At 41.9% G+C, this 132875-nt stretch overlaps 2 protein-coding genes across 2 annotated transcripts; one reads left to right on the top strand and one right to left on the bottom strand.

Annotated features, from left to right (window-relative positions):
• Positions 1 to 14004: 14004 nt before the first annotated feature.
• stxbp3 (syntaxin binding protein 3) lies at positions 14005 to 74104 on the bottom strand. The gene is made up of 19 exons (XM_080195825.1): positions 73935 to 74104; positions 66528 to 66577; positions 62977 to 63058; positions 60359 to 60435; positions 51349 to 51427; positions 48087 to 48187; positions 38547 to 38713; positions 38233 to 38323; positions 37801 to 37925; positions 34080 to 34181; positions 31634 to 31691; positions 26539 to 26604; positions 25782 to 25862; positions 23248 to 23386; positions 21380 to 21483; positions 20912 to 21010; positions 16457 to 16542; positions 15326 to 15471; positions 14005 to 15076 (listed from the first exon to the last, which is right to left on the bottom strand). The coding sequence occupies exons 1-19, from the start codon at positions 73975 to 73977 to the stop codon at positions 15015 to 15017; spliced, it is 1758 nt and encodes a 585-aa protein (XP_080051951.1). The 5' UTR covers positions 73978 to 74104; the 3' UTR covers positions 14005 to 15014.
• Positions 74105 to 88291: 14187 nt separating this feature from the next.
• LOC145348389 (fibronectin type III domain-containing protein 7-like) lies at positions 88292 to 109012 on the top strand. The gene is made up of 13 exons (XM_080196602.1): positions 88292 to 88366; positions 89018 to 89036; positions 89387 to 89644; positions 95193 to 95447; positions 96096 to 96356; positions 98123 to 98401; positions 100065 to 100319; positions 102498 to 102755; positions 103085 to 103339; positions 104856 to 105110; positions 108362 to 108622; positions 108785 to 108814; positions 108969 to 109012. Exons 1-13 carry the CDS (start codon positions 88319 to 88321, stop codon positions 109010 to 109012), a joined length of 2478 nt encoding a protein of 825 aa, XP_080052728.1. The 5' UTR covers positions 88292 to 88318.
• The last annotated feature ends 23863 nt before the right edge of the window (positions 109013 to 132875 follow it).

Below are 132875 nucleotides of genomic sequence, written 5' to 3'. Positions count from 1 at the left end.
TCACCCATGGAGCTCAGGGCAGGCTGGAGCTGGACTACCACCTCCTGAACCAGCCTAAGGCAGAAACAGAGGCAAACAGATGTTTAGGAAAGCAACGTAGAAGACCTGGCTCTGTTCACTGGGACACTAGCCCAGTTGTGTACATGTGTTCAGCACCCTGGCCCTCATCCTCTCCACACCCTGTTGCCCTCTCCATAGCCCCCATGCCCATTCACTCAATGTTCACTATGGAGAGAACACATTAGCCCTGTAATAACATTAGGAATCATTGAAATACTCTTAAAATTATCAAAATAAACAAATTGCTATTCAATACCTCTTCATAAACTTTAGTTTTCTTAGGAGTTTGTAACACTGTATATACAATCCTCTGATCTGAATCATTAGTGGGGTTTAGAGCTCAGACAGTAGTTCATAATGAAATTCCAAAGCACAGATGTATCTGAATGCAGTGAAACCTTTTGAAGTAGTGGAGCAATTAGACATCTCATCACTACTTTAAAAGACTAAATAGATGACTGGACTATAAATCAATGTAAAGATTAAAGCACATAATCTAAATGATGCACCTCTATAATGTTGAATCCATAAGAGCTGTTTATCCACTGGAGAAAGTATCTAATCCATCTGAACACTTTTGCAATCTTGGCCATTCTAATAGCCACTTGCCTTTTTAAGGACAGAGCCCTGTGGTCAATCACAGCATTGAAACATACTTAATTTATCATAAGCGTCTAATTATAAAATTTGAAGTTGGCACTACTTCTAAACTTCCCTGTCAAAATGTTTCCGACTCTACAAACAGCTTCCCCCAAGGTTCACAAACTGATTGACCTGACATGTATCACACAAGCTTCAGGATGCAACCTTCCTCATTGAAGATCTCAAACTCTGGGAAATTCAAAACTGAGGCAGGCTATAAACATGATGGTACATTAGTTGTGACCCTCAATGGCATCCAGCAGGAATTTGCTGGCAAATTTAAATTTATGGTACCCTCCAATTCCATTTTCGGCTCTAAAAAGATTTGCTCAGGATTGGGACTACAAAATCCGCCTATGAAATCTTGGAATAAATTATTTGATGTTGATCAAAAGATTAATTCTTTTCTTAAATCCTGAGATACGTAAGTGGGTAATAAGTGAGGAAATAGGCTACCTATCTTCATTCTTCAAAATATCTATCACATACCAAATAAACTTCTACACTTTTGTCAGTCTTGAGGAAATTTGATCTGTGCTGCTATTGCAAAGGGCCAAATATATAATAAAACCAGTGCCATCATGATGTCAAAGATATCTTAAAAGGGATTGTACCTTCACCAGTCTATTTTGATGACTTGAAGAATAAAGAGGACTCTAAAAGAGAAGTTATATTTTGAAGTAAAGTAAATCATTTTCAGAAGTAATTCATAATATCATGCAGAAAGTTTTCCAAAGTACGTGGACAGAATCAGGAACTGGTGAAACCATGCAATGAGTATTTATTTGTGAGAGTATACCTAAATTTAGAAATGATTATTTTGAACTATTAATTTGTGCTTTCCTCTCAACTGGAAATGTTTTCTAAACACAGATTTTACATTTAAATACAACTCTGGACAGAGCAATTGAGGCTGCAAACAGCATGAAGAAAACCACCAGGAGGATGATTAAGATCTTGTCTGCTGATTTGGCCAAAGCTGAGTACTATAAATATTTGTATGATTTCTAATATTTTTCCAGTACTGTAAATGAGCCTTGTTTGGTGTGCAATATTAAATATAATTTTGTAAAATCCAGAAGATGAATACAATGCTTTTATTAACCAAAGCACTGATTTGCAGTATTAAGGGCTATAATCAGGCAGTTGTTTCAGACATTTTTATCATTGTTTCAGTAGTTCCCGATAACATTTTGAGCCCTGGTACAAAACATCTCAACTTGTGTATGCAATTTTATTGGCACTACCTGTCTGATCTAGATTTTCAGTCAGGAAATTTTAGTTGTCCTTGACACTGTGACTGTTCTCGCTTTTGATCATCGAGTGACTTGTGATACTGTTTTTTTGGAGGTTTGTCACAAAACTGGCTGCAAATGGCAAGATATTGACACATCCTTGTGTATAAAGTACCCATTCCTATGGTAACAAATTCATTTGATTGCATTTTCACAGATTACGTCTCATCTGTCAAAAAGTTACTAACCACCTTTCCAGTCATGAAAAAGATCACTTTTAATCATACCAATACCCATAGGCATCATTATCTCCCCTGGTGATGGGAAGCTCACCAGTGATCTCTTCAACTAACGCCTCATTTTTTAAACTCATTTCCTCTCAAAGATCATCAGATGCATGCCACCTGGTGTTGTGTCCATCTCTTCCAGCACTCTTGTCCAAATGCAGTCAGACTTCTGCCCTTTCCATAGCACAATGACTATCCTGATCAACAATCCTCTGTAACTGTAATTAGAAAACATATCCCTCCTTGTCCTTTTCAACCTCTCTGTTTCATACAGTCGACCATTTATCCTTCCCTGCCGTCACTTTACAGTGTATCTCTACTGTAGCCTCTCACTTGATTCTACTCCTCGCCTGAACATCTCCTTCAATGGCTTCTCACATAGACACTTTGAGAGTACACTCAGAGTACACTTGCTTAATATTTAAAATAACAAACAGCTTTAAGAGCCTCTCAAGATGTATTAATGGTAATACATTTAATACCAAAAAAGTTTTTTTAATACAGTATCTGTGAAGAAAATAGATTAAGGAGAAAGAAAATCATGGAAGTTTGTGCAAAAGCTGCACTGGGATTCCTTATTTTAATCTGTACTACACCCGCATCCAGTGATACCATATGCTTGGTGTTCAATGAGGTAAAAGATATTGAAGCACTGTTACAAAATGCAGTTGTGCGTATCTTCACTCTCCTTTGTCTAAAGGAAAGCTCTGGTTAGTTGCATTTGCTATAAAACATTTGGTTTGGCACGTTCATCTGTTAACATGTTAATTCATGAATGTTGTTGTATATTATTTTTGAGAATTTTAGATTCATTGTGGAATAAACAAATTGATATTTGAACAATATCTCCAGTCTGTTTTGTTTTTTTGTGCCCTATTGGCAAAAACTGTTCATAGAACTATTAACCCTAAAATAAATAAGGACAATTAAAATGGAGAGAATAGAAGAGGTGCGAGTGACTATCCTTGACATCAAGGCAGCATTTCACTGAGCATGGCATTGAAGAGCCCTAGCAACATTAAAGTCAATGGGAACAATGGTGGTACAGAAACCTTAATATGTTTTTTAAAAGAGAATTAATAGTTAAGTTTAAAAAGGCATGAGGTATGGGTAGGACAGTCAGCCTAAATGTGTCAGCTGTGGCTTATTGGTAGAACACTTGCTTTTGATCACAAAGTTCTGGATTTAAGTGCCACTCTGTGCATAAAAGTTAAGACTGGACTGCTCTATTAAACGACTGGTGCAGACTCGATGCACTGTTGGAGATGGCATCTTTTGATGAGATCTTAAATTTAAAAAAGGAGATACAGAGGTGTTTGTGCACAAATCTTTAAAGACGGAAGGACAAGTTCACAAAGATGCACAGAATTGTTATAGTGTAGAAGGAAGCCATTCAGCCCATCATGTCTGCACTGATTCACTGAATGAGCAATTCACTTAGTGTCATTCCTTAACCTCCTCCCCATAATCTTTCTCATTCTTCCTCTTCAAATAACTGTCTAAATCCCTTGATTGACCCTGTATCCATCACACTCGTAGGCAGTGCATTCCAGATCTTAACCTAACCACTCACTGTAGGAAAAGGTTTTACCTTATGTGCTTCTTTTGCAAATTGCTTTAAATCTGTACCCTCTTGTTATTGATCCTTTCACAAGTGGGAACAGTTTCTCCCTTTCTACTCTAGTAATTAATAAAGCATGAAAGATCCTAAGCTGTATAAATAGACACATTGATTACATAAGCCAGGGAGTTATGCTAAACATATATAAAACACTAGTTGAACACTGACTGGAATACTGTGTCCAACTCTAGCCAGCACACTTTTGGAAGGTTGCAAAGGCTTTAGAGAAATACAGAAGAGATTCACTAGAGTGATCCCAGGAATAAAGGATTATGGTTACATATTTAAACTAGAGAAGTTGGGGTTGTTCTCCCTACAGAAGCAAAGACCACGAGTAGATTTGATGGAGCCATTTAAAACTATGAAATTGTTCCCAATAGCTGAAGGGTCAACAAATAGAGTGCAAAAATTTAAAATGATCGGCAAAGAAACAGGCAACTTGAGGAAACACTTCTTATTGCAATAAGTTGCTTGGATTTGGAATATACAGTTTGATAAGATGGATATAGATTCAATAGTAGTCTTATAAAGGGAATTGGATAAATACTTGGAGGTAAAATTGTAAGTTTAGGGGATAGAGGGAGGAGTGGGACTAACTGGACTGCTCTGTAAAAGAGTTGATGCAGACTCAATGGACGAAATGACCTCTTTTTGTGTTGAACTTCTTTATTATTCTATCAGACCTTATTGGAAAACATTATACATGAATGCTGAAAAAATGCCCTTGATATGAAAAACCACACATACTTACTTGAAAAATATACTGCAGTTACTAAGTTTGAACAGTGGATGGTGCAGCAATTCTTCATAACACCTCTGAAACACAGGGCCAAGATTCTTCAAAAAAAATTCTGGGGGCAATTCTTACAGCCTGCTACGCTACTCTAGCAATGCAGTGGGCTGAGAGACACAAGCAGAGGCCACCTAACAGGGTCTGGTGGGCGCCACAGTCTCCACACATCTCCAGCCACCGATTTCCAGCAGTGTTAACTCCATGCTGGAAATGGGTGCAAAGCTGATTTGAATATTTAAATTTTATTAATAGGCTCAGGATTGAAGTCTCCGAGTCTCCGGGCCCCCTAGCCTCTGCCTCCCCGCCAGGAGTGGTTCACTAGTGGAGTTTACAAAAGCTTCCTACTAACAGGGAGCAGGCGACTTGACCCCGCTGGAGAGAAGAGGTCATGGAGGCACCCCCCCCCCCCCCGCCCCCCAGGAGATTGGGGGTAACGGGGTTGTTTCTTGGGCAATGCCAGCCTGGCCCTCTGGTACTGCTCAAGAGCAAAGACCTTGGCACTGCTCACTGGGTAGCAGGCAGTGCCAAGGGGCCGGGGGGGGCCAAAGGACCAATCAGTAGGGGGGGGGTGGGAAATCCTACTGCTGCTCTGCAGTTGGCTTCATGGGCAGAAGGAGGGAAGGGACTGACTGGGGTTGGCCATTGGAGTGGGGTCGGAGGAGGCTGGGGTGTGGTGGAGATCGGGACCGCCGGAGGGGTGGGAGGAGCAGGGGGGTTGATGGACTCCCCCTCTAGCAGTTCCCTCCAGCAGGGTTACTATTGCTCCCTACTAATGGAGAACAGAAAGCTTGACTCCTTGGGGATGATGGGGATTGAAGTGGGGGGTTGGCTGGCCCAGAGACATCTGGGAGGCCTTGGGGTTGTGGGGAGCGGAGGGGTAGCAATACTGGGTTGCTCTGCTGGCCAGCAATCGGGACGCTGGTAGTGCGGGGCTACTGTGCATGCACCGATCTCCACTCTGATGGATCGGCGCATGTGCAGTGGCCTGTTCTGAGCAATGCTACCAGCCTATCGGATGGGAATAGGCCCCGCCTTCTGATTTATACAGAGTGTGGAGATTCATTTTGAAAATCCCTCTAAAAAACTATCAGGAGGTACTCCAGTTTTTACACAAATTCAGCACTTGGATAATTTTTTGGGGGGAGAAGCCCAGCCTCTAACATCCCAACGTGCAGGAAAATGGGAGTAAATCCTGCCACTTTTTAAAGGGTGATTTCCAGAATGAAAGTCCCACATTCTCTGCATCAGAGAAAGCTTCAGCGTGATTCACTCTGGAAAGCTGATGGTAGGGCCCATTCCCACTGCAAAGGCCGGCAGCTGAATGGGCCACTGTGCGTGCACTAATCTGTCAGAGCGGAGATTGGCACATGCACAGTGACAACTCCCCCCTGCCTTTGCTGGCCTCTAGATCACAGACCAGCCCAATTACCAGCCAGCCCCACAACCTCCCTTTGTTGGTCTCTCTACCCCCTACACCACTGCCTGATCACTGGCCTCCCGGACCTCCCTGGGCCAGTCCCTATACAACGCCCCCTCCCCCACAACGCTGGCCAATATCCCCGACTCCACCTCCTCATCACAATGACCAGCTTCTGACCCCAACTCCCCTCTCCCCACCCCATAATCCTGATGACCAGCTCAGATGTCTCTGCCCCTGGACAGTTCTGACCGTCCCCATCCTGATGACCAGCTCTGATATCTCTCTCCCACCCCACCCCAACAATCGCCCCATCTCCTTGTCCAATTTACTCCTTTGGCAGTGTCAGGGTGCCAGGTTGGCACTGCCCAAGGGCATCCCACTTTACCTCTGACCTTCTGGGGGGGCCTTAATGGCCTCTCTTTCCTCCAGTGGGGTCAAGCTTTCTGTTCTCCATTAGTAGGGAGCAATAGTAACCCTGCTAGAGCAAACTATTCCCGGCAGGAGGGGACATTAACGGCCCAGGAGAATACCATCCCTGGCCTGCTAATAATATGGAAGTGTCAATTACCATGATAATCAGCTCCACACTGATTTACGATATGGAACTGATTGTGTCAGAAGTCTTTGCCTGGGAAATGTACAAAGGCGGTGACACCCAGCGGGTAGCCCACAAAATGGCCATGGCTGATGTCTCCCACTATTTGAACAGCACAGTGGGCTGGGAGAGCCACCCCCAGATATCTAATAAGTCCTGCTGAAATATTCTTTTCCGATTTCCAACACAAACCTAAGAGTGGGCTAATGGTATAAAATGAGAAAACAGTGATGTTACTTTTTTAAAAAGTGCAAGAATCATTCTTAAAGGTTTCAAAAATATCCTTAGCTAAAACAAATCTATTATTTTAAACAAGGAAAGTATCATAATTCAGACTTATTAAGTTACAGATCATCTCAACCCATCCAAAAAGCCTTGAGCAACTTTAGTAACCTGAGTCCGCTTGACTTCCAACAATAGTTTGTAGGGGATGAAAATAATAGCACCTGTAATTACATTACATTTAAGTACTTCAGTCAAATCAAGACAATATTTTTTGTGTTCTAATATGTCTCTATACTTATCAAGTTACTGTAAATTTTAAGATGTCTATCATTAAATGAATACATTTATTCACGAGACTAATAATTCTGTTGTCAATAGTTTCAATACTGATCTAGCTAATCTGCTAAATGGATTTTGTGACAATTAGGTCAGCAGTTGAGTTCCGGTTATCGCTCCTGAACTCTGATATTTCATCTCCAAGTCAACAAGACCTATTAGACATTTAATTATACATTATAAACATTCAAAAATGAGAACCATTTTACATAGTATCATTACACATTGTGCATCATACTATATTACAAAAGAAGAATAGAATGTAGCCAAGTAATGATTACAAAAGAAATGGAAGCACATAGTTTCCAATGCCATTTCATGCTTTTTTTTAATAAAAAATGAATGAAATTCATCTTAATGTTTTATTGTGACATTTCAGAATAGTTCATTAGGTCACTGAGATAAACTGTCCCTCCTTGACCTACCTGAAACCTTCAATATGGTTGACCACTCTCTGTACTGTCATCCATCTAGGTGGGACTGCTCTTGCCTGGTTGCATTCTTATTTTATCTAATAGCCAGTACAATATCTAGTAGCCAGATTATCTCTTGCAATAGCTTCTCTTCCTGCTTCTGCACCATTATCTTTGGTGTTCCCTGAAGGTCTATTCTTGGCCCTTTCCTATTTTTCATCTGTATTCTATCCCTGGGCAGCATCATTCAAATGTTCTTCAGACACAGATCTGATTTTCAACTCTTTCTAACCTCAAACCTATAATGATACACTCTGTACATCAAAGATTTATTATTTGTTGACAGCTTCTCAAAAGTCCTGGTATATTTTATGTGCTGATTCTTTGAATGGATTAGTTACCATATTTACCAAATATTTCACACACAAACATTGGTTCAATTACTGATTTATGAAATATTTTATAAGCTAAACCAATGGGTATTTATGCTACCTTTCATACATCAATCTGCAGTTCAATTCCTTTATTGTCATATGTCGCATACTGTAAATCATGTTCTTACAGTATATTTAATTTGTTAACTTAGTGAATCAGTTACTATATTCAACAGTTTTGTACAGTACAAAACAAGTGCTGTATTGTAAAAGATGCAGTCAAATATTGATTATGGGAAGCATAATAACCTTTTCTTTCCAAATATAAACTTTATTCGTAACATTTGTAGAAGAACATTACATAATGGTTCAAATTTGACATTATACAGAATTCAATTTCTTTCAGCACAATATGAGGTGCTCTCATTACAGTTGCAATTACAGATTAAGACTGTAAGAAATAGGAACAAGAGTAGGCTGTTTGACCATTCAAAGCTGCTCTGCCATTCAATAGGAATCCGGCAGTCTTCATGTTCACTTTCTTGCCCTTTCCCAAAACCCTTGATTCTCTTACTGATCAAAAATCTATTTATCTCAGCTTTAAATATGCACAAGGGCTAGAATTCTCCAATCTCACCCACAACTGGGATACCCCAGCCCTGTTGTAGTGAATGGAAATTTGGCTGAGCACCAAGTTCTTCATTTTCACTGGCAGTGGGATGGGAATAGGTGAGACTGGAGCATCCTGCCCAAGGATTCTGTCCCCACAGCTCTGTGTGGCAAGGAGTTCCAAAGACTCTCAACCCTCTAAGAGAAGACATGCTTTCTCATCTCAGTCTTAAATTGGCACCCCTATGTTTTGAGACTATGGGCAAAATTTTCCTGTCCCACCTGCCACAAGAATCGTAGCGGGTGGGACATGAGCCAAGAAAAGGTCTTGACCTCAGGTGGGATTTTCCAGCTTTGGGGTGAGAGCAGCTGGAAAATCCCACCTTATGTTCTCTGGTCCCATGAGGGGAAACATCCTCTCAGCATTTGCCCTGTCAAGCCCCTTAAGAACCCTATATGTTTCCTCATAAAGAAACCTCAACCTTTTCCTCATAAGACAATCCCTCCATGCTGGTAATCATCTTACTGAACTTTCTTTGAACTGTCTTGTATGAAATAGCTTTCCTTAAATGAAGGAACTAAAATTGTTCACAGTACTCAAGATGTGGTATCACCAGTACCTTGTACAGTTGCAGCAAGTCTTCCCTATTCTTATACTCCAATCCCCTTGCAATAAGACCAACAATCCATTAACCCTGTTACCATTACCTGTTGCATGTGCTAGCTTTCTGTGTTTTGTGCACAAGTTACTCCAAGTTTCTTTTGTGCTGCAGCTTTCTGCAGTTTTTCTCCATTTAAGTAATACTGTTCATTTGTTCCTCCTTCCAAAATGACCAACTTCAAATTTTCCCACACTATATTCCATTTACCAACTTTTTACCTCTTTACTTAACATGTCTATATCTCTCTGTAAACGGTTTGTTTGTATTCCTCTCACAACTTGCCTTTCCACCCATTATTTATATTTACAATATACATTAATGTCAGATGTGCAGCCTGAGAGGCTTTATGTAGATTCTAACCTGTCAACCTACTGCAGTGGGAGAGCCAGAGATTGTAGTCTTTCCCCATTGAGTCTTTGTGATGGCTGTCCCAAGCTTTAGTACACACCTCAGCAGACAATCCTGGACTTTGGAATGTGCTCATCTGCATCACTTGGCTGAGGATAGCTCTTTGTACTAGAAAACTTACAAATTTAAAGCAGATCAAAGAGCATCTTTCACTGAGTTGATGATCTTCCAGCAGCAGTTGACCTTTATTTCTGATACATCCCTAGAATGGTTCGCAGCAACCAGATTCCCATGACTGCTCAGGACGAAACTCAGCAAAAGCACATTCTGGAAGGAGGTGGTCAACAGTCTCTTCCCCATTGCCACCACCTTAAGGAAAGCATGGGGTGGCACCAAGTCTCCAGGTGTTTAGAAAGGATCTGATGAGGAGCGCCTTTAATTATACGATCAGCCAAGCTCCGTCCTGGTATTTGTTTGAGAGTTCTGATGATGAGACGTTTGCCAAGTTACTTTGGCAGTCTGCTTAGGGAACCATCCAACAGGATCCACCCAACAGGATCCACCATTTCCTTTTGCCACAGACCACTGCCTAATGAACTTGTAGTCAAAGGTATTTTTCTACACCAACTTTTTCATATGGAACAGGTGGTGTGGCACAGTGTAATTGAATTGCAGCAACACAGCCAGAACCATCCTTCATAAAGAGACATGAAATGTCAGCATGTGATGACACTGGTGTTTGCAATAGTTGGATCTACATAGAGCTCGATGCAGCCACATATGCCATCATGATGATGCCAATTTTGGTATGTTTTCCCCCTTTTATCTGTGCTGCAAAACAAGAGGGAGAGGTGCAGCAGAAGCAAGAGACTTAGAGCTTAACGAGCCACAACGGATCACAGCAGCACATTCATTATGCAATTTTAGCCTTTAGGAGAGAGCTGCACAGGAAATTGTGTGTTGGCAAAATGAGCATGGAAAATGACAGGTATTTTTGCATCTCTTCTATTAAGTGCAAGGTGTCTGTTGTTATATCTCTGTTGCTTTCTTCTCTTTCCCAAGCCCACTGGTATAAACTGCTTCTAAGGTTCCCCTCTGCCCTAGCCCTGCATTCACATTTCTCTCTAGGTTACCTCCTGCTCTATCGAGTTCATCCTGTTCCTGAGGTTTACTTCCTGCTCCCTTAATCCTATTCCCACTAAACTGTTGACCATTCATCTTTCCATCCTGGCTCCCATGTTCGGTAACATTGTTAACAGTTCTCTCCCTTCAGGTACATAAGAACATAAGAAATAGGAGCAGGAGTAGGCCATCTAGCCCTTCGAGCCTGCCCCGCCATTCAATAAGATCATGGCTGATCTGTTGTGGCTCAGTTCCACATTCCCGCCCTCTCCCCATAACCCTTAATCCCCTCTCTTATCAAAAACCCATCAACCCGCGTCTTAAAAATATTTAGCGAGGCAGCCTCCACCACTTCAACGGGCAGAGAATTCCAGAGATTCACCACCCTTTGAGTGAAAAAATTCTTCCTCAACTCCATTCTAAACCACCCCCCCTTTATCTTGAGGCTGTGCCCCCTAGTCCTACTGTCCTTTCTGAGCAGGAAGAGTCTCTCCACCTCTATCCTATCCATCCCATTCATCATCTTATACGTCTCAATGAGATCTCCCCTCATTCTTCTAAACTCTAACGAGTACAAGCCTAGTTTATTCAGCCTCTCCTCATAGCTCAACCCCCTCAACTCCAGTATCAGCCTAGTAAACCTCCTCTGCACTCCCTCCAAGGCCAAAATATCCTTGCGTAAGTACGGCGCCCAAAACTGCACACAGTACTCCAGCTGCGGCCTCACCAATGCCCTATATAGCCGCAGCAAGACCTCCCTACTTTTATATTCAATCCCCCTCGCTATGAAGGCCAGCATCCCATTCGCCTTCCTGACCACCTGCTGCACCTGCAAGCTGGGTTTGTGCGACTCATGCACAAGGACCCCGAGGTCCCTCTGCACCGTCGCCTGCTGCAGTTTTTCTCCACGTAAGTAATAATCCTTCCTACCATCATTCCTACCAAAGTGGACCACCTCGCACTTGCCAACATTAAATTCCATTTGCCATTTCCTGGCCCATTCACCCAGCCTATCTAGATCCTTCTGTAGACTCTTCACACCCTCCGCACAATTTGCTGTTCCACCAATCTTGGTGGAACAGTCTCCTTTAAATCTGTACTCATCACCCTTCTCGTTGCAAAACCATCACTTTCTCCCTCTGCCTTTGCAAACTACTGCTCTGTCTCCAACCTCAAATTCCTCTTCAAAGTCTTTCAATATGCTTTTGCCTTTCACATTGATGTCTATCTTTCCTAGAACTCCATGTTTGAATCCCTCCAGACAAATTTCCACCCTGCCGCAGCACAAGGACAGCTCCCTCTCTGTCCTTCTCAACCCATCTCACCATCTTTGCCCAATGTTTCTCCTCCCTTGTCCAGTTTGATGGGATTGCTCTTGCCAGAATATATTCTTATCTATTAACTCATAGCCAGAGAATCACTTGCAATGGCTTCTCTTCCCATTCTTGTTTTGTTATCTCTGATGTCCCCAAATGATATAGCCTTGGCTTGACATATTTCACATCTATGTGTTGCCCCATGGCGTGAGGGATCTGGATCAAGTGTATGAATCACACAAGGCCAGTATGCAAGTAGAGCAAATAATTAGGAAACCTAATTTAGATGTGTTGGTGATCATTATAAAGGGAATTGATTTCAAAAGTAGAGAGGTTATGCCTCAGTTGTATAGGATACCAGTGAGACCACATCTAGAATCCGTACTGAAGGATGTAAACATATGAAAAGCAGTCCAGATACTGTTATAATTAATACCAGGTTGTCTTATGAGAAAAGACTGGACAGTCCAGGCTGACATCCACTGTAATTTACAAGTATAAGAGACAACTGGATTCAAACATACAAGATCCTGAGGTGCCTTGACAGGTTGGATGTGGAGAGGGTGTTTTCTTTTGTGGGAGAATCCAGACTTAGGGGGTCACTGTTTAAAAATAAGTGGTTGCCTAATTAACACAGAGACAAGGAGAATTACTTTTTCTCAGCAAAGCTCGACACCACCCAGGCCAAAGCAACCTGTTTATGCCACTCACAAAAACATTCATTCCCTCCACCACTGATAAAAAGTGGTAGCAGTATGTACCATCTACAAGGTGCACTACTGGAACTCACCAAGCATCTTCCAAATCCCCAATTGCTACCAGCTAGGTCAAGGGTAGCAGACACATGGGTGACCACCACCTGGAAGTTCCCTCCTAAGCCATTCATTATCCTGACTTGGAAATGTATTACATTCCTTTACTGTTGCTGGGTCAAAATCCTGGAATTCGCTCCCTAACAGCAAAGTGGATGTACCTACACTATCTGGGCTGCAGCTGTTCAGGAAGGCAGCTCACGAAGCCACCTTTTGGGTGGTGGTGGGGACGCGGGAGTTAGAATGGGCCATAAATGCTAACATAGCCAGCGACACCCATGCCCCATAAATGAATAAATAATAATGACCACCAGACATCTCAAAGCACTTAACAATCAATGAAATTTTTGATGCGTCATAATGCAGGAAACATGGCAGCTAATTTGCAGACAATAAATCTCGATAAACAACACTGTATTGCTTATTTGTGATATTAATTGAAGCCAACTCCCATCCCTTTTCTTTTTCCACAGTACTGCACTAGAATGTCAAGCTAGATTTTGTGTTGGATATCAATCTACACTGTTCTGACTCCGAGGCAACAGTGATACCAATTAAGCCTTGACTGTCAGAGTAAGGTCATGCTACTAAAATATGTCTAACATTAAAATCCTGCTTAATAGGGCATGCAATAGTCTCCAATAGAACAGGTAAAATATTGGCTGGCATTGTTAGCAGCCTGCCTGCCACAGGAATTGGAGCAGGTGAGGGGTGGAGTATGAGAAGGTCCCTTGACCTCGGGTGGGATTTTACGGTTTTGGGATGTGCGAGGCCTTAAAATCCCGTCCATTGCATGCTTCCCCCCCTTCAATGTTGCCCTCAAACTAAACAGAAAAACAGATCTATTCTGCCTTTGAAAAGGATTCATCTATTTTGCAACTCACCCAAACCTAGATAAAGAACTCTGTGCAGGGATTAAAATTACAACTCATGTCATACCATTGCCTGCAACAGTACATTATTAGCTCACTGGTTTGCTCATTTGAATTTCTCAATTAAGATTTCCAGTGAACAGAAATGTATCCTTCCCAAACATCTCATTAGATAGTTGAAAATGGACAAAACACATTCTATTTGGTTGAAATAACACACACACACACACACCTTATTAGAATTTTTAGTTTATTAGCTACTCAGAAGACGTACTGAATTCAAAATATTTTATTTCTTTGCTAGACACTCAGTACTTTGCATATCAAGATGTTGAAACTCTTTCCCCTGTCTAATATTTAACTGCTAAACAAAAAAAATCAGCAGTTGGAATAGGAAATACAAATATTTCCAGGCTTACAGGAAGAATCCACACCACCCACCCTTCACCCTTTCTTTGCATGTGGAATAAAATCAAAATTGGCACACCTGGGAAAGAAAACAAGTGCACATTTTGGGTAGAACATAGTTAGATTACTGCCTAAAGGATGAAACACGCATTGCATTTTACCGATACATGTAGGTATAACTTCATAGTTTCCAGGAACAGCTGATATATATTTCCATTGTTCTGGTGCAGGGTTGAAATAACATTTCGGATTGCACCCGGTCCTAAAATTCTTTACTTGGCAGGGTTGCATATTTTAAAGCATTTTTAAAAAATTGATTTCTTTCAAAACAAAGTAATGGTTTGACATAGCTTTAAGGCATATGCAAAAACATTTACATTGCAACAACAATACAAAGGATATGTTTTATTTCACAACTGGAAGTTGCAAATTTAACAATTTTATTTAAGATCCATGTTAGACATAAATATATACTTTAGACAATATTTTTAAAAACGCTGCTATAAAATGTACAAGAACTTATAATCAACATAAATCTCTGAATATACTCCAATACAGTTATCACTTTAAAAATACACATGCATTATGAATGATACCAAAGTTGTGAAATAGAGTAAGGCATCCTTGATGTTTTAGGCAGTAGACTTAAAATAGAAAATACTTCTGTCAGTCTCGACTCTGCAGAGCCTTAATTTGCAATATTGTAATTACATTGTTAGGAACTGTGCAATAATGTGCATGTCCCAATTATCAAAATATTTTAGACAAACACGATTGATTGCCCAGAATCTCATGTTAAATTGTTTTCTTTCATATTAACTGAAATCTATATAAGTGGCTAGTTTTAATTCAAAAGTGAAACTTTCATTTGCTCAGTTTCTTCAGATCATCTAGTAGTCTTGTGGGGGTGAGAATATGAGTTGACCCTGAGGGACAAATATACAAGTTAGTTTTGGCAACATGCAACGGCACATGATACATTATTTCTATGTACTTTGGTTTAAAATTTGATTGTTCTTCATCCAATCCCACATTAGTTTCTCACTCTTGCACAGTACTTCCTTTATGCTTAAATTAGGTCAGAATGGATCAAACACAAGGGTTAAAATCTTACTATTAATACTGGAATAAGCAAAAATACACAAGGTTAAGTTAGTGATCTTAAAAGAACTTACCAACAATTACTTCACAAAACTTGCTGGTCCGAGAAACTTCATATGCACAGCGCATCTCCGAGTAAGTTATACCCCCTATTATGAATACTATTAGTTTAACACCTCTGCGGTCATCTTGAAGGTTGCTTTTGTTCCCCTGACGAGCACTAAGTTGGGAGAATATATTTAATTACCATCAGACTGGTTATGTGATTTTCCTTTTGTCTAAACCTAACAGTTTGAAGAAATTAGCAAGTTCGTATAGAAAGAGGAGAAAACAGAAATGGTGTTCAATCCTTGATAGAGAAAAAAAATGCATAGATATGGGAAAGGAGTGGGGGAGTGGAATTAATTGGATTGCTCTTTGAAACAGCAGGTGCTGCAAACTGGATGGGCTGAATGGCTTATGATTCTGGAGAATAGCATTCTATTTGCAGAATACTTGTAGGTATTCATTATTAAATACCCATTGTCCCACGGATGTTATGCAAATCCAGAACACATTTCTCCTTTAACAGGATAAAGACATCTATTTAGATTTTTCTTAGGCAACTTCAACAAAGGATGGAAATTCAATATCAGGACATTACAAATGGCAATGTGAATAAATGGTGTCCAACTTCACTAAGAGACCATGCAATCAACTCCTTGGTAATGAGCTCATTACTATACTTTTGGAACATTTCCACCCCAGCCCATGACAGCCTATGGACACATTCCGTCAAAGATGATCACAAAACAGTAACACTTCAACACTCCATCTAAAATACAGAGTTTTATTTTATTTGCATATTACTGTTCTATTAGAAATATTGCACTACTGAATCGCAAATTTTCACCTTTCAGTCCAAAAATATCTGTCCAAGGTTTTATTCTGAAGTTTGAATTCTCCTTTTATTAAAATGATGTCTAACTAAATCACTGTAACTATGTTAAAATATTAAGTACCAATAGGTACATCTGAAACAATAACATATAATCTAATTAAATAGTTTGGACAAGAAAACATTTTAGAACTTTTTTTGTACTATAGTTACTAAAAGATTTAAACTGACATTTAAAGGAATGCTTGACAAATTTATGATCAACAATTTGCCTGCCCTTTTCAGATATTTTTGCTGAAAAAGATTCGTAGTTAAAGAAAGTTCATACCTTACAGCTCCTGAGCCATTCCAAGCAGCACTACAGCCTGAGCAATGAGGCCATTCCTGGGAATCAAGTTTGTTTGCAATGGAATCCTGTACCAAAGACAGTAATTCAGGTGCAAGAATGATAAGTCTTAAGTGCTTTTACATTCCAAACAGAGTGCAACGCGTGTAATAAAAGCAACTGGAAAGGCTATAGTAACAATTAGGATTGCTACTATTGAAATGTATGCATGCAATCTTACTTTGAATTAATGACTAAAGAACCAGGAGTAGCTCCATTTTACCTGCAGTGACCATTTGTTAGCCAGGGCAGCTCTTCTAATTTTGTTTGCCTTTCCCTTTAAAACCCTTACTTCTCAAAGGAAAGCTTCTATATCCTTTTCAAATACTATTGTGTATTCTGCATCTATAATCGTTTCTTTAGTGTGCTCCACATTTTCACAATGTTTGTCTGACTTTGTTTTAATCTGGATTTACTTTTAATCAGCTCCGTTCTTTGTTTAAGGTCCCACACCCTTGTATCAGAAGCCAGAGTGATTTCCCATCTGGTTAGTTAATTTTTTCTCAGTTCAAACAACCCAGTAGGATCATTCTGTAATCTCTTCTTTTCCAGACAGTGTAATACAGATCCCATTGAATCGGTGAATCAATACTGGATTCCTTCCAGGCTAGCACAAAAATATCAACTGAAGAAAATGCTGTGTTTATAAGATAAACCTTACATATCTGATTCTGTTGGTATCGCCTTTGGACTTTAGAGGTGCCATTCTTGCAAGAAAATCAAAACTATTACAAATTCAAGCTAGCACCAAGTCATGAGTAATAGTATTACTGTAGCAATCTTCTGGAAAATTCCATGTCTATGTGAAAATGATATGTGGTAGCTGATTCCAGACAGACTGAAAAACTGAAGGGCAATTTCTCCCCTCACGTATTAAATCTCACGGCTTTTGTAATCATTGAGATGATAGGAACCAGTCTGTTTTTGGTCCTACTCAGACCAATCTGGGATCTTCTAAATAATTTGCAGATGAGTTATAAAGTCTCATCCTTGGTGTCCATTCCACCTTTGAGAAATGTAGGCAACCCACACCAAAACTGGACAGTCGAGTCCAAAACCTGGAAGAAAGCAACTTTATCAGCAATACGCACATGTATATAGTTCCTATTTAAGGTATCATCTAAGACATTGTTCCGATGTCTTATGTTAATTACAGCATACAATGGGGACTTCTTAGATATGATCAATAAATTTATTATGACACTAAACAGATTAAATCCACTCTCAGGGTATGAATCACATCCCTTTAGCTGGGCATGGTGACTCTGCCACAATCTACCCCACTCCCAGCTATATAAAAACAATAGGGAAAAACCTGCCTCTGTGTGGCCTGGAAGTCCCAAGCTAATTTTAGAGCTGTTAAATGGGTCCCTGCCTGGGAGGGAAGTCTCACCTCAGAGAAGCAACAGCATTCATCATAGCTCCTGTTTCTTAATCACTGTTCAGGGAACACAACTGCCAAGTGGTCACCAAGTGAGAATCAGTCTGAACTGTGAAGACCCCACAGTCCCTTAACACCATCTTGACTTGCACTTAGTTCCTTCCTTAGCATCCATTTTCGGAGTCCCTGGTCACATTTCTCAGAATATCCTGAAATGTTTAATATACTTTAAACGGTAATTCACCGAATATAGGTCAACGTGACAGATTTTTCTCCACTCACCATCAATAGGCAAACAACAAATGAGCAGAATAACTGTCTTGGTTATGTTGATTTAGGGAATAGCAAAGGTCAGCTTCCTGCTCTTCCTTCAATAGTGGTTCAGGATTAACATCCATTCAGACAGGGAGCTTGGACCATGGTTTTATTGAAGGATAGCAGCTTTTTAAAAAAGGCAAGACTCCTAAAGTTCTGACCAGGGACAGTGATCTAGGCCAGGAGTGAAGCTTAACCCCCATCCAAACCAATCCATAAGAAAGAAATCCCCCAGTGACAGAATTTAATTGCAAGCATAAAATAATAGCATGCCAAAAGTGACATGACAGATCCTCAAAATATTCATTACTTCTCTCATAAGTTATTGTTCAGGCATGCTAAGTTGCCAAAAAGACCTGGCTGCAATTTTGAAGATACAAAAAAATCTATGATAATGTATTTTCATACGAAGCATTTCAGTGTGCATGCCACCCCAATGCTTAATGACATTAATCCATGAATTGCATCAAAGCCCTTTTAGAAATTGCATTCCACTGTGTCATTTCAGAAGCTGAAAGATAATCCCCTATCAAAAATTGTCAATTTTATTTCCTGTTATTATTTTCCAAAATTGCAATTGCACTGATCAAAATGAAACGAGTGACAGATTGAGTCTACAGTAAGCTTTATGTCAGGACTACATGGCTTAAATTTCCAGGTGTATTTTACATAAGGTCACATTTTTACCACCAATGCAATATTTTGGAAGAATTTAGGAAGAATAGTGATTTTGAAATGTCAAAACAACTGTGTTTGGTAGTTAATTATATGACATCCCTTGATTTCTAATGGAAAACTTGATGATTGAGGACATAGAGACCAGATACATGCTCCAAAAGACAGAAGGATTACCAATCACCTCATGGCTTGTAACAAAGCCAAACAAAGTCAGAACACCTGTCTATTTTCTTGGCTAAGGAATTATGTGTGGCTCAAATGGAGAACAAGAGAATAGAGATTAGAGTGCACATTTAAAAAAATACTTGAGGCAAGAGAGCCAAATCCTTGTGAAACCATTGTTAACGTCTATCTTTCCAAGAAAATCCACTAACCTACCATCCCTTTTCTGCAAGATCTTTATGCCAACAGTAGACTGCCTATAATCAGATTAGCACAAGACACATTCATTCTCAAGCCACTACCCAGCAAAAGATTGGGTTATAATTTGGCCAAATATTCCCCTACAATAAGCTGTTAGAAGGACAAGTAATTCAATTGCAGGAAATAGGATATAACTGTCATGTCTGTCCCCATTTTAGTATCCAGTTCTGGAATTATGTTTTTGGGATCAGAGGTTCAAAGCAAGAGATAAAACTGAATTTACTCTCTTGTAATATGCTCAATACTCATTTTTTTTTTGGCAATCACATTTATCCCATCCTTAAGACAAGTGACAGTTATATGGGTGGACAACACGGTGGCAAGATGGAGTATATCATGGAGGTGGTTGTGGGGATCCCAGTGAAGGCCCAACTGCACTGTTGGTACTGGAGAGCTGCTGAACCCTAAATGACAGCAATTTTTAAAAGGCATAGTTTTAACCTGCTCAGGCTTACTTGAACGGGAGGCTCGATGTTATCCAGGACTGACTTGAAAGTGTTCAACACAGGCTTTCCACCAGTTTTGCAGCAGGTAGATGTGAACCCGGCAAGAACATTTCTCTTTCCTGGAAGACTTTTCTACATGTCTGGAGCTCCATACTAAGATATGGATCAGAATTTGATGCTTGACACGTGACTTCTCTTTGCTACTTCCAACATGCTTCTCTCTCTTTTGCAATCATTCCTGCCTCTAGTTTATTGATAAAGAACTTAATCAGCCAATCAACATGAAAGGCCCAATCCAGTCAGAGCTAAGTTACATTCTCCATTGAAGGGAATAAGAGAACACAGGCCGTTTTAGGTGCTGACACAAAATTTTAAGAACCTGTGGGAGGGCACAGGAAGAAAGAGCAAACAAACAACTTCTCATGTACATTCAAACAATAAAAAGTCCTGAGGCAATTCATTGGAGAGTTATAAAACAAAGGATGATACTGAGCTACATGAGGAATTATTGGGTTAGACAGATAAACAAAGAGGTAGGGAGGAAAATGGGATAAAGAGGCAGTGAGGTGTGAGGGCTTCCAGAGTTTAAAGCCCTAGGCAGCTGAAGCCTTAGCCACCAAAGTTCAGGGAGGTCAAGAGACTGGAATTAGAGAAGCACGGACATCTTAGAGGATTGTGGAGCTGAAGGAGACTGCAGAGATATGGAGGGTTGAGGCTATCTGAAAACATGAATGAGAATTTTAAAATCAAGCCACTGCTTGACCAGAGACCAATGTAGATTGCCAAGCCCAGGTAATAATAGGTAAGGCAACATTGAATGATAAAAATAAAGAAAATATTTTAATGTCTGCAAAATTAGTAGAAATTAATATAATTACTGACTTATATTGTAAGTGTAGGATTTCAAAACAGAGCATGCTAATTGAAGAAAATGTAACCTGTTAACTGCTTCACTACATCCAGAAAGCTGTTTGTAATAATAATGTTTGCAAGCAAATTCTGCTGCATTTGTAAAAAAAAAGCTTGAAAAAGTAATTCTCAAATGGTGCATCTTTAAGTTATATAAGCATTTATATCCAACTGAGTTCAATGCTATAAAACATTACAACATACTCAAAGAAAAAAATCATGCATTTACACTTTGACTAATATTACCTCCATGATATCTTTAATGAATGGAGTCCACCTAGAAAGCTGATAGCTCTCTTCTTCACTGCGATCTTTCCGTGAAGGTTTACGGTGCTGGGCGTTTGACTGAAAATGTACATGCATTAGAAATACAGCAGTTTAAACATATTTTAATAGCATTACATGATTTTTAAAAAAATTTAAACATGCTAATATTAAACATTTCAGTTAAAATAGTTATTGGCACATTGTGAAAAAAAGAAACTAGTAAAAAGATGGAAAAATGTTAATGGCAACAAAATGCATTTGTTAATTTAAAGTTGGTCATCAAATCGCTAACTTTCAAGACAAGAAAACAGTTCTATTGGTTTTTTAAAAAATTACAGTAGTGACAGGACATTTTTGATTTGATTTGATTTATTTGACTGAAGTCCAACTAAGACAAAACATAAAAATATGAAGCAATTTAAAAACTGTACTGATAGTTTAACTTACAGCAAGGATGGGAACATCAAGATATTTCCAATTTTCAATGATGTCACGGTCATCTATAATCTTACCATGCTGGATAAGCTTGCTAAGATTCTCTTCTGTAGTACCTTTAACAGAAAAGAAAAGCACAATCGGGAAAAGCACAGTGGATACACTTGACTTTATGATTTTTAAAACATTATTGGTGGTGTCAATTTTTAAAAATATACCATGCAGTACCAGTGATCATCTAATATTAGAATCCCATAAATCTTATTTTTCAAACACATGCGGTGGGCTTTTCCGACCACACTCACCCAAAACTGGAGAAACCCGCCCAAGGTCAATAGACCTTTGCGTGGTCCACCCCACTGCCTGCTACAATTCCCACCATGATCTATGTTACATTCACTACTTTTGCAACGTCCAACTGTGTAATAAGTTTGAATATACATGACAAACCATGAAAAAGGTTTTAGTACGTGCCTAGCCAAGCTGCACATTATTTCAGAGTATAAGCAGCTGTTGGAAGTTTTGGGGAGGGATTGAGGAAGGAGTAATAATGGATTGACAACTTTCATAAAAATAGCCTTCACCTATATTCTGCAGCAAAACAAATTAATTCAGGCTCATAGTTAACACACTAAAAATATCACTTTGCTTAACTCAGTAGAGTAAAAGGAATAGGATATGGTACACTCACAATTTACTTGGTATTCCAGACATGTAAAAATGGGAAAGTCTACTGAAATTTGGAACTTTAATGATTCAGGACTCAAATCACAAGAACCAGAGCGTGAAAGCTGAAGATCTTGTCACATAGTTTCACATTCCACTATCAGGTGCTTCAAAACAGAGCCATATTCATCAAATATTGCAAGATCACACTGTTATTGTATTAACTTTGCATCAGGTTCAAGCCTGTTTACAAACATCATTTCAGTAAATGGGCAACATGTGACTACACATATTTAAATGAAAATCATAACGGGCAAAGGTAATTTATAATCATAAAATCATTGAATCCCTATTGTGCAGGAGGAGGCCACTTAGCCCACTAATTCTGCAGTCTCTGACGAAGTACCTTACCGAAGCCCTTTCCCTATTCCCGTAATCACACTCATTTACCATGGCTAATCCATCTAACCTACACATCGTTGGACTAAGAGGGGAAACTGGAGCACCCAAGAGGAAATCCAATTTACACTTTCTTTGTATCTGGCTGTAAACACCTAAGTCACTAACATCTTGTACTTCCAGATTTGAGAGATTTCTACATTTGAGTAGATTAATAAAATAATTCTTGTGTATCTCAGGCAAAGTCTGTCTTTTTTTAAAAAAAATCAGCAGTGAAAAATCTATAGGAAATCCTGTGCCTTGCTGGGGGAAAATATTTCTAAAATGGCACAGGAAAACAAAGCTCAGGAAAGCTAATGGAAACTTCATGTCTGTCTCAATTCAAAACACAGAACACAAAATGGAATGTCCAAACCTTCCCTTCCCTACTTAATTTTAATTTGTGTTGATTCCTGTTAGATCCCTTTTTAAGGAATGTTTCTTGCCAGACCAAGAGAAGTTCAGGTTGCGTTGTAAATTTGTTGCATTTCATGAATATTGGATCTTTAATTAAAACTACGTTTAAAAATTATTATAGCAGCAGTTGCCGTGAACAATTAATTAAATCACTGTACCACAAATTATATAATTGCATTTGATTCATGCCAAACTGGTGAATTTTGCCCTTTGAATAAGGCTTATTGGTGCCATTGAAACAAAAGTACTTACAAATGTATTTTAACTTGTAAAAAATCATTAATTTTTCATATCATTAGATTCAGATGAAATAATCAAAATGAGCACCAGACAGTGAATAAATGTCATGTTTACTGTACCATTTACATGGAAGATATAGAGTAAGATGATCCTTAATTTGTCATAATTTTTGATTGATTTATCCAGCATAATAGGCAAAATGATTCTCATGGGGTCCTTAATTTTTTGCCTTTGTGCATCAGTTCCAATGGCTAGGTCCTTAAGAAAAGAGAAATTTACTTAACTGTGGAAGTCAATGCACAATAAATCATTGAACCAGTCACTTATGTTAATAATTTATGCCAAAAACATCTTTCAAACTTTTAACTGACCAAAGCAAAACAATTATGCTGAACAGAGGGGAGTACAGTAGGATGAGAGAAGAATTGGCGAATGTTGACTGGGGGAGCGCGTTGGAAGGTAGGTCTGCTGAGGAGCAGTGGAGGATCTTTAAGGAGATCTTCCTTGGTGCTCAGCAGAAATTTAAAAAGGACTGTAGGAGGAGAGGTAATAAGCCGTGGATAACGAAGGAGGTGAAGGAAAATGTTAAATTAAAAGTGGAGGCGTTTAGAGTAGCTAAGAGTAGTGGGCGAGAAGAGGATTGGGAGAGGTTTAAATGTCAACAAGGATTGACAAAGAAGTTGATAAAGGGTAGGAGAAACTATGAAGCTGGGCTAGCACTTAATATAAAAAAGGATAGCAAGAGTTTTTATAAATATATAAAAAAGAAGAGGCTAGCTAGGGTGAACAGTGGACCCTTAGAGGATGAGAGGGGGGACTTAGTGGTAGGGGATGGGGAAATGGCTGAGGCCTTGAATAACTTTTTTGTTTCGGTCTTCACGGAGGAGGACGTGAATAATTTGCCGGGTGTTAGCGATGGAAAGATGGTAGGACTGGAGGGTCTCAATGACATTATTGTTACTAGAGAGGCGGTGCTCGACAGACTGGAGGGACTGATTGTGGACAAGTCCCTAGGACCGGATGGAATGCATCCAAGGGTTCTGAAAGAAATGGCGGAGGTGATAGTGGATGCCTTGGTGGTTATTTTCCAAACGTCGCTGGATTCCAAGGAAGTGCCGGAAGATTGGAAAACGGCTAATGTTACGCCGTTGTTTAAGAAGGGTGGCAGGCAAAAGGCAGGGAACTATAGGCCGGTTAGTTCAACGTCTGTTGTAGGTAAAATGTTAGAATCCGTCATCAAGGAGGAAATAGCGAGGCATCTTGAGGGGAATTGCTTGATAGAGCAGACGCAGCACGGTTTCGTTAAGGGGAAGTCGTGTCTGACGAATTTATTGGAGTTCTATGAGGATGTGTCTAGGGCGGTGGATAGAGGAGAGCCGGTGGATGTGGTGTTTCTTGATTTTCAGAAGGCGTTTGACAAGGTACCTCACAAGAGGTTATTGCAGAAGGTAAGGGGGCATGGAGTTGGGGGTAGGGCGTTAGCGTGGATAGAGCATTGGCTGTCAAATAGGAGGCAGAGAGTGGGGGTCAACGGGTGCTATTCGGATTGGCGTTTGGTGACTAGTGGAGTGCCCCAGGGGTCGGTGCTGGGGCCTCAGCTATTTACCATTTATACAGATGATCTGGAGGAGGGAACCGAGTGTATGGTGTCGAAATTTGCTGATGACACCAAGATTGGTGGAACAGCAAATTGCGCGGAGGGTGTGGAGAGTCTGCAGAAGGATCTAGATAGGCTGGGCGAATGGGCCAGGAACTGGCAAATGGAATTTAATGTTGGCAAGTGCGAGGTGGTCCACTTTGATAGGAATAACGGTAGGAAGGACTATTACTTACGTGGCGAAAAACTGCAGCAGGCGACGGTGCAGAGGGACCTCGGGGTCCTTGTGCATGAGTCGCAAAAACCCAGCCTGCAGGTGCAGCAGGTGATCAGGAAGGCTAATGGGATGCTGGCCTTCATAGCGAGGGGGATTGAATATAAAAGTAGGGAGGTCTTGCTGCAGCTGTATAGGGCATTGGTGAGGCCGCAGCTGGAGTACTGTGTGCAGTTTTGGGCGCCGCACTTACGCAAGGATATTTTGGCCTTGGAGGGAGTGCAGAGGAGGTTTACTAGGCTGATGCCGGAGTTGAGGGGGTTGAGCTATGAGGAGAGGCTGAATAAACTAGGCTTGTACTCGTTAGAGTTTAGAAGAATGAGGGGAAATCTCATTGAGACATATAAGATGATGAATGGGATGGATAGGATAGAGGTGGAGAGACTCTTCCCGCTCAGAAAGGACAGTCGGACTAGGGGGCATAGCCTCAAGATAAAGGGGGTGCGGTTTAGAACGGAGTTGAGGAGGAACTTCTTCACTCAAAGGGTGGTGAATCTCTGGAATTCTCTACCCGTTGAAGTGGTGGAGGCTGCCTCGCTAAATATTTTTAAGAAGCGGGTTGATAGGTTTTTGCTAAGCAAGGGGATTAAGGGTTATGGGGAGAGGGCGGGAATGTGGAACTGAGCCACGACAGATCAGCCATGATCTTATTGAATGGCAGGGCAGGCTCGAAGGGCTAGATGGCCTACTCCTGCTCCTATTTCTTATGTTCTTACGTAACTATAATTTATTTTGCAACATTGTAAAATCCAGTGAATGGAAGGTCAAAGTATACTGTTTACCTGTTCAGCCTTGCATAGTTTTTCTACCGTCCCGTGGAAAAATTTCATACAGTCTTCAGCTAAACTCAGGTGGACGGTTTGCTGCAGTGGTTGGGGGAAAGACACAAGTTAAAGAAAACACCTTCAATCAAAATCAGATTTAAACAAAAGCCTCAGTAGTTTATACCCCAAATTTCACACTCGGATGTTATGGAGGACTGCTCCTTTCACTGTACAGTGAGCTATCCTACAGTGTTGCCATAATTTCACCTCCAACTTCATCTCTCCTGGAACCCAGAATCCTGGAAAACCACCATTTTGATCTTGGCTATCGCCTCCCAATCCCTGGTTCTGATTGTAAAGCATTTGGGATATTTCACTAAAAACATTGCAAAATGCTACCCCCCACTGCAATATATACACAGGGAAAGACTAATTATTTTCACTCTCCTGCTACTTTCAAATAAGATTATTCTACATATATGCATATATATATCTATATTTTATATATATATATGTTGCAAATAAAATTACAGCATGAATTGAAGGCATTACAAACTTAACAAGGAATTAAAAACTGATAACGGATATCAACATCGAGGAAATATTCATTGCAAATATATTCACTACCTCTCTCAAATATTAGCCGGAACTTGCCTGCCATAGAATCGGTGTGGACGAGGGTCCAACAACAGAAATGTTGTAAAATACTGTCCATTATCTTGGTATAATACATTGCAAAAAACAATTAATTGAAATCAACTTTTAAAGCAAATACCTTGGTCTTTTGCTTTCGGTAGTTAGGCAACTTTTTCATCAACTGGGATAAGGAGCTTAGGGTGTGCTGGAAGAGAAAAACAGTTGCAGAAAAAAATCAAAAGCAAGAATTATGAAATGAGGTTTAATTTGAGGACTAGAAACTATAGACATCTACATTCAGTGGGGTTGTTCTACTTTACATTGTTGCAGTTTTTAGAGACTTTATGAGAATACAATTAAGCAGTTGAATAAAAGGATCATTACTTCAAAAAAGAGTTATGGATGAGGGCAGCCATTCAGTAATTTTAGTTAATCCATTTATATGAAAGTCCCATTTCAGCATCTAATCTTTTTCTCGATATATTCTAGAATTTTCATTTGCAATTCCATCCACGTATTATCAAATACCCTGGATCTAATTTTTTCCATTCCCTTAACTATCTTCTTTATCACAAAGGTCATCTTTCAATGCCCCCTTTCCAGGCTGAAAGCTCTCTCTGGCCTTTCTTTCTCAGGTGTAAACAATGGAGAATCAGTACTGTTGTTATTTCCAGCATTTTAATTTCTCCCTCCTGACTTGGCACATTACACAAGATATATTCTGATCACAGCACCTCAGATCCATTAACTTATATTCTACAACTGATTGATTGTTACTCTGCATTAATTAGATTTATTGAATCTAGAGCCCACTAAGATTCTTGGGTCTCTTTCATCCTCATCTTTATTTGTTTTAACTTCACCATTCTTGTTACATCACTTACTTTCTCTCCTATGCGGAGTACTGTAAACTTGTTCCCATTTTACTAACCTACCACTGGTCACCCCCAATTAATCATTTTATCCAGGTCATTTTGCAATTCCTGCACTGTTCCTCCTACTATAATAACAATGGGAATTCTCTGGCTGTTCATGCCAGTAGGATATTTTGGTCCTGCCAACGACGCACACCTGCTGTGGGTTTCCCAGTGGTGTAGGGAGCAGTCGATGGGAAACTCCATTGAGAGTGACAGGACAAGAAGATTCTGCTGCCGAATGGCACGCCGTCTCCCACCTTGAGAAACACATCGCGGGGAGGCCAGAAAATACCCCCCCCCCACCCTCCCACATCATCTGCAAATTGGCGTATTTTCATTGACTACCTGGACTGTAGTTATTTATTGCCCATATACACACATCACTAAGCTAATGCACAAAGACAAACAGAATGTTAGCCTTTATCTGAAGGGCTATGTGGGAATACAAAAGTAAGAAAGTGATGCTTCAATTATATAGAACTTTAAATCAGACTCAATCGGGTGTACTTTTTCATTGCAAGTCCCAGACCGCCAAAAATATATAACAACATTCACTAGAATGGCATTAAGAGTTAAGGTATGAAGGTAGGCTGCAGAAACTTGTCTTGTACATCTCTGTGTTTAGAAGATTGAGAGGTAACCAAATTGAGACATTTAAACTGGTAAAGGGATACAGAAACTATTTTTGTTGGTTGGGGGAAATCCAGAATAAGAGGGGATAATTTTAAAATGAGGAATAGAGACAATGATGGGATCTATAAAAAGTGTTGAGGTATTTCCTTCTGTCTTCTTTGCAGAGAAAGCAGCAGAAAGGGGAAGGATAATGGGTGGGAAAAAGATGCAGAAAGTGCCAGGATATATAGTCAACCTTCAAACTTCTTATATTAAGAACATAAGAACATAAGAAATAGGAGCAGGAGTAGGCCATCTAGCCCTTCGAGCCTGCCCCGCCATTCAATAAGATCATGGCTGATCTGTCGTGGCTCAGTTCCACTTTCCCGCCCTCTCCCCATAACCCTTAATCCCCTCTCTTATCAAAAACCCATCAACCCGCATCTTAAAAATATTTAGCGAGGCAACCTCCACCACTTCAACGGGCAGAGAATTCCAGAGATTCACCACCCTTTGAGTGAAGAAGTTCCTCCTCAACTCCGTTCTAAACCGCAACCCCCTTTATCTTGAGGCTGTGCCCCCTAGTCCTACTGTCTTTTTTGAGCGGGAAGAGTCTCTCCACCTCTATCCTATCCATCCCATTCATCATCTTATACGTCTCAATGAGATCTCCCCTCATTCTTCTAAACTCTAACGAGTACAAGCCTAGTTTATTCAGCCTCTCCTCATAGCTCAACCCCCTCAACTCCGGTATCAGCCTAGTAAACCTCCTCTGCACTCCCTCCAAGGCCAAAATATCTTTGCGCGGGTGCAGCGCCCAAAACTGCACACAGTACTCCAGCTGCGGCCTCACCAATGCCCTATACAGGTGCAGCAAGACCTCCCTACTTCTATACTCAATCCCCCTCGCTATGAAGGCCAGCATCCCATTCGCCTTCCTGACCACCTGCTGCACCTGCAAGCTGGGTTTTTGCGACTCATGCACAAGGACCCCGAGGTCCCTCTGCACCGTCACCTGCTGCAGTTTTTCGCCACGTAAGTAATAGTCCTTCCTACCATTATTCCTACCAAAGTGGACCACCTCACACTTGCCAACATTAAATTCCATTTGCCATTTCCTGGCCCATTCGCCCAGCCTATCTAGATCCTTCTGCAGACTCTCCACACCCTCCGCACAATTTGCCGTTCCCCCAATCTTGGTGTCATCAGCAAATTTCGACACCCTACACTCGGTTCCCCCCTCCAGATCATCTATATAAGTGGTAAAAAGCTGAGGCCCTAGAACCGACCCCTGGGGCACTCCACTAGTCACCATCCGCCAATCCGAATAGCACCCGTTGACCCCCACTCTCTGCCTCCTATTTGACAACCAATCCTCTATCCACGCTAACACCCTACCCCCAACTCCATGTCCCTCGACCTTCTGCAATAACCTCTTGTGAGGTACTTTGTCAAACGCCTTCTGAAAATCCAGAAAGACCACATCCACCGGCTCTCCTCTATCCACCGCCCTAGACACATCCTCATAGAACTCCAGTAAATTTGTCAGACACGACTTCCCTTTAATGAAACCGTGCTGCGTCTGCTCTATCAAGCAATTCCCTTCAAGATGCCTCGCAATTTCCTCCTTAATGACAGATTCTAACATTTTACCTACCACAGACGTTAAACTAACCGGCCTATAATTCCCCGCCTTTTGCCTGGCACCCTTCTTAAATAACGGCGTAACATTAGCCGTTTTCCAATCCTCCGGCACTTCCCCGGAATCCAGCGACGTCTGGAATGTAACCACCAAGGCATCCACTATCACCTCCGCCATTTCTTTCAGAACCCTCGGATGCATTCCATCCGGTCCTGGGGACTTGTCCACAATCAGCCCCTCCAGTCTGTCGAGCACCGCCTCTCTAGTAACAGTAATGTCATTAAGACCCTCCAGTCCTACCACCTTTCCATCACTAACACCTGGCAAATTATTCACGTCCTCCTCCGTGAAGACAGAAACAAAAAAGTTATTCAATACCTTAGCCATATCCCCATCCCCTACCACTAGGTCCCCTTTCTCATCCTCTAAAGGACCAACATTCACCCTAGCCAGCCTCTTCCTTTTTATATATTTATAAAAACTCTTGCTATCCTTTTTTATATTAAGCGCTAGCCCAGCTTCATAGTTTCTCCTACCCTTCTTTATCAACTTCTTTGTCAATCTTTGTTGACATTTAAACCTCTCCCAATCCTCTTCTCGCCCACTACTCTTAGCTACTCTAAATTCCTCCGCTTTTAATTTAACACTTTCCTTCACCTCCTTCGTTATCCACGGCTTATTACCTCTCCTCCTACTGTCCTTTTTGACCATCGGAATAAATTTCCGCTGAGCACCAAGAAAGATCTCCTTAAAGATCCTCCACTGCTCCTCAGCAGACCCTCCCTCCAACGCGCTCCCCCAGTCCACATTCGCCAATTCTTCTCTCGTCCTACCGTACTCCCCTCTATTCAAACAAAGTAAGCGTGTCTGGGAACCCACTTTGTCCTCCTCCATCTGCACCAGAAACTCCACCATACAATGATCACTCTCCCTAAGAGAATCCTTCACCGCAAGGTCCCTAATTCTACCTGCCTCATTACATAGCACGAGATCCAAGATAGCTCTCCCCCTCGTCGGCTCCAGCACGCACTGTTCCAGGAAACTATCCCGGCAGCATTCCAAGAACTCCTCCTCGAGCCCACCACGTCCAACATGGGTCGGCCAATCAATATGCAGATTGAAATCCCCCATAACTACGGCCGTCCCATTCCTGCACGCCGCACTTATTTGCGCGTTAACAGCCCGCCCCACCTCCAGATCATTATTCGGGGGCCTATAGACAACACCCACCAGCGTCTTCCTCCCTTTGCTGTTCCTAATCTCCACCCACAACGATTCCACGTTCTGCAACTTGGCTCCAATATCATCCCTTGCTACCACCTTGATGCTATCCTTAATCAGCAGAGCTACGCCCCCCCCTTTTCCCTCCTGCCTATCCTTCCTAAACACTTGATAGCCCTGTACATTCAGCTCCCAGTCCCTGTCACCTTGCAGCCACGTCTCTGTAATGGCCACCAGATCGTATCCATTTGTGTTGATCTGCGCCACCAGCTCATCCACTTTATTCCGAATGCTTCGTGCATTCAGATAAAGTGCTTTCATCCCAGCCTTCACCTGGACCCTATTTGCCGTAACGCCACCAACCATACTCACGCCCCCTACTCCCTCTATTATTGGGACATCCTCGGCCTCTTCCCTTACCTGTACCCTATCCTTAGCTTTAGACCTCGTAACGTCACCTACCCTCGCACCCTCCCCCCCCCTAATTAGTTTAAAGCCCTGTCTACAGTCCTCTTTACTTGATTCGCCAGGACTCTGGTCCCAGCACGGTTCAGACCCACCTCATCCCGCCCGAACAGGTCCCACCTACCCCAATACTGGTGCCAATGCCCCATAAATTCAAACCCATTCCTCCCACACCAACGTTGATCCAGAGATAGCAGGCCTGACCATTCACATGACTGAATTACAAAGGCTGTAACTGTTTTGCCAGTCAAGTTGGCAATAGTGGCAGCCCATGACAAGCTCTCAGTATCAGTTCTCCTGTCAATCTAATTCTCTTGACTGTCTCTGTGTAGAAGTTATAGAATGCTCATTTATAGCAAATGTGCAGAAATAATTACCTTTCCATCTGCTGCTTGCTGGCTTTTAGAAAGCTCCTTTACCAACTTGGGTATTTTTCTATTAAAAAAATGGTTAATAGAATGTTTATTTTTTTTAAATCAAAATAATTAATGACTAGCATTTGCCCTTGCTCCACCTGGGATTAATGTAATCAAACTGCAGGCTAATCTGATTGGGATCACAAAGAGCGTTTTCAAATGTAAATGGTAATAATTTGTCAATTAGTAAGCAATGACTAAAGAAAGCAATATCTTCAGGAAAACAATGCTTCGCTTATATGCAAAAAAAAGGTCTTCACAGCTTTATCTTGAATTTTCTAAATAAAGTACTTTTGTGATGGTTAATGTATGTGACATTATTAGCTGTGATTGTGAATTATTGATTGATATCTTTAATCAATACCTAATCACCTTAATCTTCCTTTCCAAGTTACAGTACAACTTCAGCACAATGGTTAACAGGTCCAAGTGAAAAATCTCTGCATACCTTAGCTCAGCAGTTGTCAGGTAGTCTGTACACAGCAGCAATGGCAGCTGTTTCAACATTGTGGCAGTGAAAAGTAATTACAAAACTAACCAGAACCAAATTACTGCAGCTAACTGTACTGTATGTTAACTCATTAACCAGTCAGCTAAATACCCTGAATTAAAGTGATCTTGAATGTACACTAACTGCAACGTTACATTAGCTGTTTTAGACTTTACAATTTTACAAAAGGTATTAAAGCAGATTTCTACCCTGCTCAGGCCTCGGGTCGCTACCTATGTGGAGTTTGCACGTTCTCCGTTTCTCCAGTTTCCTCTCACACTCCAAAGATGCGTGAGTTAGGTTGATTGGCCATGCTAAAGTGACCTTCGTGTCGGGGGAAAAGTTGGGTAAATACCTGGGGTTACAGGAGTAGGCCCTGGATGGGATTGTTGTTGGTGCAAGCTTGATGGGCCAAATGGTCTCCTTCTGTACAGTAGGGATTCTATAACTCTATGACAGACTATTTATGGTAGCGAGATGCCTGGTGAAAACAGGCTCCTTGAATTCTCTTCCTCCACAGAGACAACTAGGCTCTTGTAGCTGGGATCAAGAGGTTGCAAATGGAGGGAAGAGAGAGGAAGATATTAAACTTCTGTTTTTCGCTTTCTCTCTCCCATAAAGCAAACAGCTGTACTGCATCATTTTTTGTAGCTGTTTTTAACTGTAAAAGTAATTTTATCTTACTAAACCATTCAGAATATTTTCAGTCCACAAAGGAAATCTGCGCCAAGTCGTTCATTTCAAGTCGGTACATTTCATTTACCCTAACTTTCCCTCAAATTTTTCTTTCCATCTCTTGAGAAAAGTGTCTACTCTTCCACCTGGCTAACAACAGTAATTGGGATGTCATGTGTCAACAATCACATGTGATGCTGTAAATCTGAAATAAATACAGAAAATATTGGAAGCTGCAAATGATAGGTAGCATCTGTGGAACGAGACACAGTTAATGGACTGGATTGTTGCAGAGTTGGGGCTCCAGGATCATTAAAAATGGTGGATGCGACTGGATCCAGAAATCCTGCTCCTATTTCCAGCATGTACATTTTGCAAGTAGGGGTGAGGTGAGGGCTAGAGGTCCTATCATTGAAAACAACTGGCACAAAGTCCCAGAGAACTGAGGCAGACATTCTAACCAGCTTGAGCACCCAGAGGAAACCCATGCAGACGCAAAGAGAATGTGCAAATTCCATACAGCTACCTGAGGCCGGAATTGATCCTGGGTTCCTGGCACTGTGAGACAGAAGTGCTAACTGTGTCACCATGCCATCCATCTAATAATCCAAGTCTGAAAACTCCCTTCAGCAATTTTTTGAAGTTTCAAATTAAGCTTGTGAACAAATTAATTAATGGAATGTGGACATTGTTGACTTGGCCAGCATTTATTGCCCTCGTTGCCCTTGAGAAGGTGATGGTGAGCTGCCTTCTTGAGCTACAGCAGTCCCTGTAGAATATGAGAAGGGCCCCAAAGAGAATGATGTCCTTATAGAAGGGATTACCTGGCACTGAGGGAATGTCAACACAGGTGCACTAAACTGCAGTTTGGTGAGTCACTCTAACACCATCTGTTTCACACAAGCAGCACAAACTGCAACATAGGAAATAACAGCTGGATATAGTTCTATTTAACTTGCATCCGGTAGTTATTCTTTCAAGATTATTTGTCCCAAACCACATTTGGTGAATGATATTTTATTATATGTACTTCCTTCACAAGTTATAACGTAAAAGCAGCAAAAGGCTTGTTTAACTTGTGCCTTAGGGCTTGCTGGCCAAAGCTTCAACGTATCAATGCTGGCAACTAGCTCCCAATAGGTAGATATTCAAACCACTTTTGTTTTTTGCAGGCCATGAAGAGAGAAGGCATTTGTAATGTTTTAAGGTTTCAAATTTAAAATAGAAGAGGCTTATACATACTCGACAACTTCGGCAATATGCAAATGTCGCAATTTTACCCAAAGTTCATCATCCTCAGCCAAAAGAGCCTCTTTGGGTGTGGAATCATCCTTTGTTTGATACCTATTAAAATTTCAAAAATAACAAATGCAGGATTCAATTTCATTCCTTTCCCATACAATAAAAAAAATTGTACTTCAGAGAACCACACACCCCACAAATCAAACAGCAAGTTTACCACCCCTCACCTCCTCCCTCCCCTGCCCTGCACCCTGTGTTGCTGCAGCTGTCCGGTGAGGAGAGAAGCAGACGTTGGTCTCATAGTCCACATGATCACTTAACTACCAACCTTCATGACCATGAATAAACCTTGTGACTTTATGCCTTAAGCCCCTTAATTTCTGTACACGTTACTCCACAATGCCAAGTCCAAAATTCAGATTAAACCTGACTAACCAAAAAATATTGACACTAACTTCACACTGACACAATGGTACATCTCTCTGAGCTAACAGGTACTGACTGGCACGTAATCTGGTTTTATTGCAGGTGTTACATTCTGACAGTGTGTCGTGGATCTGCCTGCTAACAGCAATAATAAGAATTTAACAACGCATGATAGGATGCGATCTGCCCAGCAACATGAAGAAATCTCCTAGCAACAACTGTAGCCAGTATTCAAAAGATATGATTTTTTCCCAGGAATGAGATTAGCAGGCATCTGGGCAGAACCAGGTGTAAATTGCCCTATTAGTAGGAAACAGATTACCTAGACAACTGAGATCAATGGAGGTACACACAGGCTAATTCCAGAGTCAAGGAATTTAAGAGATGCAGACAGCCAAATACACAGAATGAAAAATTAAGGAGGAATAGTGATGTAATTATCTGCACCCTCAGAAGCAGGCAGGTCAGTTTACATCTAACAGCTGAGTGGCCAATTCACATCAAGCAGCCTAGGAGGCTAGTCCACAATTCACAGCCAGGAGGCTGGGCTTGCAGACTTAGAACCGAGACAGTGAAGAAATCTTCATGGAGGCAGTTAAAATGTCTTCACTGGAATAGGAACAGATGTTTCCCAGATTTTATCTTCAGCCTTGTATTGTGTGGTAATGATAAACTGGATTTAATGCATTTATAGATTTATTTAATTTGGAACTTGACTGGGGAGGGGTAAGTCTTAAGGCGATCAGGGACTCTAGATGTACTTTGGACCAAGGAGTGACTTTTACATAAACATAAGAACATAAGAAATAGGAGCAGGAGTAGGCCATCCAGCCCTTCGAGCCTGCCCCGCCATTCAATAAGATCATGGCTGATCTGTCGTGGCTCAGTTCCACATTCCCGCCCTCTCCCCATAACCCTTAATCCCCTTGCCTATCAAAAACCTATCAACTCGCATCTTAAAAATATGGAGCGAGGCAGCTCCACCGCTTCAACGGGCAGAGAATTCCAGAGATTCACCACCCTTTGAGTGAAGAAGTTCCTCCTCAACTCCGTTCTAAACTGCACCCCCCTTTATCCTGAGGCTGTGCCCTCTAGTCCTACTGTCCTTTCTGAGCGGGAAGAGTCTCTCCACCTCTATCCTATCCATCCCATTCATCATCTTATACGTCTCAATGAGATCTCCCCTCATTCTTCTAAACTCTAACGAGTACAAGCCTAGTTTATTCAGCCTCTCCTCATAGTTCAACCCCCTCAACTCCGGAATCAGCCTAGTAAACCTCCTCTGCACTCCAAGGCCAAAATATCCTTGCATAAGTGCGGCGACCAAAACTGCACGCAGTACTCCAGCTGCGGCCTCACCAGTGCCCTATACAGCTGCAGCAAGACCTCCCTACTTTTATATTCAATCCCCCTCGCTATGAAGGCCAGCATCTCATTCGCCTTCTTGACCACCTGCTGCACCTGCAGGCTGGGTTTTTGCGACTCATGCACAAGGACCCTGAGGTCCCTCTGCACCGTTGTCTGCTGCAGTTTTTCGCCACGTAAGTAATAGTCCTTCCTACCATCATTCCTACCAAAGTGGACAACCTCACATTTGCCAATATTAAATTCCATTTGCCAGTTCCTGGCAAATTCGCCCAGCCTATCTAGATCCTTCTGCAGACTCTCCACACCCTCCGCACAATTTGCCGTTCCACCAATCTTGGTGTCATCAGCAAATTTCGACACCATACACTCGGTTCCCTCCTCCAGATCATCTATATAAATGGTGAATAGCTGAGGCCCCAGCACCGACCCCTGGGGCACTCCACTAGTCACCAACCGCCAATCCGAATAGCACCCATTGACCCCCACTCTCTGCCTCCTATTTGACAACCAATCCTCTATCCACGCTAACACCCTACCCCCAACTCCATGCCCCCTGACCTTCTGCAATAACATCTTGTGAGGCACCTTGTCAAACACCTTCTGAAAATCAAGAAAGACCACAAATCAAGAAAATCAAGAAAAAACAGTGTGTGTTTAGTAATTCATACATTTAATTGCCTTGGAATACTGCATTCTTGTTCACGTATATTTGTCTTTTCATAAACAATCTCTAATAATTGTTATAGGAAGACCTATAACAATTGGGGTTTCACGTGAGTCCTCACACCATTCCAAAAACAAAACAATACACCACCACCTACTGGGGTATTCCTCGCAGATAACATCAGTGTGATTTGTGACACAATGAAACAAGGTTTAATGACAAGGGAATTGCTGAAGAAGAAATCAGAGCCAGCTCATTTTTGCATTGCACTCTGAAGGCTGATTGAAACCAGCTTTAAAATGCTGTAATTATTTTCCCTATTTTTCCATGATTAAATCTGAGGCAACAAAATCATGTGATCAGGCAAAGCTTTTGAACTGAATTGATGATAAAATAAAATTCCAACCTACGTGCAATATTTTGAAGGCGGCACAAAAGTGATACAACTACCCTACAGATCACAGTTCAGCGAGAATCAACACACTGAGTGAAAATTTGTTCGTCTGGAATTTTTCTACCAAGATAACTATGTCAGAATTGACTGAAATACAGCCAGCCTGCCTGCTTCTGAGGGTGCAGACAATTACATCACAATAGCAAAGGTTTGTGAAAATTTAAAACATGATTTATGCCCATAACCACTGATGCTAGAGTTTCCGTGACCTTTTACACCACTTCAGAAGTCAATTTGTCTGAAGCGGTCTCCACCCACAAAACTGGCCATGCCCCCAGGTCGGCAATGCAAGATTCTACAAATTGCGTCTATTCAAGGGTGTTCAATACATTGCACCTAAATTTTGAGCACACAGACATCTCTGGTCACATCAATCCATTGGTGCTGAATTGTAACTGCAGTGAACAGCAGTCGATTGAATCCTCATTAAAGGCCTGCTTCTCATTTTGATGTCACAATCTTTTTAAATTCTGTTTGAACAAGTTCAAATTCATTTACCTCCCTCCCCCCCACTCCAAGAAGGGGCTGTGAAAAGTCAAGTCAAACTACTCACTGATCTGTTTCTTTGGCTGCATCAATAATTTGAGCAAATTTTCAGTGCAATATAGTTAATTTCAGTAATTTTAAAGCCATATTTCACTCAATAATAATCTGGGTGTCTTTTCCCAATTGCAGCCTGTGCAGAAACTCCATGCAATAACATTTTCCTAATAATTATTTTGTGGTTCCCGCACCCCAGCCCCATCGAGACCCAGGTAAGACAACAGTATTGTATTCAAATCGTACTAAATTGGTCCTCCAATTCTTACCTATAAATATCATTTTCAATTGAAACCAGGTCATATGCCATGGCCTGAAAGGTTAGCTCGTGCAATATCGTTGACACTGGATCAAAGCCACGGTCAATTATCAAAAGCTGTGAGGGTGTTTTTCCCTGGAATGTTACACAGCACAAATTAGTTAACATACAGTATAAACGTATAGGCAAGCAAATGCTCATCAAGTAGTCACTAATCTCCCTCACACACTTGAATTTTAAATCACCTTTGTAAAAGACTCATTGGGCAGAATTTTATCCACATGTCCACCCTAGTTTCATACGATCTCGCCCGAGGCTAGTGGAGAATGGAAACAGGGCAGGCATGCAGGTAAAATTCCAGCCATTATGTGCATCTGCAGTCTAATAACAAACTGAGTGTTTAATCTGAATCAGAATTTATTAAGTTCTACATGTTTCCTACCTTTACAATATGCTGTTCATCCAATTTGTAATGTTCTGCCAGTTTTTCTTCGACCATGTTTGCAAGATATTCTGCATTATTTTCAGTTTCCCTGGATTCAATGACAAAGGCACAGAAGGAAAGAAAAAGAAAATTCTGATCTGATACATTTTCTTGGTTTTAGGTCTTTTAAATTAAATATGTAGCTATGGAAACATTATGGTGTCACTATTTCACCCAAAAAGACCAGAAACTAATGGTGCAATTCATTCACTGACTATTCAATCAATGAGAATAAAGAGCAGATCTACACTCAACAAATAGCAAAAATAGACCTGTAATCTTTTCCACGCTCATGTCTGTACCGCACTCCAGGATTTTCATCCAAAGTTGCACACAGCGTCACAATCTTTTCAGCCACCATCTCCATTGTGGCTATCTTATCTGTTGACGCTGGACTATAGATAGAGTTGAATGCATTAGGAATGTCAAAGGTGAACACCTGGTCAAGGACAGAAGGAAAGAAGGAAAGGAGATATTCATAGGAAAGCCAAATGATTTTTATGTCACATGCACAGTCATCCAAAGGAAAAATGCAAAAAATCAATACATATCCAAAGCTGAGTGTTATATCACACTGCTAAGTGTGACTAGACAGGAATCCAATAAAGTGCTAACGGTCAGCATGAAGGACTCAGTAAATATGTTTTGGAGGTGTCCCAATCATTTGGAATTAAGACAGTCTGACACTTCTTTCAAGAAACTCTATAAATTCAAAACAGTAATTACTGACCAATTAAGCTTTCATCAATAACTGGCAGAATAGTAAATGGAAGAATAACTGATCATTGGAAACAAATTCAGTGATTACACACATGCACATAGCATACAAGTGGCATCCAGCAGTTTCAGAAGCAGCATTCCATGGTCTACGGTTTTGATATACTTTCTTCTTCTTAAAACTAGCTTTTTTTGGCTTCCATATTTTTTGATTTTCTCAAAGATGAGTCCCAGTTTTTGATGTGGAAGTATTTTCACTAATCCCGATATCCAGGTAAACATTAAACAGTATGCCTCTGACAATGTACAGGATCTTTATTATTTGAGTTACTGGAGCTGCCTCCAAAGTGGTCTTTCTCATCTGCAGAAGTAGCAGAGCAGCACATCAGGCCTTTGAACTCTTGAACGTCAACAGAAGATCACAAGAAACAGGAGCAGGTGAAGACCTCACAGCACATCAAGCCTGCACAGCCATTCATGGCTGATCTTGGGCTTCAACTTCACATTCCAGCCTACTCCTCATAACTTTCATTCCCTAAGAAACCAAATATTTTCAATGATGGCACATCCATAACCCTCTGGGAAAGAGTGAAAGAAATTCTCCTCATCTCAGCCCCAAAATGATAGCTCCCTCATCCTGAGACTTGCCCCCTCATTCTAGATTCCCCAACTAAGGGGAATAACATCTCAGTATCTGCTCTGTCATAATCTTGAATGTTTCAATGAGATCACTTCACATTCTTCTAAGTTCCAGAGAAGATAAACCCCCAGCTCCAGGAGTGCTACTGGTTCCCTTTTGTCTACCTACCAATTACATGCTCCAATAAATTTGCCAAACATGGTTTTCCTTTTGTAAAATCATGCTGACATGTTCTAGTCACACTTTTTTTTCTAAGTTCATTGATAAGACTACCTTAATAATAGGTTTGTCAATGGACACATGAATAAATAACTAAGTACAATCCAATGTAGAAACAATGTCAGTTCTTGGAGTAACAACAGGACATCGTAAGTCAGAAGGAATATGATGCAGTGGCAAGCTTTCCAACAGGAAAACAATCAGGGGCAGGTACCTCCACTGATTTCCCACTCCTAAGACAGGGATTTGGAAACCAATTACAGCAATTGTCCTAACATCATACAGGGTAACTGAACCTTGGACCTTCTTTGTATGATCCAGCTCTTCAGAACCATTGGGAACCAGAGAGAACTGGCTTATAAGGGGAGAGGTTAAGATGCTTAATATTCAGGAAAGATGGGGTAAGAGGAAAAGGAGGTAGTGTAGCAGTTTGGTAATGGAAAATATTACAGTCTTAGAAAGAGAGAATGTCCTTGTGGGGTAAAAGATGGAATCTATTTGGTTAGAGTTTAGAAGCAATAAAGGAGCTACAACTTAGTGTATTTTACTGGCAGCAAAATGGGAAAAGGAGAGAAAGAAGCAAATTTGTAAGGAAATTAATGATGGCTGTATACACTGCAGGATAATGATAATGGGAGACATTGACTATCCCATTATTGAATGGGGCAGTAATTGTATTAAGGACAGAGAAGGGAAGAATTTCTGAAATGTTCTCAGGAGCATTTTCTTAATCAGTATGTTGCAATTTGGAAGGAGGCATTGATGGATCTAGCCCTGAAAAATGAAGTCACAATCTGGCACCTTCTTGGTAATAGTAATCATGTTATCCTTTAGATTAGTTATGGAGAAGGATGAACAATCTAGAATAAAACCAAGTAGATGGCTGTCAAAATCTAGGAGGTGGAAATGTAATAGAAGAAGAGGCAACCTTTAAAAGAAATGATTTAAGTACCACCCAACTACATTCTCACAAGTAATAAAACAAGGGCTAGATCATAGAAACCATACAGTGCAGAAGGAGGCTATTCAACCCATTGAGTCTGCACCAACTCTCTGACAAGAGTGTCTTACCTAGGCCTTTTCCCCCACCCTATCCCCACAACCCACAATTTACCATGGTTAATCCATCTAACCTACACATCTTGGATCACTAAGGGGCAATTTGTCATGCCCAATCCACCCAACCTGCCCATCTTTGGACTGAGTGAGGAAACTGGAGCAAATGGAGGAAACCCACACAGACATGAGGAGAATGTACAAACTTCACACAGATGTTAAAAAAGTTAAAATAATGCAATCAAGTAGAAAAAAGGAGTATCTGATAGGCCATGGAAAAACAGGTTGAGTACAAGTACAGAAGTGAAAGAGGAAATGGGGATGGGTGGTGGAAATGAGGCAATCAAAAATAGACCAGTGGTGAATGTAAAAGAGAACTCATAGGTCTTCTTTACACATAGCAAATGAAAACATTTCACAGAAAAGAAGTGGAACTGACTAAGAATCAAACTGGGGATACATTAGTAAAAACACAATGCATGGTTGAAATTTTAAGCAAGTACTTTGCAATAGTGCAATTCCTAAGGCAACGAGAAAGTTATCAAGATACAAGGGAGACCAAAATAGATCGGCTGGAGATACTGGAAAGGCTAACAGTACACAAGCTGAATAAATCCCTGATCAAGATGGGATGCATCCTAGGTTGCTGAGGAAAGGATAAGAATGGTAGAGATACTAGCCATAATCATCAAGTCCTCCTTAGATACAAGGGCCGTGTCAAAGGAATGGGGGAAATTGTAAAATTGTTCAAAAAGAGGAGAAATAATAAACCTGGCAATTACAGGTCAGTAAGTTTGACATTTGTGATAGGAAGACATTCAGAGACAATGGGCAGGATTTTCATACCCTAAAACCTTTGATTGGTCAATCAAATTTCCTGTTTTGAATGTGACAATTCCCACTCCAGGTCAGAATAGAAAATCCCATTGGATAATCCAGAAGATGATTAACAGCCACCTGGGTGAGCATGGACTCATGAAACAGAGTCAGCATTTGAGAAAGGATATACTAGCACTGGAGTGGATGCAGAGGAGGTTCACTAGGTTGATTCCGGAGTTGAGAGGGTTAGCTTATGAGACCGAGTAGACTGGGGCTATACTCATTGGAATTCAGAAGAATGAGGGGATATCTTATAGAAACATATAAGATTATGAAGGGAATAGATAAGATAGAAGCAGGGGAATTGTTTCCACTGGCAGGTGAAACTAGAACTAGGCGGCATGGCCTCAAAATAAGGGGAAGCAGACTTAGGACTGAGTTGAGGAGGAACTTCTTCACATAAAAGGGTTGTGAATGTGTGGAATTCCCTGCCCAGTGAAGCAGTTAAGGCTACCTCATTGAATGTTTTTAAGGCAAAGATAGATAGATTTTTGAACAGTAAAGGAATTAAGGGTTATGGTGTGCGGATGGGAGCTTAGTCCATGAAAAGATCAGCCATGATCATACTGAATTGTGGAGAAGGCTCGAGAGGCCGGATGGCTTACTCTTGCTCCTAGTTCTTATGTTCTTATTTCTTAATGGCAGATCACGCTTGCTGAACTTGGCGGAATTCTTTGATGAGGTAACAAGAGAGGGTGGATGAGGGCAGTGCAGTTAATGTGGTGTACATGGACTTTCTCAAGAAGTTTTATAAACTATGAAATCTTGTTGGCAAAACGGAAGCCCACGAATTAAAAGGGATTGTAGGAGTTTGCGTATAAAACTGGCTAAGAGATAGGAACCAATGTGGTGAATCACTGGCTGTTTATCAGATTGAGTGAGATATAAAGTGGAGTTTTCCCCAAGGCTCAATACTGTGACAGCTGCTGTTACTGATTTATGTTAATAGCATGGGCATGAGAGGCAGGGACAGGGCTCAATCCCGACATTTCCAATTGGGACAAATCTTGCAAGTGTAATAAATAGTGAGGAATACAGTAGCAGACTTCAAGAGGGCATTGACAGACTGTGGGATGGGCAGATGGAATGAGGGTAGACAATATAAGCTGAAAGGTATAATTCTAAAGGGGACAAAAGGAGAGAGAGAACTGTTTGTGTTTGTTCACAAGTCATTGAGAGTGTCAAACTAACAATTTGATTTAATTTATTATTGTCACATGTATTTAGAATACAATAAAAAGTATTGTTTCTTGTGTACTATGCAGACAAAGCATATCATACATTGGGAATAGAGAGCAAAATGTGTTGTTACAGTCATAGCTAGGGTGTACAGAAAGATCAACTTATTGCAAGATAGGTCCATTCAAAAGTCTGAATTGAATTAAAAAGTTTAAAAGAGTTAGAATGAAGCATAGAACAGAAGTAAAAGATAGAATTAGAAGGTATGCTGGGCACAGCTTGCAAGAAATCGCTATACTCCAGTCCATAACAAAGCAGTTAATAAAGGATATGAGAGACTGGGCTTGATAAGTAGGGAAATTGGGCCAGATTTTCATAACTAAGGCTAGTTCGAGTCAGAAATTAAGACTCAGCACACCCATCTCAGTTTAAAGAGACTTATTAGACCCAGCTTTCACTCCATGGAGGAGGGAACAGAATAGAGTTAGGCACTCCGACCACAGAAGCAGATCTTACGTACTCATTAGGGTTGGGTGAGTGCCAGGCCTGCCTTGGTCCTCTGGGATTTTAGACATTGTTAGGATCTCGAGCCATCACCCCTCAGACTCCCTCACCTTTCTACCCATCCTCTATGACTTCTTTAACTCTATGCCACCTCCAATACAATTCAACACCCCACTCACCTCACATACCTCCCCTTCATAGTTACTGACCCAGTATCTACCATGTACATGTCTCCGGAGCCACGCAAAGATGATAAAAATACATTCTTAGCATTTTAATACAGTTCTCACACCTATATACTTGATGGTGAAAAAACTCCGATGTAAGAAACCAATTCAAAGCATTTAAATTTCCTTAAGTAGTTAATCAATAATGAAAACAAACTTCCATTCAGACTGACAAAAATGGCTAATCCTTTTGTAGCCTCTTTAAACTGCCATTCAAACTTTGAATTCAGAAAACTGCCAGTTGAGATAATTTCAGCATTTGAAAATCAATCAAGCATTCATAATGATATAATAATAGCACTTGGAAAATGTGAACATTATACTTCTACTGAAACTACATACTCAGATTTCTTTTTCTAACCTATATCTGAGAGTCTGTTAATTAAAGCAATCCAGTAGAGGGTTTTCTTTTTAAAAAAATCACTGATAGCTTCAGCCTTTTTTTTCTGTTTAAAAAGGGGAGTTTAAAATACTTCAGAGCATGAAATTTAAACAGACCTTATCCATCCTTCTAGAACGTTGACATCAGCACTATTAAATTCTGACTATACCATTGCAGGTTAGGAGCTTTGCAACAATCAAAATGGGGTCTGTTTAAACTCAGCACCAAGACCAAATGGCCCTGCTGAGTGAGCTATCCTCCTTCCACTGTCAGCAAAAATTGGATCTGTTGTAAGTGGAGGCGTGACTTCTATACCCAGGTCCCGCTCACCATTCTGAAAGATCCACAGAATCTTCCTGATGCCATGAAAATCTACCTCAGAGCACAAACACCAAGAAATAATGCAGAATCCTATATGAATCAGCCCCAGGTGGAGAGCTGTGCCCAATTTGCAACACCGCACTTTAGGCAAGATGTGAAAACTTTGGAAAGATTGCAGATGAGATTCACGAGAATGATTAAACGGCTGAGGGGCGATCTGATAGAAGTCTACAAAATTATGAGTGGCATAGTCAGAGGCTTCTTTCCAGGGTGGAAGGGTCCACTAGAAGAGGGCATAGGTTTAAGCTGAGAGATGGTAAGTTTAGGAGAGACGTGTGGGGGAAGTTTTTCACAGAAAGTGGCGGGTGCCTGGAAAGTACTACCATGGAGGTGGTGGAAGCAGGCAATCTAACAAAATTCAAGGTGCATCTTGAGAGACACATGAACAGGAAGTGAACAGAGGGAGAGAAACTGCGTATTGGTGCTGGCTTGGTGGGCAGAAAGGCCTGCTCCAGTGCTGCATTGTTCTTTGATGAAGGGTGATAGTTATGTGGATATACTGCAGAGGCTGAGTTGTCTTCCTGAGAACAGAGACTAAGAGGAGACTTGATGGAGGTGTTTAGAACTATGAAAGATCTAGTTTAGTTTAACTACAGAAAAACTGTTTCCAATGGCTGAAGAATCAATATTCAGTCATTCCATTTTGCTTGTAAATTAACAAAAGTTTCTTTCAGGAATCAGACATCTGAACAATATATGGAGCAACTATCCTTCCGATTGTAAACTCCCTTGAAACTAATGATGTGCAGAACCAAGCGAAAGACCAGCTGGTTACCTCAAACCTGTCCATTTATAGCAGTGTCCACATCCTACCTTTTGGGTATTGACGGTTAATGGTTGGCATTGGGTGGAGTAGGTGGAGGGCATAAGCTGACATGTGGAGTATAAGATGGTAAGAGATAGCATGGGAGTGGCATGGATGGGTGAGAGGGTCAGGGAGTGCAATGGGTGACAGCTAGAGAGCCTAACCTCCAATTGTTAAACAATTGATGCATTAGAAAATATTTTTTCTGCTCATCCCATTTTGTGCCAATTTTTTCTCTGTAGACAAAATTACCCTGCTCAACAGTCCTCATGATTACCACTGAACAGAGACTCAAGAGAGAAATAATAGGTCACTTCCGCTTCCTAGCTGAGACGATGGCCTGTGGCAAAGTGCGTGTTGAAAATCCATTAAGTGTTTTATTTGAGGAAACTAGGTGACAAACAGGTGGATGAGGCAACAAAAATCTACCTGCCCCCATCCAAATGTCTCATGAGATTCAAGTGAAAAGAACACTTATTGGATGAACGTAACTGAGATCCCTGTGAAAAATGGGGTCCACCCACCACTTCTTCAGAATCTCAATTGTATATTCTTCAACTTATGGCAGCTGTTCAGTTCGCCAGAGAGTCCACAGCACAAGAGGAAACACTGAAAAAAATGCATCGCAAATAAACAGCAGTAATATTAAAGTGCCTATTAGTACAGAGAGTTGGGACTGGTATTTTACAACAAGAAGAATTCCTTTAATGATGAGATTTTTGTTCCCACAAAACCACAGAGACCTGGAAAGGAAACAATTTAAACTGTCATTCCTGCAGATACTGAATTGATTCTAGAGGGTGATTTTTTTATTTCAAATTTTAGACATTTTTCTTATTCTTCTTCCATCCCGTTTCATCATTCTTTATTTCCATTTATTTCTCTTCCTGTATTGAATCTGGCTCTAATTCATCCTATTTCCTCCTCTGCCCTTCGCTCTGTTCCTTTTTCTTAAACTCAGTTTAAGCAGACTACTATTTTTTATCATACTCTTTACCAAGATGCCAGATATCCTGTTATTAAATCTCATTTCCAGCAATTTATGGAGTGAAAGTAATTGGCACTGAAGAGCGATGAAAAAAATCAACTCACGGCATGCATCGTGAGGTGCACCACCCCAGCACATTCTGGGTCGTTAATTGCAGAATAAAAGAATGGCTCCAGGATGCCCTCAATATGTGAAAAATACACTGGGTCTATTGTTGAATTTAGCTTTCCTCATGAAGGTTATTGTTACCCATCCCACCATAATCCTTTCATAATTCAGATTGCCAACTTTGTGCTTGCACTAACTCCAACCTCTATCACTGCCCCAGGGAAACTGCTGCTTCCCCTCCCTAATACTTCCACTCAGCTTAACTAAAGCAGTCATCATTTTCTTCCCATCCAAATCAACTTGGTGCCAATCAGACATATACTGTATAGCTCTCGATTCCAAATACCAGAAATTTGTCTTTTCATCTAGACGGCAGGCCTAGCCTGAATCTTGACTGTGGCTATGGTACACATTTTTGTCACTTGCACTAAGCAAGTCTGCCAGGCGATGTCATCTTGGCTGGGGAAAAAAATGGCCTCTCATCTTCAGTGATATTCTCCACAACATGGGGTGAGAGCCTTGTACTATGACGAAAATTACGTAGAATGAGCCTATACTCTCTGGAGTTTAGAAGATGGGCAGAAGATGATGATAGGGCTTGACAGGGTACATGCTGCATTGCTGCTTCTTTGGCTGAAGAGCTAGGGAACATATCTTCAGGATAACAACTGATCATTTCTGAAGGGATGGGAGAGAAATTTTAAACAAAGAATTCTTGTATTGACCATGGGTCTTGAGTTTTTTCTCATCCTTCCCAAGGAGCTCATTGGGAATGAAATCCAACAAAAAAAAAGGGACAGAAATGCATGACCCTGGTCTTCAGCATCCTGGATACACAAAGAAACATGAGTCAGCTCTTTTCTACTAGCTAACCAAGTAGCATCATTGCCAGTAGCTGGGGCTGTACTAAAGATACGAGTACACTCAATACTGAGCAGGATTTAACGGCCTTGCTTGAGCGAGACTGGAAATTCCCGCATGAGGTCAATGGACATTTCCTCGCCCACTCCGATTCTGTGGTGGAAGGGGCAGTAGAATTGTAGCATATATTACTGAGCGGAGTCTTTTTGCACAGGAAGCAAATAGCATGGCAAGAATTACATAGCCTGATAAATGCAGAAATGTTTGGTGGAATTATCTTGAGGTTCGAGGACTTAACGATAAATGAATGATACACAAAAGTCTTGAATGCAACTTTGTAATAATTCTGAGTATAACTACAACAAATTAACTACTGATTTTCTGAATTTGCTGCACTTCGAAGTGCATACCCAACCTCAATAGCTAAACAAAAAATATGAAACGTGTTAACTGAAGTAAGAAAAATTATGTTCATTAAAGAAAGTTCTAAGTTTTCTTTTATAATGCACTACCCGTATTACATGAAACGTTAACAGAAAATGCTAGAAAATCTCAGCAGGCTGACGAAGGGTTGCCTAGACTCGAAACGTTGGCTCTATTCTCTCCCACAGATGCTGTCAGACCTGCTGAGATTTTCCAGCATTTTCTGTTTTTGTTTCAGATTCCAGCATCGGCAGTAATTTCCTTTTGTATATTGTATGAAACCTTGTTGTCCACCTTGGGTAAAAAGTGAAAGGCTATTAAACTGCTTCCATCAGCAAAAACAGATTTGTTTAATGATCTGCAACAAGCACCACAACATTTGAACTCTTAAAGCTATTTAGTAGAAAAATTATTTTTTAAGCAGAAAAATACTTGTAAAGTACCTTCGATTCATATGAAAGAAAGGAAATGTTAACTTCTTTGCAACATTTTATGGCTTTTGAGCACGTGGTCTTTAACTGGCTAAAGAGGTTATCTGGACAATCTAAAATTTCAAAAATAAAAAGGTTACTTCAACAAAACTGCAAATCTGCCATTCTGCAATTTAAAGTTCAATAAATGTATTCCTTAATATGAACACGATTGAACTGAGAATGTCAATATACTGAGGCAATGACATAGAATGTGCCTACATCCAGAATTATCTAGCTTTCAGAGGAAAATCAGTCTGAAAGCACCTTACATCGACATGTTTTTATCTAGTGTTATCCAGGAGGAAAGAAAATCCATGATACAGTACAGTGCAAACTCTGTAGCAGTAACTTGCAGCAAAGTGGCTGCCTCACCTTGTTGATAAGCTGTGGGTACTCAATATAGGCTTATCCTTCAAACTGCCTCATTGACAGTGATGCTTTGAAGTGTATATCAAACATGCTTCAGACCAAACCATGGTGCCTTGATCACCTGCTGACATTATCACCTACATCAACAATGTCTTGCAGGCCAGGCAGAAGACAGGTGTTCCTGGCTCGTGTAAATTGGTCCGGCATACAGGTCTACAGCACAAGCTGTCACTGGTCCTACTGCAGTGGTTTTCTTGGCATTGAAACCTTTGCTGATAGGACTTTAGTTTCCGGTTGCACTCGAACAAATTAAAACCCTCACAGCTTAGAGTCTCAAAAAGGATAACAGGCGTTCCTCCAAGCTCTGTGCTAGCACTAGTACTTTTCAACCTTGTTACAAATATTCATCCCAACACCATTGACAGATGATTTATTTATGGAGGTAACATCTGTTGGTAGGACATGACCAAGATTTCAGTCACCACACAAGCAAGTCTTAAATGCTGACTTGTTAAAGATAGCCCATTTCTACAAATGATGGCGTCTTGAAACAACTGCCAAAAAGACAATTTCCAACTGTTTGCATAGACCACACAAAGACCAACAGCTCAGCATCTTCTTGAATGGACAAGGCTAAACTTTGACCTGTGTATCTGGTGAAACATTAGACCATACCTTTATTTTTAAGCGACACTTTACCAAATCCTCACCATGGATAAAGACAAGAAAAGCTTGAGCAGCAAACTAGTTGACTCATGGGCAAAAACAACTGTGCAAACACCAGGCAAGAGACTGCCTTTCAGAGATTGTTCTTTACGCTACAAGCCATACCACAGAAATGTCTTTTAAAAGTATTTAAGCCACCAAGCCATCTTGCTCAGTTCAGGATATCCTGTTTGGACAATTCCCCAAGGATCCTAGATGACATATTAAATGCTTACATGAGACAAGAACAAGCTTCACAATATACCCTATGTCTCATTGTCACAACTAGAGAGCTGGACTGTCACCAATGTGCAAAATTGCTTCAGATCTGGAATGCTTAGGTGTCTTGAAAGATATTACAAGAAAGGCCTTTGTGACTCCCCCAACCTCAGCCCAACACTGTTGCTAGTTAGAAGTTGTAGTCCACATATTTATAAACTCCAAAGGCTACTGGGTTCCCTAATGGACTTGCACAGATATTTTGCAATGTATAAAAACCCAAGGTCTAGTTTACAATCTGTGCAGCAGTTTATTAAAGCTCTGTGTAACTGAACTCAGTATATTGACACTGCAGCAAATCAAATTGTGGCCTTTTTAATAAACCTGACTGAGCATAAACAAAGTTCAGGAAATTAGGACAAGTCTTAGAATCATAGAATCCCTACAGTACAGGGGGCGGCCATTTGGATTGCACCGACAACAATCCCACTCTATCCCCATAAACCTGCATTTTTACCCTACTAATGCCCTGGAAACTGGGGTCAATTTAGCATGGCCAATCCAACCTAACCCACGCATCATTGAACTGCGGGAGGAAAACAGGACACCCAGAGAAACCCACAGAAACATGGGGAGCATGTGCAAACTCCACACAGACAGTGACCTGACGCCAGAAACCGATCCCGAGTCTCTGAAGCAGCAGTACTAACCACTGTGCCACCGAGATTCTATGATTCTAGGTCTTGCTTAGTATTAAATCCTGGATGCAAAAGGTTAATTGCAAAATCTATAAAAACATGCATTTTCACTTGTTGGTAATACATATTATTGCGTGTGCTAGCTAAATGTTTAGCAGTCCAGTTTATTCATAAGAAAACACATTGAGTTATATATTTTCCTTTTCAAACAAAAAGTACCTGCTGAAATATAATGCTACTATATACAATCTTCCACAATCAGTTATATTTTAACTTCATTGCACAATGATCACCAATAACAAACTTTCTAAGTTTTTATTAGTATAAGTCAATTTGTTTAATTGTGTGGGCCCTTCAATTTTTGTTCTTCTGCAGCTGCATACACTCTGCACAGCAACTTCTCGAGTTGCTGCATGGCTAGACAGCCTAGAGGGGACACTCATCACTGGTGGAAGTACAAACATTAAATTCATTCAAAGCCTCAAGATCTATAGAACTGAATTTGCAAACCTCGCCTTCTGTTCCAATGTTGCTCACATATTTGTGTCAACCTAGTTATTTCAAAATATAACAAAGGTTACACATTTTTGTTCAGATTTCTTTGGGGGGGGTAAAAGCAGTTGGTTGCACAAAAACTTTTGTTTTGCAGAAACTAAAGGGCCACATTGATTCATAAAAACTTAAAATATTTGATTGTTTAACAGTTGCTCAAAATTGCCAACGAGAAAGTTGAGCACAATTTTAGTCAAGTGAGATCACAAAGCTCTAATATCAACGTTTATTATCATCCATAAAAAACTATTTATAGATTTGAAACAAAGAAATTATATTACATTTCCAAAATGTAGTTGATTGTTCCTTTGACACCAGAAAATTAGGGCATAAAGAGTTTAAGTGAAGGCGGCTCAAGGTTTGTCATTCCAAGCTAGTTGCCTGCCTCGGAACCTGAAAAGCTGCAAATAAAACTGAAACTCAAATTCATTTGCATATGTATGTCAATTTACTGGCATGATCAGATTTGAGTTCTGATTTAGGTTTTAATCACTATTGAGCCAGTAACATGCTACTGGGTCCACAAAATTCAACCAATAAACTGGGACTGACTTGCACAAGTTTTGAAGGCCATGCTGTTCTTGTCACAGTGGATGTTTGGGTCTGATAGGCGGAGACATAGACAAACCAGTGCAGTGCTGCAATTATTTTAGACAAGAAGTACAATGGACAACAATAAAACTACTTACAATCAGTGAAGTAAACGTAGGCTGCCTTATACTTATAGGAATGCTTCTTTTTGAAGTCATTTATCAGAGCAGTGACTGACTGAAAAGTAGAAGAATAAATGGTGTAGCAAACATTGCCTTTCAAGTACAAATAGTTTCTTGAATACAATTTTCCTTCATCGTTAATTAAATGACTCCGGGGACAAGTACGTTTTTAATTCTTGGGGCTGGAACAAGCCTTAAACAGTATTATTTTTTTCCTCACATGTTCAAGCAATTAGGGTCATCTCTACAAATAAGTCTTGCATCAAGCACACATCCATAGCGAATCATACCACAAAATCTGTCATATGAATGTAGGGCAGAAAACCAATACTAGTTATTTATACTAATCTGTTATGCTATATTAATGACCTAGATGAAGAGTCAGAGTAATGTATCTAGATTTGCTGACAACGCAAAGCTGGGTGGGAACACAAGCTGTGAGGAAGACATAAACAGGCTGCAAAGAGATGTAGGTGGCAGATGGAGTATAATATGTGAAAATGAGAGATTATTCATGTTTGTAAGAATAGAAAAACAGAATATTCTTAAAAGGCGTGAAACTTGTAAACGTTGATGTTCAGAGAGACTTAGGTGCATTCGCAAAAGAACACAGTGTTAGCATGCAATTAGGAAAGCAAATAACAGGTTGGTCTTTGTTGCAAGGGGAATGGAGTCCAAGAATAAAGAAGTCTTGCTACAGTTGTTCTGGGCTTTGGAGTAATCACACCCAGAATACAGTATGCAATTTTGGCTTCCATATTTAGAATGATAGAGATTTACAGCATGGAAACAGGCCTTTCAGCCCAACCTGTCCATGCCACCCCCTTTTTAACCCCAGAGCTAGTCCCAATTGCCTGTGTTTGGCCTATATTCCTCTATACCCATCTTACCCATGTAACTTTCTGAACGCTTTTAAAAAGACAAAATTGTACCAGCCTCTACTACTGCCTCTGGCAGCTTGTTCCAGACACTCTATCTTCTGTGAAAAAATTGCCCCTCTCACCTTAAACCTATTCCCTCTAGTTTTAGAGTCCCCTACTTAGAACATAAGAACATAAGAAATAGGAGCAGGAGTAGGCCATCCAGCCCTTCGAGCCTGCCCCGCCATTCAATAAGATCATGGCTGATCTGTCGCTGCTCAGTTCCACTTTCCCGCCCTCTCCCCATAACCCTTAATCCCCTCTCCTATCAAAAACCCATCAACCCGCGTCTTAAAAATATTTAGCGAGGCAGCCTCCACCACTTCAACGGGCAGAGAATTCCAGAGATTCACCACCCTTTGAGTGAAGAAGTTCCTCCTCAATTCCGTTCTAAACCGCCCCCCTTTTATCTTGAGGCTGTGCCCCCTAGTCCTACTGTCTTTTTTGAGCAGGAAGAGTCTTTCCACCGCTATCCTATCCATCCCATTCATCATCTTATACGTCTCAATGAGATCTCCTCTCATTCTTCTAAACTCTAACGAGTACAAGCCCAGTTTATTCAGCCTCTCCTCATAGCTCAACCCCCTCAACTCTGGTATCAGCCTAGTAAACCTCCTCTGCACTCCCTCCAAGGCCAAAATATCTTTGCGCAGGTGCGGCGCCCAAAAATGCACACAGTACTCCAGTTTCGGCCTCACCAATGCCCTATACAGCTGCAGCAAGACCTCCCTACTTTTATATTCAATCCCCCTCGCTATGAAGGCCAGCATCCCATTCGCCTTCCTGACCACCTGCTGCACCTGCAAGCTGGGTTTTTGCGACTCATGCACAAGGACCCCGAGGTCCCTCTGCACCGTCGCCTGCTGCAGTTTTTCGCCACGTAAGTAATAGTCCTTCCTACCATTTTTCCTACCAAAGTGGACCACCTCACACTTGCCAACATTAAATTCCATTTGCCATTTCCTGGCCCATTCGCCCAGCCTATCTAGATCCTTCTGCAGACTCTCCACACCCTCCGCACAATTTGCCGTTCCCCCAATCTTGGTGTCATCAGCAAATTTCGACACTCTACACTCTGTTCCCTCCTCCAGATCATCTATATAAATGGTAAAAAGCTGAGGCCCCAGCACCGACCCCTGGGGCACTCCACTAGTCACCATCCGCCAATCCGAATAGCACCCGTTGACCCCCACTCTCTGCCTCCTATTTGACAACCAATCCTCTATCCACGCTAACACCCTACCCCCAACTCCATGTCCCTCGACCTTCTGCAATAACCTCTTGTGAGGCACTTTGTCAAACGCCTTCTGAAAATCTAGAAAGACCACATCCACCGGCTCTCCTCTATCCACCGCCCTAGACACATCCTCATAGAACTCCAGTAAATTTGTCAGACACGACTTCCCTTTAATGAAACCGTGCTGCGTCTGCTCTATCAAGCAATTCCCTTCAAGATGCCTTGCAATTTCCTCCTTAATGACAGATTCTAACATTTTACCTACCACAGACGTTAAACTAACCGGCCTATAATTCCCCGCCTTTTGCCTGGCACCCTTCTTAAACAACGGCGTAACATTAGCCGTTTTCCAATCATCCGGCACTTCCCCGGAATCCAGCGACGTTTGGAAAATAACCACCAAGTCATCCACTATCACCTCCGCCATTTCTTTCAGAACCCTCGGATGCATTCCATCCGGTCCTGGGGACTTGTCCACAATCAGCCCCTCCAGTCTGTCGCGCACCGCCTTTCTAGTAACAGTAATGTCATTAAGACCCTCCAGTCCTACCACCTTTCTATCGCTAACACCCGGCAAATTATTCACGTCCTCCTCCGTGAAGACAGAAACAAAAGAGTTATTCAATACCTTAGCCATATCCCCATCCCCTACCACTAGCTCCCCTTTCTCATCCTCTAAAGGACCAACATTCACCCTAGCCAGCCTCTTCCTTTTTATATATTTATAAAAACTCTTGCTATCCTTTTTTATATTAAGCGCTAGCCCAGCTTCATAGTTTCTCCTACCCTTCTTTATCAACTTCTTTGTCAATCTTTGTTGACATTTAAACCTCTCCCAATCCTCTTCTCGCCCACTACTCTTAGCTACTCTAAATTCCTCCGCTTTTAATTTAACACTTTCCTTCACCTCCTTCGTTATCCATGGCTTATTACCTCTCCTCCTACTATCCTTTTTGACCATCGGAATAAATTTCCATTGAGCACCAAGAAAGATCTCCTTAAAGATCCTCCACTGCTCCTCAACAGACCCTCCCTCCAACGCGCTCTCCCAGTCCACATTCGCCAATTCTTCTCTCATCCTACCGTATTTCCCTCTATTCAAACAAAGGACGCGTGTCCGGGAACCCACTTTGTCCTCCTCCATCTGCACCAGAAACTCCACCATACAATGATCACTCTCCCCAAGAGGATCCTTCACCACAAGGTCCCTAATTCTACCCGCTTCATTACATAGCACCAGATCCAAGATAGCTCGCTCCCTCGTCGGCTCCAACACACACTGTTCGAGGAAACTATCCCGGCAGCATTCCAAGAACTCTTCCTCGAGCCCCCCACGTCCAACATGGGTCGACCAATCAATATGCAGATTGAAATCCCCCATAACTACAGCCGTCCCATTCCTGCACGCCGCACTTATTTGAGCGTTAACAGCCCGCCCCATCTCCAGATCATTATTCGGGGGCCTATAGATGACACCCACCAGCGTCTTCCTCCCTTTGCTGTTCCTAATCTCCACCCACAACGATTCCACCTTCTGCTCCTTGGCTCCAATATCATCCCTTGCTACCACCGTGATGCTATCCTTAATCAGTAGAGCTACGCCCCCCCCTTTTCCCTCCTGCCTATCCTTCCTAAACACTTGATAGCCCTGTACATTCAGCTCCCAGTCCCTGTCACCCTGCAGCCACGTCTCTGTAATGGCCACCAGATCGTATCCATTTGTGTCGATCTGCACCATCAGCTCATCCACTTTATTCCGAATGCTTCGTGCATTCAGATAAAGTGCTTTCATCCCAGCCTTCACCTGGACCCTATTTGCCGCAACGCCACCACCTATACTCACGCCCCCTACTCCCTCTATTATTGGGACATCCTCGGCCTCTTCCCTTACATGTACACTCTCCTTAACTTTAGACCTCGTAAGGTCACCTACCCTCACACCCTCCCCCCCTAATTAGTTTAAAGCCCTGTCTACAGTCCTCTTTACTCGATTCGCCAGCACTCTGGTCCCAGCACAGTTCAGACCAACCCCATCCCGCCCGAACAGGTCCCACCTACCCCAATACTGGTGCCAATGCCCCATAAATTCAAACCCATTCCTCCCACACCAATCCCTGAGCCACCCATTCACTTCCTTAATCCTGTCAACCCTACGCCCATCTGCACACGGTTCAGGCAGTAGCCCAGAGATAACCACCTTGTCGGTTCTACTTTTTAATTCCATTCCCAGCTTTTCATACTCCCTCCCCAGATCCTCAGTCTGCATTTTGCTTACGTCGCTGGCACCCACATGTACCACAACGACCGGATTCTCACCCTCCCACTCCAGGTTCCTCTGCAGCCCAGCTGCGACATCCCGTACCCGAGCACCAGGCAGACAACACACCCTTCTGTGCACTTTGTCATTGTGACAAAGGACAGTGTCAATACCCTTCACCCCACTATCCCCAATAACTACTACGTTCCTTTTCCCTTTCTCTTTGCCTATGTCCTGCTGCAGCACTGTACCGTGTGCAGCTTGCTCACCAACCTCACCTGCCTCGTTCTCGTCCAACTTGGAAGCAAGAACCTCAAACCTGTTATGCAGATTAAGAGGCTGAGGCCTCCGCTCCTCACCCCCCTTCCTCTTCCCAGTAGCCCCCTCTTGTCTCTGACCCTTAGAGTTAGCCAGTCTAGGGGGGGTGGATGTCACTTGCACCCCATTGACAATTGCACCCTCTCTCCCCTTGATGAGCCTCAGTGTCTGTAGCTCAGAGGCCAGCTCATTTACCCTGAGCTGGAGCTCCTCCAGCAACCTGCACTTACTGCAGACATGGTCACTGGGATGAACCCTAGGGTCCACTAGTTCCCACATCATACAGAAACCACACATCACATGCCCCTCCATTATTCACTGTAGTAGTTTTGAAACAATTTTTTTTTTGTTTTTTTTGTTTTTCAAACGAACTCACCTGGCCTTTTTTCTTTCAAGCCCTTTTTGATATTAAGCCCTAGTAGCTCACTCTGCTTCCCTCTCACTCCGCTGCCCGCTCAGACGCTGCCCGCTGTCTACACCAGGCCTCCTTTTAAACCTGGCGCTGATTTAAATCTGATGGCCCACAACTGCCTGCTAACCACTCCCTCAGAATTCTTAAAGCAGTAAATACAATAAATAAATGCTTTAAACAGTTCTACAAAGAACAAAGTGCTTTAAACTTATTTTAAACTGGTTTTTAACAGGTAAAATCTTAGCTCTCTCTCTGCTCCTTCACTCGTCTGCTCCAGCAAACAATGGAAGGCTTTTGGGGAAAAATATTGACTATCTAGCTCCTATCCCCTCATTATTTTATAGACCTCTATAAGATCCCCCCTAAGCCTCCTACGCTCCAGAGAAAAAAAAACCCAGTCTATCCAGCCTCTCCTTATAACTCAAACAATCAAGTCCCAGTAGCATCCTAGTAAATCTTTTCTGCACTCTTTCTAGTTTAATAATATCCTTTCCATAATAGGACCAGAACTATACACAGTATTCCAAGTGTGGCCTTACCAATGTCTTGTACAACTTCAACAAGATGTCCCAACTCCTGTATTCAATGTTCTGACCAATGAAACCAAGCATCCTGAATGCCTTCTTTATCACTGTCCACCTGTGACTCCGTTTTCAAGGAACTCTGAACCTGTATCCATAGGTCTCTCCATTCTGTATCTCTCCCCAACACCCTACCATTAATTGAGTAAGTCCTGTCCTGGTTTGATTTACTAAAATGCATCGTCACACATTTATCTAAATTAAACTCCATCTGCCTTGTCAGCCTGCAGGCCCAATTGATCAAGATCCCGTTGCAATCCCAGATAACCTTCTTCACTGTCCACTACGCCACCAATCTTGGTGTCATCTGCAAACTTACTAACATGCCTATTAAATTCTCATCCAAATCATTAATATAAATGACAAATAACAGAGGGTCCAGCACTGATCCCTGAAGCACACCGCTGGTCACAAGTCTCCAGTTTAGAAAATAACCCTCTACAACCACCCTCTGGCTTCTGTCATCAAGCCAATTTTGTGTCCATTTGGTTACCTCACCCTGGATCCCGTGAGATTTAACCTTAGGCAACAACCTATCTTGTGGTACCTTGTCAAATGTCTTGCTAAAGTCCATGTAGACAACATCAACTGCACTGCTCTCATCTACCTTCTTCGTTACCTCTTCAAAAAACTTAAACAAATTTGAGAGACATGATTTTCCACTCACAAAGTCATGTTAATGTCCCTAATCAGTCTTTGCGTCTCTAAGTGCCTGTAGATCCTGTCTCAAAATACTTTCTAACAACTTACCCACTGCAGATGTGAGGCTCACCAATCTATTGTTCCCAGGCTTTTCCCTGCAGCTCTTTTACCACAAAGGCACAATATTTGCCACCTTCCAATCTTCAGGCACTTCACTTGTGACTTTCGATGATTCAAATATCTCTGCTAGGGGACCTGCAATTTCCTCCCTAGCCTCCCACAATGTCCTGGGATACACTTCATCAGGTCACGGGGATTTATCTACCCTGATGCACTTTAAGACTTCCAGCACCTCCTTCTCTGTTATATGTACACTCCTCAAGACATCACTATTTATTGCCCCAAGTTCCCTAACGTCCATGCTTTTCTCAACAGTGAATACTGATGAGAAATATTCTTTTAGGATCTCACCCATCTCTTGTGAATCCGCACATAGATAACTTTATTGATCCTTAAGAGGCCCTATTCTCTCCCTTGTTACTCTTTTGGCCTTTAGGTATTTGTAGAAGCTCTTTGGATTCTTCTTCGCCTTATCTGCTAAAACAATCTCATGTCCCTTTTTGTCCTCCTGATTTCTCTCTTAACTCTACCCCTACATCCTCTATACTCTTCAAGGGATCCAACTGATCCCATTCCAATGCTTGTCATATGCCTCCTGCTTCTTCTTGACCAAAAGCCTTAATATCCCAAGTCGTCTAGGGTTACCTACTTCTGCCAGCCTTGCCCTTCACTGAGAGGAATGTGCTCACCCTGACCCCTGATTAACAAACTTTTGAAAGCCAGCCACTTACCAGCCACCCCTTTGCCTTCCCACAGATTCCCCCAATTCACTGTTGGACGTTCCTTCCTGATATCATCAAAATTGACCTTGACCCAATTTAGAATATCAACTTTTGGACCAGACCTAACATTCTCCATAACTATCTTAAAACTAATGGAATTATGGTCACTGGTCCCAAAGCGATCCCTCGCTAACATTTCTATCACCTGCCCTTCCTTAATACCAAGAGGAGGTCAAGTTTTGCCCCCTCTCTAGTCGAGCCATCCACATACTGAATGAGAAATTCCTCTTGAATATACTCAACAAATTTCTCTCCACCCAACCCTCTAATGCTATGGCTGTCTCAGTCAATGTTGGGAAAGTTAAAATCCCCTACTATTACCACCCTATTTTTCTCAGGGCTCTTTGTCATCTCCTTACATATCTGCTCCTCAATTTCTTGCCGACTACTTGGGAGCCTATAGTACAACCCTATCAAAGTGATTTCCTCCCTCTTATTTCTCAGTTCTACCCATAAAGCCTCAGTAGAATCCTCAGATATATCCCCTCTCAGTACTGCTGTGATGTTTTCCTTAAACAAAAGTGCAACTCCCCCTCCTTTCTTACCTCCTATTCTACCTTTCCAATAGTATCTGTACCCTGGAATATTGAGCTGCCAGTCGTGTCCTTCCTTTAGCCGTGTTTCAGCAATTGCTATAATGTCCCAGTCCCATGCACCCATCCATGCTCTGAGTTCATCTGCCTTGCCCATCAGGACTCTTGCATTGAAATAAATGCAGTTTAATCTGGACTTCCCTTGCTCTCCGTCTTGCTTTTGCCTGATCTGTCTAGTAGTAGGATTACTGACACTGCCTTTACTATTTAAAATGCTCTCTTTAATTTCTGTGCTGTCCTCAACCTTCTCTTCTGTTTCCCTACTGCTTTGGGTCCCACCCCTCTGCCAAACTAGTTTAAAATCTCCCGACTGACTCTAGCAAATCTAACTGCCAGGATATTAGTCTCCTTCCAGTTCAGGTGTAACCCGTCCTTCCTGAATAAGTTACTCCTTCCCCAGAAGAGATCCAATGATCCAAAAATCTAAATCCCTGCCCCCTGCACTGGCTCTCAAGCCATGCATTCATTTGCCTAATTTTTGGTGTACAATTTGACAAGCGTTTGCATTTCTGTGTGCTTGTAAATCAGCAATTTGGTTATTAGACAAAAAGCTACCACACAAAGTATTCAAAATGTTAACCATCAGGAAATCATCAAACATGGACACCACCTTGGAGAAAGCCAATGTTAACTTCCTGTTAGAACTGTGGAAACTGTAGGTATTGCGCCAGAAAAATGTTGGGTCATGGTGCTTCTAATGGGAATGGGACAAGTCACAAAAAGGTAGGCAGATAATGGACATGTTTCATCTCACCTTCCCTTTTAATGTAGCATTCCACAACTTCTCCAAAATACAAGAACAGATTCTAGGTGATGCAGCTAGATGCTTAGAAAAATTTATTATGCATTCAGCATTAAACACTGCACAATATTGTGCATCAGCTCTGTCAAGACTGCAGAGTCAAGGTGCATTTAGTTTATCAATTAAGGTTAAGCACACAAATTGGTAAAAGCAATTTTCTCTTTTCCATTTCTGTTTTTACAAGACGACTGCAGCAAAGTCCTCCCTGCCCCCATGTTCAGAGGCAGGGAAAATAAATATCTACGTTATAGCTCTATAAGGCCACATCAGATGCACGCTTAATTCCTCTCACAGATTTCCTAATTTATCCAGAAAATGATACCTTTTCTGTTGGAGTAATGAAGTAGACTGCCTTCGAGTTTGGAACTGGCTCACGGTTCTTGTGTAGGTCTTCAACAACTGTGAACAGAGAAGTTTCAGATCGTGGCTTGAGAAAAATCAAGTGCTACATTTACGTCATGAGCAGATTTACAACCATGTGCCAAAACAATTCTTGTGAAGAATGTCTTGTTGTTCCTCCTGAATCTCTGCTAGTATTATCCAGTTATCAACTGTGCAGAAAGAGAAAAGCAAAGCGAACATTGAGTCAAATATGACTCTTCTTCACAGCTTGTTCAGAACCAGTCAGTATCGCAAAAGCAACCAAACAATTTCTTCATTTCACTTAACCGCTTACTCCAGTTGAGGGTACGGGGAGTCGGAGCCTACCCCAACTTACACTGGGTGCTCGGCAGGTTACACCCAGTTAGCACTAACGATGGCTGGGAAGGAGGGAATGGCAGGATTGGCACTCTCCCATAGCGCAACACCTTTTAGACACTTACTGTGGAAGTTCATTTATGGAAAATGATGAGCCAGAAAAGTGCCCATTTACTGTCAGTGTCCTAAGTGTCACATCCCCTCATGCATCACCAGCTTCAAGAGAGTGAGGAAGGAGGACTGGAACAAATGAATATGCAGCTGTAATATTAACTGCACATTTAAAAGGTAAAACAAAAGGTTCCAAAGAAAATTTTACATTTATATTCCCACAGAGATAGTGTAACCACAACATAATCTCAGTACACTGGAACAATGTACTGCATCCATAAGTACAGACCAACTCATCACACAAGTGATTAAAAATATTTCAATTTTATTTGTAACCACTGACATCAACCAGATGACTGCTTGGAAAAAGTAACAGTCACACAACTGGGAGAGAAAGGCAAAAGGGTATTTATATATCAAAGCAATTTGTATACTATTAATTACCACGAGGAGCAATGGCTTACTACATGGACTAATGTCGCAGCCATTTTGCACACAGCAAAGTCCCACAAACAGCAAAGACACACATGACAAATTAACCTATTTTCATTGATGCTGATTGAGGGAGGAACGTTGACCAACAGAGAGAACTTACTGCTCTTTTCTGAATATTGTCACTACTGTAATAGGCAAATTGAAGTGAAATCCCATCTGAGGGACATCATCACTGGCAATGCAGCACTCCCAAAGAGGGCCAGCTTGACTTGTGTCTTAAAAATATGATTTATTAAATTTAAGCAAATGTACTTCCAGCATAAAACAGATTATTACATCACCTGCAAGTTACTCCAAGACGTGTCAACGACACAATCAGAATTTCTGACAAAATAGAAATAGTGCCAAAATGCTTCAACATGCAATTATGCAGATATGTAGTCAGCAAAACGTATCTTATATTTCTAATACTATAATTCACCTTTCACTTTTTTTTCAATCATTTTACATTTAGGGCAGTTTAGTAAAGAAAAATCAGTGCTGACAGATTAAAATCTTCCTTGCGGGTAGATGGATCACAACATAATGTTAGAAAAACAACATCCTTACTTCAGGCACCAGGTTTCCTGGTCTACAAAATGTGGAGTGGATGTACTTTGACGATGGGTCTTAATTATTTTGCATATAATCTTGGACCATTTTTAAAAATTTAAATGTTTAAATTTAAATCCTTAACATAGTTTAAAATTAAATAGCCTAGTGAAAATTCAAGAAATTTCCCTCTTCCCACTACACTGGCAAAGAAATGTTAACTTTCAATCAATAACTTTAAAGGACTAAGTTCACCCTTTCTCATCAGTACACAGGAAGAGTAAGAATACTTAGACACAAGGGTAGTTACTGCAGCTGAGAAAGTTACCATATATAGAGGGAAAATAGTTCTTTTAACTTTCACTTCCTAAGTAAAATAAATGAATTGAAGAACTGAATGTAGATGATCAATTAAAAGGCTGAAATAAAAACAGAAGCTATGGCAGCATCTATGGAGAGAGAGAGAGAGAGAGAGAGAGAGTTAATGACCAGAATTTAATTGTCCCGCCCACCACGGGAATCGGAGCAGGCAATGGGCAGATTCTGTTGATCTCGGGTGGAAACTTATGGTTTCAGAATGCGCGAGACTGTAAAATGCCACCCAGTGTTTCAGATTAATAGCTTTTCATCAGAACTGGAAATTAGAAATGTAACCATTTTTAAGCAAGTGTGGGGACAGGAAAAGGTCAAGAGAGCCGAGGAAAGAACAAAGAAGGAAGGTCTGTGACAGGATGGAAGCAGAAGAATGTAAATGACAAAAAGAATAACATTGAAAGACTATGGTAATGGAACCAGCAAAGAAACAATAGAGGTAAAAACTGGAACAGCAAATTATTGGAAATAGCCACTATCCAGAAGAATGGGATAAGGAGTAATGTGGGGGAAGATTATTATCTGAGATCACTGAACTCAATGTTGGGCCTGTAACATACCTGGATAGAAGTTACAAATTGGAAAAATATAAAACGAAGCAGGAACAGAGAAGGAAAACAAAATGTTAAAACAGCTGTGATTCCTTTATGAGTTATGTTGCCAGCGATTTTATATAAAAATGGCAACTAAAATAGCAACATTATAATAGGTATTCTTCAAGCAAGTACTTACCACTGATCCCTTCAGTCATAAGATTTGACAATTTACAGCAAGAGGAAAGAAGCTTTGTGGTATAATGGTCCAAAATAAGTATCTGAAAGTGAAAAGTGACAGTTTATGTTTACTGAACTTTCAGTAAATTAACAGTTCAAATAAACAGTATGTTAAACTCTTTGGAAAAAACTGTCTTCTGACTGCATGACTTTTTTATGGCTATTTATTTTTTCTCTTCTTCAGATATCAACTTACACTTGGGTGTAACTGTACAGAAATATGGCATCTTGAAACGGCTATTTCTAATGTCTGCACCTGAATAACGAGGACTGTCAGACTATTGGCTTGTGGTGCGTTGAGGATCATAACTCTCCTTATCCTATGATCGCACAAAATTTTCTCACAAATGTTCCAAAAGGAATTCCTGGGAAGGGCTCAGGCACTGGGGTCCTGCCTAATTTTCTTCCCAAGTTCTTGCAAAATTGGTCGACAAAGTCCTGACTACCTCAGTAATCAAAATCAGCTAACTTAGAACAGACCAAGGAACAGTCCAGTGTTCGCCAATATGGGTCAATTTATGCATTGTTACTAAAGCTTCCACTAACCATCAGGGCATGGTGGCATAGTGGTTAGTACTGCTGTCACACAGCACCAGGGACCTGCGTTTGATTCCTGGCTTGGGTCACTGTCTGTGTGGAGTTTGCACATTCTCCCCATGTCTGTGTGGGTTTCCACCAACTGCTCTAGTTTCTTCCCATAGTCCAAAGATTTTTGGGTTAGTTGGATTGGCTATGCTAAATTGCTCCTTAGTGTCGGGGGACTAGCTGGGATTGTGGTTGGTAGATTCCTTCTGCATTATGGGATTCAATTAAAAAAATTATAGATCAAAAATGTCAGATAACATATTGATGATAAAGGAGTCTTTGTGTAAGAAAGTTTATCATCTATAAAATTAGGAAAAGTCAGCCATCAAGGTGGATTGGAACAAACTGATCATGTGTGATCACTAACACTTCATGTTCCAAAAGTACAATTGCCACATTAACGATCCCATTTCTGAACTGCTTATAAAATCTGAATCTTTAATATATTACTCGCACAAAGTAAGGTATAAATGACCAGAACAAAAGCAAAATACTGTAGGTCCTTTCAATCTGAAATTTAAAACAGGAAATAATGGAAACACACAACAGGACAGGCAGCATCTGTGGAGACAGAAGGGCAAAAATGACGAGGCATTGTCCTGAAACGTGAACTCTGGACTGAAGGTTTATGCCCCTGGTGGGCACATTCCCAAAGGGTGGGGGAACATGTAAAATGGGAATGGGAATGGGAGCGGGAGCAGGGAAAACAGAAAAAGATGTGGGCATCCGTCCCACCAACTTCTACTGCACCTAAGCTCATCTCCCTAAATACAGAGGACAGGAAGACAACAAAATAGGTTGCCTATTTAAATAAACAATCCCGGGTCAATTCAGCTTGTTATCAAGCCTATTGACCCTGATAGTACATTGCCCATGCTGTAAAATGTTTTATGTGGGCAGAGGAAGCCCAATTTTTCACCTCAAGGGAGGGATCGCTCTTCAGAATTTGCCCTTTGCAACTTTAGGTTGAAACCCCATTCCTTCCTACCCAATCCCTTCTCCCAGCCTACCAAACTCTACCAGCCCAAAACCCAGACTTACCTAGTCTGGGGACCAAGACCAAAGCTGTTTCTTTACCAGAAGCCACTGATGCTTTTCTGGTGCTGCTGGACTGACGACCAACTGGATCACCCAGCAGTAATGCGAGATGGAAGTCACACTTGGCCCTCAGAGTAGAGAGAAGCCATTCACACCCCCCGACTTTTCAGCTCTCTGTTTCTCTCCCCTCAGTTGCTGCCTGGCATGCTGAGTATTTCCAGCATTTTCTATTTTTATTGTTTTCATATTATAGATATTAGTGCTTATTGCATAGAGAATTAAAGGAGATCTAAAGGAAGAAAATTTAAAGCTGAAAGTACTAAGAAACAACCTCAGCAGCAGTGTGCAGTACAAGAATCATTGTTAGTCAGGTCCATGGTACAATTAAATTATGATGTTTAAACTACTGCAGGCAATGTGTTCTTGAACAGCTGTGACCTATTAAATCTATTAACCTGCCAACAACTGCTTGCTAGCATTTTGCCGTATGGGTTTACTTGTTTAAGTGTTCTGAATTTAAGTTTTTTTTAAATTATTTGCACAATGATTTCATTTGGTATAAAACTTATCCAAATATTTGTAATCCATACAAATTACAAATATATTTGTATCAACCAAAATTGAATTTGTAGACTACTGGGTTTGGACAAATCAGTGATCATTCTTGTATCCTCATAGATGAATAGTTCCTCCTTTAATATCACATTTGATAAGGGTATCAACACAATCTCTTCTGATGTGCAGTTGCTATTTGTTGAGTTGTTGATATACACAGTGGCTAGTAATAAGTGTATTGTGGATTTCTCCATTCATTCAAAATATATAGTGTCCTGCACTTAATATTATTTTTTTAAATGCATAAGTCTTTCTTTGAGAATAAAGTTTCCAAACAGTTGTTTTATCTCCATTTTAACCACACATCTTCCACTTGCAAAGAGGGAGGAAAGGGCAGCCTTTTTTCCACCACTGCTCTCAACTAGCTATGTGAGCTGCATACAAGGGTGGCCGACTGGAAATAGTTTCCCCATCCTTATTCAACACAGCAGATATTTTAAATGCAAAATGAGGGAAATGGAATTTAAATTACATCAATTCATGCCGTCATGCTGCATGGCTGGCATACCAAAATCAGCAGACATTGATTGTTGTAGTCTCCAGTTTTAAAGTTTATTTATTTGTCACAAGTAGGCTTACATGAACAATGCAATGAAGTTACTGTGAAAATTCCCTAGTTGCCACACTCCAGCACCTGTTCGTTTTGATTTATTATTGTATCATGTATTAACATACAGTGAAAAGTATTGATTCTTGCACGCTATACAGACAAAACATAGCGTTCATAGAGAAGGAAACGAGAGAGTGCAGAATGTAATGTTACAGTCATAGCTAGGGTGTAGAGAAAAATCAACTTATTGCAAGCAGAGTCCATTCAAAAGTCTGACAGCAGCAGGAAAGAAGCTGTTCTTCGAGTTGGTTGATAGGTGATCTCAGACTTTTGTATCTTTTTCCCAAAGGATGAAGTTGGAAAAGAGATTGTCCGGGGAGCGTGCAGTCCTTAATTATGCTAGCTGCTTTGCCAAGGGAGTGGGAGGTGTACACTGAGGAAGAGTTTAGCACGGCTAATGCACTAGCACATCTTTCACATTGAGGGAAAATCGGAGCACCTGGAGGAAACCCACGCAGACACGGAGAGAACAAGCAAACTCCACACAGTGATCCAAGCCGGAACTGAACCTCGGTCCTTGGCGCTGTGAGGCAGTAGTACTAACGGTGCCACCATGCTGCCCATGATCTTTAATAACCTTTCTTAAAAAGTGCTCAACTATTCATCAAATATGTTAAACATTTAATCAATTGCAATATGCAGTAATCAAGAATTTGACAAACCTTCCATTCTCCTTCTCTCATACAGTCATCTAACACAAGTTTCTTGATCTCTGCAAAAAAGAAAAATGCAATTCAAACTTACTTCATCAAATAGAAATGTGATTCATTAACTAGGTTCTGGATGATAGAAGGTGGTTCTAAACCCATTTTCAATACCATCATATTTCAGCATAGATTTATAAACCAACATTTTCTGGAATCACAGTCTGGTCTTCATTTCTAGATGATCACTTTTGACCCACGTCCTACAGTTGCCCACTGTTTACCTGCAATGCTCAATATATGGCGAATCACACCAGAAATGACTAGTTCCCATGCAGTTTAAAAGCTATTTTGGATGACCGTTTATTGACCTTGGATGGTCATGTTGCCTACTTAGTGAAAAATGTTAGGGCATCAAAAATATAAAGAAATTTGCAGTTTATTGTACTGTTTACCCAATTTATCTTTAGTGCAGAAGAGCTTTTCTTGTCTTGAGGTTAAAATCCCAATCTTTGAAAATAATAACTTGAGATTAAATAATGTGGGTGTTAAACACGAGGAAATTCAGTGTAAGGAGCAAAATTAAAATTATTCACGAGAAAGTTAAAATTAGTCACCAAGTGGCATGTAATATTCAACACTTACCTTATGCAAAAGTTTGGTAAAAGTTGATACTTTTCTTTAAGTACAATTGATACAATTAGTGATGAGACAGTAGAACTGTTTTTATAATTCTTAATTGTAATTAATCATGGAAAGAAGGTTCACTAACATCAATGTCTTAAATTATGACATAATTGCTATGAATTCCAGTATTTACAATGGCTATACGCTGTTCTACATTTTCTCCTTTCTGAAATATTTACAGTAGCCGAGCTAAAATTTCTCAATAATACAAAGGCTTCCGATGAACTGTATAAAATTATTAAGGCAGCCTAATTTATATATGGTAAATTTCATCTTGGGGTCTCTCAATCTGACAGACACTGAACATGGGGAAGGACTGAGAAGCAATTTCCAATCACTGCTGTATGAACATAAATCACCATTTTATTATGCTGATAAAATTCACAAACACATAACAGAATGTCACATTTTCCCAACTGTATAATACACTTTGCTGGAGAAACACAGGTAGGTGTTTTAACAGGTATGTGTTTAATTGCTTGAGTAGTGCATTACCATATTAAAGGAAGGACATGATCACTGTAGAGGGGGGTAGAGTGGGAATTTGTGAACATGTTGTCAGGTGAGGAAAATGTCACAATTGGATAGGCTGGTGCTGTTCTCTCTGGAGCAGCAAAGATGGCAAGAGATTTAACTGACGTGCAGAAAATTGAGGGGCTTAAGGATAACAGAAAAGAAGGGCCTATATTCCAAGAATCAATAACCAGGGGGCATAGGGGTTAAAGTAATTGATGGGTAATCAGAAGAGAATTTAGGGATTTTGTTTTCACCCAGAGGAGAATGGGAATTTGAAATTCACTGCCTGAGAGGGTGATAGAAACGGAAACCCTCGTTGGATTTAAAAAGTACTTAGAAGAGCTGAATAGGCTATTCCTGTTCCAGTTCTTATGTCCTGGTCTATTATGTCCAGTAAAGCTGTTCATGGAGGCATTATGGCATAGAAAGAGGCTCTTCAATCCATCCAGTCGATGACAGACAATGTTCATTAAATTTACAGTATTTGGAGAATTAGAATAGAAAAATGTAGACTCAGAATATATGACTAATGTTATTTTGAATTATGAAGATCAATTTGGATGGGATATTCAAAGTGTATGCTGACAGAAAGACCTGAAAGCATGTCAGACTGACCATAAAGAAGTGTTATTTTCTCAGGGGGTTGTTATCCTGTAGAACAGCAAGGATTAACTAATGTGCTTCAATCTTCTGGACAAATGGACTCGATAAGTCATGAGGAAGGCCAACATTATTTTATGAGGAAAGGTTGGAGAGGTTGGGCCTGTATCCATTGATGTTTAGGGATATGAGTGGGTGATCATATTAAAACATACAAGATCCTTAAGGAATTTGACAGGGTGGATGCTGAGAGGTGTTTTTGCTTATGGGATAGACTAGAACTAGGATCACAGCTCAAAAATAAAGGGTCTGCCATTAAAACAGAGATGAGAAGACTCTTTCAATCTGTGGAATTCTCATCCGCATCCGCAGAGCAGTGGAGGCAGGGTCACTAAATATCTTTAAGGTTGAATTGGACAGATTCTTGACTGACAAAAGTGATAGAGGATAGTCAGGAAAGTTGAGGCCACAATTGGATCAGGCATGATCTTAACAGATGCTGGAGCTGAATGGGCTACTCTTGCTTCCAATTAATAAGTTTGTATTAGGGCATGACAGTCTAGGTTAGGTACAACCAGACATGCATTTTCTGGAATGTGCACAACTGTCTTGTGGATTGTCCTGGAGCAATTTGTCAGGTCTTTCCTGAAACTGGCTACACACTGGAGCTGGGGTAACCAGCATATGAAGATGTTGCATGAGACTGCTGACTGGTGTCTGGCACTCCTTTCTTCAGAGTATTTCAAAAGAAGATAAGCTGTTATCCCCAGAGTGTGATTTTCAATTATCATTCCATTTTTCTGACGCCTGTGCTCAACTGCTTTATAATGTCTTCACATTCTACCCAACACAAAGCTAAATTTTCTTTTGGTATTTTTAAAATGTTAACTCTGTCTATAAAATGCCACAATTCCTAATTAACTCATCAACTGGACACTCTTAAGAGGAAAAGTAACACATGATATATATACAGTAGATTAGTTACATTTTCTGATCTAAATTTGTAGTGTCTATTATTACGTTGGCACCTCAACCTATTAATATCATATATACAACTGACTTCAGTCTCTACAAATGGATGGTATATTGCGTCCCTTACACAGAATCAAGTTATCAGAATTGATTTACTGCTAGAATCAGTGTACAGATGCCTTTAGTTTCCAATGCTGGTAGAAATATTTATGTAACAAGTTCGTACTGAACAGAACAATGGATTTAACAAGATCAAAATCATTTCATAAATCAAAATAATTTCAAATTAAAATCAAAATCCTTTCATAAATTAAAATCATTTCATAAATACTCAACGAGATGTTAAGTACAATGTTGTGTTGCAAAAAAGATCATTGCACTAACAATACCTAACAGTTAAAGTGCCTGCCAAGATGGAAAGAGTGCCTCTTAAAAATATTCAATATGTATCCTAGTGTTTTAACAATGCAGCTATACAGGTTATTTCTAGATTAATTCACATTACAGGAAGAAGTGGCTGACTGCATTAGATACAATGAAGGCTATGGATCCTGACAACACTCTGGCTGTAGTGCTACAATCTAGCCCGCCAGAACCATTCATTCCTTGGCCAAGCTCTCCCAGTTTAGTTACAACGCTGGCATCTACCTGACAATGTGGAAGATTGCCCACATATGTCCTGCCCACAAAAATCAGGACAAATATGATGTGATTACTATTCACATTATATTAAATACAATATGATTACAATTCAGCCTCTTATGGAACCTGGGTTTGATTCCTGGCTTGCGTCACTGTCCGTGTGGAGTTTGCACATTTCCTCCGGGTGCTCCAGTTTCCTCCCACAGTCCAAAAATGTGCTGGTTAGGTTGACTGGCCATGCTAAAATTGCCCTTAGTGTCCTGAGATGTATAGGTTAGAGAGATCAGTGGGTAAATACGTAAGGACATGAGGTAGGACCTGGGTGGGATTGTGGTTGATGTAGATTCAATGGGCCGAATGGCCTCTTTCTGTACTGTAGAGATTCTAAGTCATTCTTATAAATACAAGAAAAGTGATGGAAGATTAGAGCCATCAAATAAAACCTATTCATCAATAACCTGCTGCTGCCCAGAGCTCAGTTCACGCACTAACAGAACCAGTTGGCTCTGCACATCATCACAACTCCACACAGTCACAAAACAAAAAAAGCTGAATTCCAGAAGAAAGATGATTGCTGCCTTGAACATCAGATCAGTATTTGACTCTGTATGGCAGCAACGAGTCCTGGCAAAGCTGAAATCGATAATGAGCCCAGAGTCAATAACGGTTGGAGTCATTGGTGACTCAAAGGGAGATGGTGTGTAGGAATTATTGAAGGGCAATCATCACAGGCCCAGGAGATCACTACAAGAGTTCATCAGGACAGAGCTGTTACCTCAACCACTTATATTTGCTTAAAAAAACTTTCCTCCATTTATAACTTCAGAGTAAAGCTGCCCACTGATGATCTTATAGCGCTTGGCTCCACCTGCAACTACTTCAATAATGATACAACCATGTCAGATTTGGAGAACATCCATAAGGCACACAACTATTGCACAACTCAGCAGTTCAGTAATGACCATCTGCCAGAAGATCGTTTTGATCTTCAGCAGTGTCACAATCCCTCCACGTTACCAGCATCAGAAACGGAACTGAAGCAGGCATGTCATGGCTACAGCAGCAGGATGCTCTGCACCAGGTTTCTCCTAGCCCTGGCCACTCAAATTCCCTCCAGCATGTGGAGGATCTGCAATACTCAAGTCAGCAACATGACTGAATACCGAACACTTGTCCGTTGGTGCCACTGCATCAATGTACAAAATGCTCAACCCTATCCAGAACACAACAGACCACTTCATCAACACCCCACAGCACTAGTACATTAGCAACTTCTGTACTGTAAATGGGATGCACTACAACAATTCACCAGATTATTTTACCAGCACTTCCCAGCCCTGTAACTTGGCCAAGAGTCTTAGCAAGATCATGAGAATATCATCACCTCTGAAGAGTACTCCAAGTTACCCACACAGATTTGAATATACATCATCATTCCTTTGTCACTGCTCATAACCTAATCATTGTGGGACTACATTCACTCAGCAGACCCACCTTCCCCAGACAAGTAAATAGGCCCAAAAATCACAGCTTTTGCCAGAGTTATACACATTCTAAGAATTGTTTTCTGTGAACTAGGCCCTTGAGAAATTAAGGCTATTGAGTTTATTTTTGTTTACTGAAAGCATAAGAAAATGTTTATGTTCATGTCTATGTTATGAAAATGTCTATGTTTCTATTAGGAGGCTTTTAGATTACTACATGGAATTTAGTAAGATAGAGGATTATAGGTAAGCCTAGTAATCTCTAAGATGCTTGGCACAACCTTGTGGGCCGAAGGGCCTGCATTGTGCTGTAGCTTTTCTATGTTTCTAAAAAGTGGGCCATATGGTCCCTCAAGCCTGCATTGCCATTCAGATAGATTATGGCCAATTTTTAGCCTCAATTCCACTTTTCCCATCTGATCCGATATCCTTTGATTTCTCCACAGTCCGAAACTCAAAACCAATTTAGCCCTGAAAATGTTCAGAATCCACAACCTGAAAGTGGAAAATTCCAAAGATTCACAAGCCTCTTAGTAAAGACATTTCTCAACTCAGTCCTAACTGGCTGAACCAGCTATTTCAAAACTATGTCCCTATGTTCTAGACGGGAAAAGTGGAGTTGAGGCTGAAAATTTGCTAGAGGAAAAAACTTCTCATCATCTTTCTCTTCCTGCCAATTTTCTCCTTTAACCTAATCTTTTCACAGCATAATTTCAGTGTCTTCCAGAACCTCGCCCAAATTGTAATTACTGGGTAGGAAACTTCCAGACAATACGTGTCTTCATGCTATTCAGAACTGGGGAGCATCACAACCCAGCATGGGGGGTGGGGGTGAAAAAAATCACAACCCAGCACTGGGGGGGTGGGGGGGGGAATCACAACCCAGCATTGGGGGGTGGGGGGGGGGAAATCACAACCCAGCACTGGGGGGGGTGGGGGGGGGGAAATCACAACCCAGCACTGGGGGGGGTGGGGGGGGGGAAATCACAACCCAGCACTGGGGGGGGTGGGGGGGGGGAAATCACAACCCAGCACTGGGGGGGGTGGGGGGGGGGAAATCACAACCCAGCACTGGGGGGGGTGGGGGGGGGGAAATCACAACCCAGCACTGGGGGGGGTGGGGGGGGGGAAATCACAACCCAGCACTGGGGGGGGTGGGGGGGGGGAAATCACAACCCAGCACTGGGGGGGGTGGGGGGGGGGAAATCACAACCCAGCACTGGGGGGGGTGGGGGGGGGAAATCACAACCCAGCACTGGGGGGGGTGGGGGGGGGGAAATCACAACCCAGCACTGGGGGGGGTGGGGGGGGGGAAATCACAACCCAGCACTGGGGGGGGGGGGGGGGGGGGATCACAACCCAGCACTGGGGGGGGGGGGGGGGAATCACAACCCAGCACTGGGGGGGGGGGGGGATCACAACCCAGCACTGGGGGGGGGGGGGGGGGAAATCACAACCCAGCACTGGGGGGGGGGGGGGGGGAATCACAACCCAGCACTGGGGGGGGGGGGGGGGGGAATCACAACCCAGCACTGGGGGGGGGGGGGGGGGGATCACAACCCAGCACTGGGGGGGGGGGGGGGGATCACAACCCAGCACTGGGGGGGGGGGGGATCACAACCCAGCACTGGGGGGGGGGGGGAAATCACAACCCAGCACTGGGGGTGTTGCGGTGATCATCTAGCCCAGCACAGTCCTCCCCGGGTCTGACTGTGTTGTGAAGAGTTAGGAAGCAGAGCCCAACCGTGGCCAGTGTCTATCTTGAGCACACAGGCCTGTACAGCAGCGGCTGAGCCCTGACTAAACTCTGGGCTGAGTTTGAAGCAGCGAGACGTGCGTCTGTGCACCGGGCTGGAGTAAAAAGTCTGACAACACCAGGTTTTAGTCCAACCGAATTATTTGATAACACTCACAAGCTTTCCAAAGCTTGGTGTTGTCAGTCTTTTCACTGTGTTTACGCCAGTCCCACGCCGGCATACCCACATCACAGGGCTGGAGGACAGGAACTGTTACTCAGCAAAGCCGCCAGGCAGCTTTCCCTGTCCCCCGCCCCCGCCTCCGCCTCCGCCTCCAAACTCCGCACACACTTTCCCAACTTGTGAGTGTGCGGGAGGATTCTCCCTGAAATGGAGCCTGAAACACACAAAGCGAGGGAGGGCACGGCGGAAGGGTGGGCAGAAACCCCGCTCATGTGTTCACCTCCCGCTTTCTAAAAGTGACTTTCCTGCATCTCCAGCCGCAGGAAAACCAACACTTTCCAAAAAGCAGCTGCTCCGGGTTCGCAGCCTGGGGCTGGCGGATTTGGAGTGACTGGAAGTCGGGCACTCCGAGCGGGAGCGTCTCCCACAAGCTGCTGCCTCCGCTCGGCCACTTCCGCGTTAGTGAGCGGGGCTGGGGCAGGGGGACACACCCCGCCGCCCAGGCGGCCGGCCGGCTGCAGCTGCAGCCCCAGCCCCAGCCCCAGCCCGGGCAGGCTCCTCCGCCGCCCCTCCCTGCGCCCCTGGCCGCACTCGGTCTCACTCACTCTGCCACACCACTCGCTTCAGGCTGCCCTCCGCAGTTGCCATCTTTCCTCTCGCGGGCGAGCCCTCCAATGACGCGGAGCTCCGAGCGAATCGCAAACTTCACACCAGGAGCTCCCAGCCCTTCAGAGAATGGCAGGCAAATAAACACTGCACCCAGAGGCAGCACACACCAAACCAGGAGCTTAATAAACTGTGAACCCAGTGCGAACAGGCAAACTCCAAACTAGGAGCGTAATAAACTCAACCCAGTGTGAACAGGCAAACTCCAAACTTTGAACCCAGTGCGAACAGGCAAACTCCAAACTAGGAGTTGAATAAACTCTGAACCCAGTGAACCCACTGTGAACAAGCAAACTCCAAACTTTAAACCCACTGTGACCAGACAAACTCTAAGCCCATTGTGAACAGGCAAACTCCAAACTAGGAGTTGAATAAACTCTGAACCCAGTGAACCCACTGTGAACAAGCAAACTCCAAACTTTAATCCCACTGTGAACAGACAAACTATGAGCCCATTGTGAACAGGCAAACTCCAAACTAGGAGTTGAATAAACTCTGAACCCAGTGAACCCACTGTGAACAGGCAAACCCCAAACTTTAAACCCACTGTGAACAGACAAACTCTGAGCCCATTGTGAACAGGCAAACTCCAAACTAGGAGTTTAATAAACTCAACCCTGTGAACACGCAAACTTTGAACCCATTGTGAACAGGCAAACTCCAAACTTTGAACCCAGTGCGAACAGGCAAACTCCAAACTAGGAGTTTAATAAACTCTGAACCTACTGAACCCACTGTGAACAGGCAAACTCCAAACTTTGAACCCATTGTGAACAGGCAAACTCCAAACTCTGAACTCACTGTGAACAGGCAAATTCCAAACTAAGAGCTTAATAAACTCTGAACTCAGTGAACAGGCAAACTCTGAATGGCCGTAAACAGGCAAACTTCAAAGTCTGAACCCAGTGTGAACAGGCAAACTCCAAATCTGAACCCAATCTGAACAGGCAAACTCCAAACCAGGAGCTTTATAAACACTGCAGCTAAAGACAGCACAGACAGGCAACTTACCAATTGTGAACTGGCAAAGTCCAAATCAGGAGCTTAATAAACTCTGAACCCAATGTGAACATCCAAACTCCAAACTAGGGACATTATTGATTCTGAACCCAAAGGCAGTTACAAACAGGCAAACTCCAAAGTCAGACCTTTACAGACACTGTAGCCAGTGCAAACAGCAAACCAAAACCTTAAGGGAATTACACTGAACCCATAGATGCTGTTACACATCAGAACCTTTAAGGTCACTGAATGCACCAACATTGCTAAATAATTTTGGTAGATCATTTAAAAGCAAGGAAATGGGAATTCAAATATACTTTCAGCTGAAGTTTCAAGTATTTTACTTTGCAATTTCAGTGCCAAGTGTTCAAATTGTAATTTCTTTATGAACATGCTCTGGTTTAATCAGGTCAGATTGGTAGAAATGGTACCTGAAATATTACTTCAGAATATGGGTCTTTTAACAGATTTTATCACCATTCTAGGACTATATCAATATCCAATCAATATCCTGGGGGGTAAATTTGCAAAAGCGATGCAGGAAGGTTTAAACTGATTCGGAGGGGGGGAGGGATAGTGAGGAAAGGGGGTGAAAGTGAGGGGGGCATAGTTGGGGAATGCAAGGCACGGCATAGTGGGGGTGGGGCGGAGCAGGGTTTGAAATGCGTGTACTTTAATGCGAGGAGTATTCGCAATAAAGTGGATGAACTTGCAGCGTGGATCAGTACCTGGGACTTTGATGTTGTGGCCATTTCTGAGACATGGATAGAGCAGGGTCAGGAATGGATGTTGCAGGTTCCGGGGTACAAATGCTTTAGTCGGAGTAGAGAAGAAGGTAGAAGGGGGGGTGGGGTAGCATTGCTAGTCAAGGACTGTATCACAGTGTCGGAGAGAAAGTTTGATGAGGACTTGTCAGTTGAGGTAGTATGGGCAGAGATTAGAAATAGGAGAGGAGAGGTCACCCTGTTGGGAGGCTTTTATAGACCTCCTAAAAGTTCTAGAGAGGTTGAGGAAAGGATTGCGGAGACAATCCTGGTTAGGAGTGAAAGTAATAGGGTAATTGTTATGGGGGACTTTAACTTTACGAATATTGATTGGAGTTGCTATAGTTCTAGCTCGCTAGAGGGGTCAGTGTTTGTACAAAGCGTGCAGGAAGGTTTTTTGTCTCAGTATGTAGACAGGCCAACTAGAGGTGAGGCTATATTGGATTTGGTGCTGGGAAATGAGCCAGACCAGGTGCTAGACTTGGAAGTTGGTGTGCATTTTGGTGATAGTGACCACAATTCGGTTACGTTCACCTTAGTGATGGGAAGAGATAGGCATGAACCTCGGGTCAGCAATTTTAGCTGGGGTAAGGGCGATTATGAGGCTATCAGGAGTGAATTAGGAAGCATGGATTGGATTAGGGGATTACAGGGACTGGGAACGTCTGAAATGTGGAGTTTTTTCAAGGAGCAGCTACTGCGAGTCCTTGATAGGTATGTCCCTGTCAGGCATGGTGGATTTGGTAGATCTAGGGAACCGTGGTGCACTAAAAGAGTTGAGTCGATGGTTAAAAAGAAAAAGGAGGCTTATGTTCGGATGAGATTGGAGGGCTCAGATAGTGCACTAGAAAGCTTTAGATTGGCTAGGAGGGAGTTGAAGAGTGAGTTGAGAAGGGCTAAAAGAGGACATGAGAAGACTTTGGCTGATAGGATTAAGGAGAATCCTAAGGCGTTCTATAGGTATGTCAAGAACAGAAGGTTGGTCAGGGCAAGATTAGGGCCAGTTACAGACAGCAGGGGGAAGTTGTGTGTGGAACCGGAGGAGATTGGAGAAGTATTGAACCAATATTTCTCTTCGGTGTTCACGCAGGGGGACATGAATATAGCTGAGGAGGACATTGGGTTGCAGGGGTGTAAAATAGACAGTATTACGGTTGATAAAGGGGATGTGCTGGAAATTCTTGAGGGGCTGAAAATAGATAAGTCCCCTGGTCCGGATGGGATCTACCCTAGGATTCTCTGGGAGGCTAGAGAGGTGATTGCAGAGCCTCTGGCTCAGATCTTCAGGTCGTCATTGGTCTCTGGTGTAGTCCCGGAGGATTGGAGGATAGCGAATGTTGTCCCATTGTTTAAGAAGGGGAACAGAGACTTTGCCGGGAATTATAGACCGGTGAGTCTTACTTCTGTTGTGGGCAAGGTTTTAGAAAAAATTATTAGGGATAGGATTTATAGTTATTTGGAGTGTAATGAATTGATTAGAAATAGTCAGCATGGTTTTGTAGCGGGTAGGTCGTGCCTTACTAACCTTATTGAGTTTTTTGAGAAGGTGACCAAAGAGGTGGATGGGGGCAAGGCAGTTGACGTGGTATACATGGATTTTAGTAAGGCGTTCGATAAGGTTCACCATGGTAGGCTTCTGCAGAAAATGCAGATGTATGGGATTGTGGGTAATCTAGGAAGTTGGATCAGGAATTGGCTATCAGATAGGAGACAGAGGGTGGTGGTGGATGGTAAATATTCATCATGGAGTACAGTTACGAGTGGTGTGCCTCAGGGATCTGTTTTGGGGCCACTGTTGTTTGTAATTTTTATTAATGATCTGGATGAGGGTATAGTTGGGTGGATTAGTAAATTTGCTGATGACACCAAAATTGGAGGTGTGGTAGATTGTGAGGAAGGGTGTCATAGTCTGCAGGGAGACTTAGATAGGTTGCAGAGCTGGGCCGAGAGGTGGCGGATGGAATTTAATGCGGAGAAGTGTGAGGTAATTCACTTTGGTAGGAGCAACAGATGTGTCGAGTATAGGGCTAACGGGAGGACTTTGAATAGTGTGGATGAACAGAGGGATCTAGGTGTGTGTGTACATAGATCCCTGAAAGTTGGGAATCAAGTAGATAAGGTTGTTAAGAAGGCGTACGGTGTCTTGGCGTTTATTGGTAGGGGGATTGAATTTAGGAGTCGCAGTGTAATGTTGCAACTGTACACTACTCTAGTGCGGCCGCACTTGGAGTACTGTGTGCAGTTCTGGTCCCCGCATTACAAGAAGGATGTGGAGGCGTTGGAGAGGGTGCAGAGGAGGTTTACTAGGATGTTGCCTGGTATGGTGGGGAGGTCCTATGAGGAGAGACTGAGGGATTTAGGGTTGTTTTCGTTGGAAAGAAGGCGGCTAAGAGGGGATCTTATTGAAACATATAAGATGATTAGAGGTTTAGATAGGGTGGATAGTGATAGCCTTTTTCCTCGGATGGAGAAAGCTAGCACGAGGGGGCATGGCTTTAAATTAAGGGGGGGTAGCTACAGGACGGATGTCAGGGGTAGGTTCTTTACCCAGCGGGTGGTGAGGGATTGGAATGCCCTGCCTGCTGCAGTTGTAAATGCGTCTAGTTTGGGGGCGTTTAAGAGATCTCTGGATAGGTTTATGGACGAAAAGGGATTGGTATAGGCTAGTGGGTCATTGTTTTTGTAACTGGTCGGCGCAACATCGTGGGCCGAAGGGCCTGTTCTGCGCTGTAATGTTCTATGTTCTATGTTCTATATTTTCCTTCCCCTTCCCTGTCCATTTTTCCTTCCTTCCATCCAGAAGGCCCAGTTCTATGAGCAGCAGGAACTCTGCTAACCTTGTCCAAGTTGCTATTTTTCATATGTCAGTGAGTGCTGGTAAATTATTCACAATGAGCAGATAGTGCCTCACCTATACCACAAATGTTATCAAGGATTCCCCTGATTGATTGGTTGTCATAATTCCTGCATGTGAAAAATCAATAGACATCTTGGCTGTTTCCACCTAGCCTGCAGCAGCCCTCTCCATGAATTGTCGTAGCACCAAGTCAAACATGAGGTAAGGAAATCCCCTGCCAATTACTACATACTAAACCCCTCCTGCCTCCACACCCCCAGCTGGTGAATTTGTACTCCTCCAGGTTGAACAAGAACTGGAAGCAGTGGGGTGGCAAGGATAGAGAATGTACTTTGGATAGGGAACCTCAATATCCATCATCAAAGGTGGCTCAGCACTTACTTGGCCTCGTCCACACCAATCTACTTGTTGCAAATGCACCTGTCCATGACAGTATTGTTAGGAGAACTACTGCGCAGTCCTTGTGGAGACAAAGTCCCATCTTCACAAAGAGAAAACCATCCAATGTGTTTTGTAGCACTACCACCATATTGTTTGGGTTAGATTTCAAACTGAACTAGCAAATTAAAACTGCGCATTAATGAGATGCTGTGGGCTATTAGCAGTAGCAGAATTGTATTCAATCTCATGGCCCAGCATTTCCCCAACTGAACCATTATCATCAAACTGCAGGATCAACCCAGATTTAACAAAAATGCAGGAGGGCATGCCAGTAGCAGCACTAGGTTTCTCTAAAATGAGGTGTCAACCTGGTGAAGCTACAATATTGGACTATTTACATTCAAACAGTGGAAGCAGCATGCAATATACTAGTGGTGGGCAACCTGCTGCCCGATGGCCACATGCAGCCTGTTCTGACTGCAGACCAGGAGACATTTTGTTGACTGTTACCCATATGCAGGGCTATCACATTCTGCTGGTTTCCGCCCGTAGATTTTTTCCTACTGGTATAACAGAAGTGATATGCACGTAAAATGAGAGCAAGCAAAGCAACATACATGCTGTGAGAACTGTGCAATCTCTTTGCTTCCAAAGTGTAAATATTTCTTTTGTTTTTACCATTTGAATTTGATGATGATTCTCTTAATATTAAGTCAGTTAGAATTATATTCACTGGAGTTCAGAAGAGTGAGAGGGGATCTCATAGAAACTGATAAAATTCTAACAGGGTTAGACAGATAGATTCAGAAAGAATGCTCCCAATGACAGGGGAGTCCAGAACTGGGGGTCATAGTTTGAGGATAAGGGGTAAATCTTTTAGAACTGAGGTGCGGAGAAATTTCTTCGCCCACAGAGTGGTTAATGTGTGGAATTCACTACCACTGAATGTAGTTGAGGACAAAACATTGTCTGATTTCAAGAAGAAAATAGATATAGCTCTTGGGGCTAAAGGGGTCAAGGGATACGGGAGGAAGGGGGGAATCAGGATATTGAATTCAATGATCAGCCATGATAAAAATGAATGGTGGAACAGGCTCGAAGGGCTGAATGGCTCGCTCCTGCTTCTAGTTTCTGTTTCTATATAAATGATTAAGCATTTTCTATAATCCGTTATGAAATATTCAGCATATATTTAATCTTATTCAAGGGGTCATGGTTAGTGAACAAACCTGATTTCAATCTTGCGGACCACTAAGATGAAGGAGGACTGCACATGCAGCCCACTCACTAGCCTACGTTGCCCATCATTACAATAGACAGAACTCGGGACTCTATTTCACTGTTCTTTCGCTATTGCAGAGTTAAAACATGGAACTCCCTTCCTAATACCACTATGGGTATAACAACACCACACGTACTGCAGCAGTCCAAGAAAGTCAACTCACCACCACTTCCTTGGGCAGATAGGGATGGACAATAAGTTTGGGCCTAGCCAGTGACACCTGCATCAAGCCATTTGTAACACCCTGATCACTGACCCAAAGTAAAACTATCTTCAGCACAAATTGTTTTGTTTTCCTCTCTCTAACTCAGGATCATATTCTGTTTTGTGTCTGTGTTTTAAAGCCAAGCATTTAACTGTCTAGAACATTGCGACAGAATGCCAATAACAAATCATTAAGTAGTGTTCCAGGTCAGTAAAACAATTAAAAATATTAATAAAACAGTGGGATTTACTTCTAGGGGTATAGCATTCAAGGTCCTTGTGGTGCAGTAAATAGCATTCCTGCCTCTCACCCAGAAGCTCTGGGTTGAGTCCCACCCCAGGATTTGATGGCCAAGGAAGGTGCGCTCATAATGCGGTCAAACAGATTGAGTGTGTCAACCTGAGAATCCTTCCAACACATCAATGGCTGACAGTGAAAGTGAGTGAGATTCTTGGTCAGCCACACTTGATGTGTAGTGGGGCCCCTCAAACTATAAGCACTAGTGAGAGGCTAGAGACCTTTTTCAGGAATTACCAGCAACGGAAAGAGACAAAAGTCTGCCTGAGTGTACCACTAGGTGTGGGAAGAGAATTGGAATTGAAATAGAATCTCAAAGTAGTGATATTATGTTAAATTTGTACAAGGACTGTCTTCAGATAAAGCATATTATAAGCACTGAACAGGGAAAATGCAAAAAGATGGTTCCAAAACCAAGAGATTTCAGATATCAGGAAAGATTGAGCAGATTTTCCAGAGCAGAAAGGACTTGGAGGAGACCCAGTATAGGCCTTTAAAATTGTGAATTAGAAGCTGCAGGTACAAGAAAGTTAGTAATAAATACAATGGCATAATAAGGAGAAACTTTTTCACTCAGAGAGTGGTTAGAATGTAGAACTCGATACTACAGGGACTTTTGAAGCAAATAGCTTAGATGATTTCCTAAGTAAATGGGAGAAGAAAATTTGGTAAAATTCCAGCCATTCTCTCAGTCTTTCAGTCTATCTAAGTCAGAATGTTGTAGAAATGAAATAATATTTTCCCTTTGTTTTAAATCAAATATATTGTTATTATTCTGCATAATGTCAAAAATGTGATATAAAGTGGGGTGCAAATAAAGTGTCATTTTTATCCATCCAAAAATATTTACTTTAAAGTCAAAATAGGTGCCCCGTTAAATACATTTAGAAGCACTAAACATTGCATTTTGCAAATGATTAGTTCAACATGTCGGAAAGCTACTATTATTTGCAACCTTGTGAGTACCACTGAAACTTTAATTTGTGAATTGGAGGACTTGTTATATCACAGTTACACCACTGGACATACCCAACAAAGTGTGCCTCTGTGGCTTTCTTTATCTCCTTGATGTTTTCCAATACTACCCTAATTACCCATATTACCCTAAACTCTGTTTCTTTGACCTTTTATGCATCCTCTTCCTTTAACCATGAATGGTGTCCATCCCTACTTTCATACAGATCTCATTCCCTGAAATTCCGACCCTAAACATCTGACCCTGAAATTACCCCCTTCTCTCCCCCTCTCTCTCCGTGACTTTACAATCTCAAAAACTCTCCTCTTTTACAAAGCTTTCATTATCACTCGTAGACTCACACCCCTGTCAAACATTGAGATTAAAGGTTTTGCATTAATGCAACTTGTTGTTGGTTCACCCCAGGGAAGAGAAAAGCAAATTAAATAATAAAGTGCAGCCTTCCTTTTCCAAAATAAATGGAAAGAAATGTGAATTCTTGAAGATTTGTAAGTATGAGTTTATTAAAAAAGTTTATTTATTAATCACAAGTAAGGCTTACATTAACACTGCAATGAAGTTACTGTGAAATTCCACTTGTTGCCACAATCCAGTGCCTGTTCAGATCAATGCACATAACCAGCATGTCTTTCAGAACATGGGAGGAAACCGAAGCACTCAGATGAAACCCATGCAGACATAGGGAGAACATGCAAACTCCACACAGCCAGTGACCCAAACCGGAAATCAGACCTGGGTGCCTGCTGCTGTGAGGCAGCAATGCTAACCACTGTGCCATTGTGAATAGTTTTTAAAAGAGTTTAGTAATTAGATATGGTCAGACTTTTTGCAAATTCAATATCCCTGAGTCACTTCCCTTCTTTTGTCACAGATTAACATTAAATTACATTTTTCTCTTTTCTAAGGGTTATCATCTACTCCTATCTTTCTAAAAATTAGCTCCCATCGCCATCACAATAAAAACAAGAGCATCTCCAAGTGATGCATTTATCAGTGACTTGATGCCAAGATCCTTGTTGTGCACTTGCATCCTACATCCTAAAAGGACCCTAAATCTGTGTCAATAAAGGTTAATATATTAAACCCTGCCCTGGGGCTATTTTTAATTCAATTGAACGAGGAACAATGAGGGGAAGTATGAAAGTAAAGACTTCTTACGAATTGTGAAAGAAGCCCTTCAGGGACCAATATATATTTTTGAAAAAGAAGCCATTCAGTGGAAGTAGGTTACTACAATGTAATAGAAATGTTATCTGTATAATTATGCTTTTTCAGAGGCTGAAACTAGCAACCATTTCCACATAGAAAAATTGGAACAGAAGGAGGCCATTCAGTGTTGAGGCTGCTCTGGAGGATTTTCACAGTAACTTCATTGAGGTGTTAATGTAAGACTACTTGTGACACTAATAAATAAAATTTAAACTACCATTGAATTTAATCATAATTGAACAGTACCTCAACTCCATTTAGTACCTTATTTTAACAGCCCTTAATGCTATTATCTAGTAAAAATTATCTCAGTCTTGAAAATTACAATTTATTCAGCTTTGTAAGAAAGTTCCAGATTTCCACCACACTTTGTGTGAAAAAATACATTCAATCACCCCTTTGAATCCCTTTCCTCTTTCAGACTCTGGGCTTAAAGAAATATAAACCAAGTTTATAAGACCATAAGAAATAAGAGCAGGGATAGATCATATGGCTGCTTGAGCCTACTCTACCATTCAAATAGACCATGGTAGAACTTCCCATTTATTTATTGATTCTTTCATTCAGTCAGTCATGCCATCTGTCCACATGATTTTAATTATTTAAACCTTGGTAAAAATCTGCAGTTTACTCCAGCAAAGGTGATATATTCTTCCTAAGATTCAGTGCCCAGAAATTAATGCACTGATCTGGATGAGATCTACCTGAAGTTCCATAAAACTAAAACACTACTTATTCACTTTTCTATTCCAACTGTCTTAAGATAAAAGCCACCATTCTATTAGCATTTTTGATTGTTTTATTACTCTGGATTTTAATGATTTCTGTTGTTTTGCTTCTCTGTGGTACCTAAGAAAGTGTGCTGAATTGTCTTGTTTGGCTCCAAAGTGGATGACCTCACACTTCCCCACATTGAACTCGATCTGAACTCCGTCTGCCACAGTTATGTCCACTCACTTAGTCAGCGTCTATTTGTGAAATATTTAGCCATCCTTTTAATTCATACATTTTAACTTATTTGCCTTATCAGTTATGTAATTTGTGTGAGAACAGTTGGGAAGGCAGTGGAATTGCTCAGATGCAATCCCTTTAATGTATATGTCTTGTAAGAACTCACCACACAAAATAAACTTTGCTGATGCTACATCAGGTTTCATTGTTCTTCTAGTGTTTCCTTTGGTAAAGCTCAACTGAACAAAGCTGTAAAAGTGTGATTGACAGCTGGGCCCCAGCCATGTGCTACCTATCTCTGTTTAAGAACATGTGAATATCAGAAATGGGAGCAGCCTTACCTAATGCATCACACAATAAAAAAATGCTGAACTTTAACCTCACTTCCCTGCCCAAATCTCATAACCTTGATTCCCTTATACACCAAAAATCTATCACCCGCAGTCTTGAACATGTTTAACAAATGAGCATCCACAACCCTCTGGTGTAAAGATTTTCAAAGATCCATGAAACTCTGAGAGAAAATATTTCTCCTCACCTTGGTCCTAAACATGGATATGCCAGTATTGGAGTGGGGTGGGCACAGGAAGAAGTTTCACAACACCAGGTTAAAGTCCAACAGGTTTATTTGGAGTCACAAGTTTTTGGAGCACTGCTCCTTCATCAGGTGAGTGGAGAGGTAGGTTCATAAATATGGCTTATATAGGCCAAGACACAATTACTTCTAATATTTTCTCCATGAGGTGAGAAAGGCCAGACAGTAATCCAGATGTGGACTCACAAAAACCCTATATAATTGCAGCAAGACTTCCTTATCCTTATACTGTAACCTTTTGCAATGAATGCTAACACACTATTTGCCTTCCTAATTGCTTCCTGGAACTACATGTTAACTTTCAGTGATTCATGTACAAGGACTCTCTGAATCTTAACATTTAATGGTTTTCACCTTTAAAGAATATTTTATTTTTCCATTCATATTTAGGAACCCAGTACTGTGCCAGTATTGGGCATGCTCACTATGACATATTCTAATGTCTTGTTTATATTTTGGAGTAAGTTAGCAGCAATGATGTTGGCACACAAGACTATGAGGGATCTTTGTAACTCCTTGCAGGCATTTTATGTCTTGGACCTACTCAAAATCTGTCGCACAGTTGCCTCGCACCACAGCTCTCTCCCGTCTGGATTGACAGCTGTCATCATAAAGCTGCTGCTCAGGAATCCACTCCTCCACCAATCCTAATTCAGGGGCTCATAGAGAGACGGGCCGTAACTGGTGGAGTGACCAGGGTCAGGGACATGCTGGGTGACAGAAGAGTGGGATGGATAACACAGCATGGGTTGGTTCAATGTGCAACAGTGAGCATCCAGCTCCGAACCGGTGGCATCCATAACCTCAAAACAGTCACTGTTGGACCCAATGTCACATGTAGTCTTGATGAGGCACAACTGTGCGATGGAATCCCATCTAAGCGCACCCCTGCTCGGACGGAAATTCACATGGGCGCCAAGCTCAGACTTCCCCCCGCAACTCCCCAGGGACTGCAACACCACAGCTTGAGCCATCTCATGGAAATGCCCTCTGTGCCCTTTGCCACTGCACAGACAGGTTTCCCTTATGGCTGCTGCTGCATGCGTTCCACTTCCCTGCCCTCACCTGTCACCCAACATTACCTTGGCGTGCCTTGTTACTGGTCCCCAGTGAAGGTCCCTCTACAGAGTAATCCTCCCACTCAACTTCAGGGACCTGGGGTGGAGGATTTTGCATGCAGTAGTCCCATGCAACCAGTTCATGGGCTCCCAAGAAACCTGCCCTTTCCTGTTCTTGTGGAATCCATGGACCATGTCTATGTTAATTGTGTTAGGCTGCACTCCCTTTTTTATTATTTGAAAAGTATTTTATTCATGTTTTGTTTGCCACATGTTCCTGATCTATGGGCACCTCGTGTGGAGGGGAAGGGGTGTGGGGAAGGAGGAAGGTCTCCTCATGAACCTGCTCCTGGGCTTGGCCAAATTCATCTAAAGCTTTGACAAAGGGTCATCTAGACTCGAAATGTAAGCTCTTTTCTCTCCTTACAGATGCTGCCAGACCTTTTCAGCATTTCCAGCGTTTTCTCTTTTGGTTTCAGATTCCAGCATCCGCAGTAATTTGCTTTTACACATTGCTGTGGATCTGGAATCACATGAGGGCTAGGAGGCAGATTTCTTTCTCTAAGCAGGTGGGTTTTTACCCAACAATGGTTTCCTGGTCATCATTAAACTTTTAAGTCAGGATTTTTATTGAATTCAAATTTCGCCAACTACTGTAGTGAGGTTTGAACGTAGGTCCCCAGAGGATTACCTTTGGTCTCTTGATCACTAGTCCAGTGACAATACCAATATAAATCAACTGGAATAAAAACAGAAAGTGCTGGAAAAAACTCAACAGGTCTGGTGGCATTTGTGGACAGAAGCAGAATTGACATTTTGAATCCAATATGCAAATGCTATGTTGGCCTTTATTGCGAGAGGGATGGAGTATAAAAGCAGGGATGTCTTGCTGCAACTGTACAAGGTACTGGTGAGGCCACACCTAGAGTACTGTGTGCAATTTTGGTCCCCTTATTTAAGAAAGGATATATTAGCTTTGGAGGGGGTGCAGAGAAGGTTCACCAGGTTGATTCTGGAGATGAGGGGGTTAGCTTATGAGGACAGATTGAGTAGACTCAGCCTGTACTCATTGGAGTTTAGAAGGCTGAGGGGATATCTTATAGAGACATATAAGATAATGAAGGGGCTAGGCAGGGTAGAAGCAGAGAGATTATTTCCACCTAGAATGGAAACAAGAACTAGAGGGCACAGCCTCAAAATAAGGGGGAGTCAATTTAGAACAGAGTTGAGAAGGAACTTCCTCTCTCTGAGGGTGGTGAATCTTTGGAATTCTCTGCCCATTGAAGCAGTGGAGGCTATCTCGGTAAATGTGTTTAAATCACAGATAGATAGATTTTTGACCAATAAGGGAATTAAGGGTTATGGGGAGCAGGCGGGTAAGTGGAACTGAACTACTATCAGATCAGCCATGATCTTATTGAATGGCGGGGCAGGCTCAAGGTGCTAGATGGCCTACTGTTGCTCTTATTTCTTATGACTCTTCTTTGGAACTCAAAAAGTTATACTGGACTTGAAACATTAACTGTTTCACTCTCCACAGATGCTGCCTGACCTGCTGAGCTTTTCCTGCACTTTTTGTTTTATCTCAGGTCTCCAACATGCACAGAATTTTGCTTTTATTTCAACAGGCTGAAGTTTGTTTATTTGCTAATGTTTTAATGGGATGGATTATTTGACTGCAGTTAGGAAGTAGTATACCAACTCTACACCACAGAGGATTCACAAAGGGATATGACCATGATATATGGGTACAGTGTAAAATTCAGTCATATAGCAGCTGGGCTACTGAGTAATTGCAAACCCATTGGCATATAGATTGAGACTGTTCTCTTCTGCCTCTGACTGCTAGCAAGATGAAAGTTAAAGGAACATGTCTCTTCACTAGGCAGTTCTAACATTGAAGTGATGAAATGGAATGTTTGTGGTGAGGGAAACCATTGGCAAAACAAAAAGGAGAAAAAGGCCATGTGGGAATGAAGAATGGAGGAAAAAGTGGAGCCAGTGATGGAAGTGAGGGAGGTGAGAAACAAAAGTGAAGGAGAGGAGGGATAGAAACAACATAATGAAAGGAAGGGAAGGGAGAGCTGAAATTGGCAGAGATCCAAGGTGAAGTGGGAGAGGTAACTGGAAACAGGGGCATACAGAAGTGGAGAAAGGGCGGTGGGGGGGGTGCAGAATTAGAAAGGTAATAATGAGGAGGTGGCAGAAATAGAATGGCTGGACTGAAAGCAACTAAAAGCGTGCAAAATAAGAAGTGAATGAGACCAAGAGAAACTTTCTGTTTTGAAGACTGTCACTATCCTTAACCAGAGAAGCACTGAAGACTTGGGGGTGGAGGGGTTTGGTGAAGATTGGTAGTTGCTGAATCAGCTAGTTTGGCGCTCAATTTATCGCCAAGAATGACAACTGGCTTGGGTGAGAAAATGTAGCCTTAAACAAAGAAGTGTCACTTTGCTCCAGAGCTTCCAGATTTGACTCCAACCAAAAATCCAGGTGTGCTTGTCCCTGGGAAGGTTGTGGAATTGGAATCAGGCAAACAGCTTGCGAATACAGGCACGGGCCTGTAATCTCCTATTGGACAGGGTGGAATGAAAGAGGCGGTGTCTGAGATCAGGATTTATAGGCATTAGCAGCTGTAAGGGAGCTCCATAGAAAGTGACATCCCGAATCTGTTTACCTTCGGTGAAACTGTATGCCGCCTTTGCACAAACCTGCTTAATCTGCTGGTGGAGAAATCTCTCAAACAATGACTATCAGAGGATTGACTTATGTGCTGTTAGCCTGCATTGCGAACGTGAGTTACAAGTGTGCATCAAAAAGATACGTTTCAAGTTTCGATCAATATAGTTACTTTGCCAACTGTCGAATTGCTGCAGTCTCTGACATTACTTTATTCATGTGTGATCAATTTTAATTAATAGTTATATATGTATAAATATTATACATTTATATAAATACCTTTAAACATTTTACATATCAATGTATTCGCGTCAATGTACTTGAATGTTCCATTCGACTATCAAAAAAGAATTTGTTCGGCAGTGAGGGACGGATGCTGAACGTTAGAACACTGGGCTTCTTTCAAAAGCTGTCAGCGTCTCCCTGCCTTGCGCTCTGAATCAATGGAGAGATTCAAAAAGGAAAATGTGAAATAGAAATGTGATATTTATGCCTACACTCAGACCGGTGACAAGATGAAAATTTGTGCCTTCCTGCTGTCACAGTTCAACCCACTCGCTGATCTATCCGGGTGAGGGGAGATTGCAGGACATAAACTAATTCTTAGAGAAAAAGAGACAATATTCGTTGACCTGCCTTGCGGTCGATCCTACCCTCACCTTGCCTGCACATGTTACCAGTTTAAACATTGTGAGTGTAAAGTAAATTTAACATACAATGAACTCGGTGCCTTTATTTTATTCAGATGTTATTTTCTCCCCCTTAGATGTCCTCGGGCAGCACGGGTAAGGCAACTCTTCCTTCGAAGGATAAACTTGGTGATTGAACGGAATGGGATTTCTACACGTTGTGACTACACGATATCATGGCTCAGGCCGTCACCAAAACATATCCCTTCTGTTGTGATACATTTTAAAGATAAGCACTTAAAGCCGAAAGAAAAAGGATGCGGGAATTTATCTGTTCTTAGGAAGTTATGAACATATGTATGAACATATACCATATCATTATACACACATATACCGTATCTATATATACATGCATGCACCATCACATAATATACACATACATACAAGCTCGCACACACATTATATAAATAAACAAAACCATTAATCCGTCCTCTTTTCCTTTTCAGATTTCACCATGACCATTTTCACTGTGACATCCAGGAGTATTTCAGTCCGCTGGAGCAGACATTTGGGAGCACATTCCTACAGGCTTTCAGCAAGTTCCAATGCAGCATTGGGACAGCCAGCCTTCGTTATTTTCAACAACCGATTCGTTCTGGGTACAGTCTCCACCTTGGTACCTGGAACTCTGTACGATGTCAAAGTCGAGGTTCTGGACGGGAACGCTAACGTACTGGCCGAAGCTCAAACACAACAATTAACAGGTGAGTCTTCCAATTGTACATCTCACACAGCTCCTAAACTGGGGGGACAACAATTTCCTCTCGCAATAACCGCGAGGCTATCGGCACTCGCTATTATTTATATATGAACTGCTAGTAAAGGGCGGTGGAGTATAAAATAGGGCTAAAGCGTGAAAACGTAAAAGTTACGGTCTGATTTGCGCTGTTCTGCCCTTAGCTTTGCGAATAGCTCAGTCTGTTTCACTACGGAACACGTCGAACGGTCTGAAGTTGATGTAATTGCACGTAAAAATGAACTAAAGTCACTGCAGAAAGATAGATCCTATCCGTTTCAGTCTAAGTAACCTTATTGATTGCTGCCAATCCGGCACTGAATATTAACCATAAGAAGTACAGAGTCTCATTCTATCAAAAGTTAATTGTTAATTGAAGATTTTAAAAACTGGCAATGTTTTTGTCTTTACTTTCTATCTTTTTTTTCGCTCTCTTAATCCCGTCCCTTTTTTCCCTTCCTTTTGGGTTGAATTTGATCCTGTCAATGGGCCGAATTCCAGGTTGTGAACCAGACATGTAGGTAGCAGGACCCTGGAGAATATTTTTCTGAGGCGGCGGACATATTAAGAGGCTTCCCTTGGGGTTCCCAAACAATTTAGAATAGCAATTGGACTCCGCAGCCAAGAGATCCAAAGGAGCTACCAGAGCTAATGGCAGAACAGCGCAAATCAGACGGTAACTTCTGCATTTTGCATTACTTATTGGATTTCTATGAGGATGTGACTAGTGCCATAGACAGAGGGGAACCAGTAGATGTGGTGTTTCTCGATTTTCAAAAGGCGTTTGATAAGGTGCCGCACAAAAGGTTGCTTCAGAAGGTTAGGGGGCATGGAGTTGGGGGTAAGGTGTTAGCGTGGATAGAGGATTGGTTGTCTAATAGGAGGCAGAGAGTTGGTATCAATGGGCGCTATTCTGATTGGCGGTTGGTGACTAGTGGAGTGCCACAGGGATCAGTGCTGGGGCCTCAGCTATTTACCATCTATATAGATGATCTGGAGGAGGGGGCTGAGTGTAGGGTGACAAAATTTGCTGATGACACAAAGATGAGTGGAAAAGCAAATTGTGCGGAGGGTGTGGAAAGTCTGCAGAGGGATCTAGATAGGCTGAGCGAGTGGGCGAGGACCTGGCAGATGGAGTACAATGTTAGCAAGTGTGAGGTTATCCACTTTGGCAGGAATAATAGTAGGAGGGACTACTATTTAAAGGGTGAAAAGCTGCAGCATGCTATGGTGCAGAGGGACCTGGGGGTCCTTGTGCATGAGTCACAAAAACCCAGTCTGCAGGTGCAGCAGGTGATCAAGAAGGCAAATGGGATGCTGGCCTTTATAGCAAGGGGGATAGAATATAAAAGCAGGGAGGTCTTGCTGCAACTGTACAGGGCACTGGTAAGGCTGCAGCTGGAGTACTGTGTGCAGTTTTGGTCGCCGCACTTGCGCAAGGATATCTTGGTCTTGGAGGGAGTGCAGAGGAGGTTCACTAGGCTGATACCAGAGATGAGGGGGTTAGACTATGACGAGAGACGAAATAGATTGGGTCTGTACTCATTGGAGTTTAGAAGGATGAGGGGGGATCTTATAGAGACATATAAGATAATGAAAGGGATGGATAGGGTAGAGGTAGAGAGATTCTTCCTGCTCAGAAAGGACAGCAGAACTAGAGGGCACAGCCTCAAGATAAGGGGTGGTAGTTTAGAATGGAGTTGAGGTGGAACTTCTTCACTCACAGGGTGGTGAATCTCTGGAATTCTCTGCCCATTGAAGTGGTGGAGGCTACCTCACTAAATATATTTAAGACATGGGTAGATAGGTTTTTGACAGACAAGGGAATTAAGGGTTATGAGGAAAAAACTGCAAAGTGGAACTGAGCCACTTCAGATCAGCCATGATCTTATTGAATGGCGGGGCTGGCTTGAAGGGCTAGATGGCCTACTCCTGCTCCTATTTCTTATGTTCTTATTTTCACTCTTTAACCCCATTTTACCATCCCCCGCCCTTTCATGGCAGTCCCTATACAAATAATAGCCAGTGCTTCCATTGTAGGTGAGTAAGGTAAGGTGTCAAATTCTAACATGGTCATAACTGCCTGGCAAGGCCATCATTGCAGAGGGGAATCCCTCCACAAGATGGCCTGAAGCCACAACTGTGGTCCTCACAGTCCAGTAGATCCCTGCTGGGTCCATTTGCAGGATGGACCTCTTCCTGTCCCTCCTCCGCTGGAAGGTTGCCATTAACCACATCAAATGAGATGTGAACAGTGCCCTTGATTGGCAATTTAATTGACCCAAGAAATCACCTCCCTGAAAATAAACCAGAGTTGCGAATATGCCATCTGAACCAATAGTGAGAAATTGTCATTCTCTGATGGGATGTGGGAGTCACCAACAAGTCCAGCATTTGTTGCCTATGAATTGAATGGCTTGCTAGGCTATTTCAGAGTGTCTCTAACATATTGTTCATGGTCACATGTAGGCCATAGAGTCATAGAGGTTTACAGCATGGAAACAGGCCCTTAGGCCCAACTTGTCCATGCCACCCAGTTTTTACAGTAAGCTATTCCCAATTGTCCTCATTTGGCCCATATCCCGCTATACCTATATAACTGACTAAATGCTTTTAAAAAGACAAAATTGTACCAGCCTCTACTACTACCTCTGGCAGCTCGTTCCAGACACTTACCACCCTTTTGGGTAAAAAAAATGCCCCTCTGCACCCTTTTGTATCTCTCCCCCCTCTCACCTTAAACCAATGCCCTCTTGTTTTAGACGCCCCTACCTTCAGGAAAAGATGTTGATTATCTGCCTTTTTAATGCCCCTCACTATTTTATAGACCTCTATAAGATTACCCCTAAGTCACCTTTGCTACAAGGAAAATAGTGCCAATCTATCCAGTCTCTCCTTATAACTCAAACCATGAAGTCTCGGTAGCATCCTAATAAGTCTTTTCTGCACTCTTTCTAGTTTAATAATATCCTTTCTAAAATAGGATGACCAAGGTAAGGATGGCATTAGTGAACCAGATAGGTTTTTGCATCAATGATCACCACTATTGAGGCCAGATTTTTATTTTCAAATTTATTAACCGAATTCAAATTCCACCAACTGCCATGATTTGAATCCATGTCCCCAAAATACTAGCCTGGGCCTCTGGATTACTAATCCAGTGACATTGCAACTATACCACCATCTCTGTACCTGAATTGACATTGAATTCAATTACTCCTCAGTAATTGTGCTGTTAAATTCACAATCCTTCAATCGCATTGTTTTAGGGGATCCCGCTTTACTTACGTCCCTAATGTCCTCATTTCACCAGTATCAGCCTGCACTTTCAACAACTTATCATGCAAAGTACACAAAAACCCTAATATGCACACACCAGTCTAATTAAAAATAAGGATTGTTAAATTCACTCCTACACTAAATTATGCTCCAGCATGGTTTCAGTTTGTTGTAATTGTAATGTTAAATGTTCCCTTTTAACTTTTGTAATGGAATCAGTTCAGTATTAACTCTAGAAATTAGCTGTTGTGATGTTTATGTACAAGACAGTGATGTGTTGATGTGAGATTCCTCTGTTCTCCTTATTTAATAAACATATTAATATGACTATTTTAAACAAGTTAATAACTTTGCTAGCATTGCAGAAAGGAGAATGCAATTCAAATGTGTTCAAATTCTGCCTGTTTAAATGGCACACAGTAATTTCTAAGCCATGGCTTTACACCATGAGAGACTGATGATTGAAACCTTAATTGCTCTTGTTGAAATCCCCTCTAAGTAATTTTAGACGAAGCATTAAATTATTCTTTGAAAAGGGTCAATGTAACCGCTAAAATAGACCATTTGGATATTTTAAACTTGCAATTCAATGGTTACTGTGTTTTCTTCACACCAGTTACAATTATGCCGTGAGTCCTGGCTCAGCTGATATCGTGTCCTCAAATCAGAAAGTCATAGAATCAAATCCCACTCCTGATGCTTCAGCATACAATCCAGGCTGACGCCAATGTAGTACTGAGAGAATGCTGCACTGTTGTAGGTGCTACCTTCAGAAAGATGCTAAACCAAGGCCCTGTTTTCCCTCTAAAGTGGAAGTAGAAGGTCCAAGTGGCAGTAGTCAAAGAAGAGTGAGGGAATCATCTTTGTGCCCTGCCAATATCGAACAATTAATTAAAATTGATTCCCAGTAACACATAGGTAACATCTTTCCCTTGACCAGCCCCCTTCCCCCACCGTGACTTACCTCTTGTTTACTGCATCCTAGAATCATATAGCACAGAAGGAGGCCATTTGGCCTATCATGTTTGTCTCAACTTTTTCAATTAGTTTAACTATCCCGTTCTTTCCCACAGTCCTATAAATATTTCCCTTCCAAGTAAAAATCCAATTGCCTGTTGAAAGTTTCTATGAATCTACTACCATTACCCTTTCAAGCAATGCTTTCCAGGTAATAACAACTCTATGTATAAAATAAAAATCTCCTCATCTCCTCCTAGTTCCAAGTGCCAGTTACTTTAAATTTGTATTCTCAAGTTACTGACTATCCTGCTAGTGGAAACTTATCTACTTTATCAAAACCCCTCATAAGAACACTTCCATTAAATCTCCATTAAGCCCTCACTGCTCTAAGATGAACAATGAAAAAGAAAACAAAATTAAGATGAACAATCCTAGCCTCTCTACTCTCTTCACATAACTGGGGGGGCGGGGGAACGATGGCCTATTGGTATTATCACTAGACTATTAACCTCGTAACCCACCTAATGTTCTGGGGATCCGAGTTCAAATCCTGCCACGGCAGATGGTGGAATTTGAATTCAATAAAAATATCTGGAATTAAAAATGACCATGAAACCATTGTCGATTGTAGGAAAAACAGGTCTGATTCATCTGGGAAGGAAACCTGCCATCCTTACCTGGTCTAGCCCACATGTGACTCCAAAGCCATGGCAGTATTGTTGACTGTCAACTGCTCTCTGGCAACTAGGAATGGGTAATAAACGCTGGCCAGCTAGCAACCCCCCATGTCCCTCAAAAGAATAAAGAATAGTCCCACATGCCACACCAGCTTAACTAGGCGACTTGAATTATCTGAGTATTTCAGCTTTAAAAGCCTGAATTATACGCATATCAGAAGAAACAGACATGTACTGTGCAAGTAAAGAATCAGAAAATTGTGAGCAGTGAAAGGTTACATTCCAATATGTAATCTTAATGGGTGAACCTTTTTGCTGGCAGCACATCGGAAAATCACCCATTATGTCCAGTTTAATATCAGGTGTTGTTTCAGCATTAAGGTGGGTGAACTGTAAATAGTTCAGTGCTTACTGGCTGACTCAATCACTGGAAGAATACAATAGTCAGTTGATATTAAAGTTATGAAAATACATCATTGCAAAAATAGTCTTAATTAAATTGTAGCAAGCTTATTATTAAAATGAAATAATGTTTAACATTTGTATCACCGATTTTTTTTGGAGAAGACATTCTGAGTTAATTGTGATTTCATTTTACAGCTCCTGATGTCCCTTTAAACATAAATGCTTATTCAAAGACTAGCAGTAGCATTACTGTGAATTGGTCAGCAGTTCCCAAAGCCACTGGCTATGTCTTGAAAGCAAAAGCTGGCAGTTCAATCATTGAAACCGTTCTCAATGATTCATCCGGGACCCTGACAGGGTTGCAGCCGTATACTTTATATACCATCTATGTGCAATCTTCTAACGCTGGAGGAAACAGTCAACCATCATCACCAGTAGAAACAAGAACAGGTATATTCAAAAAATTTCTAGTATTGTGGAATGAGAAAGTGTAGCCAAACCAGTGCTGACTCAAGAGGTTCTGGTCAAAATCAAATATGCAAGCTTCTCTCGCACAAAGTAAACTGAGGTCTTCTTTATAACGACATGAAAATTTCATGTTCAGGCTTGATTTTAATCTATTCAATGCCCATTCACATACACAAAGTTAAAATGGGACCCTTTGACCATTAAATTATAAACACTTCACTGGAAGTCGACTTTTTTCAAGAAGCTTGCACTGTGAAACTGGTACAAAACTCATTTGAATTTGAAATCCCAATAGACATTTTAAACAATGCAAATTCATAGTAATCAATTTTTTATAATACATACACAAAATAATTTGAACATGCAAGCAAGTGGCTCATACATTCAATATGTCCTAATTTTAAAAAAACTATTTGTAAACATGCATAATCGGGATGAGGAGTGAGATACGTATAGCAAAGTAATGGAACAAGAAAGCTATCATAACAGCTTAAAATTAATTTCTTTGTTAACTAGAGAGTATTTTTAAAGTTACTGTTAGTTGCATCAAATGCCAGGATTTTGTTTTATAATAATATATGATTAGTAGTGCCTATTAAGTCAAATTCTAACAATGTTATTTGTTTACAGTTTTAGCTGCCCCCGTCATTCACTCATCATCACCAAATTTCAAGTCAATAAAAGTCAGTTTGGAGCCTGTGAACCAAGCAGTGAAATACAACTTCATTATCATCAGGTCAGATGGTGTAGGCGACAAGATTAAAAGGACAATAGCCTCGACCAATATAACGGTCACTAACCTGGACCCAGGTACTTGGTACACTATAAAAGCACATGCCTTGGATGCCAATGGTATACCTGGAGATGACAAGATAAAAGAACAAATAACAAGTAAGAGAAAAACAATTCTGTTTAAAAAGATTTAGTAATAATTGATTGTCCAGAGATCAAAGGTGTCATCTTACTAGCCGTTCATGCCACACTCCCACAGCAGTGAGGTTGGAGAATTTGGCGCCTAGCTAAACCTCCGATCACTGCAGCAGGATGGGAAAATCCCGACGTGAACAGCCATAACATTCTGGCCCAAAGATCTATTCATGGCCCAGTCTGATTTCTCATCTACATGCTGTCCCTGGGTGACATTATCCAAAAGCACAGCATGAGTTTTCACCTGACTCCTCCACTGTTGCTGAATTATCAGACTGCTTACCTGATATCCAGTACTGGTTGAGCAGAAAATTTCTTCAATTCAATATTGGGAAGACTGAAGTCATTTTCTTCTGTTTTCGCTTCAAACTTCATTCCACAGCTCCTAAATTTCAGCCACCCCCCACCCACCCCCCCCAACAACCCTCCCCCCCTTCCTACTGTCTGAGACTAAACCAGACTGTTCACAGTCTTGGTGTTGTATTTGACACAGAGATAAGCTTCCAATCATATATCTGCGCTTTCAATAGGATTACTTGTTTCCATCTCTGGAACATTGCCCAATTTTATCCCTGCTTGAGCTCATGTGTTGCTCTAACTCTCATTTAGGCCTTTGTAACCTCTAGATATGACTATTCCAATGCATTCTTGGCTGGCCTCTCACATTCCACCCTCTGTAACTTGAGGTCATCTAAAACTTTGCTGTCCATATCCTTATTCACACTAAGTCTTGTTTACTTATTACTCCTATGCTTGCTGACTTACATTGGCTCCCAAAGCGCCTCGATTTTTAAATTCTTTCTCACTGTTTTCAAATCCTCCTTAGCCTCTTCCTTTCTCACTTCCAGACCCACAAAACTCCAACACAGGAGTAAAAAATTCTGGAGATACTCAGCAGTTAGGTAACATCTGTGGAGAGCAAAATAGAGTTAACAGGTGGGATTTCCGGCTGCGCTCGCTCCAAAACTGGAAAAATCTGCCCGAGTACGGCAGACCTGTCCATGGTCCGCCCTTGCCTGCGGAACAGGAAAATTCGCCCAATGTTTCAACTCTGTGACCTTTCAGCAGAATGTCATTCCCTTAGACATATCTGTGCTTATCTAACCTGGCCTCTTGAGCATCCTCCATTTCAATTACTCCACCACCGACCATTACCCTTTGACTGTCTAGACGCTAAAGTTTTGGAATTCCTTCTTTACAAGTCTTTCTCCCTTTGGAATTTTCCTTAATACCCGCCTCTTTGATCAAGCTTTTAGCAATCTGTTCTAATTTTGCTTGTATGGTCTGGTGTTTAATTTCATATTAAAATCTTTCTGTGGATCACCAAGGAGCCCTTCATAACTGTAAACCTGCTACACTGAATAAATGTAAGTTGTCGTAATGTAAGATACATTTCAGACAATTTTATAATGACAGGTTATTCTGTAATCTGATTTGATTTTGGATGTGGAGGCTCAATAAGCTCTTGCAGCTCAGTCATTCTTTCATGGAAATGCTAGAAAATTATACTGATATATTTTGTCAGCAATCATGCTCAATAGGGCTTGACAATGACAATATAGTAAAGTTGATGTGTGCTAATCTAATGCAATTCAAAAATACAAATTATCTTACAAATTGATAGCAAGCAATCCAGACAGAGAAGATAAAAAGAAAATTAAAATGTTCTACTGAAATTCTTAACAGGTTTCAGAAATTGTTTTGTAACTTGAATGATTTCTTCATTTTAGGACCCCATGCACCACAATCTGTGAAAGTATTTCTTACCAGCGATCCAGTGAGCACATCTCTGGGTGTTTTTGTTTCATGGAATGCCTCAGGAGGTTCAACAAAATACGTTGCTGCACCCATGTGGGGGATACCTCGGTTTATATTCCAGAACTGCACATCACGATTCACATCCTGCATCATCTCTCCAATCTCGTGTGGTGTACGGTACAACTACACTGTGGTTGCTTATAATGAAGCTGGTGCATCAGACATTGCAGATCCTACAGAATTTACAAGTGGTGAGTACCTGAATTAAGTAAATGGGTGGCATAGTGGCACAGTTGTTAACACTGCTGCCTCACAGTGCCAGGGACCTGGATTCAATTCCCGACTTGGGTCACTGTCTATGCGGAGTCTGCACGTTCTCCCCATGCCTGTGTAGGTTTCCTCCCACACTCAGAAAGACATGCTGGTTAGGTGCACTTACCTGACCAGGTGCCGGAGTGTGACAACTAAGGGAATTTCACAGTAACTTCATTGCAGTGTTAATGTAAGCCTACTTGTGATTAATGAATAAACTTTACTTACTTTACTAAGCAATTATTTGATGCTATTGATATTCAATCTTTTTCCTTTTCAATCTTTTTAAGCAACCATGCATTCTGACTTTTAATTTCTGGGCATTTATTTTATCACCATAAAACTATCTATTTTATGCCATTCCAAATTGTAACCGTAAGGAAAAAAAGTTAACAAATCAAGTAATATAACAAAGAATTTAACCTGTTTTAATTTCATTTCTCCCCATTTCACCTCTGTTCAGTTAGCCTCTTGCATTAATGGGGCTGGAATATCACCACCATGGACATGTCCACAAATGAACTGACAAATCTCTGGGGATTTGGGGAAACTATCAAAAAGTCAGATCTCTACTTTAGTCACTTCAATAGAATTGCCGTTCTCAAAGAGATAGAAACTGAGGTGATGGCCAGAGTCACCAATTGAAAGTGAAGTCTTGATCCTTGGATGAAGATGTGTTCCTTTGAAATGATTCAGAAGTCTTGGAAACATTTACTGGGAAACTTGGGTTTATCACTAGGCAGCCTCAATCCTTATGAACTTTCAGAATTAGGGGCACTTTTGTCCTTGTTACATTCAGCTCCAATTGAACCTATTGCTACAATGCCTCATTTACAAAAATGAACATAACACTGACCAACATACTTCAGTTTTAAAAGAGCTTGTTGAATTTTTCCCCTCCGCCGAATCACTTGATAAGTAGTTGATCTCAGTGGCACTTTTGGTTGACTCATTAGCAAGCATTCTATACTGGTGGGGAGGTGTCAATGCTTATCTCAGCCAAATGCAGCAAAATGTTATGCAAGATAGAAAATAGGAATGTTGCCTTTGATCTATGTTTAAAATAAATCTAAGATTTATGAAGATAAGAAATTCACCGCTATCCAAGTATATGAAGAAAATGGGTGGGTGTGCAGTTCTCACTTCTTTCCATGAATAATCTCAATGAGAAGAGTTGGAAACTAAAGGATAAATATTAGTTCATTCAAGTCAGTGTCCTTGCAATATCAAGAGTGCTTCTACAATGGAAAAGCATTTTCAATTCTGCTTTGCTTAAGTAATATCAAGGTTTAACTGATGACTTGGAATCACAAGTAGAATTTATACATGAGGGTCCTGCTTGTGTCTGGTGGGCATCTCATCCACCACCAAATCATAAGTCTGCTACAATGGACCAAGAATTTGGGTCATTCCATTTTAATTGTTCACACTTGTTTTTCCTACCCAGTGGGTACAGTAAAACTTTACTCTTTGTCAGTTGTATGAAATGTATTATCATCTAGTGGAAATACAACTCCCTGAGTTACGAAAACAGTATGCATACCTTGCCTATTGAAAAAAATTATTTTAAATTTACTTGTAATTTCGTTTTTTTTTCTCTAGTACCTTGCAGTCCAAATGACATTAACATTCAGGAGATCCGCTCTGGTAATCTGACAGTGTCCTGGTCCCCTATGTCCCTGACTGATTATTACACTACGTTTGTGAAAAGAGATGATGGCCTCGAGGTTATGTGCAACACTTCATTAACAAGTTGTTATTTCCGGTCAGAATGTGGATATATTTACTTTATTAGCGTTTTCTCATACAACAAAGTTGGGCAAAGTCCTCCAGGCAATGTCTTAAATTATACAACAGGTAAGTATTCCATGAACAGTTAACTTTAACTAGACAATCTCATCAATTTCTTCAAATCTTATTATTCCAACCATTACAATCTCTGCAAACATTGATAACTTTTAAAAAGAAATACAAACTTTCAACTAATAGCAGAAAGGATGATACAAGATTTCACATTTTAAGACATTTACTGTAGCAGAAGATGAAAAGCACCATTGGCTAAACACTATCTTTGTAGGTAACTTGTACTTCAAACTACAAAACAGAATATTCCCCTTTTACTTTCAGTACAACTGAAAACACACTTCACAGATATACTTTACATAGGCCATTAAGTAAATATTCAATTTTCCCTGTACCAATCCAATGTGATTCTTAGCTCTTGGAAGTTTACTTCTGTTCTTTTCCTTTCTCACAACATGAACTTTTAATCTCAGAACTCTTTCATTGTAAGGCTTTATTCCTTGGAGATTTTTCTCTTGTGCAAAGCGGGTGAATCATCCAGCTTTGTTTTAGCTCCTTGCAAATGCAGTCTTTTCAATTCGAGTATGAGCTCCTACCTGTATTTCTGCATAGGAATCACAGCAACTTGATGCCTTTGGCTGCTTTCCCTCCCTAGGATTGGGCAGGCTAACTTGTCTGTGAGTTTTCAAAGATATCTTCAATATTCCCTTCTCAAAGCACATCTCTATGCAACATGAAACACATGAGGCTTATATCCAAGAAGAAATGTTGATTAAATCTCTTTTATCTTGAAAGTAAATGGACAATTTGAAACTCAACTGTTTACAATACAACATTCTCAACACCTTTCTGGGATTTTTGAGACTTGGGATTCTCCCAGCCTACTGCATTGCTCGAGTAGCACAGTGGTCCAGGAGACATCAGCAGGGGTCCTGTAACGGGACTCGTGACCATCCAGCCAATCGTGATTTTCCCAGGGCCTTTATTCCATATAAGCATCCCCACACCAGAAATCTGAATTCCCATATGGTTAGCGACCCGGGATGGTAGAGTCTGGGCTCGCCGGTATCTCCGCCCCCACTGGGAGATGTTCCCACCAGCGGGGTTTACAGCTGCTCCCCACCAATAGGGAATGGGTGTGCTCACCCTGCTGATGGGACAGAGGCCATGGAGGCCCATTTAGGAGGTCAAGGGCAGGGGTTCTGTGCATTGAGCAGTGCCTGCCTAACAATGCCAGCTTGGCTTCCTGGCACAGCCCACTGGGCACCCCGGCACTGCCCACCAGACACTGGGCAGTGCCGGGCAGCACCAAGGGGGCAGGGCCAGGGGAGCAAGGCCTTCTGGGGAGGGATCGGTGGTGGTGGAAGATAACCCGCTGGCACTCTGCAATGGGATCAGTGTGAGAGGGCATGAGGGGGCGATCGGAGCAGGCCACGAGGGAAGGGGTTCAGGGCTGAACATATGGGGGGGATTGGGCCTGGCCATGGGGGCGTAGGGAATGGGGGCTGGCCATGGGAGGCTGGCAACTGGGGCTAGCCTGCGGATGGAAGGGGGGTTGGTTGGGTCGACCTGTGATTGGAAGACTGGTGATCAAGATGTTGACAAGGCCAGAGATCGGGGTGGTGGGGGGGAGGGGGCAATGCGCGTGCATTGATCTCCTCAGATTGGCGCATGCGCAGTGGCCCGCTTAGCATTGCCTCTCAAGCAGGATGAGACCCTGCCCCCCACTTCCTGGTGTGAATTTCTCTGAGGCACTCTGATGCACAGAGTTCTGGAGAATCATTAAGCTAAGTGGATGGGAAGATCTCTCATTTTCCCATCTGTTGGACACTTAGTTTTTTTGGGGAGAATCCCAGCCTCACAGTCTGCCCATTGTTGGTACACAGGCCAAGTGTTGCACCTTCTTCCCAGTAAACCAGAGAACAGTGCGCCACATCCCACCACTGAGAAAAACACTAAGGGGAGGCAAGAGGATCTCATGCATTGTCGTAAACAGAAGCTAATTAAATACGTGAGGGAGTGAGGAATAGGAGGGATGTTAATGAGTGAGATGATGTAATTTGGGAGGAGGCTTTTGTGGAGCATAAACATTTAGCCAGATAATCAGTTTCTGCGCTGTAAATACTCTGCAACATATGTAATACTGCAGGCACAATCTCTGTACCTGTAAACATTACTTTTGGAAAAGTTGTTGTCGTTACTTGTTGAAAATGTTTATTCTTTGCATCCTAGCACCTTGTTGCCCAACGCATGTTACAGCCCTGTTTGTCTCAAGTGACACTATTGAGGTGAAATGGAATCCAGCTCGTGGAGCTGAGATGTATGAAACTAAAGCCCAGGATGCAAGTTCAGTTATATTCTGTAATGATACTTCCACAATCTGTACCTTATCTGGATTGAAATGCAACACCATCTATAATATAACTATATATTCTTACAGTGATATCAGGGGCTTCAACTATTCATGCCAGAAAAAGTCAATCACCACAGGTAAAATGACAAATGGATTGTATGCACATCATCCTATCAAACATTTAGTTCAGCTCTAATAAACAAATTAACTTTTAACAACAAATGCTGTAATAAATAGAATCCAAATCCTATCATGTTATATATAGTGCTTTATAATAGTTAACATAAAATCAAGTAATGAATTGAAATAAAAGTATTATAACTTTGTCTTTGGATATATACTGATGCTAAAAACTATTGATTTATTACATTATTACATTATTTAATTAGTAATAATTGAAACAACAATTACAGAAACATTTACCTGAATAGCTGAGAGTTTGAAATAGCTATTTTTCTCCCCACAGGGCCATGCAGTCCCAGCATTCTGAATATTACAAAAGTGAATCCTTCGACCATTAATGTATTTTGGCACCAAAATAATCATGATGCCACGTACAAGGTGTTTGTTTTCGGAAAGGCAGGGGTCCGATCCTGCAATAGCTCAGGACATTCATGTGAAATCGCTAACCTCCCCTGCGGAGCTACATTCTCTGTCAGTGTAGTGGCCACAACTCCAGAAGGGAAGAGCTTACCCAGCTACAGTCTGCCATTAGAAACAGGTAAAGACACAGCTGTTTGATTAGAAAATTTTGTTGAGCACAAAAGATGTTCCATTACAGTGGTCTCAGACATTGTGCAAAAGAGTTGCTGCATATTCCACCCACTCTGTGATGGATTAGTAGATTTACACAGTTACTGAACCATGTGGGCCAACTGATCCTCAGATTCATAATCCTGGTCTGTTCTGAGTTAATCCCTGTTGATCTCAGGAGTTAGTTCGCTGTGGTGTCCCTCAGCAATCTCATTTTAGGGCAGAGATGAATCAACCAAAATTGTTACTATTGATAAGAAGGTTGTGAGTCCAGGCCCCAGGATTTGTGCATGAAATATCCCAGGTACCACCAGGAGAAGAGCAAGGAAGTTCCCCCGGGTGCCTTTCCGATCATTAATCCTACAACCAGATTCAACAACACCACTTCATTGGTCACTTATCTCACTGTAGGACCACATTGTAGAGAAATGGATTTCCTGAATTTCCTTACAATACAGAATGCAAAAGTACTTAATTGACGAGGGCATCCTGAGATTTTTGAAAGTGCTTCATAACTCCAAGCTTTTTCTGTTTAACAAGCCCTACCTGTAAAGTAATATATGGATATTGGTTGAGGACAGGGTGGTACAATATAATGACCCCCCAAGCTCAAGTTAAATGACCTGTTAAAGCTGAGATGGGAGTAATGAGCAGAATATTAGAGGATGACTGATACTGGTGTCTGTCAAGTAACACTATCACAAAGCGTCAACTCCTATAGGAGGGAAGGGATGGAGAGAGGAGAAAATTGGTACCTACGAGAAGGAAACATTGCTTTAAGATTGGTTAAAATACAAACTCATGCCAAGGTGTCCAGATAAACTTGCAACCATAGTCTACCCAAACATTTCTCAATTTTTTCATGTGTCCATTTGCTTTAATCTGAGCAGCACCATGAATAATTGCATTTTCCCCAAAATCATTTTAATGGATTTATACTTACTCTTTAAACTCTTTACTCTTGTTACTAGTGTGATTTTTGTTACATAAAAAAGTATCTTGGTACTTTTCTACTTTTCATGACTATTTAAAATAGGCCAATCTGGGTCCAAATGTATTAAGGTGTTTTACAACACCAGGTTAAAGTCTAACAGGTTTATTTGGTAGCATGAGCTTTCAGAGTACTGCCCCTTCATCAGGTGGGTAGGCACTTATCTGATGAAGGAGCAGTGCTCTGAAAGCTCCTGCTACCAAAAAGATCTGTTGGACTTTAACCTAGTGTTGTAAGACTTTTTACTGTGCCCACCGCTGTTCAACACCAGCACCTCCACATCAGGGGTCCAAATATGTAAGAGAGAAAAACAGTAGCCTCAGTATTTTAATTGTTAATTTTGTCATGATGTTTATCCTATAACCTCAGAATTTCATAATTTTTGAAGGATCACTACAAAGGAAGTTCTCGGAAGGGAATACTGTAATGCTGGTGTTAAGTTGAAGAAACTGAAAGTTACATATTTAACAGTAAACTCTCTATTTGCTTCCAGCACCCTGCTGCCCAGATAGCTTCTCAGTGACACAGATTACACAGTCAATGACAAACGTTAGTTGGACTGCTGCAATTGGAGCACAGTCATATACTATAGCCTTGAAATCAGCTAAAGGGCATGCTAACTGCCACACTGGAGAGACCCATTGTCTTCTTGGATGTATAACCTGTAGCACCAACTACACAGTGTCAGTAAGTGCCATTAGTGAAACTGGACTGATGTCAACATGCAGCTATCAAGGATATTCATCAAGTAAGTAAAGAGCAAGGAGATTCCATTGATTACATTATTCTATTATTATCAAACATATATAAATATGTGTCATTTATCAAGCAGTAAAACTTAACTTCATGTTTGATCAGGTGAGTTTCTTTAGATGAAACATGAAGATGCTCCACTTGAAATTATTTTGACTGCTGTTCTGATCCTGACATCATTAGCTGAATTTTCCATTTTTTGGGGGAATTCTCCAGTCCAACCTGCCACAGGAATTGTAGCGGATGAGGGGGGGCGGACCACGCAAAGTTCATTGACCTTGGGCAGGATTGTTCAGTTTTTGGGCGAGTGGGATGGAAAATCCCACCACACATCTGGGAAAATAGCGGAGCAGTTGCCTGACAAAATGGTGGCAGTGACCCACAGGCCCATCGCTATGGCAGCTGCAGCATTGTGCATCAGGAACTACTACTGAGCAATCGGTCTAGCCCCTAACATCATGCAGTGGACCCAATTAAAATGGATGTTGGATTCCTATGAGTGAGACAAACATAAAACAGCGTGAGGGAAGATAGAGCAGTGAGACACCATTAAACAGAACAAGGGGAGACAGAGAGCAGTGAGACACCATTAGGTAGTACGAGGGAGACAGAGAGCAGTGAGACACCATTAAGCAGCACAAGGGAGAGAGAGAGCAGCGAGACACCATTAAACGGCACGAGAGGAGAGAGAGAGCAGGGAGACACCATTAAACAGCATGAGGGGAGAAAGAGAGAGAGAGAGAGTAGTGAGACACAGTTAAACAGTGTGCTCTCCATTACGCTAATACTCTCTGGATTATTACCTGAGTCACAGACAAATTGTCTTAGTTTTAATAAGATTGGGGAGATGAATGCAAGGCTCAATGTTTAGTGTGGGTGAAAGGGAGATATAGTGACACCCATCGTTAGCATTGCTCCCTCGCAGCACCAGGGATCCGGGTTCTATTCTGGCCCTGTGTCAATGTCTGTGGAGTTTGTATGTTCTCACCATGTCTGCTTGGGTTTCCTTTCGATTCTCTGATTTCTTCCTACAGTCCAACGATGTGCAGGTTAGGTGGATTAGCAATGCTAAATTGCCTCTTAGGGCCCGATTTTACCATTTTAATTCTAAGTGCTGAATCTGGGCGCAATTCAGATCTGACTTGGAAATCTGCTCTCGGGCGCCTCTATATGCACTTAGCCTGAAAAAAAAGTTGTGAGTCTGAATTGCGTTGTGGGCGGGACTTATCGCATCCAAAACACTGCAGCTCCGATCGGAGCCTTCAACTGCGCATGCGCAGTGAAAAAAAAGTTTGAAGAATGCGCCCCTGCCACGTCGTTCCCAGGCTGCAAAAAGCAGATGAAGCAGACCGGGAGCGAAAAGCGGGAGTGATGGCTTCCACTGATATCGTTCCAACCCCACAACATAACCCACAACCATACTCACCACCCCTCCCACTACCCAGTCCGATTGCGACCCCCTGTCTCCCTTACTCCCCCCACCAGAGATCCATCTGGCCTCCCCCCCACCAGAGAATGATCGCCCCCTCCCCCGCCAGCCAGAGATATATTTGCCCTGCTTCTCTCCTCCCTCCCCCCACAACCAGAGAACAATCTGGCTCGTCTTCCCCCTCCTCCCCAATTTGAGTTAAAGAACCTCCAGAAGCTCTGAACTTACCTCTTCACAAGCTGGAGCTCCCGAAACAGACCTTTGCCGAGCATATCTGATTCGTGCTGAATCTGGACAGGTGAATGCAATGGTAAAGGGGCAAGTGCTGGTAAAATTGGGCGGGCAGCCCATTAATTCAATTTAAGTACATGCAAATACATTTAAATTGCCGTTGCACCCGTTTCGGGCACGGTTCGGATCACGGCCTTTTTCGGGCCTTGGTAAAATAGGCATCAGCACAGGCACGGGCGCAGATTGCACTAACTGCCTCACACCCGACTTTACCAAGTCTCAATGGTAAAATCGGGCTCTTAGTGTCTAAAGATGTGTCGGTTCGGGGGATTAGCAGGGTATGTGGAGTTATGGGATAGAGCCTGGGTGAGATGCTTTGCTGGAAGGTCAGTGCCGACTCAATGGGCCAAATGGCCTCCTTCAGCACTGTAGGCATTCTATCAAATGCATTTTGATTCATTGGCACCAGTGCTGGAGAAACCAAGGAGCTGGTAGTAGTGGTAGGGTCCACATCTTGATCATGCTGGGGCCTATTCCAGCGAGTCTTGTAACCCAGGTGATAGAGAGAGCTTTAAACTAAATAGTTGGTGGGGGGGCGGGGGGAGATAAATTAAAGGGAAGTAGAGTAGGGTGGTGGTTTGGGTAACGATAACCAGTGGCAAGAAAGGTTGGAGTGTACAAACCAGTAAATAAGTTTGTAAAATGGTATTGGGGGTGATCTTGAGCCTGCGCTCTCCCACTGTGAGAATGATTCCGGGAGCTCAAGATCTGGCAAAACTGGGAAGTTGCGAATCTTGCCGATCTGATCACGTTTTATGATTTTCGCTACCCCTTGTTGGCGACATAATCAGGTTCACGTCTGCAATGGATATGCATTGAACATAAATGCATTAACATATTATTAACCACCCACCTTGCCATATACTGTGTCTATCATGTCAGTGCAGGTTGTAACAGGTTCTCCCAGGCGATTCACAAATTGCCAACTTAAGAATTTAAAATAATAATTCTGCATCTTAAGTTATTTAGCTGGTTGATTAAACATGGGCATGCCACCACATCATGTATTTTAAGGGGATTTTTAAAGAGTCAGAATTGACAGTCCCGCCCTCATTATTACATTTGTCTGCTTAACAATGATCACTGCACTCCAACAGTGTTCTTTCTATGAAGTGCTTTGAGGGGTTTCAGTGTGAAAAAGCAGTGCAAATATTATTCATTGTTGTCAATGGACATTGGTTAGTCAGGCAAATCAGGTGAGTGTGGATTAGGCTGTGACAAAAAATTTGAACTGTATCATAAGACAAGAGATGATTCAATTCAGAAATCTTTTGCAGATTTAAAATTTTGGGTCAATGGCAATGTAGACAGAACTTTAGTGATTTATAATGATCAACTTTCAAGCAATCTATGAATATTTCCATTTATTATTGAGCCAATTGCCCCGGTTCTACTTCAGTATGGTGGGGTTAATGGATCTTCTGTTTCAACATGATCACAAAACCAGTCGACCCGATGTCAGATATAAGGGAATGTTATGTATAGTTAAGGCCAATGTGCTTAACATACTTTCATTTATACTTTAGGTGGTTGCTGTCCATCTGCAGTTAAGCTTTACAGATTAAGGAGCAATGCATTAAGAGTTTACTGGCATGCCACTGCTGGTTCTGTGAACTACATCGTCAATGTTACCAGTGACAATGCAAACTTCACCTGCTCCCCAGAGTCCAGTTACACTTACTGTGACATCAGTGAGATTCACTGCGGCGACATTTACACTGTCACTGTCTCTCCCGTCTCCATAGATGGATCAATAGTCACATTTTGTCCAATGAAAATGTATTCAGGTAATGTGATCTTATGATTTGAAATCAGAAGTCAGTTGAAATCATGTTCAGTTTCTGTTATCATTTATTCAAAATTTGCAGAAATCTTGCACAATGTCATTATTAGGTAGATTAAGGCAAACAAAACTCCGTTTTAACACTTTTATCTTCTCCCCCCCTCAGTCTCCTGTTCAATGAATTCAGGTGCAATGGGTAAGAACCATATCTTCCATATTTATCTGTACTTTACTGAATCTAGTTTCTACATATAAATTAACTAACATACATTTTATTCAATAATTTGTGTGAAACTTTATATGTTTTGTCGTTTGAATATTATTAACAACCAGCTTCTTTATTTATTCAGTAATTTATCGAGGGAAGAGGAGCTTACTTTATAATGAAGCTTAGGAGGGCCAAGGTGAAAGTTCTTTCGTATGTGCAGATATTTATTTGGCATTAAATGTGTTTTGCTGTATTACACAACATTGCAATATTTTCTAATGCTTGTTTCTTTTACCAGGACTAAAGATCAATAAAATCAATGTATCCCAACAAAAATCAAAGCAAAATAATCTTCCTCACTTACACTTACGTTAGAGAACACTGTGGAAGAACTGCCTTCTAATTATTCCGAAGATCGCTTTGATGCACGTTGTTTCACATACTGGAAACTAATCTACTGATCTGATGAACAGCCAATTCCTTATTCTTAATCAAGAAAAAGATAACATTATGTAACTAATATTAACAAAAAGCATTCATTGCATTAACTATATATATCACAAAGTTAACAGCAAGTCGGATTAAGATGGTGGGAATGAGTTGAGGACAAAGAAAGAAACACTTTTCTGCATCTTGTTTAAACATACTGCTTTTTATCCTGTCTGTACAAATGAAGAAAAATGGAAGGCAACACAAAGAAGGAAACAGTGATCACTGGCAAACATTGACGTTTTCTTGTCATGCATGTGATATTAAAAATAAACACAAATTGAAATGTTCTTCTCTATCATGTGCATTTATAATTTCTGTATCTTGTGTACCCATGAAAGTTGTTCAGGATTTGGTTATTTCTGTGTTGCACAAATGTGGGTCTATCAACTATTTCCAAAGCCAATTTTGCATAATATCTAATATTATTAAGCATTAATTATACATGGTACAAATGTCATTTCATGATCACTGAGCAATGATGGAATATGAACTGTCATTTTCCTGGTATAGGTAATGGAATGGGGATTTGGAATCCTTGCCAATCCAAATATACAAAACAAGGGCATAGAAGGACCAACTCATTCTTTCGTTCTTTCTTTCTTTCTGCTTTTCTTTCTTTCTGCCTTTCTTCCTTTCTTTTTCATTTGCCTGCTTGCTTGCTTTCATTCTTTTTAAAACAGAGCCTTATTAAGAAAAAGTGAGAATTGTTTGCAACATTTTCCTAACATAGTGAAGGGTTCTATGGGCTGAGTGAATCAGTATTGATAGTCATTTTGCTAGCATCCTGACACACACTGGATTTTACACTCCTCCACAGCTATATTTGAAGGTCAGGGAAGGCTTGTAAAATACAGCACAAAACCTATCCGTCACCATCATGTCCACCCCCCATTAATGGCCAGTGGTAAGGTGATTGTGACTACCCTTGATATCAATGCTGCATTTAATGGAGTATGGCATCAAGGACCCCTAGTAAACCAGGAGTCAATGGGAATCAGGGAAAACTCTTCGCTAGCACAAAGGAACATGACTGTGGTTGTTGAAGTCAATCATCTCAGTTTCAAGATATCACTGTGAAAGTTCCTGAGGGTAGTGCCCAGCTATCTTCAGATGCTTCATCAGTGACCTTCCTTCCATCGTATCGTCAGAAGTAGGAATGTTCACTGATGACTGTACAACATTCAGCAACATTCGCAACTCCTCAGATACTGAAGCAGTTCATGTCCAAATGCAGCAAGACTTGAACAATATCCAGGCTTTGGCTGACAACTGGCAAATAACATTCGCATCACACAAGTGCCAGGCAATAACCACCTCCAACAAGAAACAATGTAACCATTGCCCCTTTACATTCATTGACATTACCACCACTGAATCCTCTTTATTAATATCCTTTACCAGAAACTGAATTGGACTAGTCATATAAATACTACGGTTACAATTGCAGGTCAGAGGCTAGGAGTCTTGTGTTGAGTATCTCACCACTGACTCCCCAAAGCCTGTCCACCATCTACAAGTCACTAATTAGGAGTGTGATGAAATACTCTCCACTTACCTGGAGGAGTGCAGCTCCAACAACATCAAGAAGCTTAGAAACATAGAACAGTACAGCACAGTACAGGCCCTTTGGCCTTCGATGTTGTGCCGAGCTATGTCCGAACCCAAGCTCAAGCTATCCCACTCCATGGTGTGCTCCGTGTGCCTATCCAATAACCACTTGAAAGTTCCTAAAGTGTCCGACTCCACTATAGAACCATAGAACAGTACAAAGCTTGACACCATCCAAGACAAATCAGCTTGCTTAATTGGCACCCCTTCCACAAAAGTTCACTCTCTCCACTGCTGATGCACAGCAGTGTGCACCATCTACAAAGTGAGCTTCAGAAACTTACCAAGGTTCTTGAAACAGCACCTTCCAAGCCCACAAATACTACCATCTAAAAAAACAGGGCAACAGATACATGGGACACCAGCAAGTTCCCCTCCTAGTCACTCACCATCCTGACTTGGAAACATATTGTCATTCCTTCACTGTCATTAGGTCAAAATCCTGGAATTCCTCTTTAACAGCACTACGACTGTACTTACACCTCATAACTGCAGCAGTTCAAGAAGGCAGCTCAGCAACACTTTTTCAAGAAAGATGAGCACAGCGGGATAGGAAAATCACGGCCATACTCTCTTGTTCGAGATTGCCCTGCAAGAGGAAATATCCTTTCCACACCTAGTTTGTCAATCCCCCTGATCATCTTGTGCACTTCAGTTAGATCTTCTCTCATTCTTCTAAACTCCAGGGAGTATAGGCCTAATCTGCCCAAACTCCCTTTGTAAGTCAAACCCCCTCACCTCTGGAATCAATCTAGTGAACCATCTCCAATGCAACTACATCCCTCCTCGAGAGGACTAAAACTGTTTTAAGTGTGGTCTCACTAATGCTTTGTACAGTAGCAGCAACCCTTCACTACTTTTATATTCTATTTGCCTTCCTTGTTCCCTACTGTACCTGTAAAGTAGCTTTCTATGATTCATGCGCAAGAACACCCAGATTGCACCAAAGCGTTCCAAAGTTTCTCTCCATTTAGATCATGGGCCCGATTTTACCAAAAATTCATGCACGGTTTCTGGCGCAAAATCGTGGTAAATTCGGGCGTCGGGCCTGTAACACGATCTGCACCCAAAACCGAGCAGATCACGCCTTTACCGACACCCGATTTGGGCACGGATCCTGTCTGCGCCCCAGTCGGGCGGCCTGACAATTTAAATGCAATAACATGCATTTAAATCGACTTAAAGAACCGTGCGCCCAACTCTACTGCCAAACCCCACTTTACCGTCTTCGGGTCCATTTCAGAACCGCGCTGTTACCAACCTGCAGAATAAAAACCCGAAGCGGATTCCCATTCTGCAGGGGAACCTCTGAAGCCCATCCTCCTCAAACACCCTTCGCAGACACCCTGCTAACCACCCCGGCAGACCCGTCCCTGCCCTGCGATCTGAATCCCCTTGGAGGCAGACCCCCTGGCAGACCTCCCTCTCCTGCGATTGGACCCCCCCCGGGAGGCAGGCCCCCCACCCCCCACGATCAGATCCACTCCCGGGAGGCAGGTCCCTCCTCGGCAGAGCACACCTCAACCTACCTCCATTGCTGCTCTCCCTCCACCATCCTTCTGATCTGGACTCGTTGATGTGGAGATGCCGGTGTTGGACTGAGGTAAACATAGGAATAAGTCTCACAACACCAGGTTAAAGTCCTGTTGGAAAGTCCTGTTGGAGATTAACCTGGTGTTGTGAGACTTCTTACTGCACTCGTTGGACGGCCTGCAGTACCTTCCTGGCCTTCCGCTGGCATCTGCCGGAGGAGCAGGGCACAGGCTCAGATGGATCTCTGGTTGGGGCGTGGGGGGAGGGGAGATTCTCCCAAGTCCATCCTCCCCCTATCCTCCACCATCCCCCCTCCCAGAGATCCATCTGAGCCTGTGCCTCGCCCCTCCGGCAAACACCAGCGGAGGGCCAGGAAGGTACTGCAGAATGTCCAACAAGTGCAGTAAGAAGTCTCACAAAACCAGGTTAAACTCCAACAGGACTTTAACCTGGTGTTGTGAGACTTCTTATTGTGTTTACCTCAGTTCAATGCCGGCATCTCCACATCAATGAGTGCAGGTCAAAAGGATGGTGGAGGGAGGGCAGCGACGGAGGTAGATTGGGGGTGTGTTCCGCCGAGGTGGGAAGTCTGCCTCCTGGGGGGTTGGGGGGGGGGGTCTGATCGCAGTGGGGAGAGGGCCTGCCTCCCGGGGGTTCTGACTGTGGCGGGGGGGGGCGGTGGTGGGGGGGGTTTGTGGGGTCTACTGAGGGTGTCTGCATCCCAGGGGATCTGATCGTGGCTCATGCTCCGCACCACCCCCCCGGCCACTGGCTCTCTCTCTTTTGTTTCTCGCACCCGGGTGCGCTGTTTCAGATTTTTTTTGCGCAAGCGCAGTTCAGAGCTCCGGTTGTTCCAGCAGCACTAAGCCCCAACCACGGTGCGGACCGGACCGGAGCACGTAAAAAGCGCATGGGCGCGCTGGAATGAGGATTCCGGGCTTGGATTCATTTTATGTCCGGATCCAGCCCTTAGCCTCCAATTGGTAAAATCAGGTCCAAAAGTTTGCCTTTGTATTTTTCCTACCAAAACGGATAACCTCACACTCATAAGGATAAACTCACACTTATGAAAGTTTTTCTTTTTTGTGTGTGTATAGTATGTGTGTAGATGTAGATACATATCTATACTTTTGGAAACGAAAGGTAGTGAAAAGCAGTTAACCCCAATCTACTCCAGCAAACTATAGATTCATTGACCCTGATTTTACTGCTACACCCACCCCAAAATTGGGGCAGGCATTCTCCATTGGCCTTGAGCTCGATCTTACGAGCCTTGGGCAAGGTGCTGGTAAAATTCTGGCCTTACATCTAAAATTGGAAAACCAATAGACAGAAAGAGCAGAACATACTTGAGATTAACCTATATGACAATGACCAAATAAATATCAGTCAATTTGACTTGGGAAAGGTAAAATTCTATCTGACCAAACTCCAAACACATTGACTTTTTTTTGAAGAAATGACTTCCAAGAGGACTGTGGAAAAACTGACAAGATAAAGCTAGCTTTGCAGAAAAGCTTTCACAAAGTCCTTCATAAAAAAGCCAAAACACAATAATGAAATAGTAAGAACTCAGAATAAAATGTGTATTAAAAATAATAAAGAAACTTCATTCTCTTATCAACAATATTCAGGTTCTGCACTATCAAGCAACTGGATAAAAAAAAGACTGAATAGTAGGAAGCAGCAACTGGTTAGTAGGGGTCCACTGTAAAAATGGGGGAAGAATGGAAAGAAGTGCCCAAGGATTGTTATTGGGACTCCTGCTATATTTCACAGGATGATACAAGATTAGATAGTATAGAAAAAGGAATTCCATAGCTCTACATCAAGATGTTAGCAATAGGACAATGGAAGATAGGACCAAACTTGCAGAAATTCAGTCAATGCCTGAAAGCGTTTGTTCACATTATGAATAGTTTACATATGGAAAGTGTTCTGCCTGTAGTGGTGAGGACAAACACCTCAGATACAACCAAGATGCCATGGGATGCTGCAGTTGAAGACTGAAGATCCTCCTTCTTGGATGGATGAGGTAAGATGGGCAATATGATTCTCTTTGTCTTTATTTTATGTTCACATAAGAACATAAGAACATAAGAAATAGGAGCAGGAGTAGGCCATCCAGCCCCTCGAGCCTGCCCCGCCATTCAATAAGATCATGGGCTGATCTGTCGTGGCTCAGTTCCACAGTCCCGCCCTCTCCTCATAACCCTTAATCCCCTCTCTTATCAAAAACCCATCAACCCGCGTCTTAAATATATTTAGCGAGGCAGCCTCCACCACTTCAACAGGCAGAGAATTCCAGAGATTCACCACCCTTTGAGTGAAGAAGTTCCTCCTCAACTCCGTTCTAAACCGCAACCCCCTTTATCTTGAGGCTGTGCCCTCTAGTCCTACTGTCCTTTCTGAGTGGGAAGAGCCTCTCCACTTCTATCCTATCCATCCCATTCATCATCTTACATGTCTCAATGAGATCTCCCCTCATTCTTCTAAACTCTAATGAGTACAAGCCTAGTTTATTCAGCCTCTCCTCATAGTTCAACCCCCTCAACTCCGGTATCAGCCTAGTAAACCTCCTCTGCACGCCCTCCAAGGCCAAAATATCCTTGTGTAAGTGCGGTGACCAAAACTGCACACAGTACTCCAGCTGAGGCCTCACCAATGCCCTATACAGCTGCAGCAAGACCTCCCTACTTTTATATTCAATCCCCCTCGCTATGAAGGCCAGCATCCCATTCGCCTTCCTGACCACCTGCTGCACCTGCAGACTGGGTTTTTGCGACTCATGCACAAGGACCCCGAGGTCCCTCTGCACCGTCGCATGCTGCAGTTTTTCGCCATGTAATAATAGTCCTTCCTACCATTATTCCTACCAAAGTGGACAACCTCACATTTGCCAGCATTAAATTCCATTTGCCAGCTCCTGGCCCATTCGCCCAGCCTATCTAGATCCTTCTGCAGACTTTCCACACCCTCTGCACAATTTGCCGTTCCACCAATCTTGGTGTCATCAGCAAATTTCGACACCATACACTCGGTTCCCTCCTCCAGATCATCTATATAAATGGTAAATAGCTGAGGCCCCAGCACCGACCCCTGGGGCACTCCACTAGTCACCAAACGCCAATCCAAATAGCACCCATTGACCCCCACTCTCTGCCTCCTATTTGACAGCCAATCCTGTATCCACGCTAACACCCTACCCCCAACTCCATGCCCCCTGACCTTCTGTAATAACCTCTTGTGAGGCACCTTATCAAACGCCTTCTGAAAATCAAGAAACACCACATCCACCGGCTCTCCTCTATCCACCGCCCTAGACACATCCTCATAGAACTCCAATAAATTCGTCAGACACGACTTCCCCTTAACGAAACCGTGCTGCGTCTGCTCTATCAAACAATTCTCCTCAAGGTGCCTCGCTATTTTCTCCTTGATCACGGATTCTAACATTTTACCTACAATAGACGTTAAACTAACCGGCCTATAATTCCCTGCCTTTTGCCTGCCACCCTTCTTAAACAACGGCGTAACATTAGCCGTTTTCCAATCTTCCGGCACTTCCCCGGAATCCAGTGACATTTGGAAAATAACCACCAAGGCATCCACTATCACCTCCACCATTTCTTTCAGAACCCTTGGATGCATTCCATCCGGTCCTGGGGACTTGTCCACAATCAGTGGACATTCACAGGGAGAATGCCCTAAGCGATGAGGAAAAATTGATGGTATTGGGTTTGTTTGCTTTGGAAAAGAGTAAACTTCAAGGTCATGCGGCTGAAGATTTTCAGATAATATAGTGAATTGATAAGATTGATTAAAAAGGAAATGTTAATTGTGGTAATAAAGGTTCAAGAAATACAACATTTAAATTGAATAAGTTTAGGTATAATATGAAAAGTCACACATGACATGTTCACCCAAAATGTAAGGGGGGGGCATTCTCCCAAAACTAAACTAATTGCCCAATGGACGGAAAAATGGGAGTTTTGGCTAACCACTTTTTGGGCAAGCTGAGTGGAATGAATCCCTGGGATTCATATCAGTAGGGAGTGGGGGGCCTAATCCTGCCTGAGAGGCTGGCAGCAATGTGCTGAGCAGGCCACTGCACATGCACTAATCTGTCAGTCAAGGGATTGGCACATATGCACTGTTCCCCCCCCATCTTTGGCCCCCTGATCACCAGCTTCCTGATGTCAGCCCTGATGTCACCACCCCCCCCCACCCCAATCACTGGCCTCTGTGACCCTCCCATTGCCAATGTCTGTGACCTCCCCCCGACAATCACCTGCCACAATTACCCCCTACACCCCATAGTCAGCCTGACTCCTCCTCCTCATGGCCAGCTCCTATTGCAGCCTCCAAACCCACCGATCCCTAATGCAGAGTGCACAGTGGGTCCTCCCACCATCACTGACCAGCCCCACCTCCCTCAGGCCCTGCCCCCTTGGCACTGCCTGGTACCTGGTCAAAATCCTGAATTCTCTCTTTAACAGCACTATGAATGCGCCTACAGGGTGCCTGATGGGCAGTGCCAGTGTGCCAAGCTGGTACTGGCCAAGCAGCACCCACCCAACCCAACCTTCCAGGGGGGCCTCAATGGCCTCTGTCCCAACCAGAGAGGTCATGACATCTGGTCCCTGTTTAAGACGGCCATACATGATCCCAGCTGGTGGGTACCTCTCTCGGCAGAATGGAAGACATTAACGAGCCCAGATGCTACTGTCCCAGGCTTGCTAATGATATTGAGGATTTCTGGCACAAAGCTGATTATGCTTAATAAAAGGACCTGGGAGAATCACGATTAACCCCAACTACCTCAGGCCCAATCCCCTTGGCACTACTTGGCACCTGGTGGGCAGTGCCAGGGTGCCCAGTGGGCATGCCAGGGTGCCAGTCATAAATCCTGATACTGGCTCGCCACTGATATTTCTCAGCATGCTGCGCTACTCAAGCAGGGCAGCAATCCAGGAAAATCATGCTCTAGACCTGTGGAGTTAAGCATTAAGAAAGAACATTGATGCAGACAGCAAAAATACATTCAATTGATGACTGGGATTCTCCAACCTCATTCAAAGCTGGGATTCTCCAGTTCTGCTGCAGTGAATGGAGATTTGGCTGAGCGCCAAATTCTCCGTTCTTGCTGGCAGCAGTGACAGGGCACGCAACATCCAGCTGGATTCCAGCTGACGTTTCTGGAGGAAAGTGATTGAGAGATATGGTAAGAAGACAGGTAGCTATGATTGTTCACTGAAGTAGGGAGGGGTTGGCTGGGACGCTTAGCATTTCCCCGTACAAAAGAACTCACATTGCTTTGAAGGGATCAATTCCATTTAAAAAACAAAGAAGACGGTGACTCATTGTCCTAGATTTTGAGGATGTGAACAGAGTTTTTAAAGTTAATTAGGCCAGATCATGTATCTTATTTTCTGTAAATTGTAATGATCCCTGTTATTTTTATCAATACCAGTGGGCACTCAAAAGCCGAAGTATTGTTGTCATTGGCCTAAATTAAATTATCTCCTCCTACAGGACATTGTTATATTAATATAATAAATCCTTTTTATAAAAACATAAATATCCCAGAATGAATTTCTATTGGCCTTCTCAAGTTACATAAGAGCTTTGTATGCATGATAGATTAGCTGGATTCTAAAATGCCTGTAAAAGAAATGAAAAGTGTTGAAAGTGAGACTTTTGCGTAAGATGGCAGAGAGAGGTAGATGTGTTGGACAAACACACAGCCTTATGTTTAAGGAGTATATTTAGAAAAATCATAGAGGAAAAATGTCCTTCGATAAATTGGTACTGGAATAAGTTACAAAAGCAAATTCTGGGAATCCAACCTGAGTTATGTTAAATGGTTGGCGAAGATTAGGAAGATGTGAGAGAGGCAAAGGACGGGCACAATAATAAAGAATAATTTATGGCATGGACATTTAATGTCTTGAGGGGTTGGGTCAGGCAATGTCAAGTGAGGCTGATAGGAATGGAGCTGTCATTAAAATTGCTGACAAACTTTTCCATGACAATGGAAAGTAAGTGTGGTGAATGATCCAATTTTTAAAGATACAGATAGAAAAGCATGGTACGGGACAGGTTTAGCTGCAGGAACAGGGATGTACTGCTACTTAAAGAAAAGGACAATCTGAGAGTTAGCCTAAGAAATGCTGCATTTAAACATGAGATACCAAAAATTAAGTTAATGAAACTTTAGGAATTAAATGTGTATGTTTTTCAATCACTGGGTGAAATTGTATGTATTTACTCCATCAACTAAGGGAGGGAGGATACTAGTAACAGGGATCTCACAATGCTGCAGAAGGTACTGAAGGATAGGAAATACTTGAATAGTTACTATTTAGACTATGATGATTGTAAGTATGAAGGTTTAGGATTGCCTGAATACCGGTAATTGTTAGTAACTTTTCAATTCAGTTCTACAATATGGGTTGCTTCAAATAGCGAATTAGATGGTGTTCCTAAATCCTGTTTGGTGTGCCACAGTCAGATTGTCAGGAGTCCAATTGCAGCCCTTATTTTAGTGCACACACATATTTATATGGTGTGGAGGGAGGGGGGAGCAGCGCTGGGTGATGTAATTGATTAAACACAGGAAACTGGACTGAAGGCTTTTCCTGTTTGCCGACTATATGAAAAGAGTAAAATTCCTGGTGAACTGGGCCATTAGAATGCTTAAGCTCCTGACCAGTCTGTCACTTGTGCCCAGTACTTAATGATAGGTGGGAAGAGAAGGGGAAAGAAATCTTTGAGCGGCTAAGACCTTTGAAAGCATTGAGGAATTTCTACCTTGCAGCAACTGAAGAGAGAGGGGAAAATGATCTCAGACAAATTTGTTGTGTCACAGGCAGAATTGGGCTGCTTGCATCTCAGCATAACAACATAGAAGCATAGAAAACAGAAGCGGAAGGAAGCCATCCAGTCCTTGGAGCCTGCTCCGCCATTCAACATGATCATGGCTGATCCTCTATCTCAATGACATGCTCTGTGCCCAGGCTCTTTCAACTAGAAGCGAAAGTCCCTCAAGGCTCACCTCCCCTCCTTGCCTCACCGAGTAGTCTGTCCTGTCTTCATCAGGTGTCCCTCCCAGACAGAAGCCTGACTTCAGTATCACAATCACCCCAAGGCTGGACGTACGGCCAGGTCCAGTGATGCACCTTGATGGCCAGTATCAATGCTGCCTTGAGTGGTTTTCTACTCCCAGAGATGTACTTCAGCCTTGGGGAGGTGGGAATCTCAGGCGGATAGTTCTGCTCCTGTTCTTCATCAGAACAAAAAATCTCCAGCTCGTGGGTGATACAAAAACATTATTATTGGTTGAACACAATGATTGGAAAAGGTAGTTGTAGAGAATGCTATAATGGTCAGATTTTATTGCATATTGTGCACAGCTGTAACAACACCTCTATCAAGAGCAATAATTTGTGTTGGAATGGAAAAGCAGAGGAAGCATTTGAATCATAGAATCCCTACAGTGCAGAAGGTGGCCATTTTGTCCTTCAAATCTGCACCGACCCTCTGGCAGGTCATCTTACCTTGGCATCTAATCCCAGTAACCCCAAATATTTCCGTTGCTTATCCATACATCTTGGAACACTAAGGGGCAATTTAGCATGGCCAAAGCACCTAACCAGCACATCTTTGGACTGTGGGAGGAAACTGGAACACCTGGAGGAAACCCACACAGACATGGGTGAACAGGCTAGTTCTGCACAGTCACCAAAGGCTGGAATCGAACCCAGGTCCCTGGCGCTGTGAGGCAGCAATGCTAACGACCGTGCCACCATGCCGCCCTTGGTTGCAGGATTCTGGCCAAACTTGGGAAAAGGGTTTCAGACACTAGGAAAGACATTGCAGAATAATTTAACGACAAGGCTGCATAAGCATCACACATATTATAGCTGTCCACAGTTGAAATGAGGAAGCAGGAAGAATGTGAAATAGCACCACTGCAATGGAAACTTGATATAACTCACACTCATCACAGGATTGTATTTAAGAATCAAGTAAGATCTGTGTTCTAATGAGGGTGCATATCCCATAACATGGCAAAACACGCAAAAGTAACAATGAATACATGAAATCCAGCTTGCTGATGTAATAGCTGAGAGCTATTTAATGAGGTTGGTATGTACTTGTATTCATTATGACCAAAAATATAAGTTCAAAGGATATTTTGTTGCTATATAGCTGTTAAAGTTACGTTGTACTAAAAACCATGTGATTGTGACTCATGTTGGCTTTTTTTGCAATATTCCAGTATTGTCATTAATTTTGAATAAGGAAGTTGTTTGTACTCAACAGGGTGAGAAATGTCAATGGAGATTAAATATTCAACTAGGATTCTGGTCTTGTCGGATCCAGTGAAGTCTCAAGACATCAAGACAGACCAAGGCAAAGAAACCTCCTGCTATTCACCACATACCACACAACTGATCAATCAGTACTCCTCCATGTTGAACACCTCTTGGAAGAAGCACTGAGGATGACAAGAGCATAGAATGTACTCTGGGTTGGAGACCTCAATGTTCATCAGCAAAAGTGGCTCCTACCACAGACTAAGCTGATCAAATCCTAAAGAACATATCTGCTGGACAGAGTCTGTAGCAGGTGATGGGGGAACCAGCAAGATGGAAAAACATTCTTGACATTGCCCTCAGCAACCTGCTGATGCATCTGTCCATGATAGTATCATGAGGAGTGACCACTGTGAAATCCTTGTGTAGATGACATCCCAACTTCACATTGTCTGTACAGACTCAATGGGCCAAATAGCCTCCTTCTGCTTGTAGGGATTGTATGGATTCCGAGATATACTCCGTTATATTTTGTAGCACTACCACTGTGTTAAATGGGATAGACTTCGAACAGATCCAGCAACTCAAAGACTGGGCAACAATGAGGAGTTGTGGACTATCAACAGCAGCAGCATTGTACTCAATCACAATCTGTATGGCCCAGCATATCTCCCATTCTATCATTATCACCAAGCCAGGGGATCAACACTCATTCGATGCAGGAGGGTATGCCAGCAGCAACACAGGCATATCTAGAAATGGTCTGGTGAAGCTATAACACAGTACTACTTGCATGCCAAACAGTATAAGCAGCAAGTGACAGATGGGATTTAAGTGATCCCACAACCATCAAATCAAATCTAAGCTCTGCGGTCCTGCCACACCCAGCCATGAATGATGGTACGCAACTAAACAACTCACTGGGGGAGGAGGTTCTTCAAATATCCCTATCCTCAATGATGCGAGAACCCAGCACGTCATTGCAAAAGATGGGACTGAAGCATTGGATAAAATCTTCAACCAGAAGTGCTGAGTGGATGGTCCATGTTGGCCTCCTTCAGAGGTCCCCAGCATCACAGATGCCAGTTGTGGGCCAATTTGATTCAGCCCACATGATATCAAGAAACAGCTGAAGGGATTGGATACTGCAAAGGCAATGGCCATAACAATATTCTGACAATAATACTGAAGACCTGTGCTCCAGAACTTGATATGACCATAGCCAAGCTGCTCCAGTACAGCTACAACACTGGCAGTTACTCAGCAATGTGGAAAATTGCCCAGGTATGTCCTGTACACAAAAGGCAGGACAAATCAGTAAAATGATGAAAGCGGTCATTAACAGTGCTATCAAGAAGCACTTGCTTCACAATAACTTGCTCACTGATGCGCAGTTTGGTTTCTGCCAGGGTCACTCAGCTCTTGACCTCACTACAGCCTTGATTACAGATAAGAAGAGGGTGACTGCCCTTGACACCAAGGTAACATTTGACCAAGTAAGGCATCAAAGAGTCTAGCAAAACTGAGGTGAATGGGAATCAGGGAAAAGCCTGTCACTGATTGGAGTCATATTTAGCAAAAAGGAAGATGGCTGTGGCTGTTGGGCGTCAGTGATCTCAGTTTCAGGACATCATTGCAGAAGTCCCTCAGGGTAATGACCTAGGCCCAACCATCTTCAGTTGCTTCATCAATAACTACTTTCATCATAAGGTCAGAAGTAGGGATGATTGCAGATGATTGCACAATGTTCAGCACCATTCAGGACTCCTCAGATACTGAAGCAGTCCATGTCCAAATGCGGCAAGGCTTGGACAGTACCCAGGCTCATGCTTACAAGTGGCAAGTACACACAACACAAGTGCCAGGCAATGTACGTCTCCGACACAAGGGAATCTAACTATTGCCCCCTGACAGTCAATGGCATTACCATTGCTGAGTCCCTGTTATCAACATCTACTGACCAGGAGCTGTACTGGCCCAGCTATATAAATACTGTGGCTATAAGAACAGGTCAGGGGCCAGCAATCCTGAGACGAATAACTCACTGCGTGACTCCCCAAAGCTTGTCCACCATTTACAGGGCAAAGTCAGGAGTGTGATGGAATACTCTCCACTTGCCTGGATGAGTGCAGCTCCAACAACACTAAAGAAGCTTGACACCATTCAAGAAAAGTACCCCTTTTGATAGGCACTCCTTCCACAAGCATTCACTCTCTCCATCGCAAATGAATAGTGGCAGCAGTGTGTACCATCTACGAGATGCATTGCAGCAACTCACCTTCCACTGCTGCCCATGACTGCTACCACCTGGAACAAGAGAAGCAGGCACATGGGAATATCATCACCTGGAGATTCCCCACAAATCACTCACTATTCTGACTTGGAACTACATCTACGTTCCTTCTCTGTTGCTTGGTCAGAATACTGGAGCTCCCTCCCTATCAGCACTGTGGGTGTCCCTACACCACATGGACTCTAATGGTTCAAAAGGACAGGTTACAACCTCCTACTTGAGGGCAATTTGGGATGGGCAATAAATTCTGGCCTAGCCAGCAATATCCACGTCCTATAAATCATTTTTCAAAATCAGGTTTAGTTCTAGGTTTACGAAGTGAAGAGATTTGTGATATGAATCCTCAGGGAGTCCCAATTAAAAACAGGTCAAGTCCAAACGTCAGATTACTGTCTCCAGTTTAATATCAGCACCCAGCTGTCAGTATAATTGCCGACATTTTAAGGTCATAAAATAAATTATATTATTATATAAATAAGTCAGATTGTATTTCAGGAACATTTATCGTAAATGACCACTTCAAATATAGCTGTCAGTATCTTTGCATTACTTCTCTCTCCTGTTTTAACAGCCTACAGGTAGAAGGATCAGGTAGTTTCAAACAACAGAGCAGTGTTTCAAGGAATTATCTGCAGGGGTGGAGTTTCCTCATGTTGATGTTTAATTTTGAAAGCAATATGTGGCATTAAGGGACCTATTAAAAAAACTGGGTCAGGTTAACAAGGCAACATTCTCTTTATTGAATTTTCCAAAAACAATTAGGATCCCAAATGGAGTTTGGATTATTCAGAACTGAGAAGAAATAAGAATGTTATTAATTAGTTATGTGCTGCTGGAAATCTTGTGCAATAATGGCTCCCATTCTACAAAATGTACAAATTATAATACACAGATATACAATTTTAGCAATGGCTCAACAGTGTTATTCAACATTAATTTAGCAAAAGAACTTATTTGTTTGACGATGTATACATTATGTTTGAAACACTAAGTGGCAGTTTGACTTATAAATTGATTTCTACACAAAGGCGCTGGCAATACTTTGATAGCATTTCAGTGCTCTTGCAGTTAGTTGTCGCAAATGGTATTAAAACCTTGGCAATCCTGTCAGACAACTTGCAGATATCTGTTCACATTTGGCCGCAAAACTCAGCCAATTGCTTTGGTTGGAATTCAATCTTGGGTCGGTGCCATCAGGTGGAATGTCCAGCAAGTTCTCTTGCTCTTTCATTGACAAGTCTTGCAGCATGCAACAGTCCTTACCCATTTTCTGTAGAAAAATGGTAAGGACTGTTGAAAGGGTAATGGATCCAGCTGTTTGCAGTCTTCATCAAGAGAAAGAACTTATGTAATTGCCTTGTCAGCTCAGGAAGGTGTTGACTAAGGTCACGTTTAACACTATTCCTGTAACTGCATTCCCAAGAAGAGTCATATTGGACTTGAAATGTTAACTCCCTTTCTCTCTCTGCAGATGTTTTGTTTTAATTCAGCAACCAACAGTATTTTGCTTTTACTACCCTGGAACTGTAGTTCATTGATCGTCAGGAATTCATTCATGTGTTTTGAAAATTCCACTGTCTTTGTCCTCCAAAAAGCTACACCCAAATTCCAAGTTTTGCATTAACTGAATTTTGCCCTGGGCATTGAAGATGGTTGCATTCAACCCTTGAAGTCATAGACGTAACTCGTTCAGGCAAAAGAAAATACCTAATTAGTAGACTGTCTCTCATAGACCATGAGAAACAGACTATGCCAACGAGAGCATGGGAATGGATGATCTGTAGATAATAATTTAACCCTAAGAAACATGCTAAGGACTTGTTGGGTGACAGCTACTGAATGTCCATGCAGAGGAACAGATAGACATGCTCACTTCCCAACCCATTACATGGAGAAGAAAATACTCTGGAATTCAAGAGCTGAGCTTTTATGAAGTTTGACATCTCCACAACATTATCCAGATCCTCCACCACGTTGATAGCAATTCCTTGGTAGTCCTACCCTACTTATGTAACAATGCACTCACATTATGTTCAGACTGACTGGTCTGATACACATCGTCTCTCCACCCTGCCTGCCACTGGTGTTGATGTCAATACACTGCGACTGATATCATGTTGATTCATGAAGTTGTCAACCAACCAGAAAATCTCCTTGGTCGTTTTTTTTCAGGTAGGCAGTTTCTGTAGTGTGTCTTTGTAAATATACTTGCCATACACTGGAATGTGTGATAAGCTACCATGTCTGTGGATTTGTTTAGTGAGAGAATAATATACTGGCTGCTAATGTCATGGTTCATCAATTGAATTAGGGAATCATTTCCCATGCCATTAATTAGAAGTGATGCTGCATTGGTCGATAAGGGCGATAAGTGAATTCATTCTGAGCCTAAAGTAAAAACAGAAAGTGCTGGAAAAACTCAGCAGTCTGGCAGAGAGAGAAACAGAGTTAGTCTTGAGTCCAATATGGCTCTTCTTTGTAGAAAAACAGCAAGGACAGCACTTTCTTTTTTATTTTGGATTTCCAGCATCCAAAGTACTTTGCTTGTAAATTTTGGACAGCTGCAGGTAGTTTAAGCTTCATTGCTATGGTGTGAGGTTTCCTGACTTCAGAACTGTATGACTAACTAAGTATGGGACTTCAGGGAACTTAATGTTGTCATCAGCAGTAGACAAATGCAGAACAGTCTCGTACCCATGTCAGTTTAAAGAGCATAAGAACATAAGAATTAAGAGCAGGAATAGGCCATACTCCGCCATTCAATATTACCCTAACTGATTTAACCTTGCTTTCAAGTTCACTTCTTTGTCTGTTCATCATTACATTTAACCCCAACTCATTCAAAAATTCAGCCTTGAATATAATCAATGACTCAGCCACCACGCTCTCTGTGGATAAGGAATTCCAAAGGTTCACAGCCACACGAGAGAGGACATTCCTGTCCATCTCCATCTTGAATGGATGAACGCTAATTCTGAAATTGTGCCCTTTAATTTTGAATTCTCCTATGAGGGGAACTTTGCCTCAACAACTATCCTTTCATTCCCCTCAGTATCTTCCAGATTTTGAGAAGATTGTCCCTCATTCTTCTAAACTCCAAGTGTAATGGTCCAATTTGCTCAACCTTTCCTCATACAACAACACCTTCATCACCATAATAAATCTAATGAACTTCCTTTGAACTGTCTCCAATACAAGTCTACCTCTTCATAGATAACATGACCAAAACTATATGAAATACTCTAGATACAGTCTCACCACTGCCCAGCATTGTTCTAGTAAGACTTCCCTACTTTTATTCTCCATCACTCTTGCAATAAAGGGCAACATTCCACTTGTTTTCCTAATCACTTGCTGTACCTGCATATTAATTTTATATGATTCATGTACAAGGACACCTAGGTCCCCCTGTACTGCAGCATTCAGCAGTCTCTTTCCATTTACACATTATTCTGCTTTTCTATCCTTCCTGCCAAAATGGAAAACCTCACATTTTCCCACATTATATTCCATCTGCCAGATTTTGGCTCAACTCTGTGGCTGGGATGTTTTACTCCTGTCTGTGTCAGGTGGGTTCAGCAACAGGAACAGAAAATATTACAAGAACTACGTCGGCATAAATGTACAGATGCGATTGATCCCTCCCCTTGTCAGTGACTGGGTGGGAATGTCATTATAACAAATTAACATACGATTATCAGGCCCCTACACTGGAATTATTCCCCCGGGGCAGAAAATTTATTCATGTCAGTGCAATGGTTGGACACACAATGTGATATGTGAATCAAGACTGGTCTCTGAAGGCGTGCACCTGGCAAGTAGACCTCCCAGGGGAGCTCAGGTGAGTGCAGCGCTCAGGCGGAGAGAGACAATTTGCCCAGGCACCCGCTGGCACTGTCCAAGCACTGTCTCCTGGCACTGTCTGGACACACCCTGGCATCCAGGCACTGTCCCCAGGTAGTACTAGATGTGGTGGTGGTGGTGGTGGTTGGGGGTGGGGTGGGGGGTTGGGGTGGGGGGAGGGGGGATGCCAGGGTGAGTCCCAGGGTGAACTGATTTGCTTGCAGTGCTCTGGAGCTCTCTTTAATCATGGTGCCCTGATCCTCACACTTCTAAGTTGCTGGCCCACCATCAATGTGCCATTGAACCCGTGACCTCAAGCTTTTTTTCTCAGGGCTGCAGTATATGGTGGAGAAATCTACCATTGCCATCAGCGGCTTCAATGCTGCTTTTCCACACAACATCGACCTTTGCAAATATAGGGGAATATTCCAGCCTGTTTCCCACTACTTAGCCAATTCTCCATCCATGCTAACATATGTGGGTGGCATGGTGGCACAGTGGTTAGCACCAGGGACTTGGGTTCGATTCCTTGATTGGGTCACTGTCGGCGCAGAGTCTGCACGTTCTCCCCGTGTCTGTGTGGGTTTCCTCCGGGTGCTCCGGTTTCCTCCCACAGCCCAAAAAACATGCTGGTTAGGTGCATTGGCCATGCTAAATTCTCCCTCAGTGTACCCGAACAAGCACCAGAGTGCGGCAACTAGGAGATTTTCATAGCAACTTCGTTGTAGTGTTAATGTTAGCGCAGTGCATGGCCTGTCTGCTGCCTGTCTGTCTCCATTTCATGGAGGTATTGGGTGACCCACCCACACTTGAGGTCCTTACAGGCCAATTTTGTGACCACTCTTCTCCAGAGGATCCTTTAGTATGAGCTCATTAATTACTCCCATCTCATTACACATTACCAGATTTAAAATAACTCTCTTTCTTCATTGGTTCCACAATGTAAAGGGCCAAAGCAGCAACATTCATTCAGTTTAAGGAAGAAAACAGCTCATAATCAAAGTCAAACCTTGCGGAAGAATTCAACTTTCTAATCTTTCAATTTATGAGGAAGCAGCTGCAAAGTGCTCAGGTCTAGGTGGGACCATGGGGAGGGACTGAGTAACAAATGAGGCCAGCCCCTGCTGCAGATTAGATGGGAAACTTTGCACATCTGTCTCACTTGCCCATGCTTCTCAAATGCAAAGCTCATTCTGAAGCGCAATGGCTATTCACCTCTGCTCATTTCTCCTTTCCTGTTTTTCAACATACCTCGCAGCAACAAATGGGGGAAGAATAGCAACAGCGACCTGGTCATTCTCATTCAGCAACACCCTGTTGATCATCCCCTTCATTCCATCTGTCCCTCACAATCACCAACCCCATACTTAACCATATTGGGAAGCTTTAAATGATGCAGACAGGGAGCATTTCCCATGGTGATGCTCAGAGCAGTGACCGAGGAGAGCTAGGGATGAAAGACAGATGGGACAGATGGGAAACAGGTATCTTTGCCTGAGCAGCCTCTTGGTCCAGCATCAGGAGTACAGGTTTAAAGGAAAGATCATAAGTATGGGTACTAGGGATTATACCCAGGATGTGCAAATTGGATAGTTTTACACGTGTGCCCTCTTGCCATCTCCTTCATATGCCTGCACATGCACGGGAAAGCAAGCAGGCCCATGCTGACCTGGAGCAGTTTAGGAGACTCAGCTTGCAGCAAGTCCATACAGGGGCCCAACTGTCCCAAGATGAAGTTAAGAACAAATACAAGAAAAGCAGTGGCCCCTGGAGAACCCTATTATATAATCATTTTCCAGCCTGTCAAACAACCGTTCACCACTATCCTCTGTTTCCTGTCACTCAGCCAACTTTGTATCCATGCTGCTACTGTACATCTGATTACTTTTGCAAGCCTTCACATTAACCACGTCACTCTCAGTGAACCTCTCTGTCAGCTCATCAAGAAACTTGATCAAATTAGTTAAACATACATTTCCCTTCGCAAATTCATGCATTTTGTTGATTAATCCACGTTTGTGAATGTTAATTCTGTCCTGGATTATCAAGTATATCCAACTGCTTCTTAAAAATAGGAGCATACAAAATAGGAGCTGGAGAAGGCCATTCAGCCCTTTGAGCCTGCTCTGCCATTCATAATGCTCGTGGCTGATCATCCAACTCAGTAGCCTGATCCCGCCGTCCACACCCCCCAAACAAACTAGCTTGAGTTCTATGAGGACATAACCAGCAAGATGGATAATGGGGAACTTGTGGATGTGCATATCTATATTTCCAGAAAGCGTTTGACAAGGTACCGCATGAAGGTTTGATCCAAAAGATGAGGTCACAGAGGATTGGGGTAGAGTAGTGGATTGAATTGAAGATTGGCTGACTGACAGAAAGCAGAGAGATGGGATAAATTGGTACTTCTGTGGCTGGCAAACTGTAACTAACAGGGTGACGCAGTAGTCAGTCCTCAGACCTCAACTGTTTACAATCTATGTAAATAATCTGTGACCAGGGATAAAGTGTAACATTGCAAAATTTGTGGATGACACTAAAATAGGTGAGAAAAAAAGACAGTGAAGAGGAGATAAAGATTTTATAGACAGACATAAATAGGATAGAAGAATGGGCCAACATTTGGCTGATGGAATTTAATGTAGATAACTGTGAGGTTATCTATTTTGGCAGAAAAAATAGAAAGGCAAATTATTTTCTAAATGGAAAGCAGATTCAAAATGCACCTGGCCAGAGGGATCTGGGTGTCTATGTTCATGAATCACAGAAAGTCAGTATGCAGGTGCAGCATGTAATAAAAAAGATAAAGGGGATGTTAACATTTACGACAAAGAGACTGGAGTATAAAAGTAGAGAAGTGTTGTTGCAAATGTATAGGATGTTAGTGAGACCACATCTGGAGTACTGTGTCCAATTTTGGTCTCCTTATTTCAGGAAGGATGTGGCAGTTCAGAGGAGGTTCACCAGATTGATTCCAGGGGTGAAAGGATTGACGTATGAGGAGAGATTAAACAGTTTGGATTTATACTAGCTGGAGTTTAGGAGGATGAAAGGGGATCTGATCGAGATATGTAAAATACAAAAAGTGATTGATAAAGTAAACGTAGAACAAATGTTTTCCCTAATGGGGCAATCAGAACAAGAAGTCAAAGTTAACAAGTTGAGAGGTGGTAGATTTAAAACTGAGATGAGGAAGAACAACAGGTGAGATTCACTGGCTTCACAGTTACATGTTTCCCGTTGGTGGGAGGTGGAACATTGTTTGCTAGCAGTGGGATTCTCTAATCCTGCCACTGTCAATGGGAATTCCCATTGATGTCACCCACACTGGTCAGAAACCCATGGGCAGGGGCACACTGCAGGTGAAACTAGAGAATCCCACCAGTGTGAATGGCTGGAGAAGTCTCTCTACTCTACACAGGGAGTGGTGAAGTTGTGGAACTCACCAGTCCATAGCACAGTGGAGTCTAAACCATTAAATGGTTTCAAGAAGGAGATAAATATATTGCTGACAACAAAAAACTGGTTTCAAGAAGGAAATAAATATGTTGCTGACAACAAAAATGGGTTAAAGAGATATGGGAACAAATGGGGAGATGGGTTTGAGACTCGGAAGAAATTAACCATGATCTGATTGAATGGCAGAGCAAGCTCGAAGGGCTAAATTGCCTACTTCTGCTCTTAATTCCTAAGTTCCTATGCTTCTTTGAATAGAGATGTAATATTTGCAATTTCTTAGTCCTCTGGCACCACCCCACTTTATAAGGAGAATTGTAAGATTATTGCAGGTGTCATTGCAATTTCTGCTCTCATTCACCTGCATCATCTGTTGCACCAGATCCAGTCCTGGTGACTTATCAACTTTAAGTACGCCCAACATTTCTAAATATCTCCTGTATAGCTAATTTATCTGGCTTCAGAAGCTGGCAAAAAGATTTATTATCCTTGTTTGTGGCCAGAGTATGTTTTGAAAGAGAAAAGGAAAGTGAAACAGATAAAATATGTTGCAAAAATATATTTTACTGAAGAAAAAAATTAGTTTATCAGGACTTAGCTAGCAAATAATTTCAAAATGTTAAAATTTTGTTTTCTCCAGAAGATGTGCAGGTTAGGTCAATTCGCCATGCTAATTTGCTCCTTAGTGTCATGGGATTAGTAGGGAGAATATGTGGGGTTATGGGGATAGGGCCTGGGTGGGATTGTTGTCGGTGCAGGTTTGATGGGCCAAATGACCTTCCTCAGCAGTGTAGGATTTCTAAGATTCTAAGATTGGCAGTAATGGGCTTACACCAGTTTTCTTAAGCACTGAATTGGATTGGAATTAATTTACCACCAATTATAACGACATTTCTCAACATATTAATAATTATGTTGAAATAAATACATTTTTGATTGATTTCTGGATGTCCAAACGATGGACATAAATGATGAGTGTTTTATTTGCATTTGTTTATGGCCAGGCTATTTTAACGTCTGAGCTTTTCTTTGCAGATGTGCCTTCAATTCCCCCCTCCAGGTGTCTCCAAGATTCTTGCCGGATCAATATATGTTTCTTGCACATCCACCTGCTCTGCTTTCCATCACTTATGCAACAAAGGAGAACCAAGAAATGATACAAGGAGCCAAAGTTACCCAAAGTGAAACTTTCCTGCTCTTCAGTAATATATATGTGGGGAAAATACAAAATACCAGAGACACTGGAATAGTCCCAACAGATCCATTGGCCCTCTAACTGCAAAAATGGGTACAGCAATTTACAGGATGCATACTAAGAAAATGAGGAAGACTATATGAAAATCCATGCAGAGTTCTTCCATACAGGCATAGTCTATTATATTAAATTGTCCAGACATGCATTGCATAGTAACTAATTTTGTTATTGTGGGAAAATTCAGCAGTCATTATGCACTAACATTTTCCAGTAATAAAATGACTTATCAGCTGTGATACTATTAGTTGAGGGAAAAATTTTGTCCAGAACCTACGATCCTATTTTAGATAGTGCAGTATAATCTTTAAATCCCACAGCTTGGATTACCTTTTATCCTCTTATGAGCAGCATTTTCCCAGAACATGACTAAAATATTTGCCTAGGTTGTACAATCAAGATCTAGTGCAGGCCTTGAATGCTTCCAATAGCCCTCAACCGAAGGCAAGCTGAACCAGGCAGCTGAGCTGAACATTAGAAAGCTTAAGACATCTTTGCAGGGGAGTGAAGACATTCAGCTTCTGGTGGATTAGATATGAAGACCTTTAAGCGCAAAGGCCATCAGGGGAATGAAGATCAATAAAAACTGTGGAAAGAAAACCTAAAGATAGAGAAAATGGAAAATGGACTCAGAACACAGACTCAGAAAAAATATCAGAGTTGTTCATAACCATGTTTTGTTTTCCTCCTGTTTTTGCTTTAGACAGTGGTTGTTTATCATTCTGCCATTTCCTCTGGACACATCTTTTGTTACTTGTTTCATTATCACTCCCTATGGCTCTGCACAAACAACTCATTCATCACTTCACATCTTCCACCCTATCATAGACCCACTTCGTGTTCTTTTTCCACTCTCCCTCATTTAAGCTGCTTAACACCTGTTAACTTTCTACTTTTTCCAAGTTCTGGCAAAAGGTGATTGATCTGAAATGTGTTTCTCTCCACCGATGCTGCCTGACTAGCTAAGTATTACCAGCATTTCCTCTTTTTTTATTTCAATTGTTGTTATTGTCCCCAGTTGACTAATAATTTGTGTTTGAATGATATTTCCTGTTACCTTATTACCTAAAGGTATCTTCATACAAAGTTACATAGAAATTGAGCAACAAAAGACTGTTTGTTAAAGTTGTGTCATTTAAATAATTGAGAAACTCTAAATTTATCCAGTTACATCCATCATCATAGAATGTTGTAACACAGAAACTGATGATTTGATCCATCAACTCCACACCCAAACTATCTGCACTT

The sequence above is a fragment of the Carcharhinus amblyrhynchos genome, chromosome 9, assembly GCF_965287045.1.
Source record: "Carcharhinus amblyrhynchos chromosome 9, sCarAmb.v2.hapA, whole genome shotgun sequence".
NCBI classification, from domain to species: Eukaryota; Metazoa; Chordata; class Chondrichthyes; order Carcharhiniformes; family Carcharhinidae; genus Carcharhinus; species Carcharhinus amblyrhynchos.
The sequence above is the reverse complement of the archived record's forward strand: the minus strand, read 5'-3'. Positions and strand labels throughout refer to the sequence as shown.

Excerpts from the sequence above, each read along its gene's own strand:
- stxbp3 (XM_080195825.1), bottom strand. The coding sequence starts at position 73,977 with ATGGCAACTGCGGAGGGCAGCCTGAAGCGAGTGGTGTGGCAGA. Across the intron at positions 60,436-62,976 it reads TATGACTGAAGGGATCAGTG|TTGTTGAAGACCTACACAAG; the intron begins GTAAGTACTTGC and ends CTCTGTTCACAG. Across the intron at positions 21,011-21,379 it reads TTGATGTTCCCATCCTTGCT|TCAAACGCCCAGCACCGTAA; the intron begins GTAAGTTAAACT and ends GTACATTTTCAG.
- LOC145348389 (XM_080196602.1), top strand. The coding sequence starts at position 88,319 with ATGACTATCAGAGGATTGACTTATGTGCTGTTAGCCTGCATTGCGAAC. Across the intron at positions 89,645-95,192 it reads TCAAACACAACAATTAACAG|CTCCTGATGTCCCTTTAAAC; the intron begins GTGAGTCTTCCA and ends TTCATTTTACAG. Across the intron at positions 105,111-108,361 it reads CTATCAAGGATATTCATCAA|GTGGTTGCTGTCCATCTGCA; the intron begins GTAAGTAAAGAG and ends TTTATACTTTAG.